Raw genomic sequence first — 144,179 nt, 5'->3', positions numbered from 1 at the left:
CTCAAACATATAGACCTTCAATGAGGCAATCTGTTACAGATTCATAAGACATGAAATAGACAACAATTGAATCTGAGAGAACGAGAAGGATGGGGTACAATGATCCCATTGTGGCATGAGCACGAAGGGGCCAATAGACTGACCACTGTGCAGCTTAACAAAAGATGTGCAATAAAATAAGCATTTTCCTTTACGAAGAGAACAGTACAACTGAGAAAGAGTGTGTTGCAATAGAATCAATGGAAAATATAAAAGTTCTGTTGGTAAAAAAAAAATGAATATGGCTACAACAACACACTATAGAGGAGTTCATTCTGATGATGAGTAGCATGACTCCCAAACTTAATCCATATTTGACGGTTTAAAATAAAAATGTAAAAACGTAAAATAATATTATCATCAATATTATCATCAAACTTGAGACCAAGAATGCTGCCATCCTCAATAGAGAGGAAATACTCATTAGAAATCAATGCCTGATTTTAAGTACAGATTGATGAGAGAAAATGCTAATTAAATAGATCAACCCTGAGTAAATCCATTATAGTGAAATCATTTTCAATAAAGGAGTTTTGGAGACCACTTTCATAATTACTCCAATATGAAAGCAGTAACCACTTAGCCTTACGGGGTTGTTGTTTATTGTCTATTAATCCTCAGTTGTCCTGGACACGAAGCAGTCATCTAAGACCAAATGGGATAGGAATGAGAGACTGCGCACCACACCGCGAGACCGAATCTCAAGATAGCAATTAAACATTCAAGACCCAATGAGGTATACATTTATGGGGAAAGAGTTCTCTGGAATAGCATCATCCACTCTTGTATCAATTTTATAGCACTAACACTGCAGTCAGAGTTTCAATTTCAATTTCAATTTGATCAGAGAAGTAACGCACAGTGATGTAACAGACCCAGAGAACAACAGAGCTCATGAGTGTGCTTTAGAGGTGACAAATAGGCAGGGGCATGGGAGTTCAGATCTGCCATTTAAGCCTCAGTGTTAAAGGAGGTCCAGAGACTCCTCGGGTCAGCCGGGAGGGCGCAGATGGATCTCTACCAACAGAAACATCACAAAGATATGGCCCATAGCCCAGCTCAACCAAACAGCTGGTATAGGGTGCTGGGGGTGAGGTATACGAAGGAAGGTTTAAAAGTGATCCTTTATTTATCTGTGGTCATCTTCAACAACATTGTTGTCAATCATTGTCACAGCTAAAAGCCCCCATGCAGTCTTTTTAATAAAAATGTGTAAATCATCACTTTGTGTCTAATAAATCAATGTGTGTTTAAAATTAAAAATTAAAAAATGTGTTCCCCTGATCCTCCTTGGGGTGCTGAAATGCTCAGTCTGATCGTGTGGGTGAAAGGAAAAATAATAACACAACTTGAATGGCTGATAGGATGGTCTAGAGCCGCCTCCTTTACCCCTTCAAATCAGTAACATAGGCACATGGTAGTCAACCTGTCTGTCAGAGTCAGAGTTGGAAAGTGAAAGAAACAAATCTCCATAGCTGTGTAGGCTACTTTGTTTTGTGATCAAAGCAAAAGGCATACTTAATACATCTTCATTTGCTGTACCATTGTTGTACTGTATTCTATAGGTCACCAGAAGATTCAGGACCAGAACAGCCTGTTTGCATGCTGGACCATCCTGGGCTATACCGTGTCTGCGGTCTATTCATTGCAGAGTGCCATGGTTATCTACAGGGCAGACTACAGGCTGCGTTAGGCCTCTGAGATGCAATGGCCAGTGTTATAATCTTCAGTATCATCACAATTTCTATTTTATCAATTCAGTTTTCTTTATTGTAAACTGTGCTCCATCTCAGATTGTAAACAAATCATGGCATGTAAGTATCTTTTCAAGTTATTGTTTAACAACTCGAGCTCTGGAAGTTTAACTCATTAACAGTAAAATGTATTTCTATTCTGATCCTTAGAAAATAAGGAACACCTGTTTTAGTGACTGATGGTACTTTTAAAAAATTCGATGGAATTTTCCGGGATCAGACACTTTCTTATCCGGATAGTAAATTAAACACATATCTGCGCCAAAACAAATTTCAGAAAGCTTTGAGTCTTAAATATGATAAGGAAAGACATACACAGGTAATATAATATGAATAAAACAATAACATTATTGAAAGAATAAGGTTTGGGGAATACATTGTCTCATTCAAACCTGAAAACACTATGCAAGTTAGTTACATCACTATCATAATCATCACATCATACAACCGCTTACCCTTGCATTCAGTTGCCACACAAGGAAATCACATAATATCCTCCTTTCTATTTTTCCTGTAAACAAAGCCAACATTTTCTAGAGTAATCAATCCTCAAGTACATTGAAGTTTCATTCTTTCTGTTCTGACAATCAGCCAAATGTTAGCTTGATTTTTGATCTGTTTGTGATATATAGCTACAGTGGGGCAAAAAAGTATTTAGTCAGCCACCAATTGTGCAAGTTCTCCCACTTAAAAAGATGAGAGAGGCCTGTAATTTTCATCATAGGTACACTTCAACTATGAAAGAGAAAATGAGAAGAAAAAAAATCCAGAAAGTCACATTGTAGAATTTTGCACACGCTGTATATAGACTTTCTTTTGTTCTACTGTGTCATTGACTTGTTTTTTGTGTTATTGGCTTGTTTATTGTTTACTCCATGTGTAACTCTGTGTTGTCTGTGTCACACTGCTTTGCTTTATCTTGGCCAGGTCGCAGTTGCAAATGAGAACATGGGCCAGCGTCGTCCGGGTTTGGCCGGTGTAGGCCGTCATTGTAAATAATAATTTGTTAATTGACTTGCCTAGTTACATTTTAAAACATGTTTTAAAAAACTTCTCTGACAGTTGATTATGAAAAATAAATTGAAGCCAAATCAGACGAAGTGATTGTTCGGATGGAATACAGTGCAAAGGCAGCCATACCTCACAATCACTCTTTTTTGGGGGCGGGACCAGCACCAAAAGTAGGAACGAAAATGCAAATAAATGAACGTTAATTGACCTATTATAATCAGATCACCGGGTGGCGTTATGCGGTGGGCCAAAATGACATCTCACCTGAACAAGCTGCAATTCCAGGTGGGTTTTTTTTCTCTTACACAAAAAAGGGCATTATCATAATTTTCACAATTACCGAGTGTTATTTCAACCTCATAGTGTAGAAATCTATTACTTTTTTTACAACCGAGAAAACATGTTTTTAACTGCACTGCCCTTTTAATTAACATTATCAAATCACATTTGTCACAAACGCCGAATACAACATTAAATGTTTACTTACAAGCCCTTAAACAACAATGCCGTTCAATAAATAGAGTTAAGAAAATATTTACTACATAAATTAAAGTAAAAAGTAACGTAAAATAACAATACCGAGGCTATATGCAGGGGGTACCGGTACCGAGTCAATGTGTGGAGGTAGAGGTTAGTCAAGGTAATTTGTACATGTAGGTAATTTGTACACACCCCCACCCCTCGTCTTACCAGACGTAGCTGTTCTGTCCTAATGATGCATGGAAAACCCAGCCAACTGAATATTATCCATGTCGTTCAGCCACAACTCTGTGAAACATAAGATGCTACAGTTTTGAATGACCCGTTTGTAGGATAGTCTCGAGCAGAGATCATCCAGTTTATTTTCAGTGATTGCACATTGGCCAACAGAACGGATGGTAGAGGCGGGTTACCCACTCGCCGACAAATTCTCACAAGGCACCCCCTGTATATCCGTCACACTGTCACGCCCTGGTCGAAATATATTATGTTTATTCTTCATTTATTCGGTCAGGCCAGGGTGTGACATGGGTTATTGTGGTGTGTTTTTGTGTTGGGGTTTTGTGGGATGTCTAGCGTTTTGTGAGATGTCTAGCGTTAGTCTATGGCTGCCTGAGGCGGTTCTCAATCAGAGTCAGGTGATTATCGTTGTCTCTGATTGGGAACCATATTTAGGCAGCCATATTCTTTGTGTGTTTCGTGGGTGATTGTCCTTAGTGTCCTTGTTCCTGTATCTGTGTTAGTTTACACTAGTATAGGCTGTTTCGGTTTTCGTTACGATCTTTGTTTTGTAGTATTTGTATTGATTTGTGTTTACGTTTTGTTCATTAAACATGGATCGCATCTACACGCTGCATTTTGGTCCGACTCTCCTTCACCGCATGAAAACCATTACAGAATCACCCACCACAAACGGACCAAGCAGCGTGTCAACAGGCAGGAGCCACAGGAGAAACAGCAAAGGCAGCAACAGCGGCGCAATGAGGATTGGACATGGGACGATATATTGGATGGCAAGGGTTGCTACACATGGGAGGAGATCCTAGCGGGAAGGGATCGCCTTCCATGGGAACAGGTGGAGGCAGCGAGGAGAGCAGAGGCAGCCGGAGAGAGGAGCCGGCGATATGAGGGAACACGGTTGGCTAGGAAGCCCGAGAGTCAGCCCCAAAAATTTCATTGGGGGGGCTCACAGGGAGTAGGGCTACGCCAGGTAGGAGACCTGTGCAAACTCCCTGTGCTTACCGGGGGGCTAGAGAGACCGGGCAGGCACCGTGTTATGCAGTGGTGCGCACGGTGTCCCCAGTGCGGGTGCATAGCCCGGTGCGGTATATTCCAGCTCATCGTATCGCCCGGGCTAGAGTGGGCATCGAGCCAGGTAAGGTTGGGCAGGCTCGGTGCTCAAGAGCTCCAGTGCGCCTGCACGGTCCGGTCTACCCAGTACCACCTCCACACCCCAGCCCTCCGGTGGCAGCTCCCCGCACCAGGCTTCCTGTGCGTGTCCTCGGCCCAGTACCACCAGTGCCAGCACCACGCATCAAACCTACTCTGCGCCTCGCCTGTTCAGCGCAGCCAGAGCCTTCCTCCTCTCCTGCGCTGCTGGAGTCTCCTGCCTATTCAGCGCAGCCAGAGCTGCCAGCCTGCTTGGAGCAGCCAGAGCTGCCAGCCTGCATGGAGCAGCCAGAGCTGCCAGCCTGCATGGAGCAGCCAGAGCTGTCAGTCTGCATGAAGCAGCCAGAGATGCCAGTCTGTATGGAGCAGCCAGAGCGGCCAGTCTGCATGAAGCAGCCAGAGCTGCCAGTCTGCAAGGAGCCGCCAGTCTGCCCAGCGCCGCCAGTGCCGCCAGTCTGCCCAGCGCCGCCAGTCTGCCCAGCGCCGCCAGTGCCGCCAGTCTGCCCAGCGCCGCCAGTGCCGCCAGTCTGCCCAGCGCCGCCAGTGCCGCCAGTCTGCCCAGCGCCGCCAGTGCCGCCAGTCTGGCCAGTGCCGCCCAGTGCCGCCAGTCTGCCCAGTGCCGCCAGTCTGCCCAGTGCCGCCAGTCTGCCCAGTGCCGCCAGTCTGCCCAGTGCCGCCAGTCTGCCCAGAACCGCCAGTCAGCCAGGATCTGCCGGAACTGCCAGTCAGCCAGGATCTGCCGGAACCGCCCAGCGCCGCCAGTGCCGCCAGTCTGCCCAGCGCCGCCAGTGCCGCCAGTCTGCCCAGAGCCGCCAGTGCCGCCAGTCTGCCCAGCGCCGCCAGTGCCGCCAGTCTGGCCAGTGCCGCCCAGTGCCGCCAGTCTGCCCAGCGCCGCCAGTCTGCCCAGTGCCGCCAGTCTGCCCAGTGCCGCCAGTCTGCCCAGAACCGCCAGTCAGCCAGGATCTGCCGGAACCGCCAGTCAGCCAGGATCTGCCGGAACCGCCCAGTGCCGCCAGTGCCGCCAGTCTGCCCAGCGCCGCCAGTGCCGCCAGTCTGCCCAGCGCCGCCAGTGCCGCCAGTCTGGCCAGTGCCGCCCAGTGCCGCCAGTCTGCCCAGCGCCGCCAGTCTGCCCAGTGCCGCCAGTCTGCCCAGTGCCGCCAGTCTGCCCAGAACCGCCAGTCAGCCAGGATCTGCCGGAACCGCCAGTCAGCCAGGATCTGCCGGAACCGCCAGTCAGCCAGGATCTCCCGGAACCGCCAGTCAGCCAGGATCTGCCGGAACCGCCAGTCAGCCAGGATCTGCCGGAACCGCCAGTCAGCCAGGATCTGCCGGATCCGCCAGTCAGCCAGACTCTTCCAGATCCGCCAGTCAGCCAGATTCTTCCAGATCCGCCAGTCAGCCAGACTCTTCCAGATCTGCCAGTCAACCAGACTCTTCCAGATCCGCCAGTCAACCAGCCTCTTCCAGATCCGCCAGCCAGCCAGGATCTGCCGGAGCCAACTACCTGCCTGAGCTTCCTCTCAGTGCTGGGCTTCCTCTCAGTGCTGGGCTTCCTCTCAGTGCTGGGCTTCCTTTCAGTCCCGAGCTTCCCCTCAGTGCTGAGCTGCCCCTCAGTGCTGTGCTGCCCCTGTCCCGAGCTGCCCCTCTGTCCCGAGCTGCCCCTCTGTCCCGAGCTGCCCCTCTGTCCCGAGCTGCCCCTCTGTCCTGAGCTGCCCCTCGGTCCCGAGCTGCCCCTCTGTCCCGAGCTGACCCTCTGTCCCGAGCTGCCCCTCTGTCCCGAGCTGCCCCTCTGTCCCGAGCTGCCCCTCAGTCCCGAGCTGCCCCTCTGTCCCGAGCTGCCCCTCTGTCCCGAGCTGACCCTCAGTCCAGTGGGGTTCTGGGTGAGGACTACTAGGCCATGGTCGGCAGCGAAGGTGGACTATGCTAGGACGCGAGGAGGGGGGACTAAGACATTTATAGAGTGGGTTCCACGTCCCGCGCCGGAGCCGGAGCCGGAGCCGCCACCATGGACAGACGCCCACCCGGACCCTCCCTATTGTTTTGATGTGCGTCTGGGAGTCCGCAACTTAGGGGGGGGGTTCTGTCATGCCCTGGTCGAAATATATTATGTTTATTATATTATGTTTATTCGGTCGGGCCAGGGTGTGACATGGGTTATTGTGTTGGGGTTTTGTGGGAAGTTTAGCGTTAGTCTATGGCTGCCTGAGGCGGTTCTCAATCAGAGTCAGGTGATTATCGTTGTCTCTGATTGGGAACCATATTTAGGCAGCCTTATTCTTTGTGTGTTTCGTGGGTGATTGTCCTTAGTGTCCTTGTTCCTGTATCTGTGTTAGTTTACACTAGTATAGGCTGTTTCGGATTTCGTTACGTTCTTTGTTTTGTAGTATTTGTATTGATTTGTGTTTACGTTTTGTTCATTAAACATGGATCGCAATTTTGGTCCGACTCTCCTTCACCGCATGAAAACCGTTAGCAGAATCCCTCTCCCCAGTCTGCACGCATTACAGTGATATATATTGCATTCAGAAAATATTCACACCCCTTTACTATTTCCACATTTTGTTGTGTTACAGCCTGATTTAAAAATGTCTGACATTGAGATTTTGTGTCACTGGCCTACACACAATATCACATAACGTCAAAGTGGAATTACATTTTTAGAATGTTTTTCTAATTAATAACAAATGTAAAGCTGACGTATCTTGAGTCAATAAGTATACAACCCCTTTGTTATGGCTAGCCTAAATAAGTTCAGGAGTAGTAATGTATTTAACAAGTCAGATAATAAGTTGTGTGGATTTACTCTGTGGGCAAAAATGTTGTTTAACATGATTTTTGAATGACTATCTCAACTCTGTATCCCGCGGACATGCGAGCAGGACATTTCTAAAAAATATAATCAACCACAAAGATCAGGGAGGTTTTCCAATACCTCGCAAAGAAGGGCACGCCTCTCCCGGCTTAGACAGGGGTTGGACTATGATGGGCTAAATTAACGATAGGGTAATTAATTAAACCACTTTGTCCCACATGATGTGAATAATAGTAGGTAAGTAGTTGTTGGAATGAGCGCAGTGTCTCTCTGGAGTAAATGTGTGTCAGGAGAGTTGTAGAACTCCAGCTCCAGTGGATGTCTGAACCAGACAGACCTAGTCTCATCAAGTAGAGGTCTTCACGGATCCACCTGTACCCGAGTGGGTGTCACGACTTCCGCCGAAGTCGGCTCCTCTCCTTGTTCGGGCGGCGTTTGGCGGTCGACGTCACCGGTCTTCTAGCCATCGCCGCTCCACTTGTCATTGTTCCATTTGTTTTGTCTTGTTTCCCCTAACCCTAACCCTGCTCCCATTGTCACTGTTCCGGAGGAGAGGTGCTGGGTTCTGGTGGAGGACGTGTTGGACCCCTCAATGCTGCGGGAGTTCCACCGTCTCTGGCCGGATCGCACTGCGCCTCGCCCTCCGGGTCGTCCCTGAGGCCGGGGTCGGCACACTGCTGTAGCCGTGCGTCAAGGGGGGGTACTGTCACGACTTCCGCCGATGTTGGCTGTTCAGGCGTCATTCAGTGGACGACGTCACCAGTCTTCTAGCCATCGCTGCTCCCCTTGTCACTGTTTCATTTGTTTTGTCTTATTTCCCCGCACACCTGGTTTTCAGGTGTGTCACGAGTCTGTGTCGGATCTAATATGATTGTCACAGGTCTCTGGTATGTGTAATTTTAACTGACTTGTCAGGAAGGGCCCGTACAGATCTAAAAGCGACTGCTGCAGTAGAAAGAGAGAGCAAGAGAAAGGATTTATGCTGCTGCTCACGTGTGTAGCTTGTTGTTGTTGGCCAATCATAAGTCAAAGTGGCAATAGGTTAGTCATAGAGCCTCTGTGTTAAACAAGTTAGGAGATATCTAATCAATGGAACATGTAATTAAATTATAGATTTAAAGAATAAAGGGGAAGGATATGCTACAACGACCAAGAGCCAACAGGTAGGCTGCTACTTAATATTCTAAATGGAGTTGTTATTTGTAACTGTAGGATGAGAAAGCGCATGCAGAACAGCCTCAGTTAGCCTAGTTAGCTAGCTTAAAGGTGCAATATACAGAAATCGCTCATCCATTTCCTGGTTGCAAAAGTTCTACTAGTTTGCCTAATTTCAGTTTATGTGACAAAACAACCAATGTGTAGTGTAATAATCATTGTACCATCCAAACCACTGTGAAATATATTTACAATAGCCAAACATCTAATTTTTTCAGGTGTTTGAAGCTGGTGTACAGAACCAAAAGTAAAAGACTCAAAAACAAAACTTAAGAATGGGAAGCATAGAAACAGTGCACATAGAACATATATACTACTTCTTAGACTTGCTTTCAATGAGAATGACAGATCTATAACTCAAATTTCTATGTGAATTTGGTCGGGTCGGCCAAAAAGTGACATATTTCAGCTTTAACTAGCTTTTCCCGGTTTGACACAGTCAAGACAGATACTATGTAATCATATTTGATGACAAATAACCTAGCTATGGCAGCTGTTCATCTATTTATATGTTTTACCTTTGTTTAACTTGGCAAGTCAGTTATGAACAAATTCCTATTTTTATGACAGTCTAGGAACAGTGGGTTAACTGCCTTGTTCAGGGGCAGAACGATAGATTTTTACCTTGTAAGCTCGGGGGTGTGAACTTGCAACCTTCCGGTTACTAGTCCAATGCTATAACCACTAGGCTACCAAAAGCTTAAAAAATCATTTTCTGCTGTTTCCCTCACTTGGAATGGGTCTAGTTGTCCTCAGGTCCATTCGGAAAGGGTCTCTATATTTCAAACATTTATTTATGCATATTGGATCCAAGTGGGAAAGCCCCAGGTCCATTTCGGAACGGGTCCAACTTCTATGGTCAAGTCATCTCACTATTTTAGTAACAGTAACAGTCTGACACGGAACCCAAACCGGCTGCACGCGTCCCATCGTGCATAAATGTATTTTGTCCCCCCACACCAAACGGGATAATGACACGCAGGTTAAAATATCAAAAAAATTCTAAACCAAGTACATTAATTTGGGGACAGGTCGAAAAGCATTAAACATTTATGGAACTTTAGCTAGCTAGCTTGCACTTGCTAGATAATTTGTCTTATTTAGCTAGCTTACTGTTGCTAGCTTATTTGTCCTGGGATATAAACATTGAGTTGTTATTTTACCTGAAATGCACAAGGTCTTCTATTCCACCAATTAATCCACACATAAAACGGTCAACCGAATCGTTTCTAGTCATCTCTCCTCCTTCAAGGCTTATTCTTCTCTTGACTTTATATTGCGATTGGCAACTTTCATAAGTTAGGTGCATTACCGCCACAGGCCTCGTTCGTCTTTCAGTCACCCACGTGGGTATAACCAATGAGGAGATGGCACGTGTGTACCTGCTTCTATAAACCAATGAGGATATGAGAGAGGCAGGACTTGCATCGCGATCTGCGTCAGAAATAGAACTGACTTCTATTTTAGCCCTTGGCAACGTACAAGCTCGTTGGTGTGCGCGAGCAGTGTGGGTGCAATAATTGAATAATATAGATTTATAAATTGAATTTGTGACGCGAGCAGTGTAGTCAGCCTGTTATGGCTGTTATGGTTTTCTTCTAACTCCTCCTCTGACGAAGAGGTGTAGCAAGGATCGGACCAAAATGCGGCGTGGTAATTTTCATACATGTTTAATGAACGAATAAACATGACTTTTCAAAACAACAAATGTAACGTGAAAACCTAAACAGCCTCTGGTGACAACAAACACAGAGACAGGAACAATCCCCCATGAAACACTCAAAGAATATGGCTGCCTAAATATGGTTCCCAATCAGAGACAACAATAAACACCTGCCACTGATTGAGAACCACTTCAGACAGCCATAGACTTAACTAGCACACCCCACTAAACTACAATCCCAATACACCACATACAAAAAACCCATGTCACACCCTGGCTTGACCAAATAAATGGAGACAAACACAATATACTTCGACCAGGGCGTGACAATGGCCTTGAGATAGCAGCTGTTTTTCAGTCTCTCGTTCCCAGCTTTGATGCACCTGTACTGACCTCGCCTTCTGGACGATAGCGGGGTGAACAGGCAGTGGCTCGGGTGGTTGTTGTCCTTGGTGATCTTTTTAGCCTTCCTGTGACATCGGGTGCTGTAGGTGTCCTGGAGGGCAGATAGTTTTCCCCCGGTAATGCATTGTGCAGAGCAGTTGCTGTACCAGGCGGTGATACAGCCCGACAGGATGCTCTCAATTGTGCATCTGTAAAAGCTTATGAGGGTTTTAGGTGACAAGCCAAATTTCTTCAGCCTCCTGAGAATGAAGAGGCGCTGTTGCACCTTCTTCACCACGCTGTCTGTGTGGATGGAACATTTCAGTTTGTCTGTGATGTGTACGCAGAGGAACTTGGGGTGCTCCCTCTGCTGTTTCCTGAAGTCCACAATCATCTCCTTTGTTTTGTTGACGTTGAGTGTGAGGTTATTTTCCTGACACCACACTCCGAGGGCCCTTACCTCCTCCCTGTAGGCCGTTTCGTCGTTGTTGGTAATCGAGGCCACTACTGTACTGTTGTCTGGAAACTTGATGATTGAGTTGGAGGCATGCATGGCCACGCAGTCATGGGTAAACAGGGAGTACAGGAGAGAGGTGATTACGCACCGTTGTGGGGCCCAAGTGTTGAGGATCAGCTGGGTGGAGATGTTGTTTCCTACCCTCACCACCTGGGGGCGGCCCGTCAGAAGGTCCAGGACCCAGTTGCACAGGGCTGGGTCGAGACCCAGGGTCTCGTGCTTAATGACGAGTTTGGAGGGTACTATGGTGTTAAATGCTGAGCTGTAGTCAATGAACAGCACTCTTACATAGGTATTCCTCTTGTTCAGATGGGATAGAGCAGTGTGCAGTGTGTTGGCGATTGCGTTGTCTGTGGATCTATTGGGGCGGTAAGCAAATTGGAGTGGATCTAGGATATCAGGTAGGGTGGAGGTGATATGATTCCTTGACTAGTCTATCAAAGCACTTCATGATGACGGAAGTGAGTACTACAGTCATTTAGTTCAGTTACCTTAGCTTTCCTGGGAACAGGAACAATGGTGGCCATCTTGAAGCATGTGGGCACAGCAGACTGGGATAGGGAATGATTGAATATGTCTGTTAACACACCAGCCAGCTGGTCTGCGCATGCTCTGGGTCGCGACTAGGGATGCCGTCTGGGCCGGCAACCTTGCGGGGGTTAACACTTTTAAATGTTTTACTCACATTGGCCACGGTGAAGGAGAGCCCACAGGCTTTGGTAGCGGGCCAGGTCAGTGGCACTGTATTGTCCTCAAAGCGAGCAAAGAAGTTGTTTAATACAGTATGTCTGGGAGCAAGACGTCGATGTCCGCTCCTCTCCTGATTAGCCAGTAAACCCACACACTAAAGAGGAAGACAAACAGCCTCACACTTGACCACTAACACACTATTAATAATGAGTTGACTATACAGTCTCTTAGTATACAAGGTCAAGAGAGCTGTCAATAGTTTTGTGCCATCATCAATACGGCGTATAAATGAATAGGCCAAATGATCTCTGAGCCTAGTGTTATATTCTATGTTGAATAGGCCTATGTTTTTTTGAGTGTTGTATATTACATTGTCATGTATTTCTTTTCTGCCTCTTGTCTAGATAATACATATTGGTTTCCTACAGGATCACTTTGGAGTGGATGCTGAGGGAAGAATGTCTCAGTCGAGGCATCTGCCTGTGTGGTGGCAGCACTTCGATCTAAATACCATGTGAGCTCAGGTTGATAGATGAGTGCAGGAGGTCTACATAGCAGTCACACACTACATGTAACAGGTGTGAAATGGTGATGGGTAACAACGCTTCCTGTGCGACTGATGAGTTCAGAAGGTCCCTGGTTCTAGCAGAGGCCTTGGCAAAGAGAAGGACGGAAGCAATGCGGGCAGTATAGCAGCTTAAAATGAAGTGTAACAACTTGTAAATGACATTGTAATTATGCAGACATTACATGCGTTCTGTGGGGAACTAGTGTGTTTGTCCTCCAACTTGGATGGCGCTTCCAGAAGTCTTAAAATAAAGGACAGGATGAGTAATGTACTATAGAAGTACATATTAATTACAAGTAATTATGCCTCAAGAACAAACACTTAATTTTAACTAGCAAAATGAACCTAGTAATTACATATACACTATACTTATGGGTTTATCCTCTCACTTGGATGACAAGTGGAGATTTTTACGAGTGTGCATTCACGGGTGGGTAATTAGAGCCTATTGAGCCTCCAACCTTTGTAATCTCGGACACCCAGCACATCTGTCCACAAGAGATTACAACCTTGTGACAGTTATTATTGAATTGGATGCAACTGAGAAGAAAATAAACACGAAATGGGTGAATTTAGTGGAAACTTTCCCATTTGGAACAAGCATGAAAACAAGCATTTGTTGTTACCACTATGTAATTACATCCTGCACTTACCACCATTTATATTTTGATATTACAGTATAACTATTAGTTAATACAATTAACTACAATACTTGGAGTGTAATTACACTGTAATAAGGACCCTTAAAATGAAGTGTTACAAAATGTTTATGTAAAATTGGTATAGGGATCAGTGGCGGCCACATACCCAGGGCACAAGGTGGTTGGAGATGTCAACAAAGATGTCAACAACAAAAAAATATGATGCCAAGTTGTTTGAACTACTCCTGCTACTGTTTGAGCAGATTAGATTATACTATTTACAATGAACAGTCAGCTCACGAACGAATGAGTGCCCCAAGAAGAACGCAACAAGCATGCAGATGCAATAGGTGAAAACACATTATCTAACTGGGAACAGCAAGCTAACAATGTCACAAAGCATGATGCGCTAGCCAGTTAACTATCATTCTGAAATAACTTTATATTTTCAATTTAGTCAGATATTAGTTTAGAAAGACTTGAAATTAGCATGGAAGCAAGCAAGCTACTTATCAAAGGTAGATAACTGGTTCATTTGACCCATAAATCGCACAAATTATTTTTCAATATTTAAAAACATTACTGTAGCAGGATAATTACTTTGATCATGCTTTGTGATTGTTACGAATCCCTTTTGGCCCGACAATCTAGGGGGGATGGTAACGAGACCTGTAACATGACTCATGCAATTATAATAATGAAAAAGTAAGAGTGAGAACGAAATAACCACAGACAATTAAATTACTGTCAAACACTCATGGTTTATTTGAAAACACACGGTAATGGGGGGAGCAGGAAAAGGGTCTGAGCTGGACCCAAGGGAAGATATTATAAGTATCCAAAAACACCCCTAAGCTAGACTAGCCTACTTCACCAACAGCTAACTAACTAAAAATACAGTGGGTGGTCCGCCCAGTTCTAACTTGTGTTTTTATACAAGGTATTCCTACCGGTAATGTATGCCCATGGGTGACTTATCTTGGTACCCCCTTTGTCCTCACGGGTGGGGACAAAGTGGCATGTAGTTGCAAAAACCAAACAAGAGATCTACAGACATATGGCATTGACAGAGAGATTGAGCTCCAGAGGAAACATGGGACAGGGTTTTTAAACCAATGGAAAGGGGATTTGATAGGGTAATGGAAATAGGTGTGTCATCTGATTGATGATTGATTGGGGAGTATTGTTTGCCACCGGTGAGGAGAGAAGGAGGGAAAAGAACTACACACACAGGATGCACACACAGAATACCTGTATCCGTAACAGTGATACACCTGGTTTTATGCTGTTTTAGTCCACACAACATGTCACACTGTCACCTATAGTAGAACCTGATTATAAACAGCAGTGGAGGCTCCTCAGAGGAAGAATGAATTTCATTAAAACAACATTTTTAAATTAGCCCTTTTAGATAAAACTATACTCACCAAATAATTGATTAAAACACACAGTTTGCAATTATGGCCTACAGTAGCCTCAGCAGCACTCTGTAGGGTAACACTATAGTGTAGCTGGAGGACAGCTATCTTCTGTCCTCCTCTGGATACATTGACTTCATGGTTTTCACCCCCTTCCATAGACTTACACAGTAATTATGACAACTTCCAGAGGACGTCCTCCAACCTATTCGAGCTCTTGCAGCATGAACTGACATGTTGTCCACCCAATCAAAGGATCAGATAATTAATCTAGTACTGAAAGCATAAGCTACAGCTAGCTATCACTGCAGTGCATAACATGTGGTGAGCAGTTGACACAAAGAGAAAGACAATAGTTGAACAGCCATGAACAAATTAATTTCTTCCAAAATTAAGGAGAATCGAGAAAGAGAGAGAAAGCTAGCTATATTTAAGCAAAGCAATTTAAGCCTGAGGGGATGTGACATATGGCTGCGGAGTGCCTGGATACAGCCCTTAGCAGTGGTATATTGGCCATATACCACAAACTCCAGAGGTGCCTTATTGCTATTATAAACTGGTTACAATGTAATTAGAGAAGTAAAAATACATGTTTTGTCATACCCGTGGTATATGGTCTGATATGCCACAGCTTTCAGCCAATCAGCATTCAGGGCTCGAACCACCCAGTTTAAAATTGGTTGTATTTTTTTTACTTTCACTTTCCCTTAGCTAGTGACTGCAGCTAGCTAGTTTAGCCTACTCAAACACCTGGCTCAAACAAAGTGTGATTCTATGTTGGCTAGCTGGTTATGGCTGTCCAACACTGGCACTCTTCCAAGACAAGGAAAGTTTTTGGTTTTATGAATTTATTGCCCATCGGTGTAACTGCTAAATTGCTTTCTGACTGAACACTGTACAGCATTATTGTAGTAGGTTTACTAATGCATTAGTTTAAGTTTGTTGACTATGAAGTGACAACGATGTAGGCTGTGTTTCGCGGTCATGCTATAAAGGTTTGGCTTGGAAAAGTTTTTTCGCCTGGTCACAGACAGCTGATGTGTTGTGCACTGAATTCCACAAGCGAAGGGAAAAGGTGAGAGGAGAAAAGTGTGTATATTTTTGTGAGAAGGAATTATATATTCAACAAGCAAAGTGATAATGCTGGTCTTATGTGGCTGCTATGAAAGTGAACTGTGTTTGCATGTGATGGGTGTATTCATTCTGCTGATTCTGTTAAAAAAGTTGATATAATCTAAGGATTGCACAGTATGTCTATGTTGCTATATTTTAAATTGTATATACAGTAACTGCCATAATTTAGCTGGATCCCAGGAAGCTAATGGGGATTCCTAATAAATACAAATACAATTGGCCACAACGCAACAAGCTGTATATTTAGCGCGCATGCTGTCCAAATTGCAGCGTTCCCACTGTAGGCAACCAGTAACTGCCAAAATAAAGTAAATACTTAAGTAAATGAGGGCTACAAAGTTTCTGTTATTGTGTGGGGTGCATTTTCCTGGCATGGTTTAGGTCCACTTGTAGAATCTATTCTGGAATTCTGGCTGTTTGTTGTGGCTCAACACCCTTTCAAGACACATTATGCTGTTTCCTTTATTTTGGCAGTTACTGTTATGTTCCTCATAATGTTTGGACCAAGGCGCACAGAGTGTATAGAATTCCACGTTTAATAATAAATAAACTCGCCAAACAAAACAGAAGAAAAATGAAATGTGAAGCTAACAATAGTTCTTACAGGCAACTATACATAGTCAAGATCCCACAAAGCACAATGGGAAAATGGCTACCTAGATATGATCCCCAATCAGAAACAACGATAAACAGCTGCCTCTGATTGGGAACCATACTAGGCCAACATTTACATATAATTCACATAGATAACCCTCACCCTTAAATCACACCCCGACCTAACCAACATAGAGAATAAAAGCTCTCTATGGTCAGGGCGTGACAGTACCCCCCCACCCCCCAAAGGTGCGGACTCCGACCGCAAATCCTGACTCAATAGGGGAGGGTCCGGGTGGGCATCTACCATCGTGGGAGGCTCCGGTGCGGGTCGAAGTACCCACTCTGCTCGTGGACACGTCATCGGAGGAACCAGATCGTGGCTCGTTGCCGGAAGAACAGGACTGTGAGAGTCATCGCCAGAGGAACCGGACCGTGAATCGTCGCTGGACTGGGAACTGTCACCAGAAGCTCTGGACTGGGGAGGCGCACTGGAGGCCTGGTGCATGGGACCGGTACAGGTGGCACTGGGCTGATGACATGCACCTCAGGGCGAGTGCGGGGAGGAGGCACAGGACGTACCGGACTGTGGAGGTGCACTGGAGGCCTGATGCGTGGGATCGGTACAGGTGGCACCGGGCTGATGACACAAACCCCAGGGCGAGTGTGGGGAGGAAGCACAGGACGTACTGGACTGTGGAGGCGCACTGGAGACACAGTACGTATGGCCGGCGCAGGATATACTAGGCCGTGGAGGCGCACTGGAGGTCTGGAGCGTAGAGCTGGCCCAACGCGTCCTGGCTGGATGCTCACTTTAGCCCGGCAAGTGCGGTGCGCTGGCACAGGACGCACTGGGCTGTGAAGGCCCACTGGCGACACAGTGCGTAGAACCGGTGCAGGATATCATGGACCGAGGAGGTGTACTGGAGACCAGGATCGCTGAGCCGGAACAACCCGTTCTGACTGGATGAAAACCGAAACAGCCTAACACTGGTACTAAGTAACACACGACAGAAAAAAGGACATAAGGACAATCACCCACGAAACACTCAAAGAATATGGCTGCCTAAATATGGTTCCCAATCAGAGACAAGGATAAACACCTGCCTCTGATTGAGAACCACTTCAGACAGCCATAGACTAAGCTAGAACACCCCACTAAGCTACAATCCCAATACCTATGAAAAAACCCCAAGACAAAACACACCACATACAAAAACCATGTCACACCCTGGCCTGACCAAATAGATAAAGAAAACACAAAATACTAAGGCGTGACAAAATCACACACCAACCAAACCAACATAGAGAATAAAAACTCTCTATTGTCAGGGCGTGACAGTTACCTGTATGCACTTGTGATTTAAAAAAAATACTGTGTATAAAATGTTAACTACTGATCCTCCTGTTGATGGATATTTTAAAAAAGTAATATTTTGGGGGGGGTTTTGTTTTGCCTCTTGGGCCGCCTATGGGCTTGGGCCCAGCCTCAGACGACTCACACAATTGACCAGTCACATTTATTTATTATGCAGTTGATTTTATTTTATTAAATCAGTTACCAAATCAACAAAGGACCCCACAGGTATCCATATGGACCCCCTACCTCCTCTCCTCCCCCCATCTGATGATTAGCAGAGTGGTTGTAGGCAGCAGCACACTGTCTACACTCCTGTAGTTGGTGGATTCAGTATAAAATAAAATAATACATAAGCTCAGCAAAAAAAGAAACGGCACTTTTTCAGGACCCTGTTTTTCAAAGATAATTGGTAAAAATCTAAACTTCACAGATCTTTATTGTAAAGGGTTTAAACCCATGCTTGTTCAATTAACCATGAACAATTAATTAACACGCACCTGTGGAACGGTCATTAAGACACTAACAGCTTACAGACGGTACACAATTAAGGTCACAGTTATGAAAACTTAGGACACTAAAAAGGCCTTTCTACTGACTCTGAAAAACACAACAAGAAATATGCCCAGGGTCCTTGCTAATCTGTGTGAACGTGCCTTAGGCATGCTGCAAGGAGGCTTGAGGACTGCAGATGTGGCCGGGGCAATAAATTGCAATGTCCGTACTGTGTGACGCCCAAGACAGCGCTACAGGGAGACAGGACGGACAGCTGATTGTCCTTGCAGTGGCAGACCACGTGTAACAACACCCGCACAGGATCGGTACATCAGAACATCACACCTGTGGAACAAGTACAGGACGGCAACAACAACTGCCCGAGTTACACCAGGAACGCACAATCCCTCCATTAGTGCTCAGACTGTCCGCAATAGGCTGAGAGAGGCTGGACTGAGGACTTTTAGGCCTGTTGTAAGGCAGGTCCTCACCAGACATCACCTGTAACCACGTCGCTTATGGGCACAAACCCACCGTCGCTGGACCAGATAAAACTGGAAAAAAAGTGCTCTTCACTGACGAGTCGCGGTTTTGTCTCACCAGGGGTGATGGTCGGATTCGCGTTTATAGTCGAAGGAATGAGTGTTAACCCGAGGCCTGTACTCTGGAGCGGGAAGAATTTGGAGGAGGAGGGTCCGTCATGGTCTGGGGTGGTGTGTCATAGTATCATCAGACTGAGCTTGTTGTCATTGCAGGCAATCTCAATGCTGTGGATTATAGGGAAGACATCCTCCTCCCTCATGTGATACCCTTCCTGCAGGCTGCTCCTGACATGACCCTCCAGCATGACAATGCCACCAGCCATACTGCTCGTTCTGTGCATTATTTCCTGCAAGACTGGAATGTCAATGTTCTGCCATGGCGAGCGAAGAGACCGGATATCAATCCCATTGAGCACGTCTTGGACCTTTTCTATCGGAGGGTGAGGGCTAGGGCCATTCCCCTCGGGAAATGTCCGGGATCTCGCAGGTGCCTTGGTGGAAGAGTGGAATAACATCTCACAGCAAGAACTGGCAAATCTGGTGCAGCCCATGAGGAAGAGATACACTGCAATACTTAATGCAGCTGGAGGCCACAGCAGGTACTGACTGTTACTATTGATTTTGACCTTCCCCCCCTTTGTTCAGGGACACATTATTCCATTTCTGTTAGTCACATGTCTGTGGAACTTGTTCAGTTTATGTCTCCGTTGTTGAATGTTGTTATGTTCATACAAATATTTACACATGTTAAGTTTGCTGAAAATAAACTCAATTGACAGTGCGAGGACTTTTCTTTTTTTAATGAGTTTATATACTACGTACATATCTAATATATAATGTATAATATACATTGCATTTTGTAGCTTATTTTTGCTGCCTCTTGGGGCCCCCCTATGGGCCCTGTTAAGCCCCTGCATTAATCTGGTTCTGCACATACAGATAATTCAGTTATATTAGTTTGAAGGACAGCGGTTGCCAAGTCTGTGTAAAGCCAGCATTGAGTGGTTTCCATGCAAAAACGTTCCAATCCTAGAAATGTTCGATCTCAATCTTTTTGTATCAGAGAAAACTATCAAACCTGAAGCTCAAACTTCTGTCAAGGTTATTAAGAGGCTGGTATTACTGAGAAATATCAGGGATTGGACAGTGTGCCCTTTATCAGTGTCCAGAATCTCTTCCAAGTTACCAAAGAGTGCTAAGCAGGTTTGGTGGTGTACACACACACATACTTTACAGTGCAGGGATCAGTGTGTTCATGTAAAGCATGAATCGTTGAAAATAAAACCTGATTTGTGGGTAGTTAAATTGCTTCGCTAACCCCTTTGGCAGTATCATTCATATCCACAAGTCGTCTGTGCTAAGTACTTGGCCATTTAGCTACCTACTCACCCTGCCTGCCCAGCGTTCCAAAATGATTGTCAAGAGAAGCTGACTGTCTGACAAGTGGAGCATTTTATCAATGCAATTGCTTGATCAGCAATGCATCAGCTTTTCTGTATAAACCCTCAGCTCACTTTCTCAAACATGCCTCAAGCCATCACAATTAGAGGCAATAGGACTGTCAGGGTGTCTGCAAAATGCATCTATACTCCATGACACCATCTGAGAAACACAGAAGAACAACCTGATGCAGAAACAGGCTGGGGGGGACACAGAGTGAGTGGCCTGAAGACATGTTCACGGGCTGCCTCCAGGTATTTATGCTTTCTATGTGATGAATGAAAACGTAATATCCCTGAATGAGGGAATCAGATTAGCCTGGTAGGGAAAGGGCAGGGGCATACAGGCTAATGGATCTTTGTTTGGCATCAATTCATCAAATCAAATATCAAATACCGTGTTCTGGGAGAGAGCTGGGCGATGTAAGATTGTGACTCCTTTGTGTGTTGTTGTTTGTAGGAAAATCCTATTAAAGGACGACTCAGCAATTTGACGTCACCACAATTCCATGTCAAGAGAAATTGCGAAATGTAATTTTGATGCATATCTCTTCAAGGAATGCAAAAGTGTTCTTGTGATTTGTAGCGTGCCCACCCTACAACACTTGCATAGTGGAGAGAGTTAATTCCACCCAGGCACTCTCTGCTCCTGTTCCATCAGTTTTTTTGTTTGTTTTTTTACCTTTGTTTATCTAGGCAAGTCAGTTAAGAACAAATTCTTATTTTCAATGACGGCCTAGGAACAGTGGGTTAACTGCCTGTTCAGGGGCAGTTGTCACACAACTATGTACACTGATGACTTGCTACTCTCAAACCATTTCTCTGCTCAGTAAACGGCTGTAATAATCCTGATCCCTTTTCAGGTTCAGAGAGATTGAGTGGAAAGAAGCGAGAAAAGGACAGAGGAAGTGCTTGAAAGGTAAGAAGATACAGAGGGAACAAAAGAGAGGGATGGAGATGACGGTGGCAGATGAGGTGATGGAACTTAACTGGTTGTGATGGAGAGGCAAAAGTGTTGAGGCAGACGCTATCTTTTCAACCAACAGACATAAACAACTTGCAAATTATCCACTCATCTGAAGGCTTCAATCTGTGAGACTACAAACACAAGGTTTCTGATCCTCCAGTTCTGAGCATTATGTTTGAATTGGAGTCTTTTTGGCGTACAAATGTAAGAGGTGTTCTCCATTCCTTTCTGACACACAGTGACCTTTTGTACATTTCACGTTGGCTGTGGAAGCGAAAGTGTGTGTAAGATGGAAGGGAGGAAAGTCTGGCAAATAAATGTGTATTGATGAGGGTGAAAAAAATACACTTATAAATGGTTCAGAGACAAGGGAGCTGAAAGGTGTCAAATACCAAATGATAGCTGAATGACAACAGTTGCAACACCGCTGAAATGTAATGAAGGTGAAGAATGTTTTCAATTAGACAGTACATAAACACATGGCTGCGGGAAGATGGGGGGGGGGTGGTAAGTTGCTTAGGAGCTTTTTACTCTACTCATACAGGAGTAAGAAAGGCCTAGTTCACTAACTTCGTGAAAATGTTATTTTAATTTCAATCTATCAGGGAGTGCTGCACCCTCAGAATTCATACTTAAAAAGCATTCTTTGTGCTTTGTGCAATGTTTTTCAAATTGAGTAGAAGTCAGAAACAAACACCGCACTAATATCACTAATGCGCTTGTGTAAAACTGTCTCTGCCCTTATGTTTCCGTTCACTTCGGGGTGGCAAGGCAACATAATTACATGGTAAGTCTACAATAATCTTCTCATGGATCACTTCCCTGTCTATAGTATGATCTCCTTTCAAATCATTACCTCTCTCACATTGCACAAACCTAACAATCATACTCTATCCCGCACCAGCTACCTCCGGCACAACTGGACCATATTAGCTGTTGGAGACCATGATGGACTATATCAGGGGAACAAACAATGCACAGAGGGGGACACAGCTACACACACTCATCACAGAAGGGATGGTGTAGCATCCAGCCCAGTAATAAGAAACCAAGCCTGGCGTGATCCATAGGACAAACACAGGATTAGGCCTGTAGCCTGCGCTGGCCTTCTGCTCATGTGTGTGCTTCTGTCTTGAAAGGTTGTTGGGTCACAAAGAGCTGCCAAAACATCTTCCAATGCGCATAGATTCTACAAGCAGAGCTAAACCATTCCATGAAAATGCACCCCACACCATAACAAACTTTGTATCCCTCATTTACTCAAGTTATTATTTTATTTAGTCTGTTACCAGTTGCCTACAGTGGGGAAGGCTGTAACTCTCTGAGAGAAGCTGGAGTCAAGTACACTAACACACAGAGTCCTGAGGAACAAGAGTGTGCTTCCCTGGTTCTATAGGGGGAAGCAGTAAGTGCCACAGAGAGACAGGCAGTGTGGTGCCCAGACAAGAGATGACAGGACTGAACCAGGGGCCAGCTGTATATTTCAGTTTCGTCTGATGAGGTGAGGCCAGGAAGAGGCAGCGGAAGAAAGTGTCCACACATACCGTAAGGCATGTCACTCCTGTTACGACTACTGCTGTTAACGCCTCAGTTACTTGAGTGTGAACACCTAAGCAAACAAACACTGTCTTCAAACCCTCAGGCTCCAGGCTGACTCACTGCACGCTATCTCCTCATCGGAAACATCTGTGAAGGGGGGTTAGTATATTTTCTTTAGAACTTCTTAGCATATACTGTACTATTTTGGGAAAGTATTTTGTGCAATCCTCTGTTGGCATTCGCTCTGACTTTTTTTATAGCTGGATAGATGGCTAAGGGAGTAATGTTCTGATGTATGTGACATCACAACCCAGTACCATAAAATAACTGTCCTATTACCTCATCTACCATTCCAAACAAATATTCAGAAGTGGATTGTGATTGTGAGCCCTTTCATGCTACACTGTAGTGTCTCTGATTGATTAGTTTCTATATGAAGACATAGGGGTGCTGTTCCTCTGAGAGTATTCTGACCTTCTCAAACAGAATGGAAAGATTAGGAGTGGCGATGAGGGCTCCTAGATACCTGACAAGAATATCTGACAAGATAGCACAGATAGAGGGGACAGAGAGGAGAGGAACGAGGAGTGAGAGAGGAGCGAGAGAAAGAGGTGGGGAGGGGGGCGGGCGCATCCACTCAGGCATACCATCCCAAACTGGCTTCCTTTTTGACAGGAGAGAGGTAAACGTGAGAGGAAAGGAGAAGAAAATAGGAATATAAGACAGATTAAAAGAAAGCACAGACCGAGATGGAGAAGAGAGAGGGAGACTGCCAAAATAAAAGGAAACACCAACATAGTGTCAACAGGGCTTGGGGCAACCACGAACCGCCAAAACAGCTTCAATGTGCCGTGGCATCAATTCTACAAGTGTCTGGAACTCTATTGGAGGGCTGTGACACCATTCTTCTGCGAGAAATTCCATAATTTGGTGTTTTGTTGATGGTGGTAGAAAACGCTGACTCGGGTGCCGCTCCAGAATGTTCAATTGAGTTGAGATCTGGTGACTGAGACACACACTGTCACCACACTGTCACACCCTGGCCATAGAGAGGCTTTTATTCTCTATTTTGGTTAGGCCAGGGTGTGACTAGGGTGGGCATTCTATGTTCATTTTCTATGTTTTGGATTTCTTTGTTGTTTGGCCGGGTGTGGTTCTCAATCAGAAGCAGCTGTCTATCGTTGTCTCTGATTGAGAACCATACTTAGGTAGCTTTTTCCCACCGGAGTTTTGTGGGTAGTTGTTTTGTGTTGAGTGTTTGTATCGCCTATCAGAACTGTTTCGGTTATTCCTTTTGTATTTAGTGTTCAGTTTCGAATAAATGATATGAACACGTACCACGTTGCACCTTGGTCCTCACCTTCTTCCTCTGAATGCCGTTACACACACACACATCCTTTAATCCCCCTTTTGTCCTTTGAGATCCCTTTTTAAAAAGTCACTGAGATCTCTTCTTGCCATGGTAGCCAGAATAATGGGCAACCGGGCATTGTTATAGTGACCCTAAGCATGATTGGATGTCAATTGCTAGGTTAACTCAGGCTCCACACCTGTGCGGAAACACCTGCTACATTGTATCCCTGATTTACTGAAGTGTTTCCTTCATTTTGGCAGTTACCTGAACACCCTCCATAATACCAAGCTTAGGTATTGTGGATTGTGTGTAGTTTTATAAAACTACTAGCAAGTATCGCTGTACTGTCCTCTGTATGCATTACTGTGTATATTTTGATGGCAAGATAAACGCCTCCACATCAATAATCCTCAAAGCATGAACTCCATGTTCACAAGATTTATTGAGTTGAAACAGCGTGAAACTGAAACAAAGACAATGATGTATAAAACAATGTAATCTGTCCTAAAATACAAACTAGATATGAACGTAACCTGATATTTTGCTCACACTGACAACTAGCAAAAGCTAAGCTAACATACTGTAGCAATTAAGCAAGTGCTGTCCAGTTCTTCCACAAATAATGCTCTGAAACAAAAGATATATGCAAAAGGTATGAAAATACTCACTGACAAAGCTTCCTAAGGCATACAACATAAAGGATGGATGAAGATTGTAAGCTGACCACTAAAACAGAGCACTCTGAGCTCTACATGAGGAAACAATGACCACCTTCTTCCTAACAGGTCACATGACGGGTCAATTTTCAAGGAAAATACTCCAGATCAATACTAGGGGGAGTCAAATTCAAGGTAAGTAATATAGGTAATTATTACAACTAAAACAGACCACAACTCTGATAACTATGGAATGTCCATAGAAGAGACCTTGTTTGTGTAGACCTCTTAGTTCCTTCTTGCAGAGTCTAACCTCGACATTACAGACTTTACCATCCTTGCTGGGAAAGACCAGTGATCAGTGAGTGATCAGGCAATACATTACTCTTGATTTTTTTGTCTTTGAATCAATCAATCAAATGTATTTATGAAGCCCTTCTTACATCAGCTAATATCACAAAGTGCTGTACAGAAACCCAGCCTAAAACCCCAAACAGCAAGCAATGCAGGTGTAGAATCACTGTGGCTAGGAAAAACTCCCTAGAAAGGCCTGAACCTAGGAAGAAACCTAGAGAGGAACCAGGCTGATGGGTGGCCAGTCCTTTTCTGTCTGTACCGCGTGGAGATTATATCAGAACATAGCCAATATGTTTAAATGTTCATAGATTATCAGCAGGGTCAAATACTAATAATCAGTATGGTTGTAGGGGGTGCAACAGGTCAGTCTCTCAGGAGTAAATCATTAAGACTATCGAACATTCAGAGTATCTCCACCGCTCCTGCTGTCTCTAGAGAGTAGAAAACAGCACGTCCGGTGAACAGGTCAGCGTTCCATTGCTGCAAGCAGAACAGTTGAAACTGGACCAGCAGCATAACCAGGTGGACTGGGGACAGAAAGGAGTCATCAGGCCAGGTAGTCCTGAGGCATGGTCCTATGGCTCAGTTCCTCCGAGAGAGAAAGAAAGAAAGAATTGGAGAGAGCATACTTAAATTCACACAGGACACCGGATAGACAGGAGAAATACTCCAGATATAACAGACTGGCCCTAGCCCCCCTGACACAAACTATTGCAGCCTAAATACTGGAGATTGGAGAGCATAAATTTGAAGAGCACAATGCTTTCAGGCTCGAGGCTGGGCTGGTTTGACTGCCACTTCCCTCTTATCTGAAGTGAAGAGAGGTATTGTTTCCTCCACCTATCCCAGAAGGTATTTGTTGAACCTGAAGCCACTGCCGCTTAAAGAGGTCCTTGGCTCCGTAGTCGCCAGCAGGACTCTAAGGGATACCCACTTTCTGTGTGAGGAGAGTAGCAGGTGTAAGTAAGAGGGGGTCATCTGGATCTGTAGAGACTGGAACCAGAGTTCTGGCATTGATGATGGCAGCCACTTCTGCCATCAGAGTAATGAGCGTTTTGTGACTTACCGTTAAATAACGCTGTTGGAGGAACATAGAATCCAAGTTTTTCCTTGCTATGCCAATCATCCTCTCCCAGGCACCACCCATGTGAGAGGCATGAGGCGGGTTGAGTATCCAGGCCCTGTTCTGGCAGGTCATCGTTGATGTTAGAGGGGATCTTAAATTCCTTGCAGGCAGGTCCCAATGAAGTTGGTCCCACAGTCGGAAACAAATTAGCTTTGCTGGGCCTCGGATCGAGAAGAAACGCTTCAGGGCGTTGATGAAGCTTGATAAATCCAGTGACTCAAGGACATCAATATGGACAGATATCACGCTCATACATGTGCTTATGACAGCCCAACGCTTACTGTGGGCAAGGCCTCTTGTCCAGCAAGAGGCGACGGTCCATGGACCAAATACGTCCAGGCCGACATGGGTGAACGGAGGTTCAGTGGAGAGAGGGCTGGCCATCTTCTGTGCCTGAGAAGGACCACAAAGTCTCCAACAGGTGGTGGATGATGCTGTTCATGCACCTTTTACCGCCAACTATCCAAAGAACAGCTGTACGGATGGCTCCCTCTGTGAAAAGGCATCCCTGGTGTTGGTTCCTTTCGTGGTAATGCCTCACTAGTAAAGTTGCGACATGATGCTTCCCCGGGATGATCAGGGGTTTCTTCTTGTTGTGTCCGAGTTTTGTTTCTGTGATGCGACCCCCAACTCTCAGAAGGCTGTCTTTATCAATTAATGGATCTAAGGCTCTCAGAGAGTTTTCTTTGAGAATTGTTTCCTGGTTCCTGATGCACTCAAAGTCTCTTAGATAGGTTTCCTCTTGGACTGGTATGATGATATCCTTCGACTGAGAAAATCTGTCTGGTGTGCATGCTGTCTGACAGTAGTGCCAGCCCTTCCAGTTGCTGTTTTTTGCCACTGTAGTGTTGTTGAAGAGACGAGCGATGTGGACGAGGTGAATGAAACACCTCGAGTCAGCAACGTGGAGAACCTTGAAAAGCGTAAGTATCCAAGCTGCTTGAGTGAAGTTGTTGTCTTCAGTGTGGACACTTGGGGGTGAACGTCAGCATCTGAGGAGGTGTTGATGAGCTCAAAAGCGTCTCTTTCAAGACAAAGACTGGCATGTCAGAAACGCTTGGCCAGAGAGCCAGGTTGTGTCTGAGAAGTAAGCTACAGGGATGAATCTTGTCGCATGATCTGCAGGGTTCTCGGCTGTAGGTACATAGCACCACTGTTCTGGACAATTAGATTTTCTTATCCGATGGCCTCGATTGCTGTCAATGACGTAGAAACGCCGGTTCTCATTGTAGATGTAGCCTAACACCACCTTGCTGTTGTATCATCAAGCTCAATGTCTATTTCTGAGGTGATGAGCTTGGCCAACTCGACTGCCAAGACTACTGCGCAGAGTTCCAACCTTGGAATCGTGTGTTCTGGGCATGGCATCAGTTTTGCTTTACCCATAACAAAAGCCCATGTGACTCAATCCTTTGACTTCTGTCACTTTGAGGTAGGCAACTGCGGCTATTGCCTTCGAGGATGCATCCGAGAATATGCATAGTTCTCTTCGTCTCGCTTCTGAGGGAGAGACCTTATTGTAGGCACTAGGGATATGGAGGTTACATAGCTCTTTCAAAGACTCTCTCCATGCAACCCATGGCTCCTCCATTTCTGGAGGCAGGGGAGAGTCCCATTCGCCTTTGGCCGTTGTGAGCTCCCTGAGAATATACTTGCCTTGAATGGTGACAGGAGCCACAAATCCCAGTGGGTCGTACAGACCGTTCACAGTTGATAGCACTCCTCTGGGTGTGAAGGGCTTCTCATTTTCGGCCACCTTGGAGGTGAAAGTGTTGGTCCGGAAGTCCCAGTTGACACCCAAGCTGCGCTGCATAGGCAGAGTGTCTGACCCTATGTCGAGATCTTTGAGGTCGTTTGCGTGATTTTCAGATGGAAATGCTTCCATTACCTCCTTGTTCGAGGCAATCGTGTGTAACCTCAGATTAGAGTTGGAGAGAATTTATTGTGTTCTCTTGAGCAGGGTGACTGCATCTTGGACTGTAGGAAATTACTTTAAGCCATCGTCGACATAGAAGTCACGTTCCACAAACTGTCTGACATCAGGATTGTACTCTGGTTCTCCTTGTTGAACAGACTGTCTGAGGCCGTAGATGGCCACTGCTGGAGAGGGAAGACATGGACCTTCATCCGGTAGTCGATGACGTCTTTGGACAAGTCATTGTCCTGGAACCACAGAAATCTCAGGAAGTTACGGTCTTCTTCTTTCACCAGGAAACAGTGGAACATTTGGTGGATATCCACAAAATCTTCTCCATGAAAGAGACAAAGTGGTCTTTCATCTCGGGTTTCCTAAGGAAGTTGCATCTGAGAGAGGAGAAACGTTTCAGCGCTAGAGGTCTATTGTCGGGGAGACAACGTCTTAGTGACTTGAATGGTAATGGTGCCACCCAGCTGTTGTTGTCGTCCTTCCTGATCCCTTCCTTTGTGATTTTCAGAACAGAGCTGTCTTCAATGGAGAAGGCCACTTTATTGTCGTCTCTAGTTTTCTGGAACACATTTCAGCCCATGTGAACTTCCTCTTTGTCACAAGGAAGACTTTTGTAGCAGCATAATGCAGGTTGATTGGGAGCTTGGACATTCCGGAATCTTTCTTTCACCAAGAAGAGGTTGGGACATGGCTGAAAGATGGCGTCCTTTCTCTAAAGTGTTTGTGTAAAAGGTATTCACTGACACAGGCTTGTGACCGCTCCCCAGGCAGACATTGCCTATTATGACCCATCCGAGATCAAGCTTCTGGGTGTATGTTGAGTCATGGGGGCCCATTAACTTATGGACTTTGATAATGTCTCTTCCAAGAAGGAGCATGATGGGAGCCTTGGGTTTGAGTTCTGGGATGAGGTGAGCAAGGGGTTTCAGGTGAGCATGGTGGAGCGCTGTGTCTACATTTGGGATCTCAGATCGGTTGTTCGGGATCTCATTATACTCGATAAGAGTTGGCAGTGGAAGACTGACTTGCCCATCCATATATTCTACCTAGTACCCGTTGGCTCTTCATCCTACTGTCTCCATCACTCTGGCACAGGTCTTAAGGGAGTAGGGAGAGCTGAGGCCTTGTACCCTGAAGATATCAAAGAACTCAGAATGAACCAATGATCTGTTGCTTTGCTCATCGAGGATGGCATAGAATTTCACTGCTCTATCTCGGCAGCCTGTTGGGTAGATTTTGACGAGGCAGATCTTAGAGCAAGACCTGTCGGTGAGGTTCCCACTGCAGACTTGCGTACACTGAGACATTGCATCAGAAGTAGGTGTGAGCTCTTCCTCCCCACCATACTCTGTAGGAAGGTCTTCTTTTTTGACCCAGGGGGGTGCTCCTGGATGAAGAGCGGTGTTATGACTCTCACTCTCACATTCTGCGCAGCTAACGCTTGACTTGCAGTTCTTGGCAATGTGAAAAGAGGATGTGCAACATCTAAAGCATATGCCCTTCCCTTTCAGGAAAGCCTTGCGTTGGTCTAGTGGTTTCTCGCAGAAGGCACAGCACTTCCTTAAGGGGTGAGGCTTCTTGTGGATAGGGCACTGCCGTTTGGAGTTCTTGGCTTTCTTGATAGGCTTGTCTGAGTCGGAGGAGGTAGTGGGGGATACCTCTGTTTTTTTGCTTCCAGGGAACTTTGTCTGCTTTAGCAGGAACAACGGCAACAAGGTTAAAACTGGGGTCGTTCCTGATTCTGGCTTGCTGGATGACGAAGTCAACAAAGAAGGCAAAAGGAGGGAACAGAACATGATATTGTTGCTTGTAGTTGGTACCAATGGAGATCCATTTCGCTTGTAACCCGAAGAGCAGTTTCTGGACTGTAGGGTTAACACCTCGTGCTGTATCGAGAAAAGCTAGGCCAGGGAGGTCTCCTTCGACCTTGGCGGACCAAAGCTCCATAAGCAGGTTGCCCTACTCCCTCAGCTTTGGGTAAACCTTGTTGGAGATATTGGGGAAACTGTCTTTGTTTGGTGAGCGCACTCTCTATCACCTCTGGCGAACTGTAGCATTCCTCAAGTCTATCCCAAACCATCCTCAGACCTTGTTCTGGACTTCACTGTAGGTTAAGTCTTGGCCTCTGAGGGCGTTGTGAAAGGAGTGCCACCAAGCCCTGTAGCTCTCCGGTTGGTCATCAAATTGGAGTAGACCCGTGGTGATGAGCTGGCGACGAGCGAAGTACCTCACAAAGTCGGTAACGTTTGGGTTCTCACTTTGGGTGTCTTCCCATGTCCGCTTGTAATGTGAAGCAGGTAGATGACTTCTGTCATTGTGCATACCTCTTCGGGTCCAGCTGCTGTTCTGGCCTTCCTGAAGGGAACCCTCTACGCATGGGGTGAGGTGAAACTGCTGGGCTGGCCTCGACTCCGGATTAGGGAAGTGCCAGTCTACAGCGCTAGTGGTATCAAACCATGGAGAACTTATCTCAGGCTTGAGACATTGTAATAGGGTGTTACGTGTGGGCTCTGACCTGGTATATCCCTGTCTTGTCTCATCATCAGAGAACGGCTCTACTCCTGTCATTGGCTTGGGAGTGTCGTAGGATTTAGCATGCTCCATGAGATACTCCTTAGTTCGCTGGGGTCGAGTTGGGTGGAGTCGAGCTTGAGTAGGCAGCTACTTTTCTGACTGTCGAAATCAGCAGCGGCCTCTAGAGCCTCAGCTTCAGCCACTGCTGCAGCCGCTTCCTTTTCCTCTTTCAGCACATCCATATATGCTTCTAATTGTGCTTTTTCTATTTTCATTCTCATTTCTTTCTCCGCGAAGGAGAGGCGAGCTTTGGCAGCTTCTGTTTTTGGCCTTGCTATGGTGGCTGCAGCTCCTGTAGATGAGCTGCTTGAATGGTAGGATGAGGCTGAGGCATGAGACCTGGTCTTGAAGGTGGATGCCTGCTCCTCGGCCATAGTTTGTTGGGGGTTGTCTGCACACTGCCGTAATTGTCGTAGGCCTCTCTTGGCGTTGTGACGGGTTAGCGGTGTCTGTTGCTTGATCCAGCTTGTGGTCCTGACCACTAGAGAGCTGTCATTTCACTGTACTGTCCTCTGTATGCGTTACTGTGCATATTTTGACAGCAAGATAAACGCCTTCACATCAATAATCCTCAAAGCATGATCTCCATGTTCACAAGATTTATTGAGTTGAAACAGTGTGAATCTGAAACACATAGACAATAATGTCTGCATAAGACAATGACCCATGAAATCTGTCCTAAAATACAAACTAGATATGAACGTAACCTGATATTTTGCTCACACTGACAACTAGTAAAAGCTAGACTAACTGTAGCAATTAAGCTAGTGCTGTCCATCTATTCCCCAAATAATGTTCTGAAACTAAAGATACAGTATATGCAAAATAAATCTATAAAATAGGATTCCTCCTGAATCCTCCTCACGATGGCTACAGAAGCTGGGTCCTTGGGATATGTTGCCTCCTCTGGATTTGAGGTCTCACCCATGCCTTGCCCTGCTCCTCACAAAAAAGCTTTCTCCTCTGGAGCTCCCCCCTGTTCCAATCTGGTTTCAACGCCATCCAGATGACAAGATGTTTAATAATATCACAAGTGACCAGCGTAGGGTTCAACTTCTGCAGATATAGCCAGTCACCAGCTTGTCTAAATTGTCCACCCCCCCTTTTGTGGCATTGTAATCCATTATGATTTCAGTTTTATATGTTCCTGGCCACAGATTCTCCCATCCCTATGCAGCATACTCATGAGTACCACATTTTTGCCTTTCTTTGGCAAGTAGGACACTAGGGACGTGTCGGCCGTGAACACAAACTTAGAGAAATTGATAGGCCTGTTCCGTGTATTCAACAGCAGAATTTGGAGCTCTGGCTATTTTTTTCCCCGAACTGTTCCTACCACCGTCAGCTTCCTCTTGAGGAGCTCTTGTCCCAGCTTGTGCGAAGTGAATAAGTTATTGCATGTGATGTTGTGGTCACGGAGCCCTGGTGTCACGTCCAGGATAACCCGCATCCCTTGGTTCTTCTCAGGGGCTCCTCCATCTGGCTTCTCCGTATACACTTGCAAGGTCACACATATGATGAAGCAGCATCACAGGCAGCCCAGATCTTGATTCCATCATTTGTGGCATGTACTGCCTGAAGGGGCAGCGTCTCCTAAATGGCATAAGCTGCTCATCATCGATAACGTTGGGCCCAGGATTGTAAAACAGGGGAAGGCGGTTCACCCACTTGTCGCACACTGACCTGATTGCAGCTAGCTTGTCTCTCTGCCACCAAGCTGGTCTGGTGTCTCAATTATCGAAGCAGATAATCCTGGAAATAATGTGGAAGTTTTCCAGAGACATTGTTGCACGGAACAGTTCTCTGCCAGTTTCTGCATCTCTCAGGGACCATCAAGGATAACCTCTTGGATATAGGGGGCGCTATTTTAATTTTTGGATGAAAAACGTTCACGTTTTAAACAAGATATTCCGTCACGAAAAGATACTCGACTATGCATATAATTGACAGCTTTGGAAAGAAAACACTCTGACGTTTCCAAAACTGCAAATATATTGTCTGTGAGTGCCACAGAACTGATGTTACAGGCGAAACCCAGATAAAAATCCAATCAGGAAGTGCCGCATTTTTTGAAACCGCCTCATGCCAATGACTACTTATATGGCTGTGAATGAGCTACGAATGAGGTTACGTTTTCCACGCATTCCCCAAGGTGTCCACAGCATTGTGACATCTTTTTAGGCATTTCCATTGGAGAATGGATGTAAGGGACCATATATAGCGAGTGGTCACATGGTGTCTCCCGGAGAAAATCTTGCGTAAAAAACTGAGGTAGCCATTTTTCCAATCGCTTCTTATGAGAAACCAATTGCCTCAACGGATATATTATCGAATACATATGTTAAAAAAACATTGAGGATGGATCCTAAACAACGTTTGCCGTGTTTCTGTCGATATTATGGAGCAGATTTTGAAAACCTTTATAGTTGAAGTATTTTTCGGTCGATTTCTCAGCCAAGCAGGATGAACAAACCGGAGCTTTTTCGCCTACAAAAATATTATTTTTGGAAAAAAGGAACATTTGCTATCTAACTGGGAGTCTCCTGAGTGAAAGCATCTGAAGTTCTTCAAAGGTAAATTATTTAATTTGGTTGCTTTTCTTATTTTCGTGAAAATGTTGCCTGCTGCCAGCAGAGCCTAGCATAGCATTATGCCATGATAAACTTACACAAATGCTTGTCTAGCGTTGGCTGTAACGCATATTTTGAAAATCGGAGATGACAGTGTTGTTAACAAAAGGCTAAGCTTGTGTTTGAATATATTTATTTCATTTCATTTGCGATTTTCATGAATAGGAAAAGTTGCGTTATGCTAATGCATTTGAGGCTATGATTACGCTCCCGGATACGGGTTTGCTAGTCGCAAGAAGATAAGAACCCAAAAGTATGCATGTAAATGAGTTTGGTCCATCTCTCTCCAAAAGCATGCCTTCCCTCCAAATTAGTGCAGTCCTGAATAATTTTCTCAATGGTGTCTGGGATGAACAATTCAAAAGAAGACATTATGTCCTGCACATGAGTAATCACCATCCTGGGGTAGCAGGTAGCCTAGTGGTTAGAGCGTTGGACCAGTAACCGAACAGTTGCTGGATCGAGTCCCTGAGCTGACAAGGTAAAGATGTGTTGTTTTGAACCAAGGCAGTTAACTCACTCTTCCCTGATAGGCTGTCATTGTAAATAAGAATTTGCTCTTAACTGACTTGCCTAGTAAAATGTTTAAATCTGCATCGGACCTGGTTGAATCCTTATCACACTGGCAGCCATAAAAGGTGGCTCATTCCTTTGGCAAGAAGACAATTTTTTGAGATCCATATTTCTCCTCCTGCAGGCTGCTGATGAGCTGGTTGCTCATGGGCTGGTCCTGGGTCAATCTCATCCTCTTCTTCCAACTCACTGTCAGACTCCGAATTTGATGGAGACATGATGATCCTCATATTCTGAAAATTCTTCATCTTCCAAAGTGAGAGACGTTCCTTCCACACTAGCTTCTCTCTGCAAAAATGATTTCTAAGGCCCTCTGAGCAAAGATTATTTTTGCCCTACTGATTGATTCTGGTAAGGGGCCACACATGAAAAGCTATTTATTTGTTGTGTCCCTCCCCCAATTTGCACCTGGCTGGGGTAGAGTGTGGGGAAATACTGATTTTTTTTACAATGTATCGAAATAATGTATCGAATTAATGTATTGTAATGTCATTGTGCAGGTTCCCGCAAGAAATTGTGTAGTTTCACACACTACAAAGGGTAAAGAGTGCGAAAAAGGCAAACAAGCAGGGAGACAGACAGGTTCTTGGTGCTATGTTGAAACAGCCCAGAGAGGAGGAAGATAGAGTGAAGGCACACAGCAAACCATTTTGTTTCATTTTTACTTGTTTTCACCTACACACACACACACACACACACACACACACACTTCTCCACACTTTTATTACCCAACAGCCCAGGGAAACCCGAACACCGCATATGTAATATAAATGTGTAGGGGGGTGCACAGTGTGTACTCAATGAAAATGTGTTCTTTTACATGTTCTTCACAGAAAATTAGTAAAGGCCAATGAGTCTCAGGTTGAAAAAATAATTAATTGTATCATTTTTCATTTTTCTGAGTAAACATTGAAAATGGGTCCCACAGACCCGAACCCAACACAAGGGTTGAACCAGTACTGGTTTCCTTCAGACGGGGGGCATAGAGCAAAATGGAGAACACCATCGTGTTCATGAGAATCTCCCCTTTCCACTGTGTGGTCACATTAGTTTGTAGCCTAAACGGTTCAGACGCTACAAACAGAAGTTGCCACATCAAGGCTTGTGGGGGTTGTAGAGCAAAACGGAGACCAACATTGTGTGAGGGAGAATCTCCCCATTCCATTGATTGGTAATAGTTCAGAGGCTACAACTGTTTTCGTGAGAAGACCAATTTTCAGGATGTCTCAGGGTCTGACAAACCCGGCTGTAGCTCGGCCACATTCCACCGCAGATGCAGAAGGCTACCATAGGAGGATGTGATGGATTGAGACGCAGCCCATGCAAAAAATATATCTAGCTTAAACTGAAGCATTTTTATGGAGATTTTTTTATTATGTTACTAACATTGATGCACCTGTGTGTCAATAGACTAGAGGGTTCTAGCTAGCTAACAACCTGGTAACTTTATTAGTAGGCTATATACAAACATTTGGGGGCACAGAAAGAAGGCAAAAGGGATAGGTTCTTCAGGAGATCAAATATCATAACAGTGAATGAATTAAGGATCTCTTGCATGTAGTCACTCACAAACTTCATGTTCCTGTTAAACTTTGTCGCCCTCAGGTGACATTTTTTATGTGACACATATTGTATACTACTTTCATGAACATTGATTTAAAAAATGTACGTCCTATAAACAAATGCCTAGTACTATTAGAAAGTTGAGAACTGTGGGGATCTGACTCAGATGTAGGCAACAATGTAACTATTACAGGGCTAGAGCAACAGCAGGCAATGAAAATATACAATGTACGTTTATTTGTATTGTTATTATTATTTGGGGGGGGGGTTGGTTCTCCAATTGTCCCCATGTTGGGAAATAAGAGATTTGAAAGTCTAGATTTGAAATAAAATGTAAAAAATTACTGTTCCAAAAGGATTATATATATATACAGTACCAGTCAAAAGTTTGGACACACCTACTCATTCAAGGGTTTTTCTTTATTTGTTCTATTTCTACATTGTAGAATAATAGTGAAGACATCCAAACTATGAAATATGGAATTATGTAAATGCCCAATTTGGCCCTCATACCATCACAAGTCACCTAATCATCCCCAGTTTACAATTGGCTCATTGATTCCCCCTCCTCTCCCCTGTAACTATTCCCCAGATTGTTGCTGTAAATGAGAATGTGCTCTCAGTCAACTTACCTGGTAAAATACAATTGTAAAAAATTTAGTAACTAAAAAAAGTGTTCTACAAATCAAAATATATTTTATATTTGAGATTCTTCAAAGTAGCCACCCTTTGCCTCGATGACATCTTTGCACACTCTAGGAATTCTCTCAACCAGCTTCATGAGGTAGTCACTGCATGATGTCTTTGATGTCTTCACTATTATTGTACAATGTAGAAAATAGTAAAAATAAAGAAAAACCCTTGAATGAGTAGGTGTGTACACACTTTTGACTGGGTCTTTGAATCAAAATGCAGTAAAGAGCAATAACAAACGGGGCATTTGAGAACCCTCAAAACTGTCAGTGCCGATAGCAGACAAACATGAGCTGATCGGAAGATGAAAGCAGAGACTAACACACACCATAACACCTGAGACGAATGAACTTACACGGGGCTTAAGCAATTTACATCAAATGAAAGATGAGAAGAGTTGGGGATAGGGAAAAGAGAGAGAGATGGAAGCACTTCTCTAAGCGATTTGGAAAGCCATAGTCAATCAATAATATAATAATACTCGTAGGAAAGTGTTTCATCTTTAGCTCACAATCTACGGATACTGTGTGATTTGAAAGGTTCAGAATTCATGTAAAACATCACAGCACAATTGAAAAATATATGGCACATGGAAACCAAACGAGAGTGGTCTAAGGTGATAGGTGGGATGTGCTGAGAGTGGCTGAAGGTTGGGATTAAAGGGCTGAGGTCTACGGTGATAGGTGGGATGTGCTGAGAGTGGCTGAAGGTTGGGATTAAAGGGCTGAGGTCTACGGTGACAGGTGGGATGGGCTGAGAGTGGCTGAGGGGCGGGATTAAAGAGCTGAGGTCTACGGTGACAGGTGGGATGTGCTGAGAGTGGCTGAGGGGCGGGATTAAAGAGCTGAGGTCTACGGTGACAGGAGGGATGGGCTGAGAGTGGCTGAGGGGCGGGATTAAAGAGCTCGTGTTCGGTAATGTATTATTGTTATGTGATTGCTGTATATAAAAGTACCATGTATGTAAAATGTATGTACAGTATATGTAGCAAAAAAAACTGTAAAAACTAAAAATATATATGTTTCCTCCGAAGTGGGTAGATGGGTTAATATTTTTTTGTATTATTTTAAAAAGAAAAGAGAGAGAGTGATTATCACCCTCTCTGGGATTTTGGACATGTACACGTCACAAACTCTTTAATCCACCATAGCAGCATCAACATACCCTTCTCTTGCCTGTCTTCTTGACATCCTCCCTTGTTCCTACCTAACCCTTCATTAGTTCCCGCCTGTCACTCTGTCAAATCACTTCATTTGCACATCAGAGCAGTACTCAAAGACACAGCAGCAGAACTCTTCAAGGCGATAAGGTTACACATATAAGACTGATGGCAGTCATGTCCCGAGACACTATCCAGACCTAGACTTTGTTTGAGAAATCAACTAGAGATGTTGTTCATAGTACATCTCTTTGAATTTACCGCAACTATAATGAAGTGTCACATTAGAAATGCTCTCACATTAGGATGTTGGAGGACTCAAGAAACAGACAGGGGCTTATCTGGTTATTTTCTCAAGCATGTTCCACAAGTACATTTTGGCAGTCAACATGATATGTCAAAAATGAATTGTAGTGTGGTTGAATACATTCTAGCACAAATCAAAAACAAAGAGTATTGTGGAACATCACGTAGTACAGTGTAAGTCCATGTTTATTAACCTCCATTACTTTTACAGTGACACCATTCATCTAATGGTCCCGACGGTGTTTTGAAATGCTATTTCCTGCTTTCCTCCTTCACACACACACACACTCATTCTGTAGTGGAAAGTATTAACTGTGGTTTTGATTAGAGGCATTACTGAAGGTCGTGCAGTGTTGGGAATCACGTTGTTCGCTTTGCTAGCACTACAATACAAGGTCACAGTCAGCTGCCATGATAAATGACCTCTGTTTGGCTTCTGAGTATTCTGATTGCATCGAAAGCTACTGCACTTAGGTCTAGCATAGCAATCACAGTCCCTCTCTTGCAAAACACTGACACAATATACTCTCACTCACTAAGAATGATTAGGTCAATAGAGTACTTTAAGGGGCACACGCATCCAAACACACACACACACACACACACCAGTTGAACCCATTCAAAAACAAACACTTCACAAACCCAAATGATAACGTTTGTATCACTCTCCTTCTCCTTTCTCCCCTTGTACTAATATCTAATAGGTGCCTATTTATGTATCTTCTTGTTTTGTTCTCACAGCCAAATCAAGCTGTAAAGGCGCCCGCAGACTAGGTTCCTACTGCTCCTAGCAGAACTCGCCTAGGCGAAAGCGAACGTCTGTGCTTGCATACTCCCTTAAAAAAACGTTGCTTAAAAAACAATCAAAAAGTGGCAATATTACTGTTGTTTATCCCTCGAGTCACCATAGCAACAACATACCCAGTAACACTTCCTCAAAATCGGCAGAATTCATCAGTAAAACATTTTGACGTTACTAACGAACTAGCAAATGGTGCAGTAACTCTGAACTGAAAAAAATGTGCATGAAAACGAGTCGTCCCAATGACAAGAAACAATTCATGTTCCCACTCCTACCATTTTTATTTTTTATTTTTTATTAATATAAAATCAGTACATAAAGCACATGAGGGAATACAAGCATACATAGATTACAAATAATAGACAATCGAGCTAGGGGGTACAATATCACATTACAATTACACAAGGACCTTAAGGGACATGCATATACTTACAATTCTAACAGCTTTTTTGTTAGTAGAGCATTTAACCGTCTTAAAATACAGTTCAATTTCTTTTTGTAGGTTACGAAAATGTGGTTTTCTGTTTGTAAATTTACATGTGTATATGAAATTTGGCCAAAAGAATAATGAAATTAATTACATAAAAATGATTCCGCTTATTTCTATTGTATGTAAAGAATCCAAACAGTACATCTCTCCACAATAGTGTAAAATCTTCATAAATGTGTTCAATTATAAACCTACTGATGTCTTGCCACAGTTTTCTTACATGCATACAATGCCAAAAAAGATGCACAACTGCTTCTGGGTGGTCATTACAAAAGGAGCAATTTGTTGAAAATGTAATTTAAAGTGAAAATAGCTTATTCCATAACCTTTGGAATTCAACTCAACTGGAAATTATGTTCAAGACCAAATCAAGGGTTCTTGTAGTAAGAGAGACTAAAAACCCTCTTTAGTGTAATCAGGAACTATTCTGAGAAATAAAACAACAAATAATAATTTAAATAAAAGGGTACCTACTATTTTAAGTACATATGAAAACTGATCATAAAATAATTGAATAACAAAATGTTTTACATATAAACGTTCCTAAGACCTTTTTTGGAAATAAGTATTAATAACTAAATAGAACAATAACCGTGTAAAGTCAGAGCAGACCTGTATGCACTAAAACAGTATCTTAGTTACTCTATACATAAAACATAAATTCAGCTTTCAATCTTCTTCGTAAGTTTGTAAACAAAATAGGACTTCTGGTCATACAAGAACAAACTAATGAATTGAAATACCTGAGTATTCCTGTAAAATAGTCACCTGATGCTTGTTAGATAAACAACATGAGGAAAACGAGAATACCATGGCTGAAACCATCAACCTGTTCCTTCTGGTGAGATTTTAGGGAGGAATATGGATTTCTGAACTGTTGATGAAACCTCGTCCTCTCGTTTTCACATCCTTAATTTCACCACATGCAAACTCCACAGTCTTTTTCAAGCCTTCGATAACCATGGTGTTCGCGCCTACCATTTTCTCAATGGCGTCACACCTGGAGTTGATGATTAAGGAGAGGGGAGCCACGATGCCAGAGTTCATGTTGGGTTTTTTGGAGGGTGGAGGTTTGCACGGAGTAACCGGTAAAAAGGGGAATTCGTCATCTTCAGCATTCGAAAGCATGATATTATCCATAGGGCAAGAGTAGTTATGGCAGTTGTCTATAAGCACATTTCTCTCTTGTTGATAAGCAATAGAACGGCTAACTTCTTCCTTTCTATTTTTTTGTCACAAGTTTGCATGGATATGCTGAAATAAATGATCCAATTATCATTCCAGTCACAGGAAAGGTCTTATATCTTGAACTTTTTTTCTTTTTTTTCACAATCTTTCTGAAGTTTGGTACGGAGCTCGGTAAAAAAAGCGTCTTTTCAAGCAGCCATCTTGGCACTATCCACTATAACTGGCATCCAAATTTGTCTTCTTAATAATGACTATAAGATATTAGCCTCACTACTTGCAAAAAGAATTAAAGAAGTCCTGGATGCAATCATTGATGAAACACAGTCTGGCTTCACGAGGAACAGACATATTTCTAACAATGTCAGACTAGTATTAGACGTACTTGACTACTCAGACCTAATAACTGAGGATAGCTTCATATTATTTTTAGATTTTTATAAAGCATTTAACACAGTAGAGCATCAGTATCTCTTCCACTCCTTTGAGAGACTTGGCTTTGGGGATTTTTTCTGTAAGGCTATTATTAAGACTCTCTATGCAAATGGTAACAGCTCTATCAAATTGAAATATGGCACATCACCTAGAATTGAGTTAAAGAGAGGAATTAGGCAAGGTTGTCCTATCTCTCCGTACCTGTTTTCATTAATCACCCAACTTCTTGCAAATTCTTTAAATAATAGTCCTGTACAAGGTATTTCCATAGCTGGTAAAGAAATTATTATAAGCCAGCTGATACTACACTTTTTCTGAAAGACGCTAACCAAATTCCCATATCGATCAATGTGATACAATCCTTTTCCAAAGCGTCTGCTCTATATCTTAACATTAATAAATGTGAACTCATAGCTGTCAATGATTGTGTGACACCTTCATATTATGGTATTCCAGTAAAAGAAGAACTTACATATTTAGGCATAACCATTACAAAGGATCAGAAGTCGAGAGACTTACTAAATTTTAACCCTCTTATTAAAAAAACCCAGAAGAAACTAAATCGATGGCTACAGAGGGACTTATCTTTAAAAGGTAGAGTCCTAATAACCAAGGCTGAAGGTATCTCTAGACTAACATATGGTGCTCTATCTTTATATCTTGACCGTAAAATAAGCAAGGAGATAGACCAGATGCTTTTCAACTTTCTTTGGAGAAACCTTACCCATTACATTAGGAAAACTGTTGTAATGAACACGTATGAGAAAGGTGGGCTGAATTTTCTGGACTTTACTACTTTAAATAATACTTTTAAGATCAATTGGATAAAACAATTCCTAAGAAGACCCACTTCTATCTGGAATTTTATTCCTCATCACGTCTTCTCTACTTTTGGTGGCCTTAACTTCATGTTGTTTTGCAATTATAATATTGACAAAGTTCCAGTGAAACTTTCTGCTTTTCATCGGCAGGTTTTCTTGTCATGGTCCTTAATTTATAAACACAATTTTTTTCCACACAGATATTATATATGGAATAATGCACTATTGTAAAGTGGCTGTTCCACTGGATGTCATAAGGTGAATTCACCAATTTGTAAGTCGCTCTGGATAAGAGCGTCTGCCAAATGACTTAAATGTAAAATGTAAATGAATAATCGGGATATATTGTATAAAAATACCTCTCTGTTCTTAGAATATTGGTTCCGAAATAATATCCTATTGGTGAGCCAACTGGTAAATGCAGAGGGTCTTTTACTCAAGAATTCTTTATAACTATCACTTTACAAGGCACTTTACAAGGTCCCTGCAACACTTGTAATTGCAGCAATTGTTTTAGATGCCATTCCCTCAGGTGTTGCTATGTTATTCAGGAACATGTCAAGACCTGACCCCCAGAGCCTACCTTCCATTGACCCTGTTGACTCATCAGTAGGAAAGATTTGTTTCTCTTTTGGTCCATTCAACAACAGAGCGATACGAACCTTGTTTCATTTACATTTACATTTAAGTCATTTAGCAGACGCTCTTATCCAGAGCGACTTACAAATTGGTGAATTCACCTTATGACATCCAGTGGAACAGCCACTTTACAATAGTGCATCTAAATCATTTAAGGGGGGGGTGAGAAGGATTACTTTATCCTATCCTAGGTATTCCTTAAAGAGGTGGGGTTTCAGGAGTCTCCGGAAGGTGGTGATTGACTCCGCTGTCCTGGCGTCGTGAGGGAGTTTGTTCCACCATTGGGGGCCAGAGCAGCGAACAGTTTTGACTGGGCTGAGCGGGAACTGTACTTCCTCAGTGGTAGGGAGGCGAGCAGGCCAGAGGTGGATGAACGCAGTGCCCTTGTTTGGGTGTAGGGCCTGATCAGAGCCTGGAGGTACTGCGGTGCCGTTCCCCTCACAGCTCCGTAGGCAAGCACCATGGTCTTGTAGCGGATGCGTGCTTCAACTGGAAGCCAGTGGAGAGAGCGGAGGAGCGGGGTGACGTGAGAGAACTTGGGAAGGTTGAACACCAGACGGGCTGCGGCGTTCTGGATGAGTTGTAGGGGTTTAATGGCACAGGCAGGGAGCCCAGCCAACAGCGAGTTGCAGTAATCCAGACGGGAGATGACAAGTGCCTGGATTAGGACCTGCGCCGCTTCCTGTGTGAGGCAGGGGCGTACTCTGCGGATGTTGTAGAGCATGAACCTACAGGAACGGGCCACCGCCTTGATGTTAGTTGAGAACGACAGGGTGTTGTCCAGGATCACGCCAAGGTTCTTAGCGCTCTGGGAGGAGGAAACAATGGAGTTGTCAACCGTGATGGCGAGATCATGGAACGGGCAGTCCTTCCCCGGGAGGAAGAGCAGCTCCGTCTTGCCGAGGTTCAGCTTGAGGTGGTGATCCGTCATCCACACTGATATGTCTGCCAGACATGCAGAGATGCGATTCGCCACCTGGTCATCAGAAGGGGGAAAGGAGAAGATTAATTGTGTGTCGTCTGCATAGCAATGATAGGAGAGACCATGTGAGGTTATGACAGAGCCAAGTGACTTGGTGTATAGCGAGAATAGGAGAGGGCCTAGAACAGAGCCCTGGGGGACACCAGTGGTGAGAGCGCGTGGTGAGGAGACAGATTCTCGCCACGCCACCTGGTAGGAGCGACCTGTCAGGTAGCCGATAGGTCTAGAAGGATGAGAGCAGAGGAGAGAGAGTTAGCTTTAGCAGTGCGGAGCGCCTCCGTGATACAGAGAAGAGCAGTCTCAGTTGAATGACTAGTCTTGAAACCTGACTGATTTGGATCAAGAAGGTCATTCTGAGAGAGATAGCGGGAGAGCTGGCCAAGGACGGCACGTTCAAGAGTTTTGGAGAGAAAAGAAAGAAGGGATACTGGTCTGTAGTTGTTGACATCGGAGGGATCGAGTGTAGGTTTTTTCAGAAGGGGTGCAACTCTCGCTCTCTTGAAGACGGAAGGGACGTAGCCAGCGGTCAGGGATGAGTTGATGAGCGAGGTGAGGTAAGGGAGAAGGTCTCCGGAAATGGTCTGGAGAAGAGAGGAGGGGATAGGGTCAAGCGGGCAGGTTGTTGGGCGGCCGGCCGTCACAAGAAGCGAGATTTCATCTGGAGAGAGAGGGGAGAAAGAGGTCAGAGCACAGGGTAGGGCAGTGTGAGCAGAACCAGCGGTGTCGTTTGACTTAGCAAACGAGGATCGGATGTCGTCGACCTTCTTTTCAAAATGGTTGACGAAGTCATCTGCGGAGAGGGAGGAGGGGGGGGGGGAGGATTCAGGAGGGAGGAGAAGGTGGCAAAGAGCTTTCTAGGGTTAGAGGCAGATGCTTGGAATTTAAGAGTGGTAGAAAGTGGCTTTAGCAGCAGAGACAGAGGAGGAAAATGTAGAGAGGAGGGAGTGAAAGGATGCCAGGTCCGCAGGGAGGCGAGTTTTCCTCCATTTCCGCTCGGCTGCCCGGAGCCCTGTTGACTTAAATGGTGCAGATCTCGGTTCCTTATCATTTACGTTCACTGCTCCTACGTATTTGACTCATCCTACTACAGTTTATACTTTTATATCATCTTTGTTGTTTTGTCTTTGTCTATATTATCTCTTAATACTAGGGGGTTACGAAACAGTGTGAAGCGCAAGGCCTTATTTTTATTTGCTAAACAATTTCGAACAGATTTTTGCTTTTTTCAAGAGTCTCACTCAATTTTGGCTGATGCCAACTTCTGGAGATCACAGTGGGGCAACGATATTTGGCTTTCCCATGGATCTGAACGCTCCGCTTGTGCCACTACAATGAAAAATACCTTTGGTGGTAATATTCTACACTCGGAATGTGACCCCTTTGGTCACTTTGTTTGTCTTGTGATCAGTTACAATGACATTACACTCATTACTGTAAACTTCTACGGGTACAACACCAAACATGAGAATGATGAGTTGCTTGAATCTATAGAGAAACATATGCTTCATTGGTTATCTCAATTTCCCAATTCGTTATTATTGATAGTAGGGGACTTTCACATTACAATAGATAATTCAACTGATAGATGACCCCCAGGTAGGCCAACCAATCAGAATTTGGGTTTAATACTTTTTATGGAAAAGTTTGATCTTACTGATATATGGAGAGAGAGGTTTCCGGCCGAAAGATCATTCACTTGGAGTAACAAAACAGGCCCCAGACAATCCAGAATAGATTTTTGGCTTATATCCAAATGTATTGATAGTGAGTGTGTTACTACAAATATTTGTACTACTCCCCTCACAGACCATAAGGCTATTTACATTGATATCAAAATATTTACCCCTGATACAAACCTTGGTAGAGCATCCTACTGGAAGCTAAATGGCTCATTATTAAATAATGATATAATTACATTTGAGGTTAAAGATCTGCTCTCACACTTTTGGGAAAGGGCTTGTGAAGAAAAATCTTATTGCAAGAACTGGGAGCTCTTTAAATTTGAGGTGTCCAAATATCTTAGAAAATATGGTAGTAATCTTGCTAAGACCAGAAGAGCTGAAGAGGAAAAGGTGATCATTAAGATAACTTCCCTTTCTCAGAGGTCCCCAGCTGACCTCTTGTGGGAGGAGAAGATGGAACTAATTGAGTTACAAAATAAACTGGATAATATATATAAATTAAAAGCAGAAGGAGCCTTTATTAGATCTCGGAAAAAATGGATTGAGGAGGGAGAACAGAATTCATCCTATTTCTTTAGACTTGAGAAATTTCACTCTAAAAATAACACTATCCATAAGTTAAACATTGATGGTGTTATTACAGATGACCAAAAATGAATCGCTAAATAATGCAGCAATTTTTACAGAAAATTGTATAGCTCAACGTACTGTCAGGAATCCACAGATATGTTTTTTAACTCACTGAATAATGTTCACTCTATCAGTGATATAGAATCTAAACAGTGTGATGATCCCATCAAAGTGGAAGAGATTATAGAGTCTATCAAACATCTAAAGAACAATAAATCACCAGGTGTTGATGGAATTACATCAGAATTTTACAAATTATTTTCTGAACAAGTAGCTCCCTTCCTAATTGAAGTATTTTTTAGAGAGTATTAAAAACAATGTTCTCCCTCATACAATGAGTCAGTGGTTAATAACACTGATACCCACTCCTACTAGCCTATTGTTATCCATGTCGGCACCAACGATGTTAAGATGAAACAGTCAGAGGTCACCAAGCGCAATATAGCATATAACTTAGCTAGAAAGATGTGTCGGCACTAGTGATGTGCAGTTTGGGAAGTATTCCTTCTTTTAGAACGACTTTTTACTGACTCGAGTGCCATGATTGTTTTTTTCTAAGTGACTCGTTCATTTGAGTAATTAGTTTCACCTGCTAGTGCTGGCTGCAGTGAGTCCTACAGCAGGATTAATACACGCTGTCATGACGTTGCCCTGTTGGGTGATGTTCTCTCTCCACTCTACAGAATGGACTCTTGGAAAGCCCTTTGTTAACATAGAGAGAGTATGGTAACATTAAAAGGTTGGGGAATGGAACAATAATTCCCTTTCTCAAACAGTTGAAAGTGTCCGTTGGTACTTAAAGAATATGACGTCAGATCAGTTGTTGTCTGGGACATTATATCTGATGATAGGAAGACAAATTGTATCTTGGAAAGTCAGATTCACATGGAATTGTTGTGCAATTTAAATGTTTAAATATTAATCTATTTGTGAGAAGATGAAATGTGATTTTAGCTTCCAAATGAGCTTCCAAATTGTTTTCATAAGTAAACTTATGCTCACTCAGTGGCCACGCCCAAGTGAACAGACATTGGTTGAGAACTATGAAACATGCCCTTCTCTCCCTCAATACAAAAGCACATTGACGGAAGTCTGAGTTCAAGTTTATTTTTACAGGGACAGTGCACATTAATCAACGTTTCTGTAGAAGTGCCAGTTTTAGCCAGTCGGTTAATTCTCAACCTCAGTCCCTGGTCAGGTTATTAAAAACAATTACAATACAGACAATCACTGAGCAGTGAGCACACACAGAGCAACATAGGACAAGCAAGACGTAGCATACAGACAGAGCAACATAGGACAAGCAAGACGTAGCATACAAATAGAGCAACATAGGACAAGCAAGACGTAGTATACAGACAGAGCAACATAGGACAAGCAAGACGTAGCATACAGAGAGCAATATGGCACAAAAAGCAACAAGACAAAATCCAAAAGCAAAAAAGTGTTTCCACACCTCACAAGCTACAGACAACTGACAATATTGAAAGCCACAATACACAGCTAGGGATTATGTTCACAAATCTGATTGACCTTGTCTTCATGTTTTTTGTGAAAGTGTGATAGGTGGTACAGTTATATATGTCTGATGGCAGTGTATTCCAGACATGGGAAGCTCTCACAGAGAAAACAGATTTACCAAAGGTTCTTTAAGGGAACTATACAGTCACCTCTCATGGCAGACCTTGTGGATCTGCTGCCATATGTTTGGGTTTTCTGTTTAACAAAAATACTGAGTGGAGGGGGAGCCAGGCCATTTAGGATCTTGAATACAAGACATGCGTCGGTGTATTGCACAAGATTTTCCCAACTCAGGAGCTCATGCTTTCTGAGGATGTAACAGTAATGACGGCTATTGGGCTTCCTACCAAGCACTTTGAGAGCCTGTTTGTAGACAGACTGAATGGGTTTTAATGTTGTACAGCAAGCTTGGGCCAAACTAGTCAAGCAGAATGTTAAGTGGGGGAGTATCATAGATTTGAAGTACAGTTTTGCTACCTCTGTAGTCAAACAATTTCGTATAAATCGGAAATTAGTTAGGTTGAATTTGGTTATTTGACTTACCTTTTTCACCTGCTTTTTAAAAGAGAGGTTGGAATCAAGTATGATGCAAAGGTACTTAAAATCAGATACCAGCTGGAGCTTCTCCCCTGACACATAGACATCTGGCTCAGTAGCATCTGTTGCCCTCTTTGTGAAGAACATGCAGACAGTTTTTTTCCCATTGAGATGCAAACACAAGTCACTGAGCCACTTTGTAACCTGGACCATTACAATAGTGAGTTCTTGTGCAGCTTGTTGTTTGCTCTTTGCATGCACATATATCACTGTATCGTCTGCATACATTTGAACTTCAGACCAAGTACAGACAGAAGGCAGATCATTAATGTACAGGCTGAACAGGAGGGGCCCCAGGATTGACCCTTGGGGCACGCTCACATCATAGCTAAGAGTGGGCGACAGCTCATTGCTCACTCTGACACTGAGTTCTGCCTTCAAGGTATGATTTCATCCATCTCAAGGCATCGGGGGAAAGGTTGAACTTGGACAATTTTGTGATGAGAATCTCATGGTTAACAGTATCAAAAGGCTTCCTTAGGTCCAGAAACACAGCCCCAACAATGCCCCCTTTGTCCATCTTAGACTTCACATTTTCCAGAAGAAAGCAGTTGGCCGTTTCTGTGGAGTGTTTTGCTCTGAAGCCAAACTGCATGGAGTGTAATGTGAAGGGGCTGTTGTTGAGCTGTTTACAATCAGTTGTTCTGCTACACACTTTAACAACCTTCAACACCACAGGTAGTATACTAATGGGCCTGTAGTTACTCACGTCAGCAGGGTCACCCGATTTAAAGATGACCATTATTATGGCCAACTTCCATACCCTTGGAAACACCCCCAGACCAATAGATGTGTTTGTGACCTTAGTAATGGGGCCAATGAATGACTCTTTACAGTTTTAAAGAAAGGTAGAGTCCAGCCCAAACACATATTTGGCTTTAGAGTTCTTTAGTGAGCTAATCACCTTGTTCACCTTTGACTCAGAAACCTCCTTTATGTTAATTATGATGAAGACAGGTTGAGCGTCATTTACTAGCACTGAGCCCAAGAAACCAGTAGGGGTTCTGTGTCAGTACCCTGACAGAGTCAATAAAGTAGGAATTGAAGGCTATTGCTATTTCAACTGCATCCTGTTAGATTGTTATTCACCATGATTTCTAGTCTTTTTGCAGTGTTACTACGGTCTTTCCCTGTTAACTTTTTTAGATTCTCCCAGATCAATTTAGAATTTCCCTTTGCTTCACCAATTATATTAATAAAAACGTTTGCCTTGGCCTGTCTGATTTCTTTCATCACCTTATTTCTCAACGTGGTAAACCTACATCTGTCATGCTCTAATTTGGATTTTATGGCTGTTTTTAGAGCATAATCTCGTTCTTTCATCAATTTAGCCAAGGAAGAGTGCTCTTTAGGCCAGGTTTGGATTTGCTTTTCTGTAGGAAGCCATTTATTGTAGTCTGGATTGTGAATAGAAAAACCTGACTATCAGCTTCTACATCAATATAGGACAAGAGACCATTCTAGTTAGTTCCCTTAATTGAGTTTTCAAAATAATTTTATTCACTCTTAGGTATTCTTACTTGATCCGGCTTTCTAACAGTGGAGAGGTTAAACCTGCTCTTAGACAGCTTTCTGGCTATAAAGTGTCAGATTATGATCAGATAGCCCAGTAACCATATTGAATGATTTAGTCACTCTCTCTGGTTTATTACGGAACACCAAATCAATCTGTGTTTTAGAGCAACAAGTCACCCTGGTTGGCTCTTTAACTAGCTGTGTAAGATCAAAGGTATTAGTGATCTGTTTGAGGGTTTTCCTACAAGACTTGTTTTCATAATTAATGTTAAAATCTCCCATTAAGATGACCTCTTTCCCAAAATCACATTCCCTAAGCATGTTATTAAACTGATCAAAAAACACACTTTTGGTGGAAGGTGGCCTATACATTCCATTAAGGGTAAAAGACACTTGGGGAGACAATGTAACGTTCAGGCCAATACATTCTAGTTCATGACCACTCAATTTGTTTACATCGGATATGTTCTTCAATGTAAATCATCACACCCCCTCCTGTCTCTCCTGAAAACATTGTAGCCAGTCACAATCAAAGCAGCATATGGAGAGTTCTTATGGAGCCATGTCTCTGAGAGGCAGAGGAAGTCAAGGTTGGAGTCTGTGAGTAGATGTTGAATTTGATCACTTTTTGGAATGACACTGCGAATGTTCAAGTGCCCCCCTAGTAGTCCCTTGGGTTCAGCTCGTGGGTCCAGCTCGTGGGTCCCAGATGACTCGAGAGTGATTGACACACTGAAAAAAGTTACATTTTCTGTGTTTTCTGACGATTGGTTTTAGGCCGTTTTGTTTAGTTTTGATTAGGGGAGGTTCGGTAGCGTAATTAACAATCCCTCCCGCCTGCACTGGATGCAGAGAACTACTTAAAACAGCTTGCATACCAGAAACAGAGTCAGGGATCGCATATAGCGACGTGGGTATGTTTGAAGAGTCAAAGTCCATCCTGGAGCTGGGTGAGTCGAAAGAAACCATGGGACCATGGCACTCACCCACTTCCACAGCGGCGACGATCACTACTTTCCACTCCGGTGAGTATCGCTGGCTCGGTGATGTTAGGCCCAGGGTTGAGTTGCACATCCCCGGAGAGCAGGAGGGGGGTGAACGGGTAGTTTAACAGTTTCCGATAAATGTTGGACTTGTGTTTGTCACTAGAATTTCTAAAAACAGCTGTAGGCTTTCTCATATAGAACTACATTTTTATGGCATGGTCTGCCAATCCATTCTAGAGACGCAGAGTCTGTCTTTACTGAAGACTCATCTCTTCAGTAGGTCCTTTGATTGGGTGTAGTCTGGCCCAGGGGTGCGAAGGTGAACGGAAAGGCACTGCTGTGATGAACCACACTTGATGTCTCTGCCTGGTCGGCTCCCCTCTCTCCACTGGGATTCTCTGCCTCTGACCCTATTATGGGGGCTGCGTCATTGGCTTGTTCCCGCTCTCCCATACCGTCCCTGGGACGGATGCATTACATCATGCCAGGCTTTTTCGCTAGACTCGACTTGAGTGGGTTGAGTCACTGACATGATCTTCCTGTTCGGTTTTTGGCCCCCTTCGGCTTGCACAGTGGGGGAGATCTTTGTGGGGCCGCCGTCCCCCTGTCTCAGTCCTCAGTATCTAAGCTGCAATAGTCTATGTGCTGTGGGGCTAGGGTCAATCTGTCTATCTGGTGTCCTGTGAGATCTTAGCTATGCTCATTCTCTCTCCCTCTCTCCCTCTCCCAAAGGACCTGAGCCCGAGGACCATGCATCAGGACTACCTGGCCTGAAGACTCTTGGCTGTCCCCAGTCCACCTGGTTGTGCTGCTGATCCAGTTGCTGCAGTTCTGCCTGCGGCTATTGAACCCTGACCTGTTCACCGGACGTGGTACCTTGTCCCGGACCTGCTGTTTCAATTCTCTCTTTCTCTCTCTCTCTCTCCTGCACCTGCTGCCTCAACCTCTGAATGCTTGGCTAGAAAAAGCCAACTGACATTCACTCCGCAGGTTTTTGCTCCCTAGGTTCCTGCCTTTCTAGGGAGTTTTTCCTAGCCACTGTTCTTCTACATCTGCATTGCTTGCTCTTTGGGGTTTTAGACTGGGTTTCTGTATAAGCACTTTGTGACAACAGCTGATGTAAAAAGGGCTATATAAATACATTTGATTGGTTGAAATTTGATAGTACTGTTGACCAATCACCGACGAAGGGATATAGATTTCGTCTACTGGTGAAAAGATTGTGTGCACGAACAGTCCAAAAAAACACTACCGAAGACTAAAACATTTCAAACTTTCGCCATAATATCTGCTCAAACTGCTTTGACTGGGAAGCATGCGGCAAGCTTAACACTCTCAACACCTTATGACGTGATGTTTTATCTATCTACCCAGTATGTGCTGAGAAAAAGGCCACCACTGAGCTATTTCTGCTCACAGAGGGCAGAGACAAACAGGACTGCTGATGGAGTACTCATCCAGGTGGATAGGATATATGCTAGACTGGTATCCATTTAACCATCTGAATGTTAATCAGGAGTCTGTAAGCGCAAGTCACATAGCCACTTTTTAAAAGATAATCCCATTTCTTTTATATAAATTAAATTTGTATAACAAAGCAGTACTGAAAGATTTTTAAAGAGTTTGAAGTTCAAAGAGATGAAAGTTGAGTTATTTTTTGTCCTTTTAGAATCTTTGTAAGGAGAAGACAGCGATAGAAAAAGTGGAAGAGAATTGAGAGATAACAGAAAAACATGAGCAAGAGAGATAGAAAGGGGGAGAAACAAAGAGAGTAAAAATGGATCAGAATGTTGTAGTGGGATAAGAGAGTCAAGGAGACAGGCAGAGAGAAACAGAGACTGGGACATGCCTTCCAAAGCCAAGAGAATGTTTCCCATCGTTCTGAACATCTCCCACAGAGCAGGGGGAAATTACTAGCACACACACCGGATGACCTATCAAACACGTCATCTCACCACAGGCCTAGCAGCATTGTCACTACAAGGTCTTTCCTCCTAAACCATTATAATTAGTCCACACCAAACTCCTGCAGTTGACCCCTATGGTGGTACGGGAAATCCCCAGAAAATTACTGCAACATAATTGGAAAAATTCTCTTCAAAACAACAATCTCATTTGATATATCTGGCAAATTAAAATAGTTTAAGGACAGAAACTTGGACTAGAAATAAGCCCTAATAATTATGTGCTTTGAAAAACAACTCTTTTTTTTAAGTGAATGTTTTCCCTTGAATTTCTCCAACATCTTTTTCCATGGGACAAATAGATTGACTCATTTGTGATGCACATCTACCAACATAACTATCATTTTGTCAGTCAATTTGTCTTTGAAAGTGCACTGTACATACCACAAAATGATCCATATCATCTCTAGATGCCATCTCTGATCGTTTCCTTTCTTTCAAAATTGTTTATATTCATCTTCTGCTCATTTTAGCTGATAGCAATTAGATTGAGCCTATGCTCAGCCATCGAGTGTCTGAGTTTTTAAAAGCAAAGTTATAACTTCCAGCTCATAAAATATTATAATAGGAGGTGGCATTGCGGTGCCTAAGGCAGTAATCATGTCATCATTGTCACGGTCTTCCTCCTCTTCATCTGAAGAGGAGAGGCGAGAAGGATCAGAGGACCAAAATGCGGCGTGGTATGTGTTCATAGTGAATATTTAATTAAAGAAAGTACTGAACACTGCATACAAAAACAATAAAACCAATAACGACCGTGAAGCTACAATTGAGACCTGTGCTGACACAAACAACTAGCATAGACAATCACCCACAAACAAACAGTGCAACCCAGGCTACCGAAGTATGATTCTCAATCAGAGACAACTAATAACACCTGCCTCTGATTGAGAACCATACTAGGCCGAAACATACAAATCCCCAAATCATAGAAAAACAAACATAGACTGCCCACCCAACTCACGCCCTGACCATACTCAATAAATACAAAACAAAGGAAATAAAGGTCAGAACGTGACAATCATGACTGGAACTCAGATCAACAGGGCTGCCAGAGAGTCATACATAACTCCTGGTATACTCATTCCACCCAAACACCCTCTGTTTAGGTCGGGGAAATTAAATGGGAATATCATAACATTTGATATAAACCCAGGGCTAATCGTCCTAGTTTTGATTACTATGACACTGAGGAGAATAGAGGCTTCATCAGCCCTGACATCTCAAGTCCCTGTAGTGCCTATCAAGCGCCGCATTTCCCAAACTCGGTCCCGGGGACCCAAAGGGTCCAGGACTGAGTTTTGGAAATGTTGATGTCGTAAAAGCAAGAGAAATAAACAGAGCGAGGACTCCAGATGCCTGTGGTTCTGCCCATTAGCTGTGTAGAGACAAGGTATCGTAGAGTATCCAGGGTGAAGTGTAATAGCCACTCCTAAGATGACAACATGTGTCCCTCTGCATTATTGGTTCTCCCATTTCCATTAGGGTTGAGATGAGCCTCTCTACCCCTGCCTGTCCACATCCGAGGAATGCACAGGGGGATGGGCACAACACTGGTGCCAAGACCCACACATTTATGCAACACACATCAGCCATGAAATTGAATTCATTCAAAATGCTGCCAGTGGCCAGGCAATGGGATATAAATCCAGGCTGTAATAACATTCGCACTAGTCTTTTTCTACTAGCACTGACATTGCTGATAACTACTTTATTGAGGAAAATATAATTATCATAACTGTAACAGGTGGTTTCTCTGGAGAAGAGCGTCTACTAAATGGACTAAAATGTACACTGAACAAAAATATAAACTCAACATGTAAAGTGTCTGTAAATAAGCCCTATTGTGGGGAAAAACGGATTCTGTTTGGCTGGGCCTGGCTCCCCAGTGGCTGGGCCTGGCTCCCCAGTGGGTGGGCCTGGCTCCCCAGTGGCTGGGCCTGGCTCCCCAGTGGCTGGGCCTGGCTCCCCAGTGGCTGGGCCTGGCTCCCCAGTGGCTGGGCCTGGCTCCCCAGTGGGTGGGCCTGGCTCCCCAGTGGCTGGGCCTGGCTCCCCAGTGGGTGGGCCTGGCTCCCCAGTGGGTGGGCCTGGCTCCCCAGTGGCTGGGCCTGGCTCCCCAGTGGGTGGGCCTGGCTCCCCAGTGGCTGGGCCTGGCTCCCCAGTGGGTGGGCATGGCTCCCAAGTGGGTGGGGCCTAATTTATAGATTAGGTCCTAATTTATTTATTTCAATTGACTGATTTCCTTATATGGAGTGTAACTTCGTAAAATCTTTGAAATTGTTGCATGTTGCGTTTATATTTTTGTTCAGTATAAAATTCATTTGTTAAATGCATGTGTTGAATATAGGGAGTAGACCTATAAGCTATCTCTTTTCACACAGATACGCACACATGAATACAAATGTATGTAGACTCCGGGTTCAGAACGCTGATTATACAGACTTGATTAAAGTTTTAGATTATACACGTAGTCAATTATCTTGGACTCACATAATGATCATCGTATATTGCTTGGCAAAGGTCACATGTCTGTCAAGGACGGCTTCCCAGAACAACAGTATTCAGTAGACCTACAGACTTACAGCAGGCCTACAATACCTACCTCTCTGATTGCTCTGTTTCAACCATTTCTCAGAACATGTGCCCTCACATTCACCAATAGTAGCATGTGGCTGAAGAGTTCATCTGAACCATAAACGGGAAGAAAGCCAATCCATTTGCTTCTTTCTCGACCTTTTTCCCTCGACTACTGTACCAACGACATCCAATCCGCTAATATGTATGAAAAGGCCTGCTGCGGAGGCTAGTACAAGGCGAGTGGCCATGAGTACATCCACCATTTTCACGGGTTCACAACAGAGAGCAAGTGGAAAGTTGTAGCGGTAGATTGAGTCATTCAGATTCATTAAGTATGAAAAAATGAACACTCAGTGCTACAGGTATCGTAGCCTAAAGGATGATCGTAATGATATATGGGCAACATTTTTCAATGGTTCTCTTCCACTCATATAAAAAATAGCATGATGAGAAGGACTGGTAAGAGGATGGATTCTGCTGGTCATGTGGTCTTGTCTTGACTTTTTTCTCAACTCACCCATTATCTTCCATGTGATGTAATGAAAGTGGCTTGGCTTGTCTGTTATGGTTGGTGGGTTAGCTTGATTGGATTGTTGCTCCCAGGTGCCATAGAAAGAAAATAAAGGTCAAATAATTGTCAAGAAAACGTAGATGAAAAACTGAAGACAATGTTAAAGGGCAATTCCACCACTTTCCGACCTCCTTTTAATTATCACCAGCACAATACCAGTGTCTACATATGTGAAAACGGCCCCCTTTTCTACGTTTTGTAGAAAAAATATAAAGTTACTCAATTCTACCCGATGACATCCTCAAAAGTTAAAACATTTTAAGAAACTATGATTTTCAAACACTATGACGTGGGGAGCAAAAAAATACTCTCCCTCTGGCCAGAAACTCGTTGCGGGTTTAGAAAATCACTTTTAATCCTACCCTGTGATGATAAAACATTTTGAAAACATTTCTTCTTATCTTTTTAACCACAGATCATAGAAACATGCAATTTTCACAAATGTAGACACTGGTATGGTGATGTAGATAATGAATATGAGTTTGAAAAGTGGTGGAATTGCACCTTTTTTTCATAGATAGCATTAATGATAGAGGACAACATGTGTTGGGAGAAATATTGTCAAATTGCTCATACTTGTTTGCCCATTAGTGCAGACAGCCTATGTAGGCCTATTGCACATAATCCAAGTGCATGACATTAAAGATTTTAGCTGAAATAAAAAATGGTCATCCAGGACAGGTCACCTTAAACTCCAGTCCAAAGGAAACTAACACCTGGGGTGTAATCATTAGTCTAAACAGTTCCAGAGGTTCTGTTGGAAAAATTCCAGCAAGTCACTCCGTTTAAGTAATGTTTTGCAACAGAATCGGTGGAATGAATACACCCCTGTGTCTGTCAACAGGTATGTTCAGGGCAGGCGCCTTGGCTGTGAATGGAGAAGTGAGCATGAGAATGATCATATAGTGACATCTACTGGTAGTTGAGCAGTTGGTACTGAGAACTTTAGGTTATAAACCGGGGGTTTGTTCAGGACCACAACATTCTACAGCTGTTTGCAATTAATCAATACATCGGAATAACCACTACTCCCTACTCCAGACTCTTTGTTCCCTGCAATACTCCCAGCACCAAAGAAAAAATAGAACTATCTGTAACAACAGGCTTTCACAGTCTTGTGGCATGCAAGAGACTGGGGTTCAAAGCCTGGCCGTTGACATAAAGCAACCACCATACCAGCACTACTCTTTAGCCCAGGGGTTCCTTTTTCATTCAGGCCCCCTTCCAGCATTGAAGAACATCCCGCGCCACATCTACAGTATTTCTATGGGCACAAGCACTGTTCATGACACAAACTGTTCACACGCGTCTTGTTGGTGGAGAGAACATTTTGTGGGTTTAAAGCTTATTTCCTGCAATTCTACACATTTTGCCATGGGTACAGAGAAAAAAAATTCAGTTTCAAAGCTAATTTTCTTGCAATTCTAAACCTTTTGCTATGTCTAATATTTGACCCTCGCCCTCCGTAGGCGCTCCCCACAGTTCTGGAGCCACTGCTTTTGGAATTTCAATGTTGCTGAAAGTTTATTGCTACCTCCACTAGATGTGATCATTGTCAAGAAAAAAGAGAATTACCAGGGGAAGGCCTTAACAGTTTTTTCCAACTGCTTACACACAATCTTTTCATGTCACACAATTTTTTAAACCTCTCACTCAAAGTGCAAAACTACACACCAAATATCCAAAACCATAAGCTATTTATCAGCCTTTGACTCTGTTGTCAATTGGATAAAACACTTTTTTCAAAACACTACACACAATTCTCTACCTAAAACACAAAAATCTAACAGGAAGTGACTTGCTTTCCTTTTCCAAACACGACCAATCAAAATGCTACACTTATTCACCAGGTCACACACACACTCCTCACATGTGCAAACACTATTAACTGACCACTAACCAATCACTGCTTTACTGTAGTATAGGCCTATAAATAGGTAAAAGGTCAGATTACCTGTTTTGAACAATGGATGCCAACAATGGACAGAGAGCAAGAGGAGTAGGAGGGAGAGGAAGAGGAAGAAGAGGACGAGGGCAAAGAAGAGAAGGAAGGAGAGCCATCTCTGATGGGATTAGGGCAACACATGGTTTGACCATGAGAGAGGCTGGACTGAGAGTCCAGCCCAACTTGAGTCGATTTACAGTGGCGTCCATAATTCAAACCTTCAGAAATGAGAACAGGTATGCTACTATCTAATGACTATTTTAGCATTACAGTAAAATACTCATGACTGCATAGTATTGCATAAACATTTGTAACTCTAAGCCATCCATTGACTGCACTGCATTGAATGAATGAGGTTGGTTATTATGCTGTACTAAATTTTTTTGTACATTGTTTACAGTTCCTATGCTGAACACATACTGTGTTTGAATACTGTACAGAGTGGAAAGGCAAATACATCATGGAGGACGAGGACGCTTGTTTACAGATGTACAAGAGACTGCAATTATAGATATGGTTTTGGCCAACAATGCAATTAGGATTCGAGAGATAAGAGAGCATATCTTGAATAATGACACCATATTTAACAACATCAATGCTGTAAGCCTGTCGACCATACAACTCATCCTCCAACGGCACCAAGTGACGATGAAACAACTTTACAAGGTGCCATTTGAAAGAAACTCTGACAGAGTCAAGAATATGCGACATGACTTTGTAGAGGTATGTATGCAACACTACTTCCAGTACTTCAGACATACCATATTTACTCATCTGTATATCCTTTTGTCTGTTACAGAGAGTATTGGAGCTGGATGCCCATGTAATTCGCCATGAATTTATTTATGTGGATGAGGTTGGCTTCAACCTCACCAAAACCAGGTGCCACGGAAGAAATGTAATAGGACAGAGGGTAATTACCAATGTCCCTGGACAGCGTGGGGGTAATATAACTATGTGTGCTGCCATCACTCAAAACGGGGTCCTCCATCACAATGCCACACTGGGTCCATACAACACAGGCCATATGTTCACTTTTCTTGATGCAATTTACAAATGCTTGTCCCTGATCCAGATCAGGAGCCTGCTAGATGTGTGGTTTTATGGGACAATGTTAGTTTTCACTGGGCTGTTCTGGTCCAAAACTGGTTTGCCACCCATCCACAATTTGTAGTTTTGTACCTACCCCCATATTCACCTTTTCTAAAGCCCATAGAGGAATTCTTCTCAGCCTGGCGCTGGAAAGTGTATGATCGCCAACCCTATGCCCGCATGCCGCTTCTCCAGGCAATGGATGACACATCTGCGGACATAGAGGTTGCCTCTGTCCAAGGTTAGATACTTCCCTCGATGTTTGGCAAGAGAAAACGTATCTTGTGATGTGGACGAAGTATGGTGGCCAGACCCAGGCCGGAGAAGAGATGAAGCTTAGCCTAGCACTGGTGACTGCCCCCCACCCCACCCCCCACCCCCCACCAATTCCTGGACTGCCTCCCCCCCCGGGACCCCACACACACCCACAATTGTGTTCTTTACTGTATTCTAAAGAATATACTTTTGGTTTACATATGTTTATGGTTTTGTTGTATGCTACTGTATACAGCAGTAATGTTTGGCCTAATAAATATTTTCTGTTTCTACATTGCATTGGTGTTAACAGTGTACTTGTTACCCCGCTCAGCAGATTACTTTCACTGTAGAACATTGTATTGAAATGTAGATATAAGCCTATGAAAGACCAAAGAGCATTAGATTTAGAACAACAGTGTTTACATGGTATATCCAAAAATGTGCTATTATGAAAACAGTGTTTGCCATTTGATGCAAATGCTTCATTCTGACATGTATTTATGGCATTTTGAATGCAGTGTTACATTTTGAAGGAGATGTGAGGCATTTTGTGTGTGCAGTTTTGGGAGTTGTGTGTAGAGTTTTGAAAAAAAGGAAAACAGTTGGAAAAAACTGTAATACTTAGTTGATATGGGGAGCATTCTGGAAATTACTACTGAAATATAAGAATATAAGGTGAAAGGAATTTAAAGCGTAGATCACTGTCTATTATTCATCAACCAAAGCTATTGTGGATCGTGAACAAGCACTGTCATGCTGCTCATTTGGATTAAATGATTTTACTCTCAATCCTGATATTATGATTTTACAGAACATAAATAGAGCCTACACGAAAGCTTGATAAATTAGAATTAAAATATATAAATATATATATTTAACTTGTATTTATAGATTCAACACATTATACTGTGTATCTAAATGTCACATTCTGGGGGTCAAAGATAAGGAGCTTTGGGAGCATTTAGTGCACATTTATTTATTAGAGGATACTTGGATCACAAATTAAATACTTAATTTGAATCCACCTATCAAATGTACAAAAAAAGGATCCAAGCACATTTCAAAGGTCCCTGAGTGAATGGCACTCAAAGGGTACAGAAAGCATCTCCATCTCCAAACAGCTAGGCTGCCCATGACAGCTGTAACAGAGCAGTACCTAGACAACTGCTTTGCCATAGTTTTGTCAGGCCTGTAATCTGGAGGCCACACACTGCAAGCCTGTGTACATCGCTGAGACTGCTAAATATCACACACACACACTGTAACAGAAGTGCTCCCCAGGGGAGACAGTAAGGCAATGCAACATTTTCAGACTTCTGTAGTAAAATATTACACTTTATTGAGTTACAGCCTTGAATTCACTACTAGAAAACAAGGTGGTCCTAATGTCATTTGGCTTAACTGTAATTTTGCAAAGGAATGCTCAACATGAGCCACTGTGGGGGGGAGAGAGACATGCAGGCTCGTGAACAGTTTGTTCATTCGAATCCAGACCATAACTACTCATAAGAACTTCATCAAGTGCAGACACATGAATCCACGAATGATTCTCTATTTGTCTTTTTGAAGATTGGTGTTTCCCTTTAAGAACCAAAGTACCACCACGCATCAGCTTCATCAATGTGCTTGTCTTGCCTCACGCCGCTGCTCTCAAACGGATCTCATGCATCTCAGACCAGCCCCGTGCACGCGAGCAAAGGCACACCGCTCTGGCGGAGTCCTAACCAGAGACTGGAATCGCAGTGTAATCAAGAAAGGAGGCGGTAAACCATCTCCGGTATAACGATGGAACTGTAAAATAAATACGGAAGGGGGAAACAGGTAAACCTCAATCTTTTTAGATTCAATACGTTGTAGCCTAATGTCATTTGGTTTAACTGTAATTTTGCAAAGGATGCTCAACGTGAGCCACTGTGAATAAGTAAGAATGGATTATTCTAGAAATTGAGACATGCAGGGGGAGCTGCAAGATGTAGCGAAACCTAAAATATGATTTTGTTTATAAAGAGTTACGCACGCACATATAGCACATATCAGATGTCATGATGATGGTTGTTGTTGATGTTTGTGTGTGTGTGTCGCTATCCAGCTGGAGCCTGCTGTTCCAAGGGTGCACCGCAGATGTTTGTGTACAATGTCATCTTTCGGTATACGTTCGCGGTAGCGGTAGGCTATTCTTTGACCAGGTGATCACAACCATTACAAATTACACGTCGATTTTTTTTGCGAATTGGCTTGATACATTATTAAGCTATTGCCGCAATGTATTTGGTAAGCTTTTGATAGAGATGACGCATATGGAGGGCGGGTTCATTAAGCGTTGGGAAAATGCACAATAATCTCAAGCCAAACAAACACCTGCCATGTTGGTACCCTATATCGTGACTGGTCTTCTGGCATGCAATTCGACCTTGCAGCAGTTTGCTATTTTCAGTAAAACAGTCAATCTGACGGCATATGTCAGAAATATAACCATCTGTCTTGTAAAAGAGCTCTTGACTTTGTGTTTGTTGGTCTGGGGATTTTAGATTGTAGGTAGCATACCCTACTCACACTCTCTCCAAATGTCCTCTAGAAATAGATGTTGTTTTTCCAGGAATCTGCAGTGGTTCAGCTTTGCATTATAGATATAGGCCTAAGTGTGTATTTTTGGTCTTTGCCTATGGGTTTCAAAGGCCCAGTTCTGCCCAATTGAGAGCACATGCACCCCACATTTCCTGGTCCCACAACAACACCTAGATCAGCCTTTTTCTCTAGCCGCCTCCTCTTTAGTGTTTGCAGATTGTAGAGGACTGTCACCAGACTGATGTCAGCAAACTGGCCATTGCTCCACCTAAATCAGGCATGTCTAATTTTCGGTCTTCAGGGGGCCGCACTGAAAATTGTTTGATACAACCTATTTTGGGGTGAAGTCATTTTAAACTATACTGAGTTTGTTTCCACCCCAAAGGAATTTTTTGTAAAAACATGTTTTTGGTATTATAATTTCTTTACACAATCCACACACTGCCCGGATTGAACCCCCTCATGGGTCGGCTCTGGCCCGCAGGCCGTATGTTTGACACCCCTGACCGATAGCCTTCAGTTGGATAAAGCAAGCCTCTGCCTTATTGAAAAATGAATGCTTTCCATTCAGACATGCAAATACAAAAGGGGTAGGGGCTAGAGTTAGGCCTACTGGACCAGGTACTTCAGCTGTATGCTCAGCATTTTGGTCAGCAATGACCATTTTGCTGACCATCCAAGTGAAAGAATGACCAAGCCAGTATTATATTCGCTAGCTACACACATTCTAATATTCAAATCCCACCCCTGATCCTGCCTGTTACACATATCAGCAGCTCACGTTCTGGAAAATTGGCAGATTGACCATCTCCATGGTGATCACTGTCATAGCATGCTGTTTCCTCTCAGTCCCCTTTGTGCAGATCTTTTTCTCCAATTCCTCCTTTCATCTCCTCAGTGGTAAAATGCTCTTTTTATATGTTTTTAAAAAGTTGAGTTAAGAACACATTCTTATTTACAATGACAGGCTGCCCCGACCAAACCCTATCCCGGGCGACGCTGGGCCAATTATGCGCTGCCGTATGGGACTCGCAATCACGGACGGTCGTTATACAGCCTAGAATTGAACCAGGGTCTGTAGTGATGCCTCTAGCACTGAGATGCAGTGCCTTAGAGCCCTATAGGTTAGATAGAGCTAAATAAATAATGTTAATGACGTTGTCATATCCTCAATCTTGGTTTGTACCGACAGATGTGGCCTATTGAATAGCATATCAATATAGAATATGCATAAAAACGTCTGCCTATGCCCACACATATTGTCTCAATATATTTATTTTTATTTTTAATGCCCTCAAACATCAAGTTAGGCATACCTAATTTCAAAATAGGCCGTCATCACTGTCAATCTTATTGAATTAGTGTTTTGTGAGCAAATAAGAGCAGATGATGGTAACAAGCTATTAGCTTATCTTGTAATTTGAATCAATGCATATATCCTGCCTCGTGGTGTGCTATATTGAGTTTTGGCGCATGAGAAAAAGACTACTCAGCTTCAGCTAACCATCTTAAAATCTCATTAGAAATTAGATGTTTTTGGTGTAACGTTATAGGCCTGCTATGCTGTGCTATTATATTCGGTTCTGTTATGTAAAATACAAATGAATCATTATGTGATATTGTGAGACATTGATTCAGCTTTGATCTAATTTTACTAAACGAGCACCATTGTGAGAAGTGATAATCTTCTATTTGTAATAAAGTGATGAGTAGGACTATTGAGCAGTAGGCAACAGATCTAGATGAGTGTTATTTTAAGCGATTGGAACACCCTTCATGGTTCTAAAAGGACAGCACCAGGATCGCACAGTGATGTTAAAGGGACATTTAAAAAAAATGCTAACTTCATATTCCTCATCTCCAGCACCATCCCAACATCAACATATGTGAAAATGGCACGTTTCTATGTCTAGTAGTAAAAAAGATAGAGGAAGATGATGTTTCCAATGACATCATCAACCAGTTAGTAGGCAATGCCTACTCAGGATTGGTTCAAATCACATGATGCACAATGACGTCATTGGAAACACTTCCTTTACCGTTTTTTCCATTAGACATAGAAACGCACCATTTTCACATATGTTGGGGTGATGCTGGAGATAATGAATATGGAGTTGACATTTTTTTATGTCCTTTTAAAGAATTTGAACCAACTTTGGTTGCTGACAGATAACTGAAGGATAGCTCTGCCATTTGGCCAGTTTAGGAAAAACAAAAACTATCATTTGCGGTATAGCTTAATAGTCCTACGAATACATGGTATAGCTATTTGTAGGCTATTGCCTAATGTAGACACATATAGCTTAATATCAGTGCACTGTTTGTGAGGAGAGCTTTAGTTGTGAATAGGCATTTCATTGTGTTGTGTAGCTTACACTACACTGTATCATAAATAAACTTTGATTTGATTAGCTTGAACACATGGTTTCAATATAGGCCTTCCCTATTACAGAATACAATAAAACAGAGGTGAACTATCAATTCATATAATTGATTTACATCGATTAAACATGCTATCAAATCAATTGACCAAGTAGTGAACATAAATCATTACTAAGCTAAGTAGAATTGCAGGAAATTTGTTTTAAAACAGCCAAATAATCAAGCTTTTGGTGTGGTTTATTCATGCATCTCAATAAACACATTATTACCTCCAACTTGTCCCAATTCATATTTCCAATTGCCCACCCTGACATACCAAACTAGAATAGGCCCTATGTCTCAACCAATATCCAATGTAGGCTAAATATTCCAAACAGGGCTACATCAACGTCCAGAGAGGGTCAGGCTCCTTGGACTTTGCTGTGGCCACTCTGGTTTAGGTGTCCGCGGTAGAATGGTGTCGTAACCAAGTGGTCACGTATTGCTCTGGTTCCACTGCACAAGAGAACGTCCGTGGAGTTTTATGAACATCAAGGCAGACGCACAGTGAATTTGTTTCCTCGACCTCGTTGGTGTGATGATAATGTCGCTGAACTCCCTCACACTCTGCTGAGCAGTAGATTTTTTTTAATCAACGTTCGGATTTGGCCAAAGTAGTCAAGCCTCCGACGGGCCTCCGCCGTTCACACACGCAGCCTATAGTTCTTCATCATTCCCACCACCACCAGAGAGAAGACAGGGAAGAAACCACCATTTACCTACCTCTAGGCTGCTATACATATTTATTTGGGTTGTCATTCTATCGTTCGTAATGGAATTTTTGTGGTAACTAAATATAATTTATTTAGAATTCATCAGAATGAATTTTCCCGGAAATAGTTTTACCAGCTCTGCGTATACTCAACTTTAAAAAGTGAGGGAGCGCCGCTGCACGGCCCTCCGGCAGCACAACAACCCTGCTTCTTCTAGACCCATAAGCCCCTTTGCTAGTCCACATGCAGTTTTCTTTTCCACAGGTCTTATTTTCACAATGTGCTCCTAGCATTCGCCTGGAAACTGCTGACTATAATAACAGCATTTAGCACAAATACTGCAGTGACTCACCAAGACAGTTGTGAAGAGGGCACGACAAAACCTATTCCCCCTCAGTAGACTGAAAAGATTTGGCATGGGTCCCCAGATCCTCAAAAAGTTTTACAGCTGCACCATCGAGAGCATCCTGACCAGTTGCTTCACCACCTGGTATGGAAACTGCTCGGCATCTGACCATAAGGCGCTACAGAGGATAGTGGGTACGGCCCCGTACATCACTGGGGTCAAGCTTCCTACCATCCAGGGCCTATTTACTAGGCGGTGTCAGAGGAAGACCAAACAAGTAATAGACTATTCTCTCGGCTAATGCCTGGCAAGTGGTACCGGTGTGCCATGTCTAGGTCCAAAAGGCTCTTTAACAGCTTCTACCCCCAAGCCATAAGACTGTTGAACAATTTATCAAATGGCCACCTGGACTATTTACATTGACCCCTCCCTACCCCCTTTGTTTTTACACTGCTGCTACTCGCTGTTTTTATCTATGCATAGACACTTTACCCCTACCTACATGTACAAATTACCTTGACTAACCTAACCTGCACATTCACTCGGTACCGGTACCTCTGCATATTGTATTGTTATTGTTATTTTGCTACTTTATTTTTTATTTTTTACTTTAGTTTATTTGGTAAATATTTTCTTAACTCTATTTCTTGAACTACATGGTTGGGCTTGTAAGTAAGCATTTCACGATAAGGTCTACACCTGCATGTGACAAATAAAATGTGATTTGATTCGACTCCAGGAAAGGGGATGACATTTCATGCTAAATTATAGCAGTCCAAATTACTGACAGATGTTTGACTTCATAATCATTATATGATGGATTCTTTGGTCTTTGTTTCAGTGGGGATTTGCATGCAATGATATCCAACTATAATGCAAACATGCTGAAGGGCAAAATGATGTCATCTGCGCCGGTGACCCTCTGTCATATACTGTACTACTCTAACCACTGAACCACACTCATAGTATCTGGAAGTTCTGCATTTGTGGATCCAGATTCCAAATAAATAATGAAGAAGTCTATTTTTCTCTAATATTTACAATTCTAAAGTTAGATAAAAGTTCATATGGCTGAAATGGGCTAGCAAACAGAGTTTCTAGTTAGGGGAGCCTTCCCCTACCAGACTTCTTCCCTCCTGGATAAGCCTACTTTGTCATTACTCCTGCGAGTCAGTCGCTGTCCACAGTCCATGTGCTGAACTCCGGAATTCCGATCCTATAGCTGTCCATGGTGCTGAACTGCTGATCGCGACTATTGTCACTTGGTTTGTTTCAATATTGGATCTTTTACACATTTTCACAGTATTCCAGATTTGTTCATTTTCCTGTGAACCTGTCTTTTTGTATCAGCAGAGTTTCTAGAGGTTCTGATAAGATCACAGCTAGACTCCTCATGGAAAAGTATCTCTGGTCAGTTTGGGGCAGAATGCTGCTGTTACTGGTTTTCATGACCTTTCTTGAGAGCATTCAAATTGAAGGACTAAGCCTGAACCCTATAGATTAGAGCAAATCATGGTTTGCAATACAAATGTTGGCTGTGACTCATCTGCTTAGGTTCTTCTCCTCTGTCCAATTGTTGGAATTTCCTTCCCCAAACCAAAGTCTTTTGGGTGATTTCAAAACACAACCTACGTAAAGAAATGAAATAAACACATATGGATGTTAAATAGGCATATAATGTAATTACAGTGTAGGTATACATTGTTACATAGCCTGCTTACTAAAACCATAATTCAAGGGGGAGGTGTATTTGAAGTATATTTATACATTTTGAAATAGAACAATGTAAACTAAGAACATGCTAATTCCTAAATATCTTTACAAAGATGGCAACACAGTTATATATTGCATGTGGCTGCATTTGTTATTATGATCTTTGTCAAATCAAAATTCATGTTTATTGATTGAGTACACCGATTTGCAGATGTTATTGCAGTTGCAGCCAAATGCTTGTGTTTACAGCTCCAACAGTGCAGTAATAATCCAGAAAATGTTTTTAAAAAATAAGTTATATTGGATGAGCCATTACTAGAAGACAGTGCATTCGAAAAGTATTCAGACCCCTTGAAGTTTTACACATTTTGGTAAGTTTTTTCCCTCATCAATGTACACACAATACCCCATAATGACATAGCAATAACAGGTTTTTAGAAATGTTATCTAAAACTGAAATATCACATTTACATAAGTATTCAGACCCCTTACTCAGTACTTTGTTGAAGCACCTTTGGCAGCGATAACAGCCTCAATTCTTATTGGGTATGACGCTACAAGCTTGGCACACCTATATTTGGGGAGTTTCTCCCATTCTTCTCTGCAGATCCTCTCAAGCTCTGTCAGGTTGGATGGGAGCATCGCTGCACATTTTCAGGTTTCTCCAAAGATGTTCAATCGGGTTCAAGTCCGGGCTCTGGCTGGGCCACTCAAGGACATTCTGAGACTTGTCCCGAAGCCACTTTTGCATTGTCTTTGGCTGTGTGCTTAGGGTCGTTGTCCTGTGGGAAGGAGAAACATCTCTCCACACAGTTGCAGAAACATCTCAAGGATTATCAATGGAAACAGGATACACCTGGGCTCCATTTCGAGTCTCAATTTGAAGGGTCTGAATAGTTATGTAAATACGTTTTTTGTTGTTGACATTTCTAAAAACCTGGGGTATCTGATGAGGGGATAAAAAATATTACATTGTAGAATAAGGCTGTAAAGTAACAAAAAGGGAAGGAGTATGTATATTCCAAATGCACTGTCTACATATAAAATGGGTGAAACAGTATGCAAACACTTGACCAGTGTTCAATGACCAGTGTTCAATGACTCTATGTACTTAGGGAAGCAGTCTCTAAGTTGCAGGGTAGAGTACCGAGTGGTAGCTGGCTAGTAACAGTGACTAAGGTTCAGAGCAGGGAACTGGGCAGAGGCCGGTTAGTGTTGACTGTTTAACAGTCTGATGGCCTGGAGATAGAAGCTGTTTCTCAGCTTTGATGCACCTGTACTGTCTCCGCCTTCAAGATGGTAGCAGGGTGAACAGACCGTGGCTTGGGTGGATGAGGTCCTTGATGATCTTCTTGGCCTTCCTGTGACACCGGGTGCTGTAGAAGTCCTGGAGTGCGGGCAGTGTGCCCCTGTTGATGTGTTAGACTGACCACACCACCCTCTGGAGAGCCCTGCGGTTGCGGATGATGCAATTGCCGTACCAACACGATGCACTCGATATTGCATCTGTAGACGTTTGTGAGGTTCTTAGGAGCCGAGAGAAATTTCTTGAGCCTCAAGAGGTCTAAGAGGCGCTGTGGGACTATTTCAGGTTATCAGTGATGTGCACGCCAAAGAGCTTGAAGCTTTTGACCCTCTCCACTGCAGCCCCGTCAACGTGCATGGGGGCATGCTCTCTCTGCTGTCTCCTGTAGTCCACGATCAGCTTCTTCTTTTGGTTGATGTTAAGGGAGAGGCTATTTTCCTGGCATCAGTCCACCACGGCTCTCACCTCCTCCCTGTATTGTATTGTATTTTTGTTTTTGCACTGTCTCAATGCACACTCACAGGACTCCACACACTCACTCACTCACTCACTCACTCACTCACTTCATTTGTTCATACACACTTAATATGCACACACATTTATACTGATTCTACACACACGCACACTCTCATACAATCATCATATACACTACTGCTACTCTATGTATCATATACCCTGGTACCTAGTCACCTTACCCCTATACATATCTACCTCAATCACTCCAGTATCCCTGCACATTGTAAATATGATATTGGAACTGATTCTGTATATAGCTTACTTACTTCTCATGTTCTTCTTATTTGTATTTCTTGTGTGTTTTTGTTCTAGCTTATGTTTTATTTTAGTACTACATTGATATTGATTACTGCATTGTTGGGTTTTTCAGCTTGCAAAAAGGGTATTTCACTTTACTTGTCGACGTGAAATGAACAGCTTAAAACTTGTAGGCTGTCTCGTAGTTGTTGGTAATCAGGCCTATCTCTGTTGTGACGTCAGCAACCTTGATGATTGAGTTGGAATTTGGAGACGTGGGTGGTCCCGCAGTCATGGGTGAACAGGAAGTACTGGACAGGGCTGAGCACGCACCCTTGTTGAGGATCAGTGTGGCGGAGGTGTTGTTGCCTACATTCACCACTTGAGGTCAGCCCGTTAGGAAGTCCAGGATCTCGTTGCACAGGTGAGGGGTTCAGACCCAGGGCCCTGAGCTTAGTGATGAACTTGAAGGGCACTATGGTGTTGAAGGCTGAACTGTAGTCGATGAACAGCATTCTTACGTAGGTGGGATAGGGCAGTGTGCAGTGCAATTGCGATTGCGTCATCCTAGAATCTGTTGGGGCGATATGTAAATAGGCTGTCAGGTAAGGTAGAGGTGATATGGTCTTCAACTAGCCTCTTAAAGCTTTTCATGATGACAGAAGTAGGTGCTATGGGGCGATAGTCATTTAGTTCAGTTCCCTTCGCTTTCTTGGGTCCAGGAAGAGTGGTGGACATCTTGAAGCAAGTGGGGACAACAGACTGGGATATGGAGAGATTGAATATGTCCCTAAACACTCCAGCCAGCTGGTCTGCACATGCTCTGAGGACACAGCTTGGGATGCCATCTGGGCCGAGAGTGCACAGTCCTCATGAGCCTCGGGCGCCCATGTCGGCGGCTCTGATTTCCACAAAGACGGCGAAGAAGGTCTTTAGCTCGTCGGGTAGCTAAAGTGGAGGTGCTCTTGCTGCATCTCAGGAGGGGAGTGGGACGGGTGCTGGCTCCTGACCTGTGATATCCAGATGTCAGTCCAGCGATCTCTCCTCCCCTCACAGACTCTCCTCCCCTCACAGACTCTCCTCCCCTCACAGACTCTCCTCCCCTCACAGACTCTCCTCCCCTCACAGACTCTCCTCCCCTCACAGACTCTCCTCCCCTCACAGACTCTCCTCCCCTCACAGACTCTCCTCCCCTCACAGACTCTCCTCCCCTCACAGACTCTCCTCCCCTCACAGACTCTCCTCCCCTCAGACTCTCCTCCCCTCACACTCCCGGGTAAAGGCCCTCTGTTAAGGACACCTCCACTGCCTGGGACGGTGCAGATGATGCTGCAATTTTCTGACATGAAAGGTCATAATGACGATAATGATTTTGATGACGGTGATGTTGTCGCAGTTGTGGTTGTCCCGAAACTAGGCCTTTGGCCTGGTTATGAATGGTTAATGGTTATGATAATGGTACTGCTGATATTATCCTTAGTGAGGTAATTATAGATGCCTCTGTGACCCTTTCAGGCCCCTAGGCCTAGTACAATATCTATTTGTTACCTTTGTCCTCCTCTAGATGGCACAGCCTTCGCCTGTGGACCCATCCTGTGAAAGAAGCCTCACAGATCCTCACTGCTCAGTGTTGTGTCAGATGCAGTGCTCTGCTTCTGGATCCCTCCTTCCCTCTCCTTCTCTCGCTACACTGTTTGGCCTCTTTCGCAGGATTATGTGGATAGTTGGACTGATTGATTAAATGGACAGAGCTCTGCTGCTGTAAGCCGCTCTGCAGTGCAGTGACTAGGCAGGATTTTGAGATTCTTGGTAATGAAATGTTGTCCTGTCTAGAGGCCGACCGATGAATCGGTTGACCGATATTATCGGCTGGTATTAGCCTCTCACTGAAATATTTTATTTCACAGATAAAGCACTCAAATTAGGACTTTGGCCTGGTTATGAATGGTTAATGACTATGATAATGGTACTGCTGATATTGCCATTAGTGAGGTAATTATAGATGCCTCTGTGACCCTTTCAGGCCCCTAGGCCTAGTACAATATCTATTTGTTACCTTTGTCCTCCTCTAGATGGCACAGCCTTCGCCTGTGGACCCATCCTGTGAAAGAAGCCTCATAGATCCTCATAGATCCTTCAACGATTGCCTGAGTCGGGCGATCTACGAGCTGCTCATTGAACATCATTCAGCCCGTAAGTCACTGCGTGAGAGAGTGGACATGGTGGTTTGACGGTGAGTAGCTTGCCACAGCCGGCGACACCATATTTGAGCAAGTAAATCATCAAAAGTACACTTCAGCAAGCAAGCAGCCCTGTCCTGATCATATGCTTACTTAGTTAACGTTATCTGACTAGCTAGCCAGCAAGCTAGTTAGGCTAGCTAGCGAGCTAGCAATCTGTGCTACTTTTGTGCGAACACTGGATGGGCGCCAAAGTAAACACTGACTCATCCTTGGTGCAAAAATAACACAGTTAAATACAGACACTGACATCTAGTGGTGATATTACAAACTGCATCTTACTACATTTCAGCTGCATAGTTTGTGAAGTTGTCGACGTGGCCGTTTCAGATTTACTTTGAGACTAAGTGTAATTCATTCAGCCCTCCTTGTTTATTACTGTGCTTGTGGCGCTTCAACACAAACACTTCTGCATTCTTATCCACTGCCTTAGACACATGTTTAAGTTGTACCTAACAAGGTAAACTGAACACGTGTTTGTATTTGTATAGAGGAGATAGTTGCCTTTTGGTGGTTATCATGTAAACCAAAAACGAAATGTTCTTAAATAATGTTAATTTTAATATTTAGTTAAGAAATCACAATTTAGAGTATTTGTTAACCCTTTTGGAGCACAATTTATGGAGAAAAAAAGCATGTTTTTCATTGGGCATACCTGGAACCAGTTACAAGTTCTGCATTGGAGCTGTTGTGTCCTGTGCAGTCATATTGTCGGTGCTGAACCTTGCCTGTAGGATTGTAAAGGAGATGGGGGTCCTTCTTAAAGTTGTTTTGATAATTTGGTTAGGAGTATACTATCCTCTCACACATTTATCAATTTTGTCAGTGTGATAATAATGTTAGTATTTGTCGCGTTATGAGTTCTGGGCTGAGGTTGTGAGTGCATGGGGCCATTTCCCTAGCTTCTAACTGAGCCGGGTGGCCTGATAAGAGAGTGTGAGTCATAAGCTGCTGCAAACCGACTCATATATCTATTATTTAACTAACTCAGTGGATAATTATTCCACTGTGTTGTTCATGGGGAATGGGAGGACATCTAGGGCCTTGGATACTGTACATACTGTTGTAGAGCTACTGTTACAAGATACATTGCTGTCACAGTATTCATACCCCTTGACTTATTTCACATTTTGTTGTGTTAGACTGCATTCAACATGGATTAAATATCATTTTTTTTCTGACCCATCTACACACAATACCACATAAGTGAGTGAAAATATGTTCTTAGAAATGTTAGCAAATGTATTGAAAGTGAAATCCAGAAATATCCAATTTACATAAGTATTCACCTTTGGCAGTGATTACAGCTGTGAGTCTTTCTGGGTAAGTCTCTAAGAGCTTTGCACACCTGGATTGTGCTACATTTACATTTTTTCAAAATTCTTCAAGCTCTGTCAAATTGGTTGTTGATCATTGCTAGACAAACATTTTCAGGTCTTTGCCATAGATTTCCAAGTAGATTTAAGTCTAAACCGTAACTCGGCCACTCAGGAACATTCAATGTTGTCTTGTTAAGCAACTGCAGTGTAGATTTGGTCTTGTGTTTTATGTTATTGTCCTGCTAAAAGGTGAATTCATCTCCCAGTGTCTGGTGGAAAGCAGACTGAACCAGGTTTTCCTCTAGGATTTTGTCTATGCTTACCTCCATTACATTTATTATTTATCCTGGAAAAACTCCCCAGTCCTTAACAATGACAAGCATACCCATAATATGATGCAGCCACCACCATGCTTGAAAATATTAACAGTGGTACTCAAACAGGATGCATAACAAGTAGACATTGAATATTATTTTGCGTAAAGTGAAGTTATTAATTACACTTTGGATGGTGTATCAATACACCCAATACTACAAAGATACAGGCGTCCATGTTTTGAAATATTTTTATTCTGTACAGGCTTCCTTCAACTAGGTTAGCATTATGGAGTAACTACAACCGTCCTGAACCGTCCTGAGCGGTTTCCTTCCTCTCCGGCAACTGTCCTGACGCCTGTATCTTTGTAGTATTGGGTGTATTGATACACCATCCAAAGTGTAATTAATAACTTCACTTTATGCAAAATAATATTCAATGTCTACTTTTTATTTTATTTTACTCATCTACCAATAGAGGTGCCCTTCTTTGCGAGGCATTGGAAAACCTCTCAGATCTTTGTGGTTGAATCTGTGTTTGAAATTTCCTGCTCGACTGAGGAACATTACAGACAATTGTATGTGTGGAGTACAGAGATGAGGTAGTCATTCAAAAATCATGTTAAACACTATTATTGCACACAGAGTGAATCCATGTAAGTTATTATGTGACTTGTTCAGCAAAATGTTTATTCCTGAACTTATTTCGGCTTGCCATAACAAAAGGGTTGAATACTTATTGACTCGAGACATTTCAGCTTTTCATAAAAAATATAAAAAATACATCATTCAATTTTTATGGGGTATAAATTCAGGCTGTAACACAACAAATGCTGAACAAGTCAAGGCTGTGAATCCTTTCTGAAGGCATTGGATACAAACTGCTTTAGTGATTCCATGGCTATGCAGAAAAACTGTCAGATCAACCGTTGGGCCTAATATGTAAATAACCTATTCCACAGCATTTGTTGCAGCCACCACTGCTTAAATATTCAGAAACCAGCCATGCTCAATTCTGACTGTTTTAAAATGGGCACGTTTACAGTAATGTTGATTTAATGTGCACTGTCCCTGTAAAACTACGTTTAATAAAGTACATTCATACAGGTACATAAATACCAGACTCACATTCTTAAAACAATGATTGAGTATTTAGACAGGGATTGAGAAAGTGTGTGTGTGTGTGTGTGTGTGTGTGTGTGTGTGTGTGCGCGCGCCCAGGGACAGTGTTACTGTCACTTAACTGGTGTGACTCATTCTGCATCTCTATCCCAGCCATAGGGTGTAATGTAAGTTGTGAGTCAGAATCCCAGAGATTTTCACTGTTTCTTGTTCAAACACATTAATATACGCATGTTTTAATGCTCAGCAGTACACACCTTTAACACACTTCTCAGACTCTCACTTGACGTACAGCAACATACATACTCGTGAGTGACGCAGGAAAGACACACTCTCGTATCTTTCTTCCTTTAACAGTGTCCTGTACATGGAATTTCTGGGTGTATATGAGATTAGTCAAGGTCACCTTTCCTTGAGAGAGCAGGGACATTCTGTTTCCGGAGTGTGTGTGTGAGCGTGTGGATGAGCGAGAGACCATGCTGAGGTGTGACAGTGTGTGCATGTGTGACTGTACCGGTGTGTGCGTGATAAACATAACCATGGGGTGTGTGTGTGTCCAAGGTGTTACATTCCATCAAGGATGTAAAGAGCTTTTACTGTGACTCCCACAAAGGTGCAAATTTATACAGGCGGTCACTACAGATGCTAGACATGAGAAGGATAGATAAGCATATGAGGCTTGATGGTAGATTAAGGTTTTCCCTACTTCTCTGTCTAGCTTCCTCTCTCGCTCACACTCCATTTCTGCCCTCCCTTTCTCCCTCTCTTCCCCCTCTGTCCACATGTCTCTGTCCACGTGTGTATCATACCAAGGTTTGCCCCCCCGGATAGCATATGAACACATCATAAGCCATGGCAAAATGTTTAGAATTACAGGAATTATCTTTAAAACAATATTTTATCTTTGCCCCATGGCAAAATATGATGAATTATTGGGGGAACCTAATGGTACCTTGCAGGGGGACCTCATGAAATTGTGGTACGTCATTGTCTCTTTCATCAGCTTTGAAGCTGCTTGCGTGCTGCTGTACCTGTCTGATGCTGCCCATACTTTTGGCTGAGGATGGTGTTATATAACAGGGCTTAATAAATCCTGTATGAATGCCTTGTGATGTACACACAGATATACACTATATATATTTTTTTTTTAAGTATGTGGACACCCCTTCAAATAAGTGGTTTCGGCTGTTTCAGCCACACCCGTTGCTGACAGGTGTATAAAATTGAGCGCACAGTCATGCTGTCACGTCCTGACCTTAGTTCCTTTTTTTACGTCTCTATTTTAGTTTAGTCAGGGCGTGAGTTGGGGTGGGCATTCTATGTGTTTGGCCTGGTATGGTTCCCAATCAGAGGCAGCTGTCAATCGTTGTCTCTGATTGAGAGCCATACTTAGGCAGCCTGTTTTCCCACTATGGGTTGTGGGTAGTTGTTTTCTGTTTGTGTGTCTTCACCTTACAGAACTGTTTCGTTTCGTTCGCTCTCTCTCTTTGTTGTTTTTTTGGTTATTGCAGTGTTCAGTTTATTTATTAAAGTTAACATGAACACTTACCACGCTGCATTTTGGTCTGATCCTTCCTATTCCTCATCCGAGGAGGACACGATCGTTACACATGCAATCTCCATAGACAAACATTGGCAGTAGAATAGCCTTGCTGAAGAGCTCAGTGACTTTAAACGTGGCACCAATGTTCCCTCTAAACTGCACACGTGCTGGACTGCCATGCAGAAGAAATATCAGCTCGCGCAGAGAAGCACGAGATTGAATTTCACTCAATTTAGAGATCTAGAGTTTTCCCCGTTAGTCAACACAATCAACATTTCCGTTTACTGTGGGAATTGTGATCGAATCAACATAATATTAGTTACTTTCAATGTAAAATACTGAAACAAAGTAAAAAATGCCAGACTTAGTATGCCAAACTAACTATACAAGAGATTTTGTTAAAGGCAGAACGCATCGGATTAGGATTCTATTGCAGTGACAGGCACGACTCAGACCCGTACTCTACACAGACCGGTGCGCCATAACCAATCAGAGCTGAAGTAGGCCTACTGTATATGCAACTAGACCATTGCCATATATGGATCTGTGTCATTCACTTTGAACTGGACTGTGTTTACAGCATGAGCGGTCGTGAGGAGATGCGCTTGTTTTGAGATCAAAGCTAGAGCTACATGTAGCGACGTGCACATTTGTTCATATCCTTTGCTAGTGAGTTATTAGCCCAGTTATAGACAATTTGTAGTCAGCAATAGAGGAGTGATTACTTCTTACAAGGGCCCAAAACGTGTGTATTTCTAGATATCTTTGAAAAGTGAGTCAGGTAAAGAGCTTTTTTTGTCTTTAAAGTGGCAGTGTTGTATTTTGAGACAGGCTTGAATAAGCTAAGTAGCCAATAGACAGAGGGTAGCATAATGTGTCTGATTCTCTGTAATAATGGTATGGGAATAATGATGCATTTTATTTTGTAAAGTGGTTTGTTGCATCAAACAACACAACAACATTTCCAGTCACCACCTTGTCTGAAGGACAAGTGGATGAACAGGTTAATGTCAAGCCCTGCATGTTTTTTTTTTACAAAAGTCTCATGGAATGTAGGCCTCAATTGAACACCACGCATTGGCTGCTACTGTAGGCTGGACAATAGAACAGCTATTTCCATGTTAAAATGTCTCCATTGTTTTTGATGGTAGGCCAATCTGGTAGGCCTACATTATGATCAAATAGCCACAGTAGCCAACTGCTAAAATGAACTAAAAGCAGGTACAGCCTCAGTGTTCACAGTAAACGCACACCGGAAGTTGTACAGAATTTTTACAACGCTCAAGTTTGTGTTTAGTAGACCTGAAATTTGCTCAGTGATGCAAAAGATTTGAGGGAACATTGTGTGGCACCACCATAGGATACCATCTTTCCAACAAGTCAGTTTGTCAAATGTTTGCCCTGCTAGAGCTACCCTGGTCAACTGTGAGTGCTGTTATTGTGAAGTGGAAACGTGTAGGAGCAACAATGGCTCAGTCAACAATGGCTCATAATGGTCAGGGGCTGTTTTTCTTTTTCGGTCTAGGCCCCTCAGTTCCAGTGACGGGAAATCTTAACGCTACGGAGTTATCCTAGGAGCGGATCCTCTGTTTGGTCCACCACCCAGGACAATGGATCAGATCCCAGCAGGCGACCCGAAACAACAGCACCGCAGAAGGTTTCAGGCTTCTGGTCAGGCTCCATAGACCGGCACATCGCCCACCGCTCCCGAGTATACTACTGGCCAATGTCCAGTCTCTTGACAACAAGGTAGACGAAATCCGAGCAAGGGTTGCCTTCCAGAGAGACATCAGAGATTGTAACAGTCTCTGTTTCACGGAAACACGTTATCAGAGTCGGTACAGCCACCTGGTTTCTTCACGCACCGCGCCGACAGAAACAAACATCTCTCTCTTAAGAAGGAGGGTGGGGTTGTATGTCTTATGATTAAGGAGTCATGGTGTGATCATAACAACATACAGGAACTCAAGTCCTTTTGTTCACCTGACCTCGAGTTCCTTACAATCAAATGCAGGCGGCATTATCTACCAAGAGCATTATCTTTGATTATAATCACAGTCGTGTATATCCCCCCCAAGCAGACACCTCGACGGCCCTTAAAGAACTTCATTGGAAGGCTCATCTGAAAACAAGGCTCCCTAAATTTTATCAGCATGTCGAATACACGACCCGGGCTGGCAAAATTCTGGATCATTGTTACTCTAACTTCCGCGACGCATACAAGCATTCCCTCGCCCTCCTTTCGGCAGATCTGACCACGACTCCATTTTGTTGCTCCCAGCCTATAGACAGGAACTAAAACAGGAAATGCCTGTGCTCAAGTCTGTTCAACGCTGGTCTGACCAATCTGAATCCACGCTTCAAGATTGCTTCGATCACGTGGACTGGGATATGTTCTGGATAGCATTGGACAACAACATTGATGTATACGCTGATTCGGTGAGCAAGTTTATTAGCAACTGCAATGGTGATGTTGTACCCACGGCGACTATTAAAACCTTCCCCTACCAGAAATCGTGGATTGATGGCAGCATTTACACAATACTGAAAGCGTGAACCACTGCTTTTAATCAGGGCAAGGCAACCAGAAACATGACCGAATACAAACAGTGAAGCTATTCCCTCCGCAAGGCAATCAAACAAGCTAAGCGTCAGTAGAGTTGCAATTCAAGACACGAGAGGTATGTGGCAGGGTCTACAGTCAATCACGGACTACAAAAAGAAAAACAGCTCTGTCGCGGACCCTGATGTCTTGCTCCAAGTCAAACTAAACAACTTCTTTGCTCGCTTTGAGGACAATACAGTGCCACCGACACGGCCCCGCTACCAAAATCTCCTTCACCGCAGCCAACATGAGTAAAACATTTAAACGTGTTAACCCTCACAAGGCTGTCGGCCCAGACGGCATCCCGAGCCGCGTCCTCAGAGCATGCGAAGACCAGCTGGCTGGTGTGTTTACGGACATATTCAATCAATCCCTATCCCAGTCTGCTGTTCCAACATGCTTCAAGAGGGCCACCACTGTTCCTGTTTCCAAGAAAGCTAAGGGAACTGAACTAAATGACTATCGCCCCGTAGCACTCACTTCTGTCATCATGAAGTACTTTGAGAGACTAGTTATGCATCATATCACCTACACCCTACCTGTTACCTTAGACCCACTCCAATTTGCTTACCGCCCCAATAGGTCCACAGACGATGCTTTCGCCATCACACTGCACACTACCCTATCCCATCTGGACAAAAGGAATACCTATGTAAGAAAGCTGTTCATTGACTACAGCTCAGCATTTAACACCATAGTACCCTCCAAACTCATCATTAAGCTCGAGACCCTGGGTCTCGACCCCACCCTGTGCAACTGGGTCCTGAACTTTCTGACGGGCCGCCCCAAGGTGGTGAGGGTAGGAAACAACATCTCCACCCAGCTGATCCTCAACACTTGAGCCCCACAAGGGTGCGTTCTCAGCCCTCTCCTGTACTTTCTGTTTATCCATGACTGCGTGGCCATGCACGCCTCCAACTCAATCATCTAGTTGGCAGACTTGACTACAGTGGTAGGCTTGATTACCAACAATGACGAGACGGCCTACAGGGAGGAGGTGAGGGCCCTCGGAGTGTGGTGTCAGGAAAATAACTTCACACTCAACGTCAACAAAACAAAGGAGATGATCATGGACTTCAGGAAACAGCAAAGGGAGCACCTCCCTATCCACATCGACGGGACAGTAGTGGAGAAGGTGGAAAGTTTTAAGTTCCTCGGCGTACACATCACGGACAAACTGAAATGGTCCACCCACACAGACAGCGTGGTGAAGAAGGCGCAACGGCGCCTTTTCAACCTCAGTAGGCTGGAGAAATTCGGCTTGTCACCAAAAACACTCACAAACTTTTGCAGATGCACAATCGAGAGCATCCTGTCGGGCTGAATCACCGCCTGGTACGGCAACTGCTCCGCCCACAACCGTAAGGTTCTCCAGAGGGTAGTGAGGTCTGCACAACACATCACTGGGGGCAAACTACCTGCCCTCCAGGACACTTACAGCACCCGATGTCACAGGAAGGCCAAAAAGATTATCAAGGACCACAACCACCCGAGCCACTGCCTGTTCACCCCGCTATCGTCCAGAAGGAGGTGTACAGAGAGAGCTGGGACAGAGAGATCGAAAAACAGCTTCTAGGCCATCAGACTGTTAAACAGCCATCACTAACATTGAATGGCTGCTGCCAACATACTGACTAAAATCTCGAGCCACTTTAATAATAAAAAATTGGATGTATCACTAGTCACTTTAAACAATGCCACTTTATATTATGTTTACATACCCTACATTACTCATCTCATATGTATATACTGTACTTTATACCATCTACTGCATCTTGCCTATGCCGTTCGGCCATCGCTCATCCATATATTTATATGTACATATTCTTATTCATTCCTTTACACTTGTGTGTATAAGTTAGTTGTTGTGAAATTGTTAGATTACTTGTTAGATATTACTGCATGGTTGGAACGAGAAACACAAGCATTTCGCTACACTCGCATTAACATCTGCTCACCATGGGTATGTGACCAATCAAATTTGATTTGAAGTCCATACAAAAATTATTTATCAAGATCGGTGTGGAGGAACTTGATTGGCCTGCACAGAGCCCTGACCTCAACCCCATCGAACACCTTTGGAATGAATTGGAACGCTGACTGCCAGCCAGACCTAAATGCCCAACATCAGTGCCCGACCTCCCTAATGATCTAGTGGCTGAATGGAAGCAAGTCCCCGCAGCAATGTTCCAACATCTAGTGGAAAGCCAGAAGAGTGGGCTTTTATAGCAGCAAAACGGAGACAAAGTCCATATTAATGCCCATGATTTTGGAATGAGATGATCAACAAGAAGGTGTCCTCATACTTTTGGTCAAGTAGTGTAGGATCTTAGTTTGCTACAGCAGGAAAAGAATCCTGCAGCAACAGGAAATGTCAACTATTAAGTGGATTATAATGAATGGATTTTTTTTTTTAGGGGTTGGTACGAAAAATGTAAGGGAAAATCAAGTCTGAAATTTCGAAGTGGAAATTACAAACTTCAGAAGCCTAGAAAAAACTGAAATAGACAAGTTTTTAATTTCCTGCATTGCAGGACAATTAAGATCCGACATCTGTAGTAGGAAGTATTGCCTCTGCCTCCCTCCCAGTCTACCTGCTCCCGTCAAACCAGCATTCCACAGAGTTCCTATTGTTATCTTTGCTCTATTATTTTGTGTGTGTGTGTGGTGTGTGTGTGTGTGTGTGTGTGTGTGTGTGTGTTTATTTCCATATTTAATCATGTTCCCCTGTTTTCCACATCAGAAGGCCTTGATTGCCCCAGAGGGTTTGATGTTGCTTAGTGACAGCCATTAACAGGAAAGCCATCATGGACACAGGTGTGTCTTCCTTCTGGGTGGCACTGAATAATTTCTTCCTTTGTTTCTACGATCTTTGATTGTTCTTTGTCTGTTTTTTTCATATCAGCTTTACTTTTATAGGGCTACTCTTATTTACACAACACATGAATGGATGAAATAGCGATTTGTAGTTCTCTATTGAATACCACGTAATTAACATGTGATAGAAGGATATTGCTAGAGCAATGCTTAGTGCAGTCAACTTGGGGAAAAATCTGTCACTGTGCCCTTGAGCATGGCACTGAACCCAAATTGCTCCTGTAAGTTGGATAAGAGCATCTGCAAAAAAAAAATGTTTTTTACATTTATGTAACTAGTCAAGTCAGTTAAGAACAAATTCTTATTTACAATGACAGCCTACCGGGGAACAGTGGGTTAACTGCCTTGTTCAGGGGCAGAACGACAGATGTTTACCATGTCAGCTCGGGATTTGATCTAGCAACCATTCGGTTACTAGTCCAACACTCTAACCACTAGGCTACCTGCCACCCCTAAATGACTCAAATGTAATAGAAATGTTTGCGTAACTGCACTGTTTGAGGTAAGTACCTGGTTAGGCAGCGGCGTTGGTGAAATTGTTGTCTTCTTTCTATGTTGCGTGCTGCTCTCCTACGTGTGTATTAACTGTATTCACAAGAGTTAACAGCTGTTTCAACCAGGCTACGTCGCACCCTGTGGGTGTAGATGGGTTATCAGGGATGAGGTGAGGTGATAACCAGCTGGGTCTCTCTCTGTAGCAGTCTCTCTGTCTCTCTGTAGCAGTCTCTCTGTCTCTCTAGCAGTCTCTCTGTCTCTCTGACTCTCTGTAGCAGTCTCTCTGTCTCTCTGACTCTCTGTAGCAGTCTCTCTGTCTCTCTGTAGCTGTCTCTCTGTCTCTCTAGCAGTCTCTCTGCCCCTCTGTATCTCAGTCTCTCTGTAGCAGTCTCTCTGTAGCAGTCTCTGTCCCTAAGTCTCTCTGTCCCTCTGTATCAGTCTCTCTGTAGCAGTGTCTCTGTCTCTCTGTAACAGTCTCTCTGTAGCATTCTCTCTGTCTCTCTGTAGCAGTCTCTCTGTAGCTGTCTCTCTGTCTCTCTGTAGCAGTATCTCTGTCTCTCTGTCTCTGTATCCGTCTCCCTGTAGCTGTCTCTCTGTAGCAGTCTCTCTGTCTCTCTGTAGCAGTATCTCTGTCTCTCTGTCTCTCTGTAGCTGTCTCTCTGTAGCAGTCTCTCTGTCTCTCTGTAGCAGTATCTCTGTCTCTCTGTCTCTCTGTAGCAGTATCTATGTCTCTCTGTCTCTCTGTATCAGTCTCTCTGTAGCAGTGTCTCTGTCTCTGTAGCATTCTCTCTGTCTCTCTGTAGCAGTCTCTCTGTAGCTGTCTCGCTGTCTCTCTGTAGCAGTATCTCTGTCTCTCTGTCTCTCTGTATCCGTCTCTCTGTAGCTGTCTCTCTGTAGCAGTCTCTCTGTAGCAGTCTCTCTGTAGCTATCCTCTCTGTCTCTCTGTAGCAGTCTCTGTCTCTGTCTCTCTGTAGCAGTCTCTGTCTCTCTGTTTCTCTGTAGCAGTCTCTCTGTCTCTCTGTAGCAGTCTCTGTCTCTCTGTAGCAGTCTCTCTGTCTCTCTGTTTCTCTGTAGCAGTCTCTCTGTCTCTCTGTAGCAGTCTCTCTGTCTCTCTGTAGCAGTCTCTCTGTCTCTCTGTAGCAGTCTCTCTGTAGCAGTCTCTCTGTCTCTCTGTAGCAGTCTCTGTCTCTGTCTCTCTGTAGCAGTCTCTGTCTCTGTTTCTCTGTAGCAGTCTCTCTGTCTCTCTGTAGCAGTCTCTGTCTCTGTCTCTCTGTAGAAGTCTCTCTGTCTCTCTTTAGCAGTCTCTCTGTCTCTCTGTAGCAGTCTCTCTGTCTCTCTGTAGCAGTCTCTCTGTAGCAGTCTCTCTGTCTCTCTGTAGCAGTCTCTCTGTAGCAGTCTCTCTGTCTCTCTGTAGCAGTCTCTCTGTAGCAGTCTCTCTGTCTCTCTGTAGCAGTCTCTCTGTCTCTCTGTAGCAGTCTCTTTGTAGCAGTCTCTCTGTAGCAGTCTCTCTGTCTCTCTGTAGCAGTCTCTTTGTAGCAGTCTCTTTGTAGCAGTCTCTCTGTAGCAGTCTCCCTGTTTCTCTGTAGCAGTCTGTCTGTCTGTGTCTGTCTGTCGCAGTGGACACTGAGTTGGTATCTGTCTCAGGCTGTCTGTCTCTCTGGGTGGCTGGCTGGCTGACTCTTTGTCTGTCTGTCTATATGACTTGCCTAGTTAAATAAAGGTAAACAAAATAAGTAAATAAATAATAATAAATAAATGAATATATAGCATTGCAGGCTGAGTGGGTGTCTGTCTGGCCAGCTGGCTGCCTGGCTGCTGAGGGGTGATTCAACATGGTTACTCACTCTACACTGCAGGGTTGGGACAAACAGTACACTGCTGCCCAACCCTGTCAGGCAAGGACAGAGGAAATGGGGACAACATAAACTACAGCGTAGCGTTGTCTTTGAGAGTCTGAAGGACTGGCTTTTCTCACATAAGGGTCATTTTTCATGATCAGAAACGCAAAGCAGAGGGACAGAGGAAAAGTAAAGGAATAACTATATGGGAGTGTGTTTTAAGAGAGGGGATGACAGATGAGGAGGTCAAGGAGGGAGCTCTGTGCCCACACAGACAGAAGGATGGGTGGGTTTATGGAGAATCCTGAGGGAGGTTTAGGGGACAGGCTTATGGTGCACACTTGGCTCCTGAACTCACTAAATCCAGTGTTCTATTATTAATGGCATTAATCCCCTCTTTCCCTTCATGTACTCTCCCTCTCTCTCTCGGTCTCTCCTCATCTACCTCTCCTATCATACCTGCTACTGTAACAGTATCATTTTAAAACGTCCCCTCGCTCATACCCGGGCGCGAACCAGGGACCCTCTGCACACATCAACAACAGTCACCATCGAAGCGTCGTTACCCATCGCTCCACAAAAGCCGCGGCCCTTGCAGAGCAAGGGCAACTACTACTTCAAGGTCTCAGAGCAAGTGACGTCACCGATTGAAACGCTATTTAGCACGTACCGCTAACTAAGATAGCCGTTTCACATCCGTTACACTACCTCTCCAATCAGGTCTGTCTCTCTCAATCATCACTGCTTATCTCCACTGACTGTGCATGGCCAAGAGGTTATGAGGAATAGACATACTTGGCACATTGTTGACCTTGAGACCCATATCTTATTTTGCAATCGGCATTTGCGCAACATTGCAATATATTTAAACTTGAGCTTTGAAAGCATGTTAATTAGATAGTTTCGAAGGACCGCAACAACTGTCGCAGGGCTTTTCTGACTTAGATTGTTATTTATCACTGAATCAAATCCATAAACCATTTGCTGTTGAAGCACAAACACTGCTCTCTACCGTCTCAGGTCTGTGGCCAGACTAGCAAGTGGTGATTGGCTGACTCTCCCTGTTGCTCTGTCTGGCTGGGCTGATCCCAGATATGGCCATCCCTGGCTCCTGCCAGCTTGTCAGCACAGAGCACGAAGCTGAAACATCTGTAGTTATCACCAAGGAAGTCAGCAGGTGTGTGCGTGTGTGTGTGTGCGTGTGTGTGCGTGTGTGTGTGTGTGTGTGTGTGATTTACTAGTCAAAAGGATAGTTAAAAACAAAGAAAATTCTCCCACATGAGGTCAAAGGCTATTTTAAGATTAGGGGTTAGGGAAAATAGGATTGTGAATTTAAATTAATTTTAGGTCCCCACGAGGATAGAAAAACCTCACTGACTTATTCATACTTGAAAACAATTGCATGATTTGTTGGTTCAAAACAGTGTGTCATGCCTGGTCCACAGTGACACAGAGTCAGTGCCTGTTTGTGTGTTTGTATAGAGCTCACTGTGTTCATTTGTCTGTTTTCCTCTCTCAGGCTGGCTGTCACTGCAGATCTGAAGCTGCAGAGTGAGAGAGAGACACAGAGATATATACGAAAAGAGAGGGCGAGAGAAGCTGTCTGGCTCCATGTCTGCCCCTGCGCCTTCCACCCGGAGGTCTGTGTCGGGCTCACGCAGGTACAGCACCGCATACACACCTACACATCTGAAACTCCTACTCTCTCCCCACTGGGCGCAGACGTCAATTCAACGTCTATTCCACGTTGGCTCAACGTGGGTGGCAAGTAGCCTAGTGGTTAGTGTGTTAGGCCAATAACCGAAAGGTCACTGATCGAGCCACCAAGATGAGGAATCTACTGATGTGTCCTTGAGCAAGGCACTTAACCCTAATTTGTTCCCGTGGCGCTGTACTTCTATGGCTGACCCTGTAAAGCAACACATTTCACTGCACCTATGCGGTGTATGTGACAGTAAAAAACATAATTGAAATGACGTGGGAACAATGTTGATTCAACCAGTGGGTCCGTCTGTCCTCATTTCTCTAATTCATCCTCTATCGCTCTCCTTTCATCTTCTTTTTAGATTACCTTCACACTCTTATGTTCTCCACTTAACCCCGTCTCTTATATAAGTACACCCTCATTTATTTTTGACTCATCCGTTTAAAATCCCTCGTACTCTGTTTTACTAATCTCCCTTTTCTATTGAACAGCCCTATTTTCCTCTAAATCCTTCTCTTTTTAACTTTTTCAGTCAACCTCTTAGTCAACCTCTCTCTCTCTCGCATCTCTCTATTTTGCTCTCCCTACTTCATCCATTTTGTCTTCTTATCATCAGCCACAAGAAATGGTCAGGGGTGAAGAATGTGGGTATGTCCCTCCCAGAGAACCCGTTTAATGATGTGATGTCTCGCTGAGTATTGAATGCTGTGTGTGAACTTGTGTTTGTCTTTATTGCTACAGGGAATTATCATCTCCTGGGAGAGCTGAGGCTCAGTTTTGCGTCAGTCCCATCAGCTGCTGAGCTCCATAAGCGGTTACAGGCCAATTTTCTCTCTCTTTCTCTCTCTTTCTTTCTTTCTTTCTTTCTCTCTCTCTCTCTCTCTCTCTTTCTCTCTTTCTCTCTTTCTCTCTCTCCCTCTCTTCTCTCTCTCTTTCTCTCTCTCTCTCTCTCTCTCTCTCTCTCTACACAGTTGTCAGCACTTTAGAGCTTTGCTTTTCTTTCTTTTTTTCCAACATGGTTGGTTTGACCATGTCACTGCTTTGTCAGCTAAAAAATGAATGCAGGGGTGTGTTGGGATTATGGTAAGAGTTGCTATAAAAGGAGTGAATGATTGGATTTAACACACTGCAAGTATATTGTGAACTTGCGCTCTGTCTATTTAAAGTTGTCTTTATGTTGATACTGTATTTCACTTCAATGAATTACTCATGTCCAATGTCCTAGCTACAGCGCAAGAGTAGCATGAACTCTATTAGGCTTGGAAAACTGGAGCAAAGATAGAACCCAGCTCTGGTCCTTTCTGTTGTCTCTCTCCCTAGATTCAACCCTCTGAAGGCTCTGCAGCCCAAACGGCGCTTGCAGCAAATGCTGTCGTCCACGCCTGTACCCGTGCCCGCGCCCCCTGCGTGAGACACCCTTCAGTTATACTGTCCCAGAGAGCATGCTCATGTGCCGTAGTCATAGCTGGACAGACCGGCACAGACAGAGATCCATTGATCTTTGGCATTCACTGATAAACCCTCCAGATGCACCAAACAGAATTGGTGGTACAGTGATGTACTGTATGCCAATATTATAGCCAATAGCTTGATGAGGTGATTGACTGATTTAACAGTGCATTTACGGAAGAGTACTGCTGTTAAAGTAGTAGTGCTGGCTGGTCAGTCACACTGGACAATCTCTCAAACCATCTTCAAATCTGACCGTAGTTATTGTGTGGTAGTTTATAAGAGCAGGTCTCTCTGTCCCACCACATTCTCGTCTCACTTCTTGCAACCACTCTGTATAGTATTCCTCACACAGCGTCAGCACAGCCTGCATACACATCATAACACCAGCTTGGCCCACATCAGGCGCGTTCACACCAGGGTCCAACTCAAAGGAGAAGAGATGTAATGATGGACTGAAATTGTGCCGAACCTTATTTAGCCCACATATTTGACATTTTCTAGACCTTTCTTTCCAGGCTTGCTTCCGCTGCATTTTTCAGCTTGACCCTTTTCTGTTTGAATGCTGATGGCCTTTGTCATAACCTGACATAACCCTTCCTCAAATAAAACTGGTTCTATCTGCTTGGCACTGCTTATCTCCTCCCACCCAGTCTGGAAGCCAGTGATTGGGCAACACTACTGTCCTCCTGGATAACTGCCAGAATTTGATTTCTTTGTTTAATTGCCTGTCATTAGTCAATTTAACAATTTGTCAACAGTCACTGACTGGGCCTCCCGGGTGGCGCAGTGGTTAAGGGCGCTGTACTGCAGCGCCAGCTGTGCCATCAGAGACTCTGGGTTCGCGCCCAGGCTCTGTTGTAACCGGCTGCGACCGGGAGGTCCGTGGGGTGACACACAATTGGCCTAGCGTTGTCCGGGTTAGGGAGGGCTTGGTCGGTAGGGATGTCCTTGTCTCATCGCGCACCAGCACCTCCTGTGGCGGGACGGGTGCAGTGCGCACCAACCAAGGTTGCCAGGTGCATGGTGTTTCCTCCGACACATTGGTGCGGCTGGCTTCCGGGTTGGATGTGCGCTGTGTTAAGAAGCAGTGCGGCTGGTTGGGTTGTGTATCGGAGGACGCATGACTTTCAACCTTCGTCTCTCCCGAGCCCGTACGGGAGTTGTAGCGATGAGACAAGATAGTAGCTACTACAACAATTGGACACCACGAAATTGGGGATAAAAAGGGGTAAAAAACAAAAAACAAAAAAAACAGACTAGTACAGTACAGGAGTTGCCCATCACAGTGCCCCTTCCCCATTCCTTCACGAATAAAATTTAGAAACTAATATGACAACTGAATTTCATTCTACTTTCTTTAGTTTTCTTCTTCTCCCAGTTGTTAATTCTGCAGATTTTTTTGGGGGGGGTTTCTTGCTCTGATGTTGTTTTTAAGGGTTATGTGAGGTAGGAATTTCCCCAGATTGCAGGCTGTAATTGTGCATATTTTTGGTGTGGGCTCTGATGCCACTGATCACCTTTCGTCCTGAGGGGGACAGGGTAAGAAGGCAGAAATGTGTCTGGTCCACATGTCAGCATCTTAATCATGGTTGAATCATTTCTTTGTTTAGGAGAATAATGTTTAGATGAAGTCATCTTCAGATGCCCTGTTAGCCTATAGCAGACCTCGACAGGGCAAGTTTGTGTCTTGTTAGTAGTTGTAATCTGCCTATGCTCTCTCTCATTAAAGAACAAATCTGCTGTATTTGCACACATCAGTGTAGAGGAATCTCCCAGAGCCAAGGATTAAGTTCTAATGAGCCAGTTTTTAAGGAGAAGTAATATTTTAATCCATTTCATTCTAAATTAATTTCTCATTCATCATTAGCCAGTGTTTCTGCTCTAAACAATCCAGGCTACGGTCTTTATTTCAATTTAAACAGTCTCACTATCAAACTAGATAGGTACTCACTTTTCTTATCCCCTGATGACCATTGTTGATGTATTTGGCCAACACAGTGTATAAGCCCTATGTACTATTGATGTTTGTCACTGGGTTCTAGTCTGACAGACATCACTACCTCCTCACTGTAATAGCTTGTTGTCTTTGGTCAGGTTTGACTACTGCAGGTTCATAGAGCTAGACTACATTCCAATGGAGACAGACTATATGGTTTCAATGCGCCCAACGGAACGAGGATATCTCACTACCAAGTCTCCGGAGTGGCACTGTCGGTCAGCACAACTCTCCCTTTATCCCTCTCTCTCCGTCAATGTTTTGTTGTTGTATCTCTCTGACTTCGTGCCGTAGGCATGTGCAGTGCATTCAGAAAGTATTCAGACCCCTTCCCTTTTTTCTACATTTTGTTACGTTAGACTTCTTCTAGAATGGATTTAATAGTTTTTTCCCTCATTGTTCTACACACAATATCCCATAATGACAAAGCGAAAACAGGTTTTCAGGTTTTCAGAAATACCTTATTTACATAAGTATTTGGAATCTTTGCTATGAGACTCGAAATTGAGCTCAAGTGCATCCTGTTTCCATTGATCATTCTTGAGAAGTTTCTACAACTTGATTGGAGTCCACCTGTGGTAAATTCAATTAATTGGACATGATATGGAAAGGCACACACCTAACTATATAAGGTCTCACAGTTGACAGTGCATGTCAGAGCAAAAACCAAGCCATGAGGTCGAAGGAATTGTCCGTAGAGCTCCGAGACAGGATTGTGTCGAGGCAGAGATCTGGGGAAGGGTACCAAAAAAATAATGTCTGCACCATTGAAAGTCCCCAAGAACAAAGTGGCCTCCATCATTCTTAAATGGAAGAAGTTTGGAACCACCAAGACTCTTCCTAGAGCTGGCTGCTCAGCCAAACTGAGCAATCGGGGGAGAAGAGCCAATGGTTACTCTGACAGAGCTCCTTAGTGGAGATGGGAGAACCTTCCAGAAGGATGACCATCTCTGCAGCACTCCACAAATCAGGCCTTTATGGTAGAGTGGCCAGACGAAAGCTACTCCTCAGTAAAAGGCACCTAAAGGACTCTCAGACCATGAGAAACAAGATTCTTTGGTCTGATGAAACCAAGATTGAACTCTTCGGCCTGAATGCCAAGCGTCACATCTGGAGGAAACCTGGCACTGTCCCTACGGTAAAGCATGGTGGTGGCTGCATCATACTGTGGGGATGTTTTTCAGCAGCAGAGACTGGGAGATTAGTTAGGATCGATGGAAAGATGAACCGAGCAAAGTACAAAGAAATCCTTGATGAAAACCTGCTCTGAAGCAAAGGTTCACCTTCCAACAGGACAACAACCCTAAGCACACAGCCAAGACAACGCAGGAGGGGCTTCGGGACATGTCTCTGAATAGCCCGGCCAGATCCCAGACTTGAACCCGATTTGAACATCTCTGGAGATACCTGAAAATAGCTGTGCAGCAACGCTCCCCATCCAACCTGACAGAACTTGAGAGGATCTGCAGAGAAGAATGGGAGAAACTCTCCAAATACAGGTGTGCCAAGCTTGTCGCATCATACCCAAGATGACTAGAGGCTGTAATCGCTGCCAGAGGTGCTTCAATAAAGTACTGAGTAAAGGGTCTGAGTACTTATGTAAATGTGATATTTCATACATTTCTTTTGCTAACATTTCTAAAAACCTGTTTTTTTGTATTCTGTGTAGATTGAGGGGGAAAAACAATGTAATCAATTTTAGAATAAGGCTGTGACAAGATCTGGGAAAAATCAAAAGGGGTCTGAATACTTTCTGAATGTTCTGTATTTAGTCTTAATGCCAATATATTGAATGACAAATGTATATTGTCATTCAATATGCGTTTTAAAGTCTTAATTGGAACTTCTGATAACTTGTTCTGTTGTTGAGCATCACTAGATGTGGGATGTTAGAGCGTTATGGTACAACGTTCATGGCATGTAGATTGAATTCAGGTACTTTCTAAACCATCACATGCAATCTGATCTGTTGTTGGCTGGGAGTAACCTTTCACCTTTTGGCATTCTCATTTATTGATGAGAATTATTTATTGACATGATTGAAGTTCTACTTTGTCTTGGCTTTTGGTTTTTTTGACCGCTTTCATCTACTCAAAGTGCATGGCATCTTTGAGCCATCGTGTACTATCATCTGTGTTGCAGAGCATACTGTATGTCAATGTATGTCTGTCTTGGCACGTTTGTGTCTGTGTTTTTTAGTGGGCATGTTTGTGGATGAGTTTTTGTGCATGATTTAATGTTGGTTGAGTTTTATTGAGGCAGGATTTGTTCTGGTGTTTGATAATGTCAGTTAATAGTACTCAGTCTGTCTATATTGCCTGATGTATTAACGGTCCCTCTCACTCTGGTACAGAAGGACAGCTGCCCCAGTCAGCAACAGAGATCCCTATGGCAACGCCTCTCTCAGCAGCAGCAGCACTAACTCTGGCTCCTGCAAGGGCAGTGATTGCAGCCCCACCAAGGGGTAAGACAAAAATTGGCTACCCCATCAATCTATAAGACTAAGGGCTCTATTCAATCCGCATCGAGGAAATTCAGCGTCCCAGTGGGATTGAAATTTAAAGGCAATGTTCCCGGATTAGCTGAGACGGCATTCAAGGTAAACGCTGCCGATTTTCCGCTTAGTAGGAACTGACCTTTATATTTCTTCAGCGATACAGATTGAATATAACCCTATGGCTTTCCTGCTATGCCCCCATGTCAGTATCATTCTCCTACATGGGAGAATGAGTGCCTACAAAGTGTTATGTTTTGTATCATAAGGACATGTAATTAAAAGGTCTTATAACTTGTTAGAGGAATGTATGAGCCATAGCCCTTGACACTGATCAGCACCTACATTGGAACACAGTGGCTATACATGACGTCAGAGTTCAGGGTCTCCACTTCACAGCTCACAGTCGTTCTGAACTTGAGCACCGCGCACGACAAGGAGTTGCCCCCATCCTTCCTGCTAATTGGGCAACTTCTGAAAAATGCTTGTTGTCTGAGTGAGAAAAGGTGTAAATGACGAGGACTCTCTGTATTTTGAAAGGTGAGATGTTGAAGATTATAATAAATACTGCTTTGATGTCATGCAAGCAAGCTAAACACACGTGAGCCCAAATGTGCCCTCCACATTTACATATCATAAAACTCATGTCGTACACAGTGTCAACATTTATGATAACTATGTTTGATGTACAGTTACAAGGTAACATGGCGTTATACCCTGGGTTGTCCTGAACAGAATGAGCCTATGTTTGTTGTACTGTGAAAAAAATCTGAATACACTGATGACTCTATTCTATTTGCACCAAAATTACGGTCCGCTTCTCTTAATTTCCTTGTGAAAACCTAACACTGTAAGATCGTATTTCGACGGCACAGTAGTGGAGAAGGCGGAAAATTTTAAGTTCCTCGGCGTACACATCACGGACAAACTGAAATGGTCCACCCAGACAGACAGCGTGGTGAAGAAGGCGCAGCAGCTCCTCTTCAACCTCAGGAGGCTGAAGAAATTTGGCTTGTCACCAAAAACACTCACAAACTTGTACAGATGCACAATCGAGAGCATCCTGTCAGGCTGTATCACCGCCTGGTACGGCAACTGCTCCGCCCACAACCGTAAGGCTCTCCAGAGGGTATTGAGGTCTGCACAACGCATCACTGGGGGCAAACTACCTGCCCTCCAGGACACCTACACCACCCGATGTTACAGGAAGGCCATAAAGATCATCAAGGACAACAACCACCCGAGTCACTGCCTGTTCACCCCGCTATCATCCAGAAGGCGAGGTCAGTACAGGTGCATCAAAGCTGGGACCAGGAGACTGAAAAATAGCTTCTAGGCCATCAGACTGTTAAACAGCCATCACTAACATTGAGTGGCTGCTGCCAACATACTGACTCAAATCTCTAGCCACTTTAATAATAAAAAAATTGATGTAATAAATGTATAATTAGCCACTTTAAACAATGGCACTTTTATATAATGTTTACATACCCTACATTACTCATCTCATATGTATATACTGTACTCTATACCATCTACTGCATCTTGCCTATGCCGTTCGGCCATCGCTCATCCATATATTTATATGTACATATTCTTATTCATTCCTTTACACTTGTGTGTGCATAAAGTAGTTGTTGTGAAATTCTTAGATGACTTGTTAGTTATTACTGCATGGTTGGAACTAGAAGCACAAGCATTTCGCTACACTCTCATTAACATCTGTTAACCATGTGTATGTGACAAATACAATTTGACATGAATGTTGGAAATAAAATTATGCCCACCTGACCCAGATTTCGATTTTATAATGGAACATTTTTGGATTGTTTCAACAACAACAGTAATTGTGTGAAGTCTGGGACACAGTGCTGTGTTCCAAACAAAATAAATATAAGTCTGCTTGCTTTAGAACGTCACCACTAGGAGAGTAAAAAAAGAGCACCTTATAGTTGAAGACTTCTTTGAGTCATAAAGGTGCATTGAAATGACTTAAGAACTGTGCACACTTTGGAGAGGTGTGTGGCCACTTGGAGACGCCAGTTCGACCTCTCACTCAAGACAAAAAATGACAAGGGTTTATGTTGTACCTACCCCCAAAGTATTTTCAGATGTAATTATCAACAAATGTGGTGAAAAGTACAGTAAATGTCAAATGTTAATAAAATCAACAGTGTAATGTTTGGATTCAGTCATGTGTCAGGTGAACTGTTGTGTCCTCACATTTAGTCTAATAATTTCCCTGTAATCTCTAAACTGTTCCCTTTTTAATTGCTGCCATAGTTATGCATATGCTTTCCATATTTCTTCTGTAAGAAACATTTCAATCTATCGCTATCCATATAGGCCAATTCCCACGAGTGTAAGGGGTTTTAATAATGTCTTATAATTCAGCTTATAGAAGATAATGGATTCCTATACATCTTTGTCTCTCCTGTTTCCTCTCTCTCTTTCTCCAAGGCGTCACATGAAGGCATACGCCTCATGTACAGATAACCATGGCATCCGCCCCCCTCCCCCAGAGCAGTACCTCACACCCCTGCAGCAGAAGGAGGTGTGTATCAGACACCTGCGGGCCCGCCTCAAGGAGTCAGTCGACAGGCTGCAGGACAGGTGAGACACAAAAGGACACACTGGAATGATTCTCTAGGCAAAAGGAAGATCTGGACTCGGATCATTACATTTTCCCATTTACTCTGGTCTCGTTCAAACAAGTGCATTTTCATTTGAGCATTTTTTGTTTTGGAAATATTATGCTCTTTGAAATATAGATTTGAATGTGAACTTCTACCCCATTTCCATCAAATGACCCTCATAACGCTGTCATTTCGTAATTATGTTGATATATAAACATAATTTTTTGGGGGCAAATTACTAAATCGCCAAACATTATTACTAAATCTCTCTCTTTAAACCTCCCTTGTTCACTCACTCCTCCTCCTCTTCTATGTCTGTCTCAGGGACTCTGAGATCGATGCGTTGAAGACCCAGCTGTGTCGGATGCAGGAGGACTGGGTTGAAGAGGAGTGTCACCGCGTGGAGGCCCAGCTGGCCCTGAAAGAGGCGCACAGGGAGATCCAGCAGCTCAAGGAAGTGGTGGACGTGGTGCGCACCAGCCTCAGCTCCAGTGACACCACCGACACCGGCGTCCAGAAATACTTCCAGGACATCAACGCCCAGAACCTCAAGCTGGAGAACCTGCTGCTCAGCATGGAGCTGGCTCAGAACGGGGTGGCCAAGGAGCAAGAGGCTGCTGCAGCAAGAGGAGTGGCAGGGGGGTCTCGGGCTGGAAGGCCTGGGACTGCGGGTTCATGGCCTGGGAGTAGTCCCGCTGCATCAGGGACTGGAGGGGGTGGCTCCAAGAGTCTGTGTGGGTCCTGTGACGGCTCCCCCGCCCGTTCTCTGACCCATAGCTCTACCTACACCAAGCTGAGCGACCAAGCACTGGGGGATAAGAACGGGAACGGCCTGTCAGGGGAGGAGAACCATGATAGCGGCTTTGTGTGCTGTGGGGAGAGTCACAGTCACAGGGCAGCCAGCAGTCACAGGGCAGACAGCAGTCACAGGGCAGACAGCAGTCACAGGGCAGACTTACTCCTGGAGGCAGCCTTCCTATCTGAAGAGACAGCCTCACTGCTCAGCACCTACTCCCACCTGCCACAGTCCTCCACCTACGAGAAGCTGTGCACCGGGCAGGACAGGGTGGTGCCCCTGCGCTGTGCCATGGGTGGGGCGGGCAGCACCAACCACTCCTGTCTGTCCCACCACCACCTGTACCTGCACCACCTCAGGGAGCAGGCCGTCCAGACAGAGAGCTGCCCCGTCCCGGTGGGGTTGGGCTACGCCTCTGACCTGGACACCATCACCGAGCGCACCTTCCGCTCTCAGGCCTGCAGCCCCACCTCCACCTGGGTCTCAGATGAGGGAGACGACCTGGACTCGGTTACCATGACGTCAGTCACCATGACAACTCTCACAGCTACAACAGCTGAGCCCGCTCCTGCTACTCCTTTACCCAGCTCTGCCTCTGTCTCCTGTGTAGTGGATATGGCCTCCCTATCAGTGAAGGAGGATGGGAAGATGGTGGGAGAGTTGGAGCGGCATATAGAGGTAGTGGGGGAGGGCGCAGTGGGGATGGTAGAGGTAGGCAAGCAGCAGGAGGAGGAGGAGGTGGGGTTGGTACAGTTGTGTAAGCAGGAGGAGGTAAAGGTGCTGGGGTTGGTGAGGGAGGGGAAGCAGGGGGAGGTCAGGGAGTTAGATCTATATAGTCAGAGGGAGGAGGTTTTGGAGGTGAAGAATCAGAGAGCGGTTGAGGAGGTGAGGTCAGTGGAGGTGGAGGAGCAGCCCCACACCTCCCAGCCCAGGAGCAGCTCGCTACAGGAGATAGCTGGGGTGACAGTGGTGGAGGTTGATGATGATGAAGAGGCTGAGGTTCAGGGAGCAGTAGGGGGAGCAGAGGAGTCTACCTCTTCTGAGTCTGGACCCGCAGTGAAGAGCTACTGGAGCCGCCACTTCCTGGTGGACCTGCTGGCAGTGGCTGTGCCCGTGGTTCCCACGGTGGCATGGCTGTGCCAGGGGGCACGGCGCGATGGACTGCCAATTTACCACTTCGGCTCACTGCTGCGTGGCTGCTGCACAGTAGCCCTCTCCTCCCTGCGCAGGGGCGGGGGAGTCAGGCACTACCCCGCGGGCACAGGTGGGGGAGCCATGGGGGGCACAGAGATCTGAGACAGGCCCCATGACAGCCTGGGAACTGCACACACACAGCACTGCCCTCTCTGGTCCTGGGTCCTGGGTTTGTCCTCCACCTGAAGTACTGGGTAAAGAAAGGAGGGGAGCGATGATTTTGAATAAATTATTCTGAAGACAGGACAGCCCCAGCAAACCATATAACCCTCTCTGGTGGTGGCCTCTTCCACCTCTTCTGCTAGACTGAGGGACACCAGGATGTGTTGAACTGACACTAAATGGTAGAACTGAACGATTCAATGGATACTGAATGGCCGGAGTGTGACTGATGGTGATTGTAACCACTCTCTCTTGTGTGCAGGGAGACTGAAACGTCTGTCCGTCACTGAGGCTCCCTTTATTGGTCCAGTTCCATTTTGAGTCGTGTGTAAGAAATGTGTGTGATCACACGACATGTGTGTTGTGAGTGTGCAGCATGTGTGTTCTTCTCTGTGTTGTATTGCGTTGTGTAGCCAAAGCACCTAGATGTCTGGAGGCAATCGCAGCCATGGCTGTGCAGTAGTTGGTATGCTCATTTACGAGTGAATGACTGAAGTCTTGACACATGGCAGTTGCCCCCTAAAGGTACCAGGCAAGCTGCTGCTGTACATTTCTGCTTCCTGTCACTGGTGTCCTAGATTAACAATCACTCTTGTAGCATTCAGTCCATGTTCGTCGTCCAAGTGTTAGTCATTCCAGACCAATGAACCAGAAACATCTCAAGAAGGAAGCAAATAGAAATATAATCATTGAAACTAAGTTTATTTTTCTTTCAAAAATAGGAAAGGGATTATGGACTTTGTTGTTCTTGGGGTGTTTGCAGTGTCATGCCTGAGTTGGAAGAATCTGAGTGTCTTATTGTTTAGGGCTGTAATGGATGTAGTCATTGACGTGAAATAGTTGAAAGGCTGAGCAAGGACTGTACTGTACTGTAATGTTTAAATATAAGTTTAAATATAAGCGATTTCTGAGCCAAACAAGTGCTAACTGATGTCCACAAGATTGTGATGCAACCAACAAGAACAGTCCTTTGAGTTGAAGTACATTGAGTTCTTTAGAGAAGAAACAGGATAGATCTTATTTCTTTAGTAATTTATTAACAATGTTTTGCACTATTATTCACTTTATGAGGTTAAGCAACTACTTGAAGTCAAGTTTGTGTGTTTCCAAAGTCGAATGCGGCCACAGTTTTGCTTCTGAGGTTATTTTGTGTTCAATATACTTTCTCACAGATACAACTGTCTAATGGAATATGTTTCAAAGTAAAGGTGCCATTTTTCTTTGAACACTGAAAACTGTTGCCTTCCGTCCATAACTTTCTTTTCCTGTAGTGTTTTAGCCGTAGGGAATATCCTTCTCAAAATGTTTCGCTGCTTTCTGAAATATGCGTTGGATGTGCATTTGTGGTGTTGTTTCTCTATTCCTCTTCATTTCTGCTGCTTGACAATCCCTTCTGTGCGTGTTTCTGCTGATTTGACCTCTTCACGATGACTTCCAGCACCTATGAATTGTGAAACACACGAACAGCACTGACGAAATAGATTGAGTGGTGAATTAATGAAATGCTTGGGAGTTGTCTTACACACTTTTCAACGTCATCATGTACTTTAGATTTGAACACTTTCCACAACCCTGTTGGAATTTTTGTATTGTGTCTTGATATTGTGCGTTGCTGTAGTTCTTCCCCGTTATGTTTCATCATCACGACCTGTGAATGGTCCCCCTGCCATTTGTAAAGCCTGCTTGGTGTAAGTGGTTCAGGAAGCCTCTGCATTTTTAAAATGAAAAGCCATACTCCTTCCTGTAAGGTGAATGAGTTTGAGAATGTCTCTAGCAGAAACACAATGATGAAAATAGTGTGATTGATAATCATATTGATATGCATTTGTAGATGACTCACCTGAAGTCTCCCCAACAGTACATGGGGTGTTTTGGCCAATAATTGGAAAAACGTCTGATCTGATTGGTCAAACTACAAATTAGTGGCAATATATCAGAATTTGGCTACCTGTGTAAACAAAGCCATCGCTTGTTAAACCTGTACTGGACTATTTTATATTTCTCAAGCAATTTCATTGGTGTTTGAACAGTAAAACAACGCCCCTTCATTATGTACCTCTACGCACAACAAAACAAGCTTAACAGTAATGTGTGTGTCTGTGATGTTAAGTGAATTACTAAAGGCTAACGGGTCATGCTTATGTTATAGTTACCGTCTGCTATTTGCTTGTTATTTTCCTGGGTTTTGAAGCATAATTAGATTTCTGATGTTCTGGTCTTGCCACCATAGTACTTTAACAAACCCAGCTCTCTCCATCAGATGCTTGATTTGATTTGGTCATGCACTGCTATGATGTTAGTGTGTCTGTCCTTTGGGATAATTCCCTATCCCCAAAGTGTACTGTTTTTGTGTGAAATGCTTTAAGCATCAACAAAGATGATCATGGTGATGGGTTTATTTATAGCTCAAAAGAACTACCCAAATCACATTGGGAGTCATTGGACTTTGCATTTGGACATACCTGTAGGTCATTGGAGCTTACGTTAGGACATATCTGTAGGTCATTGAAGCTTACGTTAGTACATACCTGTAGGTCATTGGAGCTTACGTTAGGACATATCTGTAGATCATTGGAGCTTACATTAGGACATACCTGTAGGTCATTGGAGCTTACGTTAGGACATACCTGTAGGTCATTGGAGCTTACATTAGGACATATCTGTAGGTCATTGGGAGTCATTGGAGCTTACGTTAGGACATACCTGTAGGTCATTGAAGCTTACGTTAGGACATACCTGTAGGTCATTGGAGCTTACGTTAGGACATATCTGTAGGTCATTGGAGCTTACGTTAGGACATATCTGTAGGTCATTGGAGCTTACGTTAGGACATATCTGTAGGTCATTGGAGCTTACGTTAGGACATCCCTGTAGGTCATTGGAGCTTACGTTAGGACATATACCTGTAGGTCATTGGAGCTTACGTTAGGACATACCTGTAGGTCATTGGAGCTTACGTTAGGACATACCATGTAGGTCATTGGAGCTTACGTTAGGACATACCTGTAGGTCATTGGAGCTTACGTTAGGACATACCTGTAGGTCATTGGAGCTTACGTTAGGACATACCTGTAGGTCATTGGAGCTTACGTTAGGACATACCTGTAGGTCATTGGAGCTTACGTTAGGACATACCTGTAGGTCATTGGAGCTTACGTTAGGACATATATATATATATATATATATACTGCTCAAAAAAATAAAGGGAACACTAAAATTACACATCCTAGATCTGAATTAATGAAATATTCTTATTAAATACCTTTTTCTTTACATAGTTAAATGTGCTGACAACAAAATCACACAATTATCAATGGAAATCAAACGTATCAACCCATGGAGGTCTGGATTTGGAGTCACACACAACATTAAAGTGGAAAACCACACTACAGGCTGATCCAACTTTGATGTAATGTCCTTAAAAAAAGTCAAAATGAGGCTCAGTAGTGTGTGTGGCCTCCACGTGCCTGTAATGACCTCCCTACGCCTGGGCATGCTCCTGATGAGGTGGCGGATGGTCTCCTGAGGGATCCCCTCCCAGACCTGGACTAAAGCATCCGCCAACTCCTGGACAGTCTGTGGTGCAAGTGGCGTTGGTGGATGGAGTGAGACATGATGTCCCAGATGTGCTCAATTGGATTCAGGTCTGGGGAACGGGCAGGCCAGTCCATAGCATCAATGCCTTCCTCTTGCAGGAACTGCTGACACACTCCAGCCACATTGTCTTGCATTAGGAGGAACCCAGGGCCAACCGCACCAGCATATGGTCTCACAAGGGGTCTGAGGATCTCATCTCGGTACCTAATGGCAGTCAGGCTACCTCTGACGAGCACATGTAGGGTTGTGCGGCTCCCCCAAAGAAATGCCACCCCACACCATGACTGACCCACCGCCAAACCGGTCATGCTGGAGGATGTTGCAGGCAGCAGAACTTTCTCCACGGCGTCTCCAGACTGTCACGTCTGTCACATGTGCTCAGTGTGAACCTGCTTTCATCTGTGAAGAGCACAGGGCGCCAGTGGCGAATTGCCAAACGTCCTGCCCGGTGTTGGGCTGTAAGCACAACCCCCACCTGTGGAAGTCGGGCCCTCATACCACCCTCATGGAGTCTGTTTCTGACCGTTTGAGCAGACACATGCACATTTGTGGCCTGCTGGAGGTCATTTTGCAGGGCTCTGGCAGTGCTCCTCCTTGCACAAAGGCGGAGGTAGCGGTCCTGCTGCTGGGTTGTTGCCCTCCTACGGCCTCCTCCACATCTCCTGATGTACTGGCCTGTCTCCTGGTAGCGCCTCCATGCTCTGGACACTACGCTGACAGACACAGCAAACCTTCATTCCACAGCTCGCATTGATGTGCCATCCTGGATGAGCTGCACTACCTGAGCCACTTGTGTGGGTTGTAGACTCGGTCTCATGCAACCACTAGAGTGAAAGCACCGCCAGCATTCAAAAGTGACCAAAACATCAGCCAGGAAGCATAGGAACTGAGAAGTGGTCTGTGGTTATCACCTGCAGAACCACTCCTTTATTGGGGGTGTCTTGCTAATTGCCTATAATTTCCACCTGTTGTCTATTCCATTTGCACAACAGCATGTGAAATTTGTCAATCAGTGTTGCTTCCAAAGTGTTTGATTTCACAGAAGTGTGATTGACTTGGAGTTACATTGTGTTGTTTAAGTGTTCCCTTTATTTTTTTGAGCAGTGTGTATAGCACGTAATGTTGTGACATTGATAAAGAGGTAGTCGAGTGTTTTGTTTGGAAAGCAGTGTTTTAACAGGGTTGTTACTGTATCCTACATCCATGTCACTCATCTTCATTTTACAATGTGAATGGAAGATATCTTAGTACCTCATATTCTGTTTATACATTCAGTCCAATTCAGAGCACTGTATTGTTGCTCTGAGGTAGGTTGTGTCAGTGACAGTACATGTGCATTAATGTGGGATATGTGAGATTGTACTGTATATCCCAGAGAAACCCACACAATCTTGGTGGAAATCATAACGTTTTCTCTTTGAGGGTATTGTATTGAATGTGCAGTATCATGTCTAATTGTCAGATTATTTGTTGGATGTAAAGGGATCTATATCAAAGATGGTTATGAGACATCTTTACCTGAAGGACATTTTCCCTCCTAAATGCCTTGTATGGGGATCAAGTAGCCATCATTATTAATAGCTATAGATCAATTATCTTAATGGCAAGTGTGTACAGTGCAGACACAGTTCATGAGTACAGATGCATTTTCACTCCCACCATACTGTATAAAGCAAAACCAAAAGGCCCCATATTAAACCGCATGATGTAAAACTGACACTTGTGTTTCTGTTCAGTTATCCACAAAGTACTTTCAAATGTTTTCACTAAATGGAAGTAATTTAAAATCGCTGTGGAAAAGGAATTTAACCAAGTTGATGAAATGAGTTTCAGGTTCGAGTCTCATGGGCATTCCCACTATTGTGTTCTGGCAGCCTTTAAAAGGATACCTTCTCAACAGGTGACGTTATGAAACCCGATATGAAGGAATGTGGCCCGACCATCCATTCTTTAGAGCAATACTGTCAAGATTACTTAAGCACTATGGCTGGTTATTAGTAGTCCAAAGGCCAATTTAAAGGGATTAAATCATCTAAAATTGTGCAAGGCAGAAGATGGGTGTTCTAAACTAGAGTAAATAGGTTGATATGTGGCGGCAGGGTAGCCTAGTGGTTAGTGTTGGACTAGTAACCGGAAGGTTGCAAGTTCAAACCCCTGAGCTGACAAGGTACAAATCTGTTCTGCCCCTGAACAGGCAGTTAACCCACTAGGCCGTCATTGTAAATAAGAATTTGTTCTTAACTGACTTGCCTAGTTAAATAAAAGGTTAAAAAGGGACATATACTCTGAGTAAAATGAGGGCACACACTGAGTGGACAGCAGAATGAATGAACAGAAGGATTATTTATTTGTTTTACAGTTATTTTGTATATAAACTTTTAGATTCTAGCATTCAGAATGATGGCTGTATGATTTATCAAGGATTACAAAAAGAAAGCAACCAAACGAACAGCAAAGGAACATTCAGAGAAACGCTGTGCACATCAATCACGGAATATATGCACTAAACATGATCGAACCCTAGATATGTTTTATTTGTTGATTACTTTGTGCATCAAACAAATCAATTCCCAGAGTTAACTTCTCCATACTTGTTGACATACTTCCTAGTTTATTTTGACTCCACTTGAACAATAAGAAAACACTGAAATGGTTAGAGGAAAGACTACCTCTAACAGGAAGTGGAAAGTGCACTTAGTGGATCCGCCCAGCGTAACACCCCAGCTGCATAGGGGAACGATCAACAACCATGGGGGTCATTGGCTTTTACAGCATTTTGACACAAAGGGTGAGCCAATGATCCATTTCCATGCTATATTTGAGGAAGCTCTGGACTCAATGTTCATGTCTTTAAAATAAATGTGTACTCAATGCAATGCCACATACATAATGTAATACTTGACTACAAGAATGATCATATAAAAAGATGAAATGTAAATCTAGACAGAGGGATGAAGTATAAAAGGAACTACATTGAATAACTATTGTTACGATGAAGGTGATTGTGATACAAGAGGGTTTTTCGAAAGAGAAAGAACCCCATTGGACATTTAGGGGCCCAATGGGAACCATCCTGCAGGAGAACGTGGTCACGTTCTGGTCCTCACACCTCTGGCACAGAGTGGTCCATGGCTGATCTTAGGAGACCACTGGACATTCTAAAAACAAAAACACATTCTATTAATCTAAATGGCTAAGTATTTTACCAGCGTTACTGATCTGAGGAAACAGTGTAATTCTATTCCTTAGACACTCAGCTGCTGACCGGTTACCTCTTGATCATGTGTTCGTAGATGAACTTGGGCATGATGGTGATGGTCATAGCTGTAGGGGAGGTGGTCAGGATGTCCTTGATCTGAGCGTCCTGCACATAAACAGAGTATTAGCATACATTAGACAATTTTGACACATTCATCGTTATGGAGAAGTCTCCGTCAACAGTTACAAGTCAAAACTCACCTTGAGGCCGATAACATTCTGGCCGTTGATCTCACAGATGTAGTGGTCGGTCAGAAGGCCATTGCGAGCGGCCGAACCATCCTTGACCAGCGAAGTGATGTTGCCCGACTTGAAGATAAACCCAACGTGACCCGAGCTGTCTTTGTGCATGGTGACAGTACGCTGGAACGGCCTGAAGTCAGACCACAAACAAAGACAAATTAGGTACTCAATGCTCAAGAAGGGCACTTAGTAGTAGCGCAGTCCACTTTCTCCTAAAACCTCTCAAATGGGTTAGGGTTGGTAGTGGCTTAAAGCTGCTTTTTTTAATCAAGGACAATTCTTTTATTTTCCTGCTTTAGACTTTAGGCCTTTTTTTTTTTTTACCATGTCCTTTGATCAGAATGCAGTTTCTCAAAAGATGATAGAAATTAGCCGAACAGCAAAAATGTACATCAAGTGTGGTGATATGTCCAGCAGGAGGAGCCAGAGCTACAGTGTCAGATTTTCACAGCACAGAGCATCTAAGGACATTTTACGCATCATCTATTAGTATTCCCCCTAATGCCCAGACATACTGATAAACACCAAAACCCCATGACATAATCCAGGAAACTGATCAAACTGGACTACACTGGTTCCTCTCTGGAGGTCTTCCTAGATTCCTGCTTTCCAGGGAGTTGTTCCCAGCCATTGTGCTTCTGCTTCAGCTGTTTCGGTGTTCAGACCAGGTATTTGTAAAGCACTTTGTGACAACTGCTGATGTAAAAAGGTCTTTATAAAATACATTTCATTAAAATGTTAGTCGTCATTCATTTGGTATTCATTAGGATTCCCATTAGCCGCTGCAAAAGCATCAGCTACTCTTCCTGGGGTCCACATGACATCGTGCAGAACATCATTAGTCAAGGACTGAAATACATACATTTAAAACATCACACATAGCCTGCATATCAGTACAAACACACAATATCTAGGTCTAATACATAGTACAGTGCAAATTATAATACAACATATGGTTCTCTTCCCCTTTGTACAGTAAGGTGTTCTTTTAAAACTGGTTTTATTGCTAGATTGGGGTGGCAGAGTTCCATGTAGTTAATACAGACCTGGGGACTGTGAAGACACCTCTGGTTGCATGTCTTGTGCTGTTCCGATGGGTGTCCAAACTGTGTGCCAACTGATTGAACAGACAGTCTGGTACCTTCAACACCTCGCACAAAGACCAATAGTGATGCAGTCAATCTCTCCTCAACTTTGAGCCAGGAGAGACTGACATGCATGTTACTGACACTTTCCCTCCGTCTACATCTAAGTGCAACACGTGCTGCTTCATCTCCTTACCTGTCCCGGACGATGAGCTCGATGCGGGTCTCGGCCGCGGCCTTCAGGACTTTGTGGGCCTTGTCCAGGCTCCAGCCAGCACAGTTCTGCCCGTTGATCTGGAGGACCTGGTCCCCGAAGCGCAGCCCCCCCAGGGCGGCCGGGGAGTTGGCTTGAACCAACTGGATAAACACTCCCTGAGGAGGAGAGGAAATACAACATGTTCCACTGAAGTTAATAACACACTACATAGTCTCCCCTGCTGGAATAACAGATTCCTCTTCGGTCTGCAGTGGAAACGAGATACAGTGCATTCGTTCAGAGTTCAGACCCCTTCCCTTTATTCACATTTTGTTACGTTACAGCCTTAATCTATAATTGATTAAATAAAACATTTCCCTCAATCTACACACAATATCCCATCCTGACAAAGCGAAAAACGGTTTAGACATTTTAGCAAATGTATTTAAAATAAAACAAAAACACATTTGTATTCAGACCGTTTGCTATGAAACTCAAATTTGAGCTCAGGTGCATCCTGTTTCCATTGATCATTCTTGAGATGTTTCTACAACTTGATTGGAGTCCACCTGTGGTAAATTAAATTGATTGGACATGATTTGGAAAGCCACACCCGTCTATATAAGGTCCCACAGTTGACAAAACCAAGCCATGAGGTCGACGGAATTGTGTCGAGACAAATCTGAGGAAGGGTACCAAAAGAATTCTGCAGCATTGAAGGTCCCCAAGAACAGTGGCCTTCATCATTCTTAAATGGAAGAAGTTTGGAACCACCAAGACTCTTCCTAGAGCTGGCCGCCCGGTCAACCTGAGCAATCGGGCGAGAAGGGCCGTTGTCAGGGAGGTGACCAAGAAATCGATGGTCACTCTGACAGAGCTCCTCTGTGGAGATGAGAGAACCTTCCAGAAGGACAACCATCTGCAGCACTCCACCAATCAGGCCTTTATGGTAGAGTGGCCAGACAGAAGCCACTCCTCAGTAAAAGGAACATGACAGCCCGCTTGGATTTGGCCAAAAGGCACCTAAAGGACTCTCAGACCATGACAAACAAGATTTTCTGGTCTGATGAAACCAAGATTGAACTCTTTGGGAGAAACTCCCCAAATATAGGTGTGCCAAGCTTGTAGCGTCATACCCAAGAAGACTTGAGGTTGTAATCACTACCAAAGCTACTCCAACAAAGTACTGAGTGAAGGGTGTGAATGCTTATGTAAATGTGATATTTTCAACAACAAAAAAATAATAATGATGTTTTTTGCTTTGTCATTATGGGGTATTGTGTGTAGATTGATGAGGGAAGAAAACCATTTAATCCATTTTAGAATAAGGCTGCAATGGAACAAAATGTGGACAAAGTCAAGGGGTCTGAATACTTTCCAAATGCACTGTATATTTATATAGGCTAGACTGCTTATTTAATAAATATTCAGCGATTGCTTTAGGGGGGATTTAAGTTTCTTAGACAGATTTAGAACAAGTGCCTGCGGCCAAGATATAGACTGGCCTGAGGATAGATAACTCCAAGCTTTAGTCTGGTGGTAAGGCTATCATGATGACTCACATTGTCGATGGCCCTCAGCCTCAGGCCGACCTTCTTATCCTGGTCCTTACAGAGGATGATCTCACGCAGGCCGGGTCGGATCTCTGCCCTCCTGATCCCCACGTCTGACCCAGTCACAGGACTCACCATGCCACCGATGCCCATGCCTGAGGGCACTGCCACCTGCTGTAGAGGGAGGGGGAAGAGACAGGCAGATAAAATTGAGAGATAATTCAGAGATTGAAAGAGAGGTGGCAGGGGTGGAATTGAAGGCTACATTAATACGCAGTTGGAGATGGAATGGAATGTCCATGGGAGGAGGTATACTGAGCAAAAATATTAAAAAACGCAACCCAACAATTTACAGGATTTTACTGAGTTAGAGTTCATATAACAAAATGTGTCAATTGAAATCAATTAATTAGGCCCTAATCTATGGATTTTACATGACTGGGAATACAGATATGCATCTCTTGATCAGATACCTTAAACAAACAAGGTAGGGGAGTTGATCAGAAAAACAGTCACTGCCACCATGGGGAATTCTGTTCACAACGTTGACATCAGCAAACCGCTCGGCCATGCAATGTCATACATGTGGTCTGCAGTTGTGGTCTGAGGGCGGTTGGACATAGTGCCAAATTCTCTAAAACGATGTTGGTAGAGAAATTAACATGAAATTCTCTAGCAACAGCTCTGGTGGACATTCCTGCAGTCAGCATGCCAATTGCACTCTCCCTCAAAACTTGAGACATCTGTAGCATTGTGTTGTGTAGGAAAAAAATTACATTTTAGTGGCCTTTTATTGTCCCCAGCACAAGGTGCACCTGTGTAATGATCATGCATTTTAATCTGCTTATTGATATGCCACACCTGTGGTGGATGGATTATCTTGGCAAAGGAAAAATGCTAATTACCAACATTTGAGAAAAATAAGCTTGGTGTGCATATGGAACATTTTGGGGCGCTTTTATTCAGCTTATGAAACATGGGACAAACACTTTACATGTTGCCTTGATATTTTTGTTCGGTGTAGATTCAATTCCCAGCATGACCTGGAAAACTTCCACTTGCTAAGCCAGGAGGATTAAACCACATAGAATTTAATAAAGATGATAAGACCTGCTTTTGACATGACTTCTTGTTCTCTCACTCATATGTTAGAAGACTAAATCTACATTGTTTATTTGGCATTTTCTTGAATCTTCTTTTTGGTGTTCTAATGTGAATAAGAGAACTAAATGTGAGTGGACATAATACTGGGCATTATGAGAGCTCACCCACACTCACTGGCCTACACACTGAGGGGGAGCAGAGGCCTCACCCACTCACACTCCAGGCTGCTGCCGAGTGAGTCAGTGGTGCTCTTGGAACACAGTGCTACACAGCACTCTGGTTTCTAAAGAGTCTTCTATGACTCAGTCTCATAGCGCCTTCAAAACCAATGTCCCTCCTGCCTCCCCCTCAAAAAAACTAGGCTACATGTCTTATTCTTGTACAACTCTTGACAAAATATGTACCGGGGGGGGGGGGGTTTAGTACCATACATCTCTTGTTGAAGCCTTGTGGTTTGCATTGACTAACTACATCCGCTGAATTTACTAGCTGCACTTCCAAATACCCTTTTGAATGCAACCTATTCTGTGAGGCGGAGGAAGCTTCAGTCAGGGCCGTGCTGTCTTCACTAGAGACAAACAGGATGTGTTGTGTGAGCTGGCCTGATGGAACAGGGGTCCTCTGTCTGACATCTAAGCATCAGATAGAAGCAATAGATATAGACCTTACATAATATTCAGGCATCCACAGACAACTCCTCTTCTCCCTCACTCAGCCAATGAGGAGAAAACACTTCTGACCGAGATCACCACTGACATCCTTCACACAAACGCGTCATCTGACATACACCAACTAGAGGTGGGCTCTCTCTCGTAGTGCTTGGTGGATAAAAACTACCCACAATACTTACATTGTCTGCTATGGGCACCAGGGCCATGTTCCTCTGCACCTCATCACTGTTGAGGCTCAGGCCCATGTACTCTCCCAGATCCTCCAGGTTAGGGTACAGGGCTAGAAGAGAAAAACGCATGAATACAATAATTATGACTCCTGGCTGTGGCAAAAGTAATCAATGGATTAATGTGGATTTTGTCCCTATGGGCCTTCAGACAATTCAAGGTCAGGGGAATTTGACTCAATATACATTTTGCGTCGACTACCCCCTTAAAATAAACATGCGATATTCAGAAGTCAACCAATCAGAACACAATACTGACAAAAAACATTTTCTGTATGTCTCTTCAGTCGGTATGTGTTACAATATTTACATAATGAGCAATAAGAGGCATTGAACACTCCTACATTGTGATGGGTTGTATTCAGTCACACTGACCACTAAAGCAGGGTTAGTCTTGAGCTGCTCTGGAGGAATGCTACTAATAACCTGGCTGCTGTGCTTTAGCACAGCTCTCATTTCCTGACAGGACCCCCCTCTCTTCATGGCTCTGAAAGAAAAGGCTGTTTCCCTGTTCCACTTTTCTGGCAGGAGCAGGCTGGGCTGGAGTGCCCGCACTGCCGCAACCTCTCTCTCCAAACAAGGTGCATGAATTGAGGAGAAAACTGAAGTAGAGGAGATTCAGCAACTCTTGGAGGACAATAGAAGTACATCTTATTTATTAAGTAAAACCAACATGTTTTGGCTCTTGCCCTCAGAGTATTGCACCTGTCCAGTGAACAGGAGACCTGTGCTATGTCAAACCCACACCCAGAGCACAGTGGGAAGGGTGGAAAGGAAAAGTACATACATACAAATTGTACACAGATGCAAAGACATGGTCAGCCTATGTGGATAAGGGCTTAAATACATTTTAGCAAATGTATTTAAAATAAAACACAAAAATACATTTGTATTCAGGCCGTTTGCTATGGAACTCAAATTTGAGCTCAGGTGCATCCTGTTTAAACTGATATGATAAGACAGAGACAGTCAAACAGTAGACAAGCATAAAATTCATACTGGCTATAGGGCACTATTTTTGGTTCAAGCAAAGGAACACAGAGACCACCACCCACACAGACCACAGATGCTGTGTGTGAGAAGGATTTGCAGACGATTCACCCAACCACCGCCTACACGCATCATTACAACCTCTTCCTATGAAGAGGGAGGGGACGAGGGGGGGGCAGAAGTGGGAGCTGTGTTTGGGCTGTAGTCCAGTGATGATGCCAGAGCCATTTCCTTCACCTCCTTTCCAGTCAGTCCCCTTCGGGCCTGAGAAAAAAACATCCCTCCCCCCTCCTCAGCCCTGCTGCTCGGCCAGCCTTCTCCATGGCAACCCTAAACTAGCTCCACTGGAAGAAAACAAAAGCCCAGAGGACATCCCATCCTGAGAGAGAACCGGCAAGAGAGAGCAAGAGTGAAAGAGGAGAACAAGTGAAAAAGAGCAGAAAAAAAAACACATTGTCCTCCCCCTGGGCCCCCTGTCCATCTTCTACTTTCCTTTTATCTTGTACTCCTGCATCATCCTCCCCCATTTGGACTCGTGCATTGAGGGACTACTCACTGCAGTCTCCCTGCCCATTTCACCCTCACTCAAAGACCCTGAGGCTGAGAGGAGTGAGAGCCACGGAGTAGGAGCTGAGGGAAATTACATTCACTCCCCTAGTAGGCCCAAGACCCCATCCTCTCTCTATGCATTTATCTATTTCCCCTCAATACCACAAAACACGATAGAGGCCAAATGCCTGCCTGCTCTAAGAATAGACTGATTCAGGGAAGACCACCACCAGAGACAAAGATGGAGAGGGAAACCAAGTGACAAAAGAGTGGGGAGAAAGTGAGAGATCAGGGCCCGTGTTCACAAAGCATCTCAGAGTGCTGATCTAGGATCAGGTCCCGCTCTTATTATGATTTAAAAGACAAAACAGATGCTAAATAAGCACTCCTACTCTGAGATGCTTTGTGAATATGGGTCCTGGTCTGCAGGAAGGCAACAAACAGGGAATCTATAAAATATGGTATGTGATCTTCAACGTGTGATTACAGGCCTCACAGAGCCAGGGACCTACTTGTTGATGGCATCCCCAGGCCAGCAGCCTGTGGCTGGTAGCACCCCTCAGCGATGGCTGGGGTAGCAGTGGTATGGGCAAATTGGGCTTGGGCCTAGGGAGAAAGACAGTAGAGCATTGTATTAAGTTGTCATACTGAAACTCAATACAACTCTTACAGTATAAGAGGACTTCTCCCCCGGCTATCCACCCACACACACAAACAATACCATTAAGCTAGCAAATGCAAATAAGTACAAATCTTTGTAAAAACAGCCACTTCATTCTTCTTGGAAGTGAAAAAACAGGAAAGGTAATAACGTTGTCCCACCTTACAATAATATGCAGCTGGACTGATATCCATTAGAACATTTATTTGGAAGACAAAACGTCACTAGAGAGTGTAATGGACCCTAGAAGACCTTGGCGTAAGCTTCAGAGAACTACTCCAATTTGTCTTCCTCTCTTTTTAACAAAGAGCAAGGCCGATTTCATTTAAATGTTTATGTGGTTTTAGCCTCCCGCTAGCTTCATTGTTAACAGGAATAGAACTTGATCAGCCGAGAGGAGCTCAGAGTAGGCTACTTCAAAATGGTTGAATATTCTGTCTGTTACTTGGTTTGCCTTACCTTCATGACCTTGTCCACCTTAAGATCCTCGAGAGATGGATACAGTGACATTCTGTGTGGGGGAAAAAAACAAAATAAAATGTTTAAGTGTTGGCATGTGAGGAGTAAAAACTGCATCAATACAAATGGGAGCTCACCCATCAACTGCTAACCTTTGATGAGAATCAATAGCTGAAATTTAGGGTGAGGACAGGTCCAGAGGGGGAAAGCCTATTTGAGATAACAGCCCGATGGCGTCTCGACCACACAGACAGAATTGCTGGAGGGCACAGCAGTTGGTCTGTCTGTCGATAAACCATGACCATAAACAGCTCTGACCGTGTGACAGACATGGAATGGCATTGGGACTCCAGAACCATAAAGCTCTTAATGAGATTCCTGTTTTTCAATTAAGTGTTTCACCACTAATCCACCATGATCCGTTTCTGCCCATCCAGCACCCATTTATCATTGCACATCCTTTCATTATTGTGAGATGAAAAAGAGAGCGAAAGGTAGCTAATGGCAACAGAAAGATGTGATGTAGGCTAAGGAGTAGATGGGTGGTCAGAAACCTCACAGCCTACAAGACCAAACAAACAAGTCAGAGAAAGCCAGATTATCTACATAGTTTCTAAATGGTTAGTTCTAGAACTAGCCCAGCCTGACTGTAGCCTATAAGCTAAGGCTAAAGCTAACAGTCAAAACATACACAGCAGGCAGAATGTGTCATCGTTCACACAGCCATCCCTCAGGCACTTCGTTGGTTAGAAAACATGTTACGCAAGCCTCAGCCTGCTATCTGCCTTGTCCCCACTGAACGAGCACACTGCCAAAATATCTCAATGAGCCGCGTTTGATCTCTGGTCGTCTACTATCAAGAAAAAAACATTGACGGGCATAAAAAAAAGTTGATAGCAACTGTACTAAAACCAAGAAAGGTAAACTGAAACCTATTAGCAAACACTGAAAAATATGAGGAAGCTTGTTGTGGTATCTGCTTGGTATGTGAAAGGCCTGATGTGTGGTCTGGGATGCAACATACTGAGAGTGAATAAAGACAAAGTACTTGCACTCTCAAAGCTGGAAAACAAATACCACAGAAATTATCATGGAAAACTACCATCACATGGCTGAGGAAGACAGAGCAAAACTAATGGATCTAGGCCTAATTGAATAGCGAGGGAAACAGGATGACAGTGCAAATTCCCTTTTACTAGAAGTGGTACAGCCAGAGGTAATGAGCAACTAAGAGCTCACTTATATTACACTCGTTAGAAAGAAAGGAAAAGGTGGGACATGAAACTCAGAGAAAGAGGGAATGACATCATGACTGAGTACACACTTTCAGTATACAGAGTAAATAGAGATCAGCTGTAGCACAGGGCATAGCAGAAACTCAACAAACCCTAAGTTTAAAGTAGATACCATGCCCAAGAGCGCGAGCTCTGTCACTTATGAATGACTAATCATCATGCAACGCAAAACACACCTTGCCTTTAAGGACAAAGGCTTAACGCTGGGCCAATTGTGCGACGCCCTATGGGACTCCCAATCACGGACTGATGTGATACAGCCTGGATTCGAACCAGTGTCTCCCGACCCATCCTGTCTCAGCCTCCAGTATTTATGCTGCAATAGTTTGTGTCGGGTGGCTAGGGTCAGTCTGTCATATCTGGAGGATTTCTCCTGTCTTATCCGGTGTCCTGTGTGAATTAAAATATTCTCTCGCTCTCTCAGGAGGACCTGAGCCCTAGGACATTGCCTCAGGACTACCTGGCCTGATGACTCCTTGCTGTCCCAAGTCCACCTGGTCGTGCTGCAGCTCCAGTTTCAACGGTTCAGTCTGCGGCTATGGAACCCTGACCTGTTCACTGGACGTGCTACCTTGTCCCAGACCGGCTGTTTTCAATTCTCTATAGACAGGAGGAGCGGTAGAGAAACTTTGAATGATCGGCTATGAAAAGCCAACTTACATTTACTCCTGAGGTGCTGACCTGTTGCACCTTCTACAACCACTGATTATTATTTGACCCTGCTGGTCATCTAAGAACATTTGAACATCTTGGCCATGTTCTGTTATAATCTCCACACGGCACAGCCAGAAGAGGACTGGCCACCCCTCATAGCCTGGTTCCGCTCTAGGTTTATTCCTAGGTTCCAGCCTTTCTTGGGAGTTTTTCCTAGCCACCGTGCTTCTACACCTGCATTGCTTGCTGTTTGGGGTTTTAGTCTGGGTTTCTTTTCAGCACTTTGACATCACCTGATGTAAAAAGGGCTTTATAAATCAATTTGATTGATTGATTTACTATTGTGCTTTTCTGATGAAGGTGTTGGTGTATGCGTACATTGAACAACTTATTCATTAGAATATGGTTGAGAAAGGAAAAGTCCAAAAAGTGCTGTTCCTTTGTCACTTCTCTATTACTGACAGTGACACCATCTTTTGTGAAAAGATCACAAGATCTGCTATATGCTAGGAACAGGAAATGGGAACTTAGAGGTAGGCAATGATACACTTACCATGACCACAGATCACACACACGACAAAAAAAAAAAAAAAAAAAAAGATACAACACACAGCTTACTTAGAAGGAAAATAAAAATCCTACACATGTATATACCATATCCCACAACATTGATGCAAATTACACTTACTCCTACATGCATAACACTGCCGCATGAATACAACCAAATCCTTGTTCCGCTAAAAGACCATTATAGAAAAAAAAACAATTGTGAAAAGACATAACCCTACTAACTAGTTGACACTACTACACAGTAATACGGATAAAAATAAGCACAACAATGTAAACGTTCAGCACAATCCCAGAGCCAATCTAAACATGCCGACCACAATTACATTACTGAGAAACTTCCTACTCAGGCCAAGACTACACTACGCATCCCATTCACAGACCAGGGAGACAAACACTCCATTATGTCATTGAGCACCAAGGCACTTTCCAGGTTTTCATCTCAACTGTTCCTTTTATCTCCTTCACCCATTCAGAAATATGGCCTGGGTTATTCCCAGGTAAGCTTGGAAAATAACATTTTCCTCCTCAAATAGGATCTACAAGGTTGTTTTTTAGGACTGATGTGGGTGGAATTCCTGAACAAGAATAGACTAACTTTGAGACTCAAATAGGGACAGAAGAACAATGTTTCTGACAAAAAAATATCCTGAGTGATGCAACTTCCGTCGCTCTGCACGAAATACCAACATCCATTTTTGTAAACTGGCTTTTGGTCTAGCCATTACCCCGATATGTCCAGCAGCAGCAACAAACAGAGGCGTAAATTTCAGCACTTCCTTGAGCCTGAACGAATTGGCAAGATACATGAGGAATGGTATCCCCTTGGTAACGTATTCTGGTCTATTGACATGGTTGAGAAAGGGAGCTGTGGTAATCATGGCTAGAGAGAGCAGGGATGGTGGGGGAGGAGGAAAACTATGACAATGATCACAATGTCTGTTATAACTTATGTTTGAACTGTTATGTCCAGTGCACCACTATGGCAGCACTCACCCTCTTTTTCAACCAGTATATACCAAATCTTCTCCTTCAAAGCCCTACTGCACCATAGCATAAACATATCAATAAACCTGTTTCAGTGTCTAGAGGGTGACTGATATTATTCTAAAACACTAGGTAGACATTGTGCCAAACTTGAACCTATTATTAACCACATTTTCCTAAGCCTGGTTACAGCTAGCTCTAGTTAGATCCCTGTAAAATATGGATATGTATTTAGAGTTGGGCCAATGCGGTTTCTGGATGATACATTTCAACATTTTATGGCAGCCATGTTAGCTCCCCATTAAAATTACATGGGGGATATTTAAACAATGCTATGGAACCGAATGTCTAGAATAAGAACAATATTCTACATTCTAAAAGTTGTCCCAACTCTCTTAACGTTAATATGGGTCTGGAGCTAGGTTTACAGCTCTACACACATCTCTAGTGTGACATTTTACATTCTCCAGAATGTGTCAAGAAATCAGATAATATCACGAGTATGGGGTTTGAAACATTGAGTTGAACAGTTGTAAACATCGATAGTTATTGTTAGCTAACTAGCTAGTTATCTTGTTTGTTAGCTAGCTAGTTAGCTACTTCACTGGCTAGGCTAACTTTAATAGCATTACTTAATATTACTAACAATTTGACACCATATAGACGGCACATATATTAGCTGGCTAGATAACACACGTGGTTAGTTAGTTAACTAACTGTTATATGCTAGCTAAACTATAGGACTTAATCAGCTAAAAAAAAACAAAGTTGTGGCTAAACAGTAACTAGTAGTAACTAGCTAGGTTTGACAGTTAGCTAACTAAATCAACGTATCAAGACAACATTCTTTGTTCAGCTAATCTTGGCTAACACATCGCTGGTGAACTAACTTGCTTCGATAACAGGTAAAGTTAGATAGGTAGCTCGCTATATTATCCCTTATTCATGATTTAAATTCGATTGCAATTACATTAGCTAGCTAAATTAGATACGCTAGCTAACGGGAGATGTGGTTAGAAATATGTAAACTCACCTTAAACGTTTTGGTTGTCAATATATTAGAAAAATCTCCGAATATAGTTCCAATACACTTCTCCTTTTTTGCTGCGTACTTTGGACGAGACCACTGCTGCTGAGAAGTGATATTCCTGAGCGATAGAGTGATATTCTGAGTCACCTCACCGCTCATTTCCTGGTCGACAAAACGCAAATCAATCACTTGTGACGTAAACCAATGACCGCCTAGCAGCTGCTGTTGATTTTGTCACAAGATTATTACTTACTCGACGCAATAGTTAGCTACATAATGAATGTATGATGAATGTCTTTGCAAGTACAGCATGTTGAAATTGAGAAATCTGGGGTGGTTATAGACATAATATGTGCATTTCGTTAGCTCAGACAGGAACTATGAAGGGGTAAAAAATATGAGCATAGGCTAGAAATCAGAGGTGTAAAGTAACTAGCTAAGCAAAAATACATTGCAGTACTACTTAAGTAGTAAGTGGTAGTATCTGTACTTTACTATTTAGATTTTTGACAACATTAACTTTTACTCCACTATATTACTAAAGAATATATATACTTTTTACACCCATGCCATTTCCCTCACATCCAAAAGTACATGTTACATTCTGAACGCTTAGGCAGAACAGCAATATGGCTGTCCATTAAAAAAATGCAAAAACTAGAACATTGTGCCGTCTGGTTTTCTTAATTTAAGGAATTTCATGTATAGCATTGACTTTTACTCAAGTATGCCAATTGAGTACTTTTTCCACCACTGCACTTAAGTACATTTAAAACCAGATAGCCTACTTTTACTCAAGTAGTATTTTACTGGATGACTTTCACTTTAGTAATTTTATATGAAGGCATCTTTAATTTTACTCAAATTGTATGACAACTGAGTAGTGCACAGTGGGAAAATGATGCCACTCCTCTATGGCTGCGTTTACACAGGCAGTCTAATTCTCATATTTTGCCAAGAATGGGTCTTTTGACCAATCAGATCAGAAATGTTGCCAGTAATTGGGCAAAAGATCAGAATTGGGCTGCCTGTGTAGCCGTAGGCTTGCTATGACTGATAGTTTATACAGGTAACTGCCAAAATAAAGGAAACCCCAACATAAAGTGCCATAATAGAGCATTGGGCCGCCAGGAAACACCAGTCTGTCTATAACACCATTATTCCACAAGAAATTCCATAATTTGGTGTTTTGTTTATGGAAAACACTGTTTTAGGCACTGCTCCAGAATATACCAGAAATGTTCAATTGGGACGTTAATTGCTTCATTAATAACTTTCAATATACTTTGTTTCCCTCATTTACTCAAGTGTTTCCTTTATTTTGGAAGTTACCTGTATATTTTATTCCCCTCAAACTCAACTCTGGACATTGAAGCCAATGCCACTGCTTGTTTGCATTGTCTCTCTCTATAGCAAAATAGACTAATTCAACACTGATACTTTAAAATGGTTTTATCCTTGATGCCAGATAATCCATTAATTGACTCAGGATAAATCAAATGTATGCATAACCATATATCAGCGCAACAGTATAGTCTACCACCAATGTCCCACTTTTTCCTGACAACCAGATACCCAATATCCCTCTATGCCCTACCATTGACATCACAGAGACCTAAAGGGGGAAATATATATATATATATAGTTTTTCCCAAAGCAGCTTAGAGATCACTGTTGCAACGGCACATTTTTTTTATTTCATCATTGGTTTTGCCTGCGTATGTAACTCGGCACACAAATAGACAATACATAGGAGGACCATTTGTGCCACACACCTAGAAAGCTGTAACATTAAGAACAATGATGGCCAGCATCTGAAAAAGTGCTTTCTGAATGATAAAATTAACATTATTTCAACATGCTTTATTTAATGTGATACAAAACATGGATGCCTCTATCACCAGACTACAACAACACAGCATTTCATTTAGGCAGTGTGGTCAGTCTTACTAATGACACTGACAAAATAATTATTTTACATTACTTTACATTACAGGTACAGTATTCAGATGCCAATTAAGTTGGCAATTAAGTTGGCACCGGAAAAATATAATGGCAATTTGTGAAACAAAATAAGGTGGGGGAGGTGACAATCGATTCCACAACCCCAAAATTCAGGCATTTCACTTCTAAGAAAAGCATAATCACTACTCCAACTAATGAGAGTATACTACATAGCCATTTTCTGTTGACCATCAAAGGTCACTTTCCCGACGTATAAAAAAAAAACCTAGCAGAACAGCTAATGCCGATGTCGGGACCTTGGAAAACTTAACAGCGAGTGAGTGATGACCATGAAAAAAACACAAGACTGATGGTTATAGCTGTTTAAGATTAAGAAGTATATCATTTTTCTGCCTTTATCTAGCTCTATTTGTGATATTTTACCTTGCCTCGCTGACTCAGTATTCAAGCCTCCAGATGACATCTGCAATGTTGTAGATGATAACCATCTAATTACATGTTATGGCGCGCCCGAGAACTGGATCAATACAGTGCCCCCATCTTTGCACTAATATGTTTAAAGCTCTCAGTGGGGTTAAAGATTTGACTTGGAAAGAAAAAGTGATTCAAATGCAAGGCATTAACACCTATAGATCAGGATATTATTAACATGTAGACCGGGCTAGTTTGTGGTTGTGTGTCTGGTAAAGAGATGCACACATAGGATACAAGAATTGTCTACTGTACTACTTCCCCTGTGCAGAATGCTCACTAGCTCCTAATAAAATTAACAATCAAAATGAAAGAATCACTATGAAAGGTCTGGATAAATTACGTATCAAACAAAGTTCTTATTTTAGGTATCCCACAACTCAATATTTTACTACACTTATGCCACTCAACATTACACTAAACCAAATCAATTAATATTTGTTCTACTTTCAGCTGGGAGAGGTGTGGATGCAAATATGTGCTTTTCATATTCTTTTCATTTTGTTCCTCAGTTAAAAAAAAGAGAAAATCCACTCAAAAACAAATCTAAGCATTTTCATAATCATGATATGGCCGGTGACACTTTGTTTCTTGAAAGTCCAATATCTTGAAACTTGACGTGCAAAACATTTTTGGGACTGAATCAACAATGGACTAAAAAAATAATTACCAAAAGATTGTTTAAGTGCATTTTCCCCTTTAAGATTTACTCAAGCACCAGTCCTCCATGTTAGTAATAGGTACTCTTACAAACAGATGAATGTCGCTGCTAATATTTCATTGGTATTTTGTATTACTCATAACCATGCACAACCAATAATTTGAGAAACAAAGAAAAGTAAAGCACAATTCAAAAATTCAAGAATAAGAACATCAAGATTTTTAAGGTTATGGCTCATAGGTGTTTAAGAGGGTGAATTGAAAGAAAAAAATAACTGAGTAACAAGGTTTCCATCCAACCTTTTTATGTTGGTTAGAAAATGTCACAGGCCTGGTGGAAACAGTACATTTTTCTGTGAACTTTCCAAATGTCGACAAAACAAAATACGCTACACAAGGTGGGATCTTTATGTGTCAGTAAAATGTATTATGCGAGAAATGGCAATGGAATTGCTTTTATGCGCAAATATTGATAACTATCATCTCGAAGTCACGTGATGATATGTTGCGTGGTCCTCCCACTACAACTCGGGAAAGCATGCAGTTTATTAGGCTACAAATAAAACCAGTTATAATGAACTTCACAGGGTGGTGAAAGTGCACGGTGATTAGCTTGATAAATATTGAGGGTTTAATTCTGGTGACATTATGATCGATGCTTGGCTGCCGTTTGAAAAATATATACATATAATCTAGCTCTTTTGTAGGCTATACCCACACTGTATCTGTAAACTGTTGGCTAGAGCACATGTGCCAATACCAGAGTGGGCACATTTACTATACTGCAACATTTGTGGAAAAAAACATAATTAGAGTTAAAAATGCATGGAAACCCATTTTTTTCTTTAAAAAAAATTGGTATATGGGAAATTAGCTGCAACAGTAATTATGTGTACTATGTCATCACGCATCTCTGGTGAGTAAATCTAGATTTTAGAATATTCGCATGAAAATCTGTCACCAATTGGATGGAAACCTAGCTACTGACAAAAACACTGATTTTGTATACATGGATAAAATATTGACCAAAGTGTTGGAACTATAGACTCAAGCCTCTTATAGAATCAAGTGTAGACTCTCCTATCTTCTCTATATGTTTCCAAGGTTGGAAGTGACCTGCAAAGGCAGAGGAGAAAGGAATGAGATTGAAACCATTGCTGAAACCATACCAGATGTTTGCGTGGTTCAGTCCTGTATACTAGATGCATTTGTACTATTACCTCAACTGATAATAACATAACAATTAGAAAATCTTCAAAAAGTACTTACAATATTTTTAAATAAAGAAAATAGGTAGTGGGGATGCTTCATTCAAGGCTTAGTAGCTCAACATCAAAGAGGAGGGTGGCGTTGGGTGGGATGATCCCCGGGTGACCCTTCGCCCCGTAAGCAAAGTCAGGCGAGCAGGTCAGCCTGGCTCTCTGACCGACACTCATCTTCAGGACAAGGGAGAGAGGACATAGGCAGAGATAAGCTATGGTTCATTTTCGTGAGAAACATTCATTGACACAGTTGACAACTTTTTGCTCAAATCTTATTAATTATGCATCACTTTTTGGTTGGACTTAAGCAGCAATTCACCCAAGCCCAGATGCTCACTGTTTGAATACTAAACAGAGGATTGTGTGTGGGAGGTGTTTGTCATGCTGTAAGTGTGGTGACTCTGATGAAAATGCCAAAGGCTCTTGTGGAAGAGTGCCATTGCTGGGAGAATACATAGCCCCCACAACGAAGACTAATATGGGTACGTCTGAATCTGTTTCCCTAATCAACTTCCTGTCAAAAGCATAGACGAAATGCTTTGAGGTACGCAAGGTCTCAGTCTCTCCCTCCTGTTGCACATATCTCCCTTTTAAATATGTTGCAGCTATACATCACATGGCTGTAAAACAGAGGGCAGACTGTGTGCACTGCCCCATGGTGCATGAAACTACTTCAGTGTTTTATAGAACCACCAAGCATGTCATTTGTTCAGATAACACTATGTATCAGTGGTGGAAAAATTACCCAGTTGTCATACTTGAGTAAAAGTACCTTAATAGAAATGAATCAAGTAAAAGTTAGTGTCCCAGTAAAAGTATTTGTTTTTAAATATAATTAAGTATCAAAAGTAAATGTAATTGCTAAAATATACTGTACTTGAGTATCAAAAACATAAAGCATTTCAAATTCCTTATATTAAGCAAACCAGGCAGCACCATTTTATTTACAAATAGCCAGGGGCACACTCCAATATAATTTACAAAATGAAGCATGTGTGTTTGAGTCCATTAGATCAGAGGGATGTTCTCTTGATGAGTGCGTGAATTTGACAATTTTCCTATCCTGCTAAGCATTCAAAATGTAACAAGTATGGAGGGAAAAAAATGTGATTTTATTTTAGGAATGTAATGAAGAAAGTGAAGTTGTCAAAAATATAAATAGTAACAAAGATACCCCCCAAAAAAACTACTTAAGTAGTACTATCAAGTATGTTTATGCCACTGCTATGCATGAAAACCATCTTCCTACAGAAATGGAAGGCTGTACCTGGAACAGTTAAATTCATCAAGCAATTTGAAATGTGTTTCCTCTGGATAATCTATTCACACCCCTTGACATTTTCCACATTGCGTTACAGCCTGAATTTAAAATTGATGACGATTTTTTTTTGTTACTGAGCCCCAACACTCACACACACACACACACACAGAGTACCCCATAATGTCAAAGTGGAGTTGTTTATAGAAATGTTTACAAATGTATTAAAAATGAAAACCTGAAATAAGTATTCAACCCCTTTGTTATGGCAAGCCTAAATAAGTTCAGGAGTAAAAACTTGCTTATAAACAAGTCAAATAATTTGCATGGAGTCGCTGTGTGAAAGTGTTTATCATGAATTTTGAATGACTACCTTGTCTCTGTACCCCACACATACAATTATCTCTAAGGTCCCTCAGTCAAGCAGTGGATTTCAAACATAAAGACCAGGAAGGTTTTCCAATGCATCGCAAAGCAAAGAGCACCTATTGATAGATGGTTAAAATAAAAAGCGAACAAATACCCCTTTGAGCATAGTTAAGTTATTAATTACACTTTGGACGTACACCCAGTCACTAAATATACAGGCGTCCTTCCTAACTCAGTTGCCGGAGAGGAAGGAAACACCTCAGGGTTTTCACCATGTGGCAAATGGGGACTTTAAAACAAACAGTTAGAGTTTAATGGCTGTGATAGTTCTCCTGAGGATGGATCAACATTGTAGTTACTCCAAACTACTATCCTAAAAATAATGAAGCCTGTACAAAACAAATATTCTAAAACATGCATCCTGTTTGCAACAAGGCACTAAAGTAAAACTACAAAAAAAGATTTGGTAAAGCAATTCACTTTTTGTCCTGAACACAAAGTGTTATGTTTGGGGCAAATCCAATACATTACTATCACTCTCCATATTTTCAAGGATAGTCGTGGCCGCATCATGTTATAGGTATGATTGTAATCATTATGGACTGGGGAGTTTTTTCAGGATAAAAAAATGATATATACGGAATGGGGCTAAGGCAAAATCCTTGAAGAAAACCTGGGTCGGTCCGCTTTCCACCACACTGGGAGATTAATTCACTTTTCAGCAAGGCAATAACCTAAAACACAAGGCCAAATCTACACTGGAGCTGCTTACCAAGACAGTGAATGTTCCTGAGTGGCGGAGTTACAGTTTTGATTGAAAACCTATGGCAAGACCTGAAAATGGTTGTCTAGCAATGATCTTGAAAATTGAAGAGAGCCGCACACTCTAGGAGCTCAGATGCAAAAATGTAATTACCAACGTTTCGACAGCCAAGCTGTCTTCATCAGGGTATAATCACAAACACTGCGGGATGACTTGTTAATGTAGTGTCAAAAGACACAGTAGTCTGTAATCATGGCCAAGAGTGGCCTAATATCATTGGTTAATTATCAAATATTAAAATGGCTTACAAAGAACAGCATACAAACAACAAATGGATAGCATACGTTCATAAATTAATTTGACTACAAAAGCTTACAAACAATTACAATGGCACAATAATCACAATCAATTTTTATTTTTATTTTACTAGGCAAGTCAGAAACCTTCACATGTACTACCTAGAATTAGAGGCAGACAGACACCAGAGACATCTGCACAGTACACCCACCTGCACGACTCCCTCGTCCCAGCCACGGATCACTTCTTGTTTTCCTATTTTAAACCTAAAGGGCTTGTCACTGTCACGGGATGAGTCAAACTTGCGTCCATCCGTCAGTGAGCCTGAACAGGAAGGAGGAGGAAATGAGAACAGAGCAGAAAGGATTTATTTTGACAGTCAGTAACAGAGGTCTGTCTATTACGTTTTAAAGCAATAACTTCAGGACTACACTGGGGGTGCAATTCCTGTACTCAAACCGAAATTAACTTGAGCTTAAGCAGACAGACAAATACTGTCCCCCAATGGAGATCTATCATTGTTACAGTAAATGTTTTTTTTTAAATTAATTTATCTTTTTGACCTGAACTGTTGGAGTTCAGCCCTTACAAATGTCACCGAACCCTGCAATTACATGCTCCCAAGTGGCACGGCGGTCTAAGGCACTGCATCTCAGTGCAAGTGGCATCACTACAGTCAGGCTGTGATTGGGAGTCCCATAGGGTAGTGCCCCAGTGTCCTCCAGGTTTGGCCAGGGTAGTCCATCATTGTAAATAAGAGTTTGTTCTTAAGTGACTTGCCTAGTTAAATAAATAAAAACAAATCTGCGACTGACAATCTATCATGTCAGTAGAAGGGATTCCAAGTATTTCAGAAATAGCCCCTGCAGCTGTCTGAGGTGGGCAGAAAAAGAAGACCTGCACATCTCTCTCTATTTAATGATCTATTAGGAATGGAATTCAATAACATTTCCAGTTCTATTTTGACTTAAAAAGTAAACTCGGGGACATGAGGTTGCCACAGCAGATATGTATCAGATGAGTATCACTGAGTCTACCTTTAACATAACATGAGGGTACAATTGATGAAAAATAAACGATGATTCAATAAAATGGGAACTCAAATTTACTATTGCTGCTATAGCAAAGTAGAACAGGTGTACTCTTAACGATTGCTTACACATGTGGCATTGGCATGAATCCGAGTATAATGTCAAAATTACATAATTCCATTTGTGTTACAATATCAGCTGCCAATTGAATAGTCTCAATCGTATGATAACATGTCAAGTAGCGGTTGTCAATCTAACTGAAAAAAAATAATCCAACCCCTGTAGCTATTATCCTATTGGGTTTGTTAAATTGTTCCATTAAACTAATTAGTAAACTATTAAAACGAAACGAGTCACTCCAGACAGCGATAATCCGTTCTATCCAACTTCAACAAAAGCAGGAAATCTTACAAGGTTAAAATCGCTCAACGTCTTGTCTGTGTCGGATTTAACTCTGTGGTGGCTGACGTCTGAAGGCATTCAAGACAGACACATTAAATTGCTTTTACCATACTATAACAGGTGGCACCAACGTAACAAAGTAGTCGAGACTTCTCGTACGCGATGTTACAATGTTCCTATAATTTGCATTCCAATACAAGGAAGCAGCCTCCATGTACAGAAAGCTGTAATGCAACACATGGATGGGTGGCCAGCTCCAGTTCAACTTGCAATTGCATCCTAATGGAATTCCCTTGAATTAACAAAATATAGTATTCCTACACAGCCAATAGAGGCTGAGCCAAAAATACATCCATGCGCCAAGGCTACTGATACAACATGCGGCCTATCAAAATGATGAATGAATCAAAGAAACGATTGGAATTTGCAGTGGTGCATGCATATGTCTCAGAAAATATCCAAACTCACCAACATAATGCACGACACACGTCTGTCCTTTTTTAGGGAAAGTCCTCCCTGTGGAAAAAAAGGCGCATAGAAAAACAGGATAACGGTTGAGAAGACGATGATTAATTCATTTGAAAGAACGGAAATCCACCATAAATCTGAAGCGAAGATATGCATAAAAAACATTTTACCATCGCCAGGGGTTATTGTCTCAATTTCGACTCCCATTTGTTCGATACACCCTGAGGGACCTTAGAGATAATTGTACACCCTGTCACTCGCCTCCCGCAATATGGTACTTCAGTTGCTGTTCATAACTGTCTCCGTGCAGCGGCGTGACCAGCGATGCCAACTCCTCAGTAAGGAAAGTAGCTATTGGCAGTCCCAAAAGTCGCTGAATGGCGTCATCGCCTAATTTGCATATGTTGCGTGTAATTGTGATGCATGTTGAAGGAGAGAGGAGTAAAGTCGTGGGAGAGACAAAAAAGTGAGTAAAAAACACCCTAAATATTTTTAGAACTACAAATAAACTTTCTTCTGTCGATTCTTGTTTTGTTTATGTCACAATTCCAACCCTTTATCTGGGCTTGGGTTCGGCAAATGTGACCCAAAAGAGACACTCTGGCGGAGTTACCTAGTTTTTTTTTTTTTTTAGCTTAGTTTTCTTAATTTGGTTTGGTTTTTAACCTTATGGTTCACTTAGGAGCCTACAACAAGTCACAGTAAAAACATGAACATTTTTAACCATAACATTTTTTTTGTATACATTCTACATTAACAATCTAAATGGACCAAAAAGAGATAATAGAAAAAAACTGTCAATTGCAATGTGAGACAATTTATGCTAACATGTCTGGTCCTAATTCAGGTTAATTGTTTTTTATTTTTTTTAAATGTAAAACAGGGCGGGATCAGCCAGCGGCGGCTTCCAGCATGCGCGATTCATTTGTAGTCTGGAGGCGGAGGGGTGAGCATCTCCTGCTCTGACTGCACCGCGAGGACTGGGCTGCCTGTGCGTGCTTTGGGACGGCAGCACCCGCTGCTCGTTGAGAAGAGTAAGAACGATATCTACTTTCACGTCAGTCTCCAATAACACCAGAAAAAGTCGCTAGATTTGTCGCTAGTCGCTTTTTTGAAAATATGTCGCTAGAGTGATCTGAATACTCGCTAAATATAGCAACGAAGTCGCTACGTTGGCAACACTGAGTCTACCATGTATGTGCACGTAGCCGTTACTGCGGAAAAAGTGGGGATTCTCGTCACATTTTGAGCGCGCTTTTTGCACACACCATACGATGGCCTTCGTGTTTTTTCTTTGCTCTGTTTAATGTTTTATCTTCCCCATTGTGTTCTTAAAAAAATATCTAACGCCGTGTCAGCCTCCCACACTAGAATCACTAGCGTAGACCTGTAAACTAGGTTAAAACACTTAAATGTTTTACTTGAACCGTTTGAAAATAAATGGTTTATTAAAAGCATGCAAATATATTACTCTTAGGTCTTTACATTTGGTACACAACAGTGATAACAGTGGTGTTGACATCATAGAAAAAAAGTTTGATAAGAAAGCACACACGCATGCAAAGATATGTTCCCTCAGACATGTTCCCTAAACCCTGTGTTTCCACAACCCTGTGTTCCCTCAGTCCCCACTGAACAAATTTAAATCAAAATGGTTATAAGGTTAAAAAAAAAAATTTAAAAAACGGAATATTTCAGCACCTACACCAATATGTAAGGGTATATGGGACCTACTGAACATGTTCAATCACTGTGGCCTTACCTTTTAATATTAGCCTACAGCAGCGGGGTGGTATTTTCAGAAAAAAATGCATTTTAACATCTACTTAACTCAAGTCATTTTTATGATTGGCTCAAATAGTCCTTTGTAAAATGATTAAATATTGGTGTCCAGAAAAAAATGTCTGAGTATGCTAACAATCCCGAAAGTTAAAACAGTGCATGTCCATTTCATATTGTCAGTGGCGACTGTAGCATGTACATCTTGGTGGGGCAAACAAAAAAAAATGTTTTAGATGCATGCCAGCAAAGTCACTACACTTCACAACACTAAACAATACACAAATTGGACTATGAGTGACAAACTGTACACACAAACTGTTAGGGCCTACATAAAGCTGTCCCAACAGCAGAGTCCCAACACCTTACCACTGTCACACCTGGCAATCAGCAGTCTTGTTTGGCAGCAAAATAGTTCATTAAGCCTCATTTACTGCATATAAAACCCCATCTATGGCTGACTTGTTAAACAAATGTGCTTCTACTGACAATTGAGATGTACAAACTATAGCATAAGGGGATGACGAATGGATAAGATGCGAGCTAGGAAAGCTGTAGTCAACTATTTGTTCAGCACTTTTGAAATGTACGACAGAATTCAGAAAATGGGCCGTTCTTACAATATTCTCCCTGTTAACCAAGTCAGAACCGTAGAATAAATAAAGGTGGCATATAAGCAGACAATGAAAGCTCTTACAATATTTGATGACATTTCTCAATAACAGGCTATAGGCTACATGTGCACCACCAAGTCAGAACAATAGGATAAATAAAGAGAAAGGGGACCAAATTATTAGGGTGAGGCACATGAGCTACTAACAGTTTACTACACAAAATACGAGAGGTCGACCGATTATGATTTTAACGCCAATACCAATTATTGGAGGACCAAAAATAGCAGATAATCGGGCCGATTTTATATACACTGCTCAAAAAAATAAAGGGAACACTTAAACACAATGTAACTCCAAGTCAATCACACTTCTGTGAAATCAAACTGTCCACTGCAACACTGATTGACAATACATTTCACATGCTGTTGTGCAAATGGAATAGACAACAGGTGGAAATTATAGGCAATTAGCAAGACACCCCCAATAAAGGAGTGGTTCTGCAGGTGGTGACCACAGACCACTTCTCAGTTCCTATGCTTCCTGGCTGATGTTTTGGTCACTTTTGAATGCTGGCGGTGCTTTCACTCTAGTGGTAGCATGAGACGGAGTCTACAACCCACACAACTGGCTCAGGTAGTACAGCTCATCCAGGATGGCACATCAATGCGAGCTGTGGCAAGAAGGTTTGCTGTGTCTGTCAGCATAGTGTCCAGAGCATGGAGGCGCTACCAGGAGACAGGCCAGTACATCAGGAGACGTGGAGGAGGCCGTATGAGGGCAACAACCCAGCAGCAGGACCGCTACCGCCGCTTTTGTGCAAGGAGGAGCACTGCCAGAGCCCTGCAAAATGACCTCCAGCAGGCCACAAATGTGCATGTGTCTGCTCAAACGGTCAGAAACAGAATCCATGAGGGTGATATGAGGGCCCGACGTCCACAGGTGGGGGTTGTGCTTACAGCCCAACACCATGCAGGACATTTGGCATTAGCCAGAGAACACCAAGATTGGCAAATTCGCCACTGGCGCCCTGTGCTCTTCACAGATGAAAGCAGGTTCACACTGAGCACGTGACAGAGTCTGGAGACGCCGTGGAGAACGTTCTGCTGCCTGCAACATCCTCCAGCATGACCGGTTTGGCGGTGGGTCAGTCATGGTGTGGGGTGGCATTTCTTTGGGGGCCGCACTTCCCTCCATGTGCTCGCCAGAGGTAGCCTGACTGCCATTAGGTACCGAGATGAGATCCTCAGACCCCTTGTGAGACCATATGCTGGTGCGGTTGACCCTGGGTTTCTCCTAATAAAAGACAATGCTAGACCTCATGTGGCTGGAGTGTGTCAGCAGTTCCTGCAAGAGGAAGGCATTGATGCTATGGACTGGCCCGCCCATTCCCCAGACCTGAATCCAATTGAGCACATCTGGGACATCATGTCTCGCTCCATCCACCAACGTTGCACCACAGACTGTCCAGGCATTGTAGGGAGGTCATACAGGCACGTGGAGGCCACACACACACTGAGCCTCATTTTGACTTGTTTTAAGGACATTACATCAAAGTTGGATCAGCCTGTAGTGTGATTTTCCACTTTAATTTTGTGTGACTCCAAATCCAGACCTCCATGGGTTGATCAATTTCAATTGATTATTTGTGTGATTTTGTCAGCACATTCAACTATGTAAAGAAAAAAGTATTTCATAAGAATATTTCATTCATTCAGATCTAGGATGTGTTATTTTAGTGTTATATATTTTTAATAATGACAATTACAACAACACTGAATGAACAATGAACAGTTTTATTTTAACTTAATGTAATACGTAAATAATGAAACATGCTCAATTTGGTTTAAACAATGCATAAACGCAGTGTTGGAGAAGTAAAAGTGCAATATGTCCGATGTAATAAAGCTAACGTTTAAGTTCCTTGCTCAGAACATGAGAACATATGAAAGCTGGTAGTTCAATATTCCCAGTTAAGAAGTTTTAGGTTGTTATTATGACAGGTCGACTATTTCTCTCTATACCATTTGTATTTCATATACCTTTGACTATTGGATGATCTAATAGGCACTTTAGTGTTGCCAGCCTAATCTCAGGAGTTGATAGGCTTGAAGTCATAAACAGTGCTGTGAAGCAAGCATTGCTAAGAGCTGCTGGCAAACGCAGTAAAGTTTGAAAGAATGCTTACGAGCCTGCTGCCGGCAACCGCAGCTCAGTCAGACTGCTCTATCAAATCATAATATAATAAAACACAAATACAAGCCGTTGGTCATTAATATGGTCAAATCCAGAAATCGAAAACAAGACGTTCCGTATTTTATCGAACGGGTGGCAACCCTAAGTCTAAATATTGCTGTTACATTGCACAACCTTCAATGTTGTCATAATTATCTAAAATTCTGGCAAATTAGTTTGCAACAAGCCAGGCGGCCCAAACTGTTGCATATACCCTGAATCTGCATGCAGTGAACGAACACAATTTCCGTAGTTAATATTGCCTGCTAACATTAATTTCTTTTAACTAAATATGCAGGTTTAAAAACAATATATACTTCTGTGTATTGATTTTAAAAGAAAGGCATTGATGTTTATGGTTAGTTACATTTGTGCAATGGTAGGTGTTTTCCCGCAAATGCGCTTTTGTTAAATCATCCCCCGTTTGGAGAAGAAGGCTGTGATTCGAAGATAAATTAAAAGGCACCGCATGGATAATATGCAATGCAGGACAAGCTAGTTAACCTATTAATATCATCAACCATGTGTAGTTAACTAGTGATTGTGAAGATTGTTTTTTATAAGATAAGTTTAATGCTAGCTAGCAACTTACCTTGGCTCCTTGCTGCACTCGCTTTACAGGTGGTCAGCCTGCCACGCATTTTCCTTGTGGAATGCATTGTCATTGGCCATAATCGCGTCCAAAAATTCAGATTACGAAAACTTGAAATCGGTCGACCTCTACAACATACACTTAGTATTACTGTCTTAGTTACAGTATACATATACCTGGCATATTGCAGCATACAATACATTTTTGGACTCACCTTGTTGGGCTGTGCTCACTTGAACAGGAAGGTGGAGCGGGGGTCCATCGTGCGCAAACTTTGCCATCAAAGTGTGGCATTCTAAGTTTATGGTGCTTTCAAGACAACTGAGAACTCTTGAAAAAAAACAGGGTCGAATCATGACTTTTAAGTTATTCAGGTCGGAGCTCCAGAAAGAGGCCAGGGTTCCTGACTTGGAATTCCGAGTTGGATGACCGTTCAAAACTTATTTTCCCCTGTCTAAGCTCATTTTTGTTCCCAGTTTTCTTGGAACTCACTGAATTCTGAGATTTCAGAGTTGAGTTGTTTTGAAAGCGGAAGAAGATATGCTGGATTGACAGCTTGGCCAATGTTGCATGTTTATCCTTCTAAACTTGGAAAAGAGACCAATTTAACCCAAACGTGTACCACACATCCACTCCACTGAATAGCAGGCTAGTGATTTCTTTGCCATGCTTGCAGTTAGCCACTGATTCCTTCCAAACCGCTCATTGTTGAATTTGCCATTTCCAACGGCCGATGAGCATCAATACATTATCTATAATTTCTCTTCATATGACAAGGATTTGCCAATAGATTGTCAACTTGATTCATGATGGTGACTGCTAGCTTGCTACTTAAGATTTTGAAAGTATGATGTTGACAGTCCAAAGCTGCTCTAGATATGTGATTTGACTTCATTTTATCTGTTGACAATGACCTTGAGCCTTATTGGATGGGCACTTTAATGTAACTCTATGGCAGCACCCAAGGGGCTTGAATTTGAGCTCTCCCTGTGTCCCCATGAGCAACAGAACACTGAGCCAATCACAGCGCATCGAGAGAACATTACCAACCCCTACACTCCTGTATTTTCCGACGAAGCACCTGCATTTTGGAGCTGCCTTACTCAAGAAAGCAAAAAAGAGACCATGTTTGTATGCAGCTTTATTAATTCAATGACTGATTTTATATACTTTTTTTTTTTTTTTTTTTTTTTTTTTACATTTGTTTGCAATCTCGGACACATTAATGCCAAACTAACATGCAAAACAGGCAACAACAAAACTCTGCCCCACCTGCCGTGAATGGCAGGTCGCCACTGTATATATTGTCCATTTCTTTGACCTCCTGTTTTTAGGATATGTTAACATGTCAGTGTAACGGTGCTGTACTGCACCGCTGTAGCTCTGCGCTATGTATGGCTGATTAAAACTATAGACGCGGACTTCGGAGATCAGGTTGTTTTAATGACTCAGAACTCACTCTCGTAGAGCACAAATGTTCTGCGAATCGTCGCCACTTTCTACAACAGACTCACAATACAAAGGACTGGGATCAGTCGAGGAGCTAGCCACTGTTCACACGCTAGCAACCACATGTTGAATTCAGAATGTTAATATCTCCAAAGTACAATTACATACACCGTTTTGTTCATGAATAATGTAGGACTTCACGCATAAAGGAATCAACATTTTCTGAAGACAGAAAAAGCGTGCCCACCTTTCATAGTGCATCAAAATGATTTGAGCACGCAGGGCAAAACGTAAGTACACAACAAATCTACATGCTATATGAACCTGGTGAAATTCAAAGTATTTTAACTGTTACATAGGTTAGGCTATTTGATCGAAGAAACCTGCACGATGTAAAAAGTCTCTAACGTTGTCATACATTTTCTCTGACCTGTCAGCTACAGAAAAGGCCACACACTCTACCATATCCTATATCTGTTACATGATTCAGATTTTTTGGGGGGGACGGAATGGTAGTGGAATGCTGCAAAAGTGTGTTTTAATCGGCTATTTGATGAAGTGAATAGTCCGATTAGTTCTATCTATTGAATAGGATGGTCCTCCCCTTCCTCTGAAGAGCCTCCCCTGGTTTGTACAACTGTACACTAGTTAAAAAAAAAAAAAAAAAAAAAAAAGTAAATGTTCTAAATTGGGAATCAAAAAATAAAAACGTTTTTACTCTATTAAAGCACTACAATAGTGATAGACAAACAGCATTCCATATTCCAGCAGATTGGTTTGACCGACTAGGCTATGGTTCAAACCTAGGTCTCAAGCATACCAAGACGGTTAGCCCGCTGAGCAAAAGTAATTTGCTTGGGGAGCTAACGCAATTTAGTTACCAATTTCGCAGTCACGGGTCAATGAACCATCTCCAACACATTAGCATATCATCAGACTGCCTTGCTGAAAAACAAAGCACACATTTTTTTCAAGAATGGATTTAATATCAATTTGAAATCATATGTTCTGTAACTCTTCATAATAGAAAATAGCAAGACTAGGAATTCCATATACATCAAACAAATTTATTGAATTACCTTCCAGAGGTCCAAACAATCATTTCAACTGTCCTGTTTTTGTCCAAGGCTGCGAAGCGATCAGTGAGATCAACCTGCCACTAAAACCCATTGTCTACAAGTTATAAAGTGAGTTTCTGTTCAATCATTAGTTTGATAGTAAAGCAATCTAGCTATTACATGTTACGCATCTAAATCCCACTTCCTTAGTGTTGGGACTGTTTTGACGCTTTGTTGAGATTCTGAATATGATGGGAGCATAAGGCTACTGGCATACATTGGGTACATTTGCGGTTGGCTTGACCTGATGGTAACTTGTGTGGAAAAAGCCAAACTAACAAGCAAGAGTTGAGCCAGAGAGATAAGTGGAAGATAGAAAGTGGTGAACAAAACAAATGACAGTATTATGAACATCTAAAGCAATCTCTGAAACTTAAGAAAGCTTTATTGTTACTGTGCGTGTTCACCTAACTTTCTAAACAGCTTTTACCACCAAATCCACTGTTTCCTCTGCCTTTCTTTGAAGCCCTATCCATTCCCCACATTTGCCCCTCAACTGCTGAAGAGGGAAAACGTATCACTATGAAAAAAAAAAGGAATTAGAAGTCCATAAGTCCATGGTGTCTCGTCCCTCAGGGGGATCAAAGAGCTGTGAACCAGCCAGGCCACCAGGAGGCTCCATCACTTTAGCCGCTGCACGATGACTGCGTTGAGCAGGTTGGCATCCCGCAGCGTCTGGCTCTCGTCAGTCAGCTCCTTGTTGGGGAAGGTTGTTATGAGCACAAACTCTGTCGCGGCCATTAAAGGTCGAGCTCCCACCACAAACTGACGCACGTCCGACACCCTGTGGACAAGAGAAATAATGGATAGAATATTTAATGTTGTTTGTAATGGTGGGAGTAAGGCGCTGTAGAGCTTAATGGCTCCAAAACTGACCTGTGAGTGTGGTTGAACTTCTGCACCAGTCTCCCCCCGTCGGCCAGTCTGATCTGGATGTTGGTCACAGGCTGAGAGGCGTCCAGGTTCACAGAGGCGATGGCCTGGGCCTCACTGGTTACCTGGTCCTGGTCCCCCATACGCGGAGCAGACACCAGTTCAGGGGTGGCACTGAGGCGGGAAAGAGAGACGGTTATTGTGATTACTGTGTTTGACAGTTACATATCTAGAAAAGACACAAACGTAATCAAATACCTAATCACATTGTGCCATAATTTCCTTTTCTACCCCCTTGTGGTAATAAGGTGTAACAGCCACCCTATTCAATCAATCACATTTATTTATAAAGCCCTTCTTACATCAGCTGATGTCAAAGTGCTGCACAGAAACCCAGCCTAAAACCCCAAACGGCAAGCAATGCAGATGTAAAAGCATTTAATCTGAGAATCTTTGGTCTGTACCCAAATCTAAAAACCAGTGAAGAAAAGCAGGTTATTTCTTGCATGGCAGGTGGACAGACAGGCGAGTTAATACAATTTACATTACCCTTCTAGAACAGTATTTCCCAACTTTGGTCTTCCAGTACCCCCAACAGCACACACTTTTGTTGTGGCCCTGGACAAAAACACCTGATTCAACTTGCCAAGGGCTTGATGATAAATTGACAAGTAGAATCAGGTGTGCTTGTCAGGGGCCACAACAAGTTATATGTACTGTTGGGGGTACTGGAGGACCTGAGTTAGGAAACACTGTTCTAGGTGATGCATTCTTTCAGAATAGATCAAGCTCACCTGCCCAGTTTCTGTCCTTCCCCACCGAAAGCCTTGAAGGTAACCTTGGGTTTGGAGAAGTCCTCATCCCGATGGTCCTCCATATCCAAGTTGACCTGACCCCCCCGGGAGCGCTGTCTCAACTCCAAAGGAATTTCCCTGAAAGGAGGAATGACTTCTTATGACAATGCTTTAGCAATGAGGAAACAGACTTCAGAGGGAAACGTGTCCCCAGCTGTCCAGTGCTGATCAGAATGTGTATGCCATAAATTCATTTCTAACTTAGTAAATGGATTCAGGAACATGGTGTGACATGAGCAGCCACGCATATAAACCGTATGACAAGCAGACAGTATGGACAGTGTACTCACCCCCTACGGATCGACTCCAGGAAAATGGCATTGCCAGGATCACTGTAGTTTCTGAGTTCACCGTCGCCCAGGCTGAAACCTGTCTTCCACAGCTTCAGGACTACATGCACCTTCAGCACGTAGTAAAGAAAATAGGCTACATCAAGTATACTAATGTAAATGTACTCTTCCGAGATCAAATTTATACTTGCAATACAAAATATCTATTAAAATAAATTCACTGTCAAACTAACATCCTGCTGGCTGTTAGCAGCTTTTCTCTCTCCAGCCACATAAACAGGCTCCTCCTCAGGTGCTGCACCAAGCCGGTAGCCACCACCAATGAACGGCTAGAGGGAGGGTTAGAAGAGAAAAAAAGTAAAACATTATACACCCTTACCTTGATGATTTAAGGTCAATTCCAAAACACAGGGATAATAACACATAGGTGCAGGACACAATTACTGAGAAGCTTTTCTTACCCTGGCTCGACTAGGCTCTCCTGGGCCTCTCCCAGCCTTCTCCACAGGTACGGCCCCATGCTCCTTTGCCCCCTTGAATAGGTCCTCCACCACCTCATTAGAGCTCTTCTTCTTAGGGGGGCCCACAATCTGCTGCCCACTGCGTTCAGAACCCCCAGCAAAGAACCTGAGCAGAAGCAAAGGAAGAATGTGGATACAACACAATCAGAATTTTGGATCAACATCAATGCTGTGATTCAAATAAATCTAATCTTATTTGTCACATGCTTCAAAAGCAACAGATGTAGACTAACAGTGAAAGGCTTACTTATGGGCCTTCCCAACAAACCAGAGAAATAAAAAATAATGAGTGAATGAGTAATGATAACTTGGCTATATACACGGGGTACCTGAACCAAGTTAAAGTGCAGGGACACAAGGTAATTGAGGTACATATTCGTAGGGATAAAGTGACAAGGCAACAATATAAACAAACAATAGTAGCAGCGTATGTGATGAGTCAAGAGTTAGTGCAAATAGGGTCAATGCAGATAGTTAACCAATAATAAATAATTAGTTAACCCAGACTAACTAGCAGTCTTATGGCTTGGGGGTAGAAGCTGCTCCGGATCCTGTTGGTTCCAGACTTGGTGCATCGGTACCACTTACCATGCAGTAGCAGAGAGAACAGTCTATGACTTGGGTGTCTGGAGTCTGACAGTTCTTAGAGCCTTCCTCTCACACTGCCTGGCAGGTAGCTCAGCCCCAGTGACGTACTGGGCCATACGCACTAGACTCTGTAGCGCCTTGCGGTGATGCAGCCAGTCAAGATGCTCTCAAATGGTGCAGCTGTATAACTGAGGATCTGAGGGCATATGCCTAATCTTTTCAGCCTCCTGAGGTGAAAGCGGCATTGTCAACTGTGTGTGTGTGGACCATGATAATTCCTTAGTGATGTGAACACCGAGGAACTTTATGCTCGACACACTCCACTATAGTCCCTCCGTTTTCTGTAGTCCACGATCAGCTTCTTTGTCTTGCTGACTTTGAGGGAGAAGTTGTTGCCCTGGTGTAACAGTATAACTTTAGACCGTCCCCTCGCCCATACCCGGCCGCGAACCAGGGACCCTCTGCACACATCAACAACAGTTACCCACGAAGCATCGTTACCCATCGCTCCACAAAAGCCTCGGCCCTTGCTGAGCAAGGGGAACCACTACTTCAAGGTCTGACGTCACCGATTGAAACGCTATTTAGTGCGCACCACCGCTGACTAGCTAGCCGTTTCACATCCGTTACACTGGCACCACACTGCCAGGTCACCAACCTCCTCTATAGGATGTCTCATCGTTGTCGATGATCAGGCCAACCACTGTCATATCGTCAGAAAACTTAATGATGGTGTTGGGAGTTGTGCACGGCCATGCAGTCGTGGGTGAACAGGGAGTACAGGAGGGAACTAAGCACACACCCCTGAGGGGCCAGTGTTGCGGATGTGTAGTTCACTACCCTCACCAGCTGGGGGCGACCTATCAGGAAGTCCAGGATCCAGTTGCAGAAGGAGGTGTTCAATCCCAGGGTCCTGCGCTTAGTAATGAGGTGTTGAATGCTGAGCTAGTCAATGCACATCATTCTCACATACCGGTGCATTGGGAAACTATTCAGACCCTTGACTTTTTCCACACTGCTAAGTTATTAGCCTTATTAGCCTTATTCTAAAACTGATCATTTTTTCCCCACATTTACACACAATACCCAAAAAGGACAAGCGAAAGGGTTACACATTTTTGCAAATTATTAAGTATAAAACACATCACATTTACATAAGTATTCAGACCCTTTACTCAGTACTTTGGCACACCTGTATTTGGAAAGTTTCTCCCATTCTTTTCTGCAGATCCTCAAGCTCTGTCAGGTTGGATGGGGAGCTTTCCTGAACAGCTATTTTTCAGGTCTCTCCAGAGATATTCGATTAGGTTCAAGTCCGGGCTCTGGCTGGGCCACTCAAGGACATTCAGAGACTTGTCCCAAAGCCATTCCTGCATTGTCTTGGCTGTGTGCTTAGGGTCGTTGTTGGAAGGTGAACCTTAGAGCCAGTCTGAGGTCCTGCGCGCTCTGGAGCAGGTTTTCATCAAGGATCTCTGTACTTTGCGCCGTTCATCTTTACCTCAATCCCGACTAGTCTCCCAGTCCCTGAAAAACATCCCCACCGCATGATGCTGCCACCACCATGCTTCACCGTAGGAATGGTGCCAGGTTTCCTCGAGACTTGACGCTTAGCATTCAGGCTAAAGAGTGCAACATAGTTTCTGTTCTGATGAAACCATTCTCATGGCTTGACAGTCCTTTAGGTGCCTTTTGGCAAACTCTAAGCGGGCTGTCACTTGCCTTTTACTGAGTAGTGGCCTCCGTCTGGCTACTCTACCATAAAGGCCTGATTGGTGGAGTGCTGCAGAGATGCAGAGATGTTTGTCCTTCTGGAAGATTCTCCCATCTCCACAGAGGAACTCTGGAGCTCTGTCAGAGTGACCATCGGGTCCTTGGTCACCTCCCTGACCAAGGTCCTTCTCCCCCGATTGCCCCGTTTGGCCGGGTGGCCAGCTCTAGGAAGAGTCTTGTTGGTTCCAAACTTCTCCATTTAAGAATGATGGAGATCTTCAATGCTGCAGAAATGTTTTGGTTCCCTTCCTCAGATCTGTGCCTCGACACAATCCTGTCTCGGAGCTCTAGGGACAATTCCTTCGACCTCGTGGCTAGGTTTTTGCTCTGACATGCACTGTCAACTGTGGGTCCTTATATAGACAGGTGTGTGCCTTTCCAAATCATGTCCAATCAAATGAATTTACCACAGGTGGACTCCAATCAAGTTGTAGAAACATCTCAAGGATGGTCTGAACTTGTTAATAAGGTATGTTTTTTTAACTTCTTGCGACTCTCAAACCCGGATCTGGGAGCGTAATCACCGCCTCAAACTAATTAGCATAACGCAGCGGACATAAATATCCCTAGAAAATCTTCCTATTCTTGAAAATCACAAATGAAATATTGAGGACACAGCTTAGCCTTTTGTTAATCACACTTTCATCTCAGATTTTCAAAATATGCTTTACAGCCAACGCTAGACAAGCATTTGTGTAAGTTTATCATAGCATTATGCCCTGCAAGCAGCAGGCAACATTTTCACAAAAATAAAGAAATCAAATTAAATCATTTACCTTTGAAGAACTTTGGATGTTTTCACTCAGGAGACTCCCAGTTAGATAGCAAATGTTCCTTTTTTCCAAAAATATTATTTTTGTAGACGAAATAGCTCCTGTTTGTTCTTCGCATTTTCCGGTCGATTTCTCAGCCAAACGTGGTCACTACAACAAACTCTTTTCCAAATTAGCTCCATAATAATCGACAGAAACATGGCAAACGTAGTTTAGAATCAATCCTCAAGGTGTTTTTCACACATCTATTCGATAATATATCAGTCGGGACAATTGGTTTCTCATTAGAAGCGATTGGAATAATGGCTACCTCAGTACTTTACGCAAGATTTTCTGCGGGAGCCATCATGTGACCACTTGCACAATGTGGTCCCTTATGGCTGTTCTTCAACAAATGCGTAAAAAGACATCAATGCTGTAGACACCTTGCAGAATATGTAGAAAACGTAAGCTCATTCGTAGCCCATTCACAGCCATATAAGGAGTCATTGGCATGCAGCGCTTTCAAAATATGGGGCACTTCCTGATTGGATTTTTATCTGGGTTTCGACCTGTAACATCAGTTCAAATCAAATTTATTTATATAGCCCTTCGTACATCAGCTGATATCTTTGCAGTTTTGGAAACGTCAGTGTTTTCTATCCAAAGCTGTCAATTATATGCATAGTCGAGCATCTTGTCGTGACAAAATATCCCGTTTAAAACGGGAATGTTTTTTTTATCCAAAAATGAAATACCGCCCCCAGAGTTCCAAGAGGTTTTAAAAGATTTGCTAAAATATTGAAACCTGTTTTTGCTTTGTCATTATGGGATATTGTGTAGATTGATGAGGAAAAACATTTAGTTTAGAATAAGGTTGTAACGTAACTATGTGCAAAACGTCAAGGGGTCTGAATACAGAATGCACTGTAGGTGTTCCTCTTGGCCAGGTGTGAGAGGGAAGTGTGGAGTGCATGTGCACGAGAGAATGCATAATCTGTGGATCTGTTGGGGCGGTATGCGAATTGGAGTGGGTCCAGGGTTTCTGGGATGTCGTTGTTGATGCGAGCCATGATCAGCCTTTTAAAGCATTTCATGGCTACAGATGTGAGTGCTACATGCCGAGAGTCATTTAGACAGGTTACCTTGGCGAACATTGGCACAGGGACAATGGTGGTCTGCTTGAAACATGTAAGTATTACATACTGGGCCAGGGAGAGGTTCATAATGTCAGTTTAGACACTTGCAGGTTAGCGCATGGTCCGAATACACGTCCTGGTAATCAGTCTGCCCCCGCGGCCTTGTGAATGTTAAACTGTTTAAAGGCCTTACTTACATCAGCTATAGAGAGCTAGATCAGTCATCCGGAACAGCTGGTGCTTTCATGAATGGTTCGGTGTTGCTTTCCTCGAAGCGAGCATAGAAGAAACTTAGCTCGTCTAGTATGCTCGCGTCACTGGGCAGCTCGCGGCTGGGTTTCCCTTTGTAATCCGTGATTGTTTGCCAGCCCTGCCCCATCCAACAAGCATCAGAGCCCGTGTAGTAGGATTCGAGCTTAGTCATGTATTGATGGTTTGGAGGTCGTAGCGAGATCTATTAGTGTCCTGCTCCTTGAAAGCGGCAGCTCTAGCCTTCAGCTCAGTGCAGATGTTGCCTGTAATCCATGGCTTCTGGATGGGATATGTACTGTCACTGTGGGGATGACTTTGTTGATGCACTTAACTTTTTAGTGACGGGGCAGTATTCGGAAATTTGGATGATTGACGTGCCCAAAGTAAACTGCCTGTTACTCAGGCCCAGAAGCTAGGATATGCATATACTTGGTAGCATTGGATAGAAAAGACATTCTAAAAAACGGCAGGCAAAAACCTGAGGAAAATCAATCCAGGAAGTGGGATTTTTTTAATGTGAGTGGTTTTCCATTGAATGCCTATTGACTATGTAATTGGTTAGGGCCCAGATTGCAGTTCCCATGGCTTCCACTAGATGTCTGAAAAACGACAAAGCAAAAGACCAGGGGACTGGGGAAGCATGCAGTACAGGTTTGCGCGCCCTTGTTTTTTTCCCCTTTCTATTGAATATGCTATTGTCCGGTTTAAATATTATTGATTATTTAGATAAGACACCCTGAGGATTAGTTATAAACATTGTTTGACATGTTTCAACGAACTTTACCGGTACTATTAGGATGTACTCGTCTGCGCATTTTGACCGACTTTGAGCCAGTGGATTACTGAACAAAACGCGCCAACAAAAGTTTTTGGGATATAAAGAAGGACTTTCTCAAACAAAACAGCAACCAGATGAAGCTCTTCAAAGGTAAGTGATTTATTTTATTGCTATTTCTGACTTGCGTGACTCCTCTGCTTGGTTGGAAAATGTCTGTATGCTTGTGTGCGGGGCACTGTCCTCAGTCGCATGTTTGCTTTCGAAATCTGACAAAGCCGCTGGATTAACAAGAAGTTAATCTTTCAACCGATGTATAACTTGTATTTTCATTTATTTTTATTATTACTACTATTTCTGTAATTTGAAATTGGCGCCCTGCAATTTCACCGGATGTTATCGCGGTGGGTCGCTAGCAGCACGCCTGCGCCAAACAGGTTAATGAAGGCGGTGACTGATGTGTCCTGAAACAGTCCTTGACTTAGCATCCACTTCATCGGATCACATCCATATTGAGCACGTCACTGGTACTTCCTGTTTGTTTTGGCTTGTAAGTCGAGATCAGGATGATAGAGTTATGGGTCAGATTTGGCAAAGGGAGGGTGGAGAGACCTTTGTATGCGTTTGTGTGTGGAGTAAAGATGATCTAGAGTGTTTCACCTCTAGCTGCACAGTGACATGCTGGTAAAAATGAGGTAAGATGAATTTCAGTTTCCCTGCATTAAAATCACTAGCCACTGGAAGCGGCGCCTCTGGATGTGTACTCTCTCGTTTGCTTATGGCCCTATACAGCTCATTGAGTGTGGTCTTAGTGCCAGCATCGGTTTGTGATGGTAAATATACAGCTACTGTTGACAAGTAACACAGGGACCCATTCCCACCCAGCAGAATCTGTTGTGGCAGAAAGCAATACCAGCCTAGAGAGAACTGAATAGAGAAACCAAAATAGTTTTGGTACATTCTGGAGGCACCCTATACTGTCCAAAATACATACAGCCTAGGCCTACATGCAATGTGAAATGCATACACTCTAAAGTCATTGAAGTAAAGACAGAATTACCTTTCCCCTTCCTCCTCGTCACTGTCATCTTCTTCCTCGTGCATCATATCCCTGAAGGAGGTCACTCTATTTTCACTCCTTTACACACAAAAAAACAATGAATGACAATAGGGTCAAACATTAATCATGTAACATGGAATGTTTCATAGAATAATCATTAAAAATGACAAAGGCAACACTGTAAGGATATGGGCATCCTGTTTTAATGGTACATAGAATGACAGTGTAACAATAGATTTACATAGGTCAGTTAGCTATGTACCTGCCAGGCCCTGTGGAACGAGGCACAGAGGATCCACCACTCTCTGGCTGAGGTAATGTCACTATGTCATCCTCAGCACCATCTTCAAAGAAACTGGCCAGGGCAAGCTAAGGAAAGAGACCAAGATTCCATGTCATTTAAACGTCAAGATCTCAATGTCTAGTCATAGTCTAAAGCTGATTACTAGCCATCTAACGTTGGCTAGTTCGAGTTTAATTGTGAACTTGACGAATTAAGAAGTAGCTACCTACTAGTAGTTAGCTGAGAAGGATGTTCTTATACATATTATACTTGCTAGCAATTAACGTTAGGATGGGAAACATCTGATACATTAGCCATCATCTCAGTGACTAGTTGGAAAATGTTGTTAGGTAGTTGTGAGGTTGGCTTACTGCTGGACTATAATATATGCCAATCGGATAGTTAGCTGACGCGTTAGTTACAATAGTTAGCTAAATTAGCCCCCTAGCTAATCTGCTAGCTAGCTTGTTAGCCAGATAACATTAGTTAGCTAGAACGCAGTGAGCCATTCATAAATGAAACGGATTTGTTAGCAAGTTAACATTAAACTCGCTACTAGGCAGTGGTAGTAAAACATTGGTATCTGTATGAAACTGATTGGTAGATACCAGGGAATATGACCGCAATGGTCACTCGATCTATTGTTGTGAGAAAGAGTGACTTGCAGAAACTAGTACAGTAGCTAGCCTGCTAGTAAGTGTTAGCTAACTAGATACTGTCATTCGTATGTTGTTGTGAGTTAACTTCAAATATCACATGTAGGTCGATGTGACCAGCATGTACCTGCAAATCCCAACCGGCAGACTCCAAGAAAAAACGGGCCCTCTCTTCATCAACATCAGTAACAGCAACGAACTCCCTCACCGAGGATTCTTGGTCCGCCATTTTGATATGCCCATTCAATGACTGTTCCGACTCCAGTTGAGGAATCACCTACCAACTTGGTTCCTATCTCAGTTAAATGCAGTAGGCTACAGGAGGGTAAGGCAAACAGGCCTACATGTGAACAATGTTTATGACGTGTTGTATTTTCCTGACAAAGTTAATAGTTAAAAGTTAATACATAATATTTCACATAGATTTGACATTTATATCTAAAATTGTATTATCTGTTGGCTATTACCATAGTTACTGCTTCCAGGCCTCACTCACAAAGATGAGGTGAAGAAAGCCTAGTAGAGGCTACTATTACCATAACAAATATCGCAGTATTTTCTGCCATAACAAAGGGGCAATCTGGGATTTCTGCCGCTTGTTTTTCTAAACAGCTGAGGGGTTGGACTGGAGCACTAACTACTCTCAAATTCATTGACAGACCATGAATGGGATAAACATTTTAGATTTAACCACGTTTTTTAAGTCTATATTTGTTTACAATCAAAGCAAGCTTATATTTTGGGTTCTTATGGGTATATCAGTTCTACTATTAAATACTTTTTGGGCATTTATAAGTTATATTCTTCAATAATTCCCCTGGACTATCTGATAAGATTTCTATTTGAATTGTTTCTTCGTCTCTAATAGAGCTCGCCAGTTTATAGTCCTAAAAAACAGAAATTAGTTACCTCTGTTTTGTTTAGCCATTCCTATGTGGAAAATGAATGGGGATAAACGGCGAAATTAAGGTCAGAGTTTAACACAGGCTTAGGAGATCTTATATGTTTTGTTTTATAAGATAATATCAGTCAGTTAGCATGACCTTTATGAATTATGAAGCCTTTTATGTGCTTTGTGTTTCATTTTATTACGGAAATGCTTCAAAATTCACAAGTGACGTTAGCTGATGAAGATTCTCATAGATGAAACTGTATCGGATCTCCTAAGCCTGTTTTTACCAAAGACCTTATTTTTAGCATTTATCCAAAAACTCTACAAAACTCCATTTACTTTCCCATAGGCTTTGTCCAAAGAACCATGGCAGAGTTAGTCCGTACAAAAATAAGCCTTCACTATTGCTCTCTATAAAGAGGGCATTTAAAACACTAACCATCTAATATATGCACTGAGTATGCCAAACATTAGGAATGTCTTCCTAATATTGAGTTGCAGATTCATGAATTGACCATAGTGTGTGGCCATAAAAAACACTAATTCTCCTGTTTTCTTTTGCTCAGGTGTGAAAACAACTTGGCCAGGGCATTTTTGTTTATGTTAAGATTTCAAATAGCATTTTAACTATTTAATTAAGACTAGCTTATCAAAACTATTAGCATAGTCAATATATCAATGTTTTCACTAGTAAATAAATATAATACATTCTGGTTCCTTGATTCCTGGAGTTATGCTTCCAGTTCACCTCGAATCAAACTGATGTGCCGCACATAATTAGACTAATTCATTGTCATATTGCGCCACTAGATGGCAACAAAATATAAAAATTGGTTTCGACCGGGAACACCTGCTACCTCACATTGGAAATACCGCTTGCAGCTTCAATTGCTGGTCTTCATAAAAATATTTTTAAAAGGTGTTGTACATCCATACTCTCTTTCTAAGGGAGATGCTCTGTGACTCCTCACAAGGTCACACTGACCTGTCATGTTGCTTACCTACTCCAGCAGCCATAAGTTAGCTCTGGAATTCCTCTGTGTGAAATGAAATGTACACAAAGAAAATCTATCACATCACCACAAATCCCCGTTTCGGAAAACGATTATCCTAAACCAACATTCTAAAGAAAAAATATCTCATTTGTGATATAGCTCACCTTTGTTCCCAAACATCTATGTTCCAGACATGTAATACGTGACCTGTGTAATGTAAATGTAGTGTAGTGTAAATCTGTTGATGTGTCCTTGAGCACAGCACTTAACCCTAATTACTCCTGTAAGTCACTGAATAAGAGTGTCTGCTAAATGACAAATGTGTAACATCACAGAGCACCCACAGGGAGCCAGACAGCGTGGCTAAGCAGGCTTTAGTTAGGGAGCTTCTTAAAAGCAGGCTTTAGATGGGGAGCTTCTTAATTGTTTCTGGAGGGAAATAAAAAGATGGATTTTTAATGTGCTCGTAGCCGTTTGATCTTCAAGGCTAATTAAATGGAAAAAATCCTTGCTGTCACCAAGTACCTCTCAGCCACCGTCCCTCAATATCCTGTATGCACACACACACACACACACACACACACAGAGCGAGAGAGAGAGACTGATTAAGTTGTTTTGCATACAGAAATAACTATTTAACATTTCAGGAGTGGTTTCAGTGACGACATTTTTTTGTTTTTCCCGCCTCAATTTTTCTTATTGCCCAGGGTCTGAACAATGAGGCAACAGTGCATAGATACAGAGCAAGAGAGTGAGCTCCAGACCCCTGAGACATAAGGATTCATAGACCTATGATTCAAGAATAAGACAACAATGTGCACTGTAGAATTTTTCATTTAATAAATTGGTTTATTTAGAAGATCGCCTTGAGAGAGGAGAGCTTATGATGAGTGAGACTGTAGCAAAGGCAGACATGGAAGCAAATACCATTACCAGTGGTTGGGTTTATATTCCTGATTAACAGCAAGGCGATTGTACAACCTTTGATTTTGGTAGTATAATATAATTAAGTATTTAAGTAACGTTAACAGCATGAGTAGCTTGTGGGAGTTGATACGGGCATCTGCCAAGCACCATAAACCAGAGAAAAAAGAGAACGCTCACAAAAGTGGTGAAATTACCCTGCTCTCAATTCCCACCTCAGGCAATAGCACCATGTCGTAAAATAACCGTTGCGTCCTTTATAGTTTAAGACGGGTGGGTCCTCTTTCCTCCCTTCCTCCCACACCCTACTTGTCAGTTGATGGAAAAGGGGTGACCTTATGACCTGCGGGGCACATAGGATTTGTTTCAGAAACATAAAAACATTGTCAGTGGCGTAAAGTACTTAAGTAAAAATACTTTGAAGTACTACTTAAGTAGTTTTTTGGGGTATTTGTACTTTACTGTTTTTTTTGGGGGGTGGGGGACAACTTTTAATTTTACTTCACTAGATTCCTAAAGAAAATAATGTACTTTTTACTCCATACATTTTCCCTGACACCCAAAAGTACATTTTGAATGCTTAGCAGGACAGGAAAATGGTCCAATTCACGCACAAGAGAACATCCCCTGGTCATCCCTACAGCGTCTGATCTGAGAGAATAACTAAAGACACATGCTTTGTTTGTAAATTATGTCTGAGTGTTAGTGTTCCCCTGGCTATCCATAAATGATAAAAACAATCAAATCATGCCGTCTTGGTCTGCTAAGGAATTTGAAATGATTTATACTTTTACTTTTGATACATAAGTACATTTGATCAATTACATTTACTTTTG

General features: G+C 43.1%; 4 protein-coding genes across 5 annotated transcripts; 1 reads left to right on the top strand and 3 right to left on the bottom strand.

The window, feature by feature from the left end:
- The first annotated feature begins 59,757 nt into the window (after positions 1-59,757).
- Positions 59,758-94,803, top strand: snphb (syntaphilin b). The gene is made up of 7 exons (XM_064993518.1): positions 59,758-60,079; positions 70,148-70,268; positions 83,948-84,089; positions 87,680-87,799; positions 89,935-90,045; positions 92,536-92,688; positions 93,036-94,803. The coding sequence occupies exons 3-7, from the start codon at positions 84,040-84,042 to the stop codon at positions 94,801-94,803; spliced, it is 2,202 nt and encodes a 733-aa protein (XP_064849590.1). The 5' UTR covers positions 59,758-60,079; positions 70,148-70,268; positions 83,948-84,039.
- A 5,981-nt stretch (positions 94,804-100,784) lies between these two features.
- LOC135504435 (syntenin-1-like) lies at positions 100,785-114,164 on the bottom strand. The gene is made up of 9 exons (XM_064923039.1): positions 113,993-114,164; positions 109,457-109,508; positions 108,849-108,942; positions 106,750-106,850; positions 104,805-104,969; positions 103,243-103,418; positions 101,920-102,091; positions 101,733-101,824; positions 100,785-101,618 (listed from the first exon to the last, which is right to left on the bottom strand). The coding sequence occupies exons 2-9, from the start codon at positions 109,505-109,507 to the stop codon at positions 101,564-101,566; spliced, it is 906 nt and encodes a 301-aa protein (XP_064779111.1). The 5' UTR covers position 109,508; positions 113,993-114,164; the 3' UTR covers positions 100,785-101,563.
- A 1,508-nt stretch (positions 114,165-115,672) lies between these two features.
- On the bottom strand, positions 115,673-123,269 carry LOC135504434 (peptidyl-prolyl cis-trans isomerase FKBP1A-like). The gene is made up of 5 exons (XM_064923038.1): positions 123,106-123,269; positions 122,936-122,983; positions 121,246-121,358; positions 118,355-118,521; positions 115,673-118,201 (listed from the first exon to the last, which is right to left on the bottom strand). Exons 1-4 carry the CDS (start codon positions 123,140-123,142, stop codon positions 118,393-118,395), a joined length of 327 nt encoding a protein of 108 aa, XP_064779110.1. The 5' UTR covers positions 123,143-123,269; the 3' UTR covers positions 115,673-118,201; positions 118,355-118,392.
- A 7,378-nt stretch (positions 123,270-130,647) lies between these two features.
- On the bottom strand, positions 130,648-140,801 carry LOC135504433 (NSFL1 cofactor p47-like). 2 transcript variants are annotated; one of them, XM_064923036.1, is made up of 9 exons: positions 140,660-140,801; positions 139,856-139,962; positions 139,594-139,671; positions 133,198-133,363; positions 132,970-133,065; positions 132,737-132,846; positions 132,387-132,524; positions 131,596-131,766; positions 130,648-131,503 (listed from the first exon to the last, which is right to left on the bottom strand). In XM_064923036.1, exons 1-9 carry the CDS (start codon positions 140,759-140,761, stop codon positions 131,341-131,343), a joined length of 1,131 nt encoding a protein of 376 aa, XP_064779108.1. In that variant the 5' UTR covers positions 140,762-140,801; the 3' UTR covers positions 130,648-131,340. The 2 variants fall into 2 exon arrangements, with proteins under 2 accessions (XP_064779108.1, XP_064779109.1); XM_064923037.1 differs by having other exon boundaries at positions 132,737-132,849; positions 140,660-140,798.
- Positions 140,802-144,179: the final 3,378 nt, after the last annotated feature.

The sequence above is a fragment of the Oncorhynchus masou genome, chromosome 18 (assembly GCF_036934945.1).
Source record: "Oncorhynchus masou masou isolate Uvic2021 chromosome 18, UVic_Omas_1.1, whole genome shotgun sequence".
NCBI lineage: Eukaryota > Metazoa > Chordata > Actinopteri > Salmoniformes > Salmonidae > Oncorhynchus > Oncorhynchus masou.
Note: the sequence above shows the minus strand (reverse complement) of the source record. Positions and strands in the feature narration are given on the sequence as shown.

Bases quoted from the DNA above. Each gene is read 5' to 3' on its own strand.
- snphb (XM_064993518.1), top strand. From the start codon at position 84,040: ATGTCTGCCCCTGCGCCTTCCACCCGGAGGTCTGTGTCGGGCTCACGC. The intron at 87,800-89,934 runs GTCAGCACAACT...ACTCTGGTACAG, and splicing joins TCTCCGGAGTGGCACTGTCG to AAGGACAGCTGCCCCAGTCA. The intron at 90,046-92,535 runs GTAAGACAAAAA...TCTTTCTCCAAG, and splicing joins GATTGCAGCCCCACCAAGGG to GCGTCACATGAAGGCATACG.
- LOC135504435 (XM_064923039.1), bottom strand. From the start codon at position 109,507: ATGTCACTGTATCCATCTCTCGAGGATCTTAAGGTGGACAAGGTCATG. The intron at 108,943-109,456 runs GTAAGGCAAACC...CTTTCTCCCTAG, and splicing joins AGGTGGACAAGGTCATGAAG to GCCCAAGCCCAATTTGCCCA. The intron at 104,970-106,749 runs GTAAGTATTGTG...CTCCCTCTACAG, and splicing joins TGGTGCCCATAGCAGACAAT to CAGGTGGCAGTGCCCTCAGG.
- LOC135504434 (XM_064923038.1), bottom strand. From the start codon at position 123,142: ATGGGAGTCGAAATTGAGACAATAACCCCTGGCGATG. The intron at 121,359-122,935 runs GTGAGTTTGGAT...CTTCCTGTTCAG, and splicing joins GTGTGTCGTGCATTATGTTG to GCTCACTGACGGATGGACGC. The intron at 118,522-121,245 runs GTGGGTGTACTG...CTTGTCCTGAAG, and splicing joins GGGACGAGGGAGTCGTGCAG to ATGAGTGTCGGTCAGAGAGC.
- LOC135504433 (XM_064923037.1), bottom strand. From the start codon at position 140,761: ATGGCGGACCAAGAATCCTCGGTGAGGGAGTTCGTTGCTGTTACTGAT. The intron at 139,963-140,659 runs GTACATGCTGGT...CTCTTTCCTTAG, and splicing joins CTGCCGGTTGGGATTTGCAG to CTTGCCCTGGCCAGTTTCTT. The intron at 133,364-139,593 runs GTAATTCTGTCT...GCTTCTGCTCAG, and splicing joins GACGAGGAGGAAGGGGAAAG to GTTCTTTGCTGGGGGTTCTG.